Here is a 144179-nt window from a genome sequence, read left to right as displayed (position 1 = left end):
TGGGATAGCCACCTTAGCCCTTTTACCCACAGCAGGAGTGAAAAAACTATGTTTAACCAATCTCCCTTCCAACTTCTCCGCTTCAATAGCTGTTAAGTGAGTTTCTTGAATGAAACATATGGCCGCTTCCTGCTGCTTTAAAAGGTTGAGTATTTTTTTCCTTTTTATAGGGTGGTTAAGGCCATTTACATTCAAAGAAAATAATTTAAAAGCCATTTTAATGAGCTACACTCTACTACCCAACCTTCATTTGATTCCTTTGTACATACATAAATTAGATTCCTCCTTACATCTGTTACCAATCGTAAATTTAAAGGTATTTACCCACATATCCAAGAATCTCCCATACCCACCCTCTTCCCTAGCCCCCCCACACATAAAATGAGTCATGAAAAGCTTAAACACATATTAAGAGAGCACACAGCCCTTACTATCTCCCCCACCCTTACATTCTTCTTGTTACTTAACACTCCACATTTAATTAAAGATTCATTAAGACCAACTAAACTAACCCACATAAAAGGTATCACTTTTGAATTTATTCCACACAAATTATGTAATCACATGTGAAAAGTTGTACATTTTTTTATCTTCCTAGTTAATTCAATATTAAGCTGAAGAAAAAGTTAATATATTTAATTTAAGAACTTTCCTCTCTGTCCAACTTCAAATTAAATAAAGAACTTAAAATCAGAACAGGAAAATAATACAACAGCAAAGTCATTCCACACATTAAATTCAGCATAAGACTTAAAAAGCACAAAACAAATTCAGACATAAATTTAAATCTACTTATACCCTATCAATCCATTGTTTATGAATAAGTAGTTAAATTAAATTTCTTTTCTGTATATTACTTAATAATCTAATAATGATCTTAACATCAACCACCTACCTCTTTATTCCCCTCAAACTTTAACATCCCTGAATTCTTTAACACCTGAAATTATTGATATGAAGAAGAGTAGTAAGGAAAATAACCTTAAGGAACTTGTAACCTTTTATTCTGCATTAAAGAGAAAAACACTTTAAGTTTCAGCCATCTCTCCCTTTGAAGATTCTTAACAAATCCAAAACATTACATATACAAATCTTCACAATCTGCCTCCCTGCTCTGTCATTGCTGCACCCTATTACTCCTTTTCAGCGTATTATTGACTGCTCTTTCGATCTTTCATAGTCAAAACAACCCAAAAAATAGTCAGCTGAACAAATCTTCATCCTAAAGCTGTTTTCCTTCATCCCTCTCTGACTCACTTAAATAACAACTGAGTCCTGCAGCAATCAATTGTGAAGCACAATAATCTCATAACAGTGACAGTAGTAGAATGTTTCCAAAGTCTATGGGCTCCTTTTACAAAGGTGTGTTAGGGCCTTAACACGCAGAATAGCACACTCTAAATTGCCGCGTGCTCTAGCTGCTACCGCCTCCTTTTAAGCAGGTGGTAATTTTTTGGCTAGAGCACGCTATAACACATGCTAATCTTGTGCATGCGCTAAAAACGCTAGCACACCTTAGTAAAAGAAGCCCTAGGCCTTGGCTCTGTCAATACTGCTTCCCTTATTTATTCATCAGGGTAGTACTTACTACTTTTTTAAAAAGCTCATAGTATGTCACTATTTGAGTCCGTACCCTCGACAGTTTTTCTCAGCTGCATTTTCAAAACAGCCTCATGCAGCCATCAGGATTGATTTTCAAGTGCAATGTCTCTTTCCATTGAAAAGACCACTTTCCCCTCCGTGCTGATCTGCCATTTTCTAAAACGTCAGCGCTGTACAAATCAGTGTAGAGGTCACATTTAACTCCCACCCCTTTCACAACCATTTTGAAACATTTCTCCAATCCCATAGTTCCTCTTCCAGGCCATTCCCCGCAATCCTTTGGCATCGCTGGGCTCAAACAGCACAGCTACTTCCACTGAAAAAAACCTAGGAAACCGGACTACCATGGTGAGAAAATCACATCGTTATGAACTAAGCAATCAATGAGATGAAATACAATCAATTCAAAGAGAGGTGAAAGGTTGGATTTATTTTATTTATATGTGTATTTATTTTCTCTCCGCCAACTGTCATCTTCCAACCATCGTTCAGCAACCGCTTTTACTGCATGGCATTCCATTGTTCCTGCAGTACATTCGGCTCATGAAAATGAGAAGTTTTATTATGATAAATAATTTTCATTTCCGCTGGGTAAAACAAGCCAAATTGAGCTCCCAATTCTCTTAATTGTGACCTCAATTGTAAAAACTGCTTTCTTAATAAAGCGGTGTGCTTAGCAAAATCCTGCAGAAAAAGAATTCTTCCCTTTTGCAATTTCATGCTCTCACCTGCTTTGCAGCTTCTAATATTTGCCAAACTTGTTGAAATCGTAATATTTTCGTTATAATTGGCCTCGGACCTTGCTGTTTGTTGCTAATTCATGCAGGGACACGATGAGCTCTTTCGATCTCAAAGGGAGTTCAAATTGAATCAAGAGGATTTCAGGAACAAACTTTTGAAGAAATGCAATAGGGTTTTTTCCCCTCAGCACCCTCAAGAACCCCCAGAATTCATAAATTGTTCCTTCTGCTTCGGTTCTCAGCTTCCTCAACCTCTCTGGAAAGCTGGGTAACCAAGTTATGATCTGCCTTACATTGTACCATATTTTCTTCAGTCACACAGATCTGTTTCTCCATTTGCTCAGCCCGAATATTGCAGATAGCTATTTGCTGTGTCAGATTAGTTATCTCCATTTTTACCTCAGAGAGTTCATTAGTATTTTCTTTCTTAATAGTCTTGATAGACTGTAGATCAAGAATAACTTGATCTAACAACTCCATAGTATCCTTGGGAAGCGGTACCTTTGACGGGGTAGGAGGATCTGTTTTAGTCCTCTTCACATTTCTAGCTGTTGCAAAGGCTGTGTCTAAATGGGTTTGCCTACCTGAAGACATTCCGTCTTATAGTAATTGTAATATCAGCCCAAATTTTGAAAATAAAGTAAAAAATGAGGTTTTAAATTGATTTAAAAAGCAGAGTGAGGGAGAGCAATAAGACTGTGTCCATCTCTCACCATGGTCAAGTTCCGGAACTGGAAGAAGACAGAATTAGTGAAAGACTGGAGAATAAAAGGAAAGTGAATAGAGGAGAGCCAGGGGGATGGAAGTTGATGAAAAGCAGTATGTAAGCAAAATAAAAAGAGGGAAATTAAAGACTGGACAATAAGAATGAATTAAATCTGAAAGAAAAAGAAGAGAGAAAAGTGACAAATGGATAGGAAACTCTGGCATGAGAGTTCAGAGAAGATGAAGGAAAGCAGAAACCAAAGACTGTGACAAAAATAATTTTAAAAAGTAAATGGCCAGACAACAAAAACAGAAAAACAATTTTTATTTTTAATTTAGGATGAAGTAATGTGGTAGTTGTATTAATAAAAGTTAATAAATGCAAATAAAATACAATAGGTAATATCTTTATACTACCAAAACTTCCTGCCTCAGGTCAAGAAAGGATACCATAATGACAGTACAGCATTTTGATCTGACCTGAGGCAAGAAGTTTTGGCCTCTGAAAGCTGATCAAAAAATTTATTATGTTAGTCCAATAAAAAGCCATCATCTTATTTTCCGTTTTTATTGTTGCTATCTGTTAATGTGTAGTGTCCCGATTTGGAATGTACCAGTATTTTAAATTGATATCTGCTAGCTTTATATTTTGTACAGTATAGGGGAATATGCATCACTGTAAGCTAAAGGCTAGCAGAGATGAAGCCTGGTAGCCATTTGGTAACCTACCAGAAACACTGATAGGTAAATTTATGGTTGCCAATAACCACAGGGTTTCTGTTATATTACTGCTGAACACCACAGTTTTCATAGCCAACAGAAAGATGCTGAACTGGGGACTGATTGGGATCCAAGTGTGAAATAGGAAGATATTTGGAGGCTCTCCTTCAGCTCAAAGTGACCCCAGCCTAAAAACTAATGAAGACCACTGATCTAAGTCAAATGTTCACACCTAGATTAGGAAAATATGCATATAATCATAGGATTCCATAAGTTACACACAGCCATACTCTGCCCAAATTTTGCCCATGTCAACACCCAACTGTAATGTATATGCCATTGAAGATGGTCATATATATACAGAATAGCAAATCCCAGATGTGGTTTAAATGACTAGAATACCAGCATTTCCATGTGTACCTGTTATCTAGGCAATTCTCCTCTTTCTGCCTGGCTGATGCCCCTTGCAGCTGCCTCCATGCCTTCCCTTTGCTGCTTTTCTGCCTGGATCTCATTCACATTGAAGCTAAGCAACTTTAAATAATTTCATGCTCGATAGGGGGTATGTAAAAAAAAAAAAAATCTTACTTCCCTAACATTTAATGGCCTTATAACAACCTTGTAATTGGCGTAACCCTGGAAAAGATTAAAAGAAAAAATGGGTAATTTCCTCTCATTTGATAGACTAATAGGATCAACTCCATCGTCTCTTCATTTTCTCATCTTTTTTAAAGGTAAAGCCTCTGCTTATTGCAATCAAAAGTGGCAGACAGAATTTAAAAGTTTTTCATACAAATCAAAGCAAAAGCATGCCAGAGTTATTATTCTATAAAGTAAGTTTTAATTTATGTGATAGGTTTCACAAACTGCAGGTGCCCTCCCCAAAGAGGTTAAATTGTTAGTTGGATGTATGGAGTTATAAAAGGGCCAATACTCAATGCAATTTTGCTGGCCGCTGATTGGTTAAATCTCTTGGTTGGAGCTAGCCACTAATTTTCAGTGGGACTTGACCAGTTAAATGCCGCTGAAATTCACTCTTAGCACCAGACTCAAAGCCATCTATGTTGAGGGCTTTCTGAGGGTGAAGTCAGCACTTGACCACTTATGTAAGCAGCCAGGTTTATCATATGAATGAGACTTCATAAAAGACTGCCCTATTTTTATGTAGTTCCATTTATATCCAGGATAAACAGGGCAAAATGTTTGAGTACCTGAATAAATTCATGTAAACCATTCTGAGCTCCCCTGGGAGAACGGTATAGAAAACTAAATAAATAAATGTTGCACTAGCCCATGGCTGTTTAGTGCTGAATAATGACTTAAGCAGTTATGTGTTAGCCAGCTCAAAAATAACTGGATATTCAAAACCAAAGTTCAGGCAAGGTTAATGTGACCATTTATTTTTTTCATCAAAACAGGGCATCTATTAATATTCAGTCCCACCCCAATCCCGCCCTAGCCCCACCCCCCACCCCACCCTAGCCCCACCCCCAATTTCTTCCATTCATTTTCATGTACACACAATATCTTATTAATTCATAATGGTAAACATAAAATATTTTTAAAAAACACAAAGCACACTGTATGGGTTTCAGGGTTTTTTCAAAGATGTCAAGGCTTTAAAATATGCAATGTCACCTCAGTAACTATAGAAAAATAGACAAATATAGTGCTAAATATAAACAGCAGATATAAATTCACAAAACATATACATTTTGATCACTAAATTGATAATAAAATCATTTTTCCTACCTTTGTTGTCTGGTGATTTCATGAGTCTCTGGTTGCACTTCCTTCTGACTGTGCATCCAATCTTTCTTTTGCATCCAACATTTCTTTCACAATCCAGCCCCATCCCCTTGGGGTCCAGGTCTCTTTCTTTTTTCCCTCTGTTACCCTCTCCAGATCCAGTGTCAGTTCTCTTTTCTACCTTTGTTCCAGGTCTCCCTCTCTCTGAACCTCCCATAGTCCTGCATCTGCCTCCTGTCTTTCCCCTTTCGTCCAAGCCTTTTTCTCTGTAGTCTTTCTAATGTGCTTACAATCCCCCCCTTCTCTGCCTCTTTCTCTCCTTCTTTCCTTCCTCCCTCCTTCCCTCCCAGCAGATTTTAGCATATCTCTCTCCTCCTTTTTTCCCCTCAGATCTAGTATCTGTCTCCATCGTCTTTTCCTCCTCCCAGGTCTGGTGTCTGTCTCCTCTCCTTACCCACTGCTCTGGCATCTCTCTCTCTGCTCCATTCCTCCTGTTCTTCCCTGGTCTTCCTTCTCAATTTATTTTCTGCCTCTGTCTAAATTCTTTTTTACTATTCAGTCCTCAATTTCCCTCTTTCACTGTGTCTACCCATAGCTTGCCACTTCTTTCCCTCACCCCTGCATGTGCCCTTTTTTCTTTCTCCTCCCTACTTCCTTCCAGCATCTGCTCCCCCTGTTCCTCACACTTCCATTCAGCAGCTGTCCCTCCTTTCCCCCACACTTCCATTCAGTGTCTGTTTCCCTCTCTCTACCCCTTCCATCGACTGTTCACCCTCTGTCTCGCCCCTTCCATTCACTGCCCTCTGCTCTTTCCATTCAGTGTCCGCCCTCTCACTCTCTCTTCCATATGGCACCTTCCCTCTTTCTATGCTCCTTCCATAAACTATCTAGCCTGTGCCCCTTCTCTCCTTTGTACATGATTGATTTCAGCTCTATCACCTTTCCATTTTTCTCTCTCTGTCATCACCCCCTCCCCTATGCTCTGGCATCTCTCTTCTCCTTTCTTTCCTTCCCACCCCACAGTCTGGCATCATCCCTTCCCTGATTCCCTGGCATCTCTCTCCTTTCCTTTTCTTCCATCTCTCCCTCTCCTTCCATGCTCTGACATCTCCTCCTTCCTTTCCCCCTTCTTTTTCCCTTGGTCTGGCATTCCTTCCTCCTTCCCTCCATGCCCTGGCATCTCTTCTTCCCTCCAAGCCCTGTCATCTCCTTTCATTCCTTCTCTCATTTTCCTTCTCCCTCCAGTTGGGTACAGCAACACTCTCCCCAATTCTCTCCCCCTCTGCTCCCTTTCCTCCTTCTCTCACCCAAGGCCTGGTGTCCTGAACTTCATCGGGCAGCAGCATTCACAATTCACTGCTGTTGCCGGCTTCAGGCCTTCCTCTCTGTCGGGTCCTGTCTTCATGAAAACAGGAAGTAGGCAGGACCCGGCAGAGAGGAAGACCTGAAGCCAGCAAAAGCAGCGCATTGTAAAGGCTGCTGCTGCCCAAAGAAGGTAATGGCGCCAGGCCTTGGAGCACCCAAGGCAGACCGCTTCTCCCCCCTCCCAGCCGAACCCCCACTGACCCTCCTATCTCTCCCTCCCATGCGAAACCTCCCGACCCTCTCAGCGAGATGACCGAGCAACAAACCTCCCTCCAGTAGCTGGCAACCACAGCATGCTAAACAGGCTGCTTCACGGCTTTCTCCTGCCGGTGAGTCCCTCTGCCACATCACAGGTGATGTCATCAGTGATGTGGCAGAGGGACTCACCGGGACAATGGGACAGGGGATCTGAAAAAGGGACTGTCCCGTTCAAAATGGGATGTATGGTCACCTTAGGCAAGGCCCGGTTTTGAATGTCCTGGAATAACTAACGTGACCATACGTCCTGTTTTGAACAGGACCGTCCCATTTCTAATTACCTTGTCCTGTTGTCCCAAAGCACACCCGAAATGTCCCGCTTTCAGAGCCCAGGATTTCTTCCTGCTTCCCCGACGCAGCAACAGGCCAGGATCCGGGGGTCCTGTCCTATTTTGAGCAAAAAAATAAATGGTCACGTTAGGAATAACTCCTTTGGCAGCCACCAGCTGAATATTGGAGCCCAAATTCTCTTTTCTAGCTGTACTACATCTTAAAAATAGCAGGGACGCATCCAGACACTAATATGCAGTCTCATAGTACAGGCTTTACTGAGTTAAGAGGTTTATAAATATTTGCCTGCAACAGGGGTCAGCTTGGATTTACGAATAACAGGTGTGCAGCTTGATAATTACAGTTTGTCTAGGTCTTCTGTATTGTGATGCTCTTTTCACTTCCTTGTTAGCCAAGAATCTTCAAAGCTGATGAAGAGCCCTCTGAAGTGTGGGTATTCAACGAGGTCATCACTTTTAGAAGGAACTCTAGAGAGAGGCTTACCTACTGTGGAGCATGTGTTCGCAAAGCCAGTGGAAACAAGCATCCTAATTAAGAGTTACAAAGCCAAGTATTGTAGGCTGTTCAGGAGGCTAGTTGATAAAAGCAGTGTTTTTCATGCCAGTAATCAGTTATGGCAGTTACTGAATTGCAGAAGTAGCTGAAGTAAGAGGGTATTCTGCAGAGCAAGCCTAGCAGTCCCCTTCCTGAAAGCAGTTTCAGGAAAAAGAAATGGAGCAGAGAGGGCTACTCTTGGTAGCTAGGTACAATCTGTTTTCAATTAGCCCAGTTGGTTGAATGAGAACTCGTAAACTGGCTAATATAGGTTGCTGTAAAGGAGTCTATAGCTCAAGATTTCTTCTTAAAGTACCATAAAGGCAAAAGTGAGCCAAACATAAGCAGTTGAATAACTTGAGATTCTGCTAGTTCCAAGTCTGCAATGGGAGCTGTGAAGACAAGGTAACAGAGATAGTTGCCATGATAGAGAAGTGAAGACAAATAATTTAGTTTAGAGTATAATTATATCAGCTGAAGAAATGTAGCTTACCAGAAATGAGTTCACTAGATTAGCCTAATAGTTAGTGCAGTGGGTGGAGATCCTGTGGAATGGGGCTGAATCCCACTTTGGTTCCTTGTGACCCTGGGCAAATCACTTAAACCTCTATTGTACCGGGTATAAAAACAGTTGGATTGTGAGTCCATTAGGGACAGAAGAAGTACCTGCATATAATAAATGTAAATTGCTTTTGGTTGTAGCACTGAAAGACAGTATATCAAATCCATGACCCTTTGTTCTTATTTATGAGACTGTCCCTACTCTGGTGCCATACTTGACAACCAAATTTCCTTTTGCTCATACATTTCCTTGTTAGCTTGGAAATAGTGACAGTTATTTTTTTATTTTTAATATACCACCTCTCTTCTAAAGATATCAAAGCAGTTTATAATACATTGACTAGTAGGGTTAAATGATCAATATTCTTAATGGAGAAGAGTAAATAGTAGGGTTCCCCAGGGGTCTGTGCTGGGACCGCAGCTTTTTAACAAATTTATCAATGATCTAAAGATGTCTTCTCCCCTAGGAAAATTTGGTCTCTGTAGAACGTTTTGGATTCTAAGTCACTGAAAACATCGAACCATCTTGGTGTTGTATACAGACTGCCTAAACAAAAGGAGCAAGCAGATGATGAGCTAATGGAAGACATTGAGACCATAACACTACGCGGAGATACAGTGCTAGTGGGAGATTTCAATATGTCGGATATGGACTGGAACGAACCTTCCGCTACAATCAGTGGCAGCAAGAGGATACTAGCCTCCATGCGAGGAGCATGCCTAAAGCAGATGGTACTGGAGCCCACTAGGGGTCGGGCGACACTGGACTTATTGTTCACCAATGGGGACAGTGTCACAGAGGTATCGGTGGGCGACACCTTGGCATCCAGCGATCACAACATGGTGTGGTTCCACCTCAGGAAAGGAAACCCTAGGTCAAATACGTCGACTAAGGTATTAAATTTCAAAGGAACTAATTTTCAAGGCATGGGGGACTACGTCTACAACGCGCTGCAAAATCAAAGCACAACAGACAACGTAGAGGACCAATGGTCGACTCTGAAAGCTACACTACTGGAAGCAACCAACATATACATAAAAACCAAGAGCAAACGAAGCAAAAACAACAAACCACAGTGGTTCACCACGGAGATATCAGAGCTAGTAAAACAAAACAAAAAAAGCGTTTGTTACCTACAAACAATCGCAGCAATTTGAAGCTAAAGAATCCTATATGGCAAAATCCAGAATAGTTAAAACGACAGTCAGAGAAGCCAAACTCCGGATGGAAGAAAACATAGCTAGGCAGGTAAAGAAGGGGGAGAAATCCTTTTTCAAATACATTGACAACAGGAAGAAGAACACAAGCGGCATTGGGCACCTAATGAAACTTGATGGTAACTTTACAGACTCAGATGCAGACAAAGCAGAAATACTCAATAACTACTTCTGCTCGGTCTTCACCTGCGAAGCGCCAGGATCCGGTCCTCAGCTACAGCAAAGGGGGGGTTCGGAAGACCCATTTCAGGACATGGAATTCACTGCAAGCGAAGTCTACCGTGAGCTATCAAAAATAAACGTGAACAAAGCTATGGGCCCGGACAATCTAGACCCTAGAGTACTTCGAGAATTGAGTGATATCCTGGCAGAGCTGCTGGCCATGCTCTTCAATCTTTCCCTGAGCAAGGGAAAAGTACCCCTAGACTGGAAAATTGCAAATGTTATCCCGCTCCACAAAAAGGGAGGTAGGTCGGAGCCTGAAAATTATAGACTGGTGAGTCTCATATCAATAGTGAGTAAACTCATGGAAAAATTGATTAAGAACAGATTAGACGCGTTCATGGATGATGAAAGATTAAGAGATCCCCACCAGCATGGCTTTACAACGGGAAGGTCCTGTCAATCTAATCTGATAAGCTTCTTTGATTGGGTAACAAAAAAACTGGATGAAGGTGAATCCCTGGACATAGTGTATTTGGACTTTAGTAAGGCTTTCGATAGTGTTCCACACCAAAAGTTATTAAACAAGATGAACTCACTAGGATTGGGAGAAACACTGACAGCATGGGTACAATACTGGCTTAGCGGAAGATCTCAAAGAGTGGTGGTAAATGGTATCCCTTCAAAAACATCAAGAGTGATCAGCGGAGTGCCGCAAGGCTCGGTCTTCGGCCCATTGCTATTTAATATCTTTGTTGGGGATCTGACTCAGGGGCTCCAAGGGAAAATTACTCTATTTGCCGACGATGCTAAACTATGCAGCGTTGTGGGCAGGGCCTCAGAACCTGATAGTACAACGAGGCCCAACATTATGGAGCAAGACCTGCTTGTATTGGAAAAATGGTCCAGTACTTGGCAACTAAACTTTAATACCAAGAAATGTAAAGTGATGCACCTTGGGAGTGGAAATCCACGCTAAACATACACCTTAAACAGCAAAAACTTAACAAGAACTATTGCAGAAAGGGATTTGGGAGTTCTCATCCGGGATGATATGAAAGCTTCTAATCAGGTGGAGAAAGCTTCAGCGAAGGCCAGAAAAATGCTGGGTTGCATCAGAAGGAGCTTTATCAGCAGGAAACCGGAAGTAATACTGCCGTTATGCAGATCCATGGTGAGATCTCACCTGGAGTATTGTGTCCAATTTTGGAGACCACATTATCAAAAAGATGTGAAAAGAGTGGAGTTGGTACAGAGAATGGCCACTAGGATGATGTCAGGACTTAAAGGCATCCCATATGAAGAACGTCTGATCAAATTGCGCTTATATTCTCTTGAAGAATGCAGAGAAAGGGGGGATATGATAGAAACATTTAAATACATTATGGGCCACATCAAAGTGGAGGAGGAAATCTTTTTTCTAAAGGGTCCCACGGCGACAAGAGGGCATCCACTAAAACTTAAGGGAGGAAGATTTCATGGAGATACCAGGAAATACTTCTACACTGAACGGGTGATTGATTGATGGAATGATCTTCCCCAGCAGGTGGTCGAGGCCAGTAACGTGCTCGACTTCAAGAGTCGATGGGACAAACAGGTGGGAGTACTACGGAGTTATGCTCAATCGATAGATACTCTAGGGAAGAAGGGTCCTTGAGCAGGCAGACTAGCTGGAGGGAGGGTTCTTGAGTGGGCAGACTTGTTGGGCCATCGGCCCTTTTCTGCCGTCATGTTCTATGTTTCTATGTCCTTTTCATTAAATGGGGAATTCTACACTGTAAACCGAAAAAAAAATGCACCAAAATTTTTTTGTCGTATCTTCCACAGAACTTGGCCGATTCTTGTGAAATTTAGTGTGTTATGTCCTGAATGATGATGTAAAATGTTGTAAATGGGATACACACAGAAACACTACCTTGTGAAAATGAATTATTGCTATGGAATATGCGCAGAAGCAGATAAGTTTGTAAAATGATTTTCGCTGCAAAATATCAAATTCTGATAAAGAACTTGATACTGCTAAAAGGTTACAGCAGGTGACGATTGTTGAAAGAGTTCCCACAGAAGGGTTAGAACAAAAACAGCCTTGATGTGCTGCTACGTAAGATCTGAGCAAAGGGCATTGTGGATCATAAGCCAAGCAGTGGATGACCACGCTCAATTTGCACACAAGAGCACATTGACGTTGTATGTGATCTTGTACTGAGCCAGGAGGATGTGCCGCAAACACACCAAACAACTCGACAAATAGCAAGAGAAGCAGGAATAAACCAGACAACTGTGGTTAGGATAATTCATGACCAGCACTGGTCGCCATACATGAAGAAGGACACGGTACTACTCGAAAGGGTCCAGAGAAGAGCGACTAAAATGGTTAAGGGGCTGGACGAGTTGCTGTACAGTAAGAGATTGGAGAAACTGGGCCTCTTCTCCCTTGAAAAGAGGAGACTGAAAGGGGACATGATCGAAACTTTCAAAATACTGAAGGGAATAGACTTAGCAGATAAAGACAGATTGTTCACCCTCTCCAAGGTAGGGAGAACGAGAGGACACTCTCTAAAGTTGAAAGGGAATAGATTCCGTACAAACGTAAGGCAGTTCTTCTTCACCCAGAGAGTGGTAGAAAACTGTAATGCTCTTCTGGAGTCTGTTATAGGGGAAAACACCCTCCAGGGATTCAAGACAAAGTTGGACAAGTTCCTGCTAAACTGGAACGTACTCAGGAGAGGCTGGAATCATTTAAAGCACTGATCTTTGACCTGGGGGCAGCCGCATGAGCAGATTGCTGGGCACGATGGACTGCTGGTCTGACCCAGCAGCGGCAATTCTTATGTTCTTATGTTCTTAAAGTGTCTTGAAAAGCATGGTGCCTAAGAGTTAACTTTATATAACACAGACATATACCTAAAATGGTGCAAGCAGTTTCTGACCAAGCACCCGGAGCACAGCATCAGCTTCATCTGGTTTACAGATGAGGAAATATTTATAGTAGCTCCACTGATTAACACACAGAATTATCGGATGTACATGCCTTCAACAACACTGAAGCATAATGTAAATGTCAAACACCTACTATGGATCTGTCACAATATTGAAACTCGGATTCACAGATCTGTTCTTCATTGATCGTAGGGTTAAGATCAACAGTGCATACTACTGGGATGTCCTCTTGACACAGAAGCTGTTGCCAGTGATCCATCGAATGTCAGGAAACTATTTTATTTTCCAACAGGACAGTGCCCCAGCACATCAGGCTAAGGACACCATAGAACTGCTACATCAGGAGACCCCAGACTTCATTGGTCCAGACCTCTGGCCTGTAAATTCACCAGACCTAAACCCAGTTGACTACTGGATCTGGGCACCGATAAAGGAATGTGTCTACCAGACAGCAGTATCTGATGTTGAAGATCTTAACAGTGCCTCATCTCCATTTGGGCTGAGCTGAAGCAGAGTGTCGTTGACATCCATAGATCAATGGCGGCCAGGCTGAGGGCTCTTCAATAATGAAATGAGCACTCTGGTGGATTCTTAAAATTGCTAAGCCACTCTTCAAGAGCGGCGTCGGCTTTTGGCGACAAAAAATCAGCAACTAGTCCAGGGGTGCATGTATAGTGACAGCACTGTTAAAAGTGCATCTTGTGGCATGTGTTTCGACTGTGACTAATGAAAAAAATGCAAAATTATATGAAGAATCATAAATTGTAGTCCGTACAAGAGACTGGAAAGGAAATGGCAAAAGAGCAAAGTGCCGGAGCACAGACCACATTGGATAACAGCAATAAACAAATACAAGTTCAATATATCAGAAGCCATGAAAAGCTACCATGCCAGCAAACTAGGAACCAAAACTCTTAACAATAAAAAAATTATTCCTCCTGGTGCATAAGCTAATAACCCCTACGAACCAGGAATCCACAGGCCACCACAACAAAATTACAGCTCAAAGACTAGCAGATTTCTTCCTCAACAAAATCAAAACAGTTCAATCAGAAGTAGCCAAAACAACCATAAACACTCCCTCTTGAGACCTCTGCCACCCCATAGAACCCATTATAGGAGACCGCATCTGGGCTTCATTCACCAACTTTCCACTTCTGATACAAAATACTGATATCCAAACTGTTCACACGCAGCAGCCCCCTGGACAGTTGCCCTCATATCTCCTCACAGCCGCTCCTGAACATATCATCAACTGAATCACCAATTTCCTAAACAGCTCGCTAAATCATGGCCATCTACCAGAAATAATAGGAAAAATTGCACTCACCCTTATACCAAAAACAACAAATGCAGATCTCTCTGCAGCCTCAAACTACAGGTCCATTGCCGGCATTCCCATTCTCACCAAACTCCTTGAAACCTATGTAAGCACGCAACTTTCAACTTATATTGAGCAACACTCTTGCCTTCATCCATCCCAGTTCGGATTCTGACAACAACACAGAATGGAACTTCTTATTCTCACCTTAATCACCAAAACCAAATAGTACAGGCAGGGCAGGATTAATTCATCGAGGCCCCCTGGGCCCCCTGCCTCATTCCGCCCTGCCCTACCCCACCATACCCCATCCCTGCCCCGCCCCCATTTATTTACCCATTTTCTTATTTACTTCTTTATTTCCACTTTATTTATTTATTTTTTTAATTCAAAACAAAGAACAAAGATTACCATACCAGTGCCAATGTACAGTTTTTCTTCTATGCAACCTCCAAACATCTCTGAACAATCTCCCCTTCCTTCCTAGAGGAAGAGATCTTCAGCTGGCAGGGCTTTGGGAAGTCCACCAATTTATATTTTGCATATGGGTAGGAGGCATGGAGAAAGAAAATTTAGTGCCTGTTATTTTATTGGACTAATACATTTCTCACTTAGCTTTCAGAGGTTAAAACCTTTTTCTTCAGGTCAGAAAACTATACTGCTGATACAGTATCCCTGTCCTGACCTGAGGAAAGGAGTTATGGTCTCTGAATTAGTAAAAAATGTATTAAAATTAGTCCAATAAACAGGATCACATTTTTTCCATTTTCTATTAATAAATGATTATCAACACAGCTACAATAATACTTTATCCTAAAGCAAAAAGAAATAAAACAAATAGAATTTTTTTTTCTACCTTTGTTGTCTGGTTTCTGCTTTACTCATCTTCTCATCATTCTCTTGCTTCCATCCACTTTCTGCCCTCTCTCTGCCTGTTCCATATAGCATCTGCTCTCTTTCTATGCCTCTTCCAGAAATTGTCTGCCTCTCCATTCCATCTCTTCCTCCCCCCCCCCCAAATTGGTGTGGCATCCATCTTTTTCTCTTCCCTCCTCCAATGGTCTGACAGAGATTGGAATAACAGGTAAAGTGTTAAAATGGTTCATCGACTTCCCACAGAACAGAGAATATATAGTCAGATAGGATGGGGAGATCTCCAACCCCTGGAAGGCCTTCTGTGGAATTCTGCAAGGCTCCCCTCTCTCCCCCATTCTGTTTAACTTATTCATGAGCTCACTCGGAAATATCAAACTCGAAAGCAAAAGTATAATGTCCTATGCAGATGCCATTCTCCTCCTCATTCCCACAACCAACAATCAGGCAGACACTACCAACAAAATTACAGTCAACAATGAAAGGATCCAAAATTGGGCAGCAATAAACAAGTTAAAGCTAAATTCCACCAAAACCAAAGTCCTTTACTTCCACACTGCCCAGCAGACAGCACCGACAAGCATTACCCTTCAATTGGGCAACACCCTCCCAGTAGACAAATCCTCAGCTTCATTCTAGACTCCACATTTACCATGGAACCACAAATCTCCCACCTCAGGAAGAAGTCCCTCTTCACCATGAGACAATTAAGATTCATCAGACCATATTTCCATCAGTATCATTTTGCCCTGATTGTGCAGATGATGATTCTACCACAACTGGATTACTGCAACTCCACCTACATGGGAACCAACACTACTCTTATCCATAAAATGCAATTCATTCAAAACACTGCGGTACAACTAATTTTCAACCTGAAAAAATGTGACTCTGTTTCAACCTTCATCAAACAACTACACTGGCTACCCATCCCATCGCAAATAAAATTCAAAACATCATGCATCATTCATCGCAAACTCCATGGAATTTCAGTGGCTCCTTTATCCAACTATTCTCAAAGGCATGGTCTGCTTCTCGTAGAACCCTGATGTTCAAAAGCAAAACATCCGAATCACTTCACAATACACACAGGTTATAAATGACTCAATATAATGTATAACTAAATGACTTAATATAATGTATAGCTAATAAATTACTCTAACTGTTTACTCAGCGCCCTAGCTTATGCCCAAACTTCTCCCAAGGAATATATTAACTAGGAAGTTGAAATATCATATCGAGGCTACAAGCTCAGTACATAGAACCTCTTATAACAAATATGTTATTTCAGGTCCTTATCCTGAATTGGTAAAATGCCATATAATGCCATATAATCATTTACGTCAAACCTCCATCCCACCATTAAATATAAACTTTATTTGTAACTAACTAGGATTAAAATTGTTTAATTTTATTCTATTTTCATGCCATGAGGCAACAACACGTCTCAAAAAATGAAAAATATAGAAAAAGTATATCAATGGAAGGAACAACAACACTTATCTAATTGGCCTTTTACCAGTGCCAACACTTGTAAGTATTTCAACAAATACCCGACGCTCTACTTCATCCTGAGCATTTCAGCCAAGCCAGCCTTCATCGAGGGTTGATACAACTGTTGCTGAATTTCATATTCTATGCTTTCAGCATACTCCTGCTGCAGTGATTTTGTAGTGTTTATAAAAATCTTTTTAAAGAATTTTTCATTATCCAACCCCCCTTTTTTATTTATTTTTTTATTTGTAAATCTTTATTGACATTTCAAACTCTATAATGTATACAATTGAAGAATCAGAAAAAATTGTATGAAAATAAATTGTAATCATCACAATGATTATATTAAACAATTTTTTATTCCCTTCTTATCCTAATTATAAACAATATAATTATATATTATACTATCAATATAATAAAAAAGAATTAATTTTACTCTTCCAAATAAATATTTCACCCCACACCCTCCCACCCTCCCTGGATGTGTAAAGGAATCTAACGAAAAAAAAAAATCATAATTTTAATTATAACATAATAAAATTAGTCAATGGACCCCATACCTTTTTTTAATGATCTTGTAGAACCCTGAACAGGATACAACTAAATCTTCCAATCACAAAAAGTCCTTCAACGAGCTACTTCAATTAGGCCTCAATACTATAGCACCTGTTCCTACTCATAAAAATGGACAAAAAAAAATATGTTCATCTATATTCAACAACTGAATGTCATCACTCTATATTACAGTAGGAGGTAACCGGACTTCAGATTTTAAAGTATGATCTCATGTTCTAATCAATTTTATTAGTGTAACTGGTTTGTATTTTGCCTTGTTATCATTTTGTCTTTGTACTTTGTAAATTAAAATCAATAAAACTTTTTGAAGTAGAAAAAAAATGTTCATCTACTTTACTATATCTTTTGTTTGATATTCATTTTGTTAACCGAGTGGATCTCCTTTCAGATATATATCCAATGATCTCTCAATTCTTTTAGTGCAGGGGTAGGCAATTCCGGTCCTCGAGAGCCGGAGCCAGGTCAGGTTTTCAGGATATCCACAATAAATATGCATGAGATAGATTTGCATCTCAAGGAGGCAGTGCATGCAAATCCATCTCATACATATTCATGGTGGAGATCCTGAAAACCTGACCTGGCTCCGGTTCTCGAGGACCGGAATTGCCTACCCCTGCCTTAGTGGAGCATACTAATTGGGAACCAATCACCTGGTCAGACTACCACTTGTTAAACTTCTTCTTCAAGCTAACCAAGACCTGCATACAAGCAACCAAAGAAACACTACAGACAGAAAAATGTGGCAAAATGCCAGCAGAAAAATTCTGGAATGCACTCACAGCTCAGCTGCATTCAGTGGATGCAGATATTGACACAACCATTGATTCTTGGCAAAACCTCACCATAACATAAGTTATTTCTATACCGCATAACTGATAAGTTCAATGCGGTTAACAAATATTAAAAGAAATAATACAAGCTAGAAAGCTTTTATTAATTAATATAAACAAATGGGTCTTCAATTGTTTTCAAAAATGATGCTAAGACACAGAGCTTAGTAACAGAGATTTCAGTTCCCTATCTCAAAGAGCCGCCTGATAAGAAAACAAATGTTGATGGTATTTTTTATAACTACAGCCTTTGATTGACATCGCCCCTCACAGAACACTCCAACCCACAACCAAGAAACAATCCCTGGTTCTCAAACTCCCCTCCTTCTTGGTTTTCCCCATTGATGTACTCTTTTCTTGACTTTCTTGTAGTTAAGCCTTTGTTTCCTTGTTCATCCGTCTTTGTCTTTGTTATTTGTTCAGTATTTTAAATTTATAATGCCCCCTTTTTTAAAATATTGTATATCGCCTAGTATCTAAGATAGGCAATTAATCAAATTTTATTACACTTGAAACTTGAAACTAATACTAATGAAAAAAGTACGGAGAATGGAAAGAGCTTGGAGGTAAAGCAAAAGCCAAGAGCACTACATCAACTGCAGGAAGAAAGTAAAATAATATAAAGCGACAGACAAGGCAATGAAGCAATACTTTGAAGATCAAATAGAGAAATCTAAAAACACCTTTAAAAGCCTGTTCAGAATATTTAACCCACTCAGACACCAAAGACATAACTAAAGACCCCAGCATACAGCAACCAAATGAATTAGAATTAGCACACTACTTTCAAGACAAAATTAGAACAATAGGGAAAACATTCACTCACTCCCTTGAGGACAGTGTAGAAGTGTCCAATAAAAATACCAACACATTAGATGGGATTCCAGCTGACAGAAACTGGACAGAATTCTCACCAGTCTCCATAAGAGAAATTAAAATTTGGATAAAAAGACTATCCCCTAAAACACTATTGACTAGACATCTGTCCAGCACGACTACTGGAATAAACCATACTTGAGTTCTTGCAGTGGTTGACAGTACTCATAAACACATGCCTGAACAAAGGCAAATACCCAACAAAGGCAAATCCCCAACAAAGGCAAATCCCCAAAGCACCTGGGTTAGCTCTAACTTTAGACCGGTAGCAGGCATTCCATGGCCTACAAAGCTATTAGAATTCTGCATTAACACACAATTAACCCAGTATATGGATAAAATGAATGGCATTCATACCTCACAACATAGTTTTAAGGCCATGCATAGAACAGAATTATTGTTATTGAAACTCACATCTAAGGTCAAACTTTAAGTAAATGAGCCCAGACTATACTACTCCAATTCGACATATAGTATCTACAGCATTTGATGCTGTAGACCACTCACTTCTATTAATAAGACTAAATGAACATAACATAAATCTTTATTTGTATACTGCTCAATGCCTTGCAGTTCTAGGTGGTGTACAGAAGGAAGGAAAATATTAACATTAAAGATAGATTTAAAAAAACAAACAAACCATAATAATAATGCTCACACATATTCCCTGTCTGTCCCAGACATGATCACAATCTATGTTATGCAGCCTAAAAATAATGGTAGGAACTATGTACACATAATAGAAAGAAGAAAACAATATTAAAAACTCAATAAAAGGAAAAATCCTATTAAGGAGGAAGAGATGGATTGAGAAAGAAAAGCAAAAAGTATGAAAAAACCTGAAGTGTAATAGAAGTTCTAATTGGGCTCAGTTCAATGTGAGGCAGCAATAGTTAAGCCCTCGATGTTAATCATAAAAATACCCTATCTGTCCCAAACTGGGATCTCAATATAAGCTAAGGGGCTCATAATCGAAAGAGAAAAACATCCAAAAACCGGCCTGTCGGCACTTGGATGAATATTTCTCAAAAATGTCCAAGCGCCGATAATAAAACCAGGTTTTGGACGTATTTCTAAATGACCTAGGCCTTCATAGTGCTGCTCAACGTCCAAAGCTAAATGGGGCGTTTCGGGAGGTGTGTTGAGGGCAGGAGTTGGGCGGGACGTGGGCTGGCTTAGACTTAGTCATACAGCATGTATAACCGAAAGTTTAACAACAGAGCCTAGACGGAACTTGGATGTTGTGACTTAGACCATGTAAAACATGGTCCAAGTCACAAAAACCCACCTAAACTCACCAGATAAGCACTGAAAACACATAACACAGACCCCCACACACTACCCCAGTGATCAACCCCCCCATAAAAATTTTATTCCCAACTTTAAATTTCAGCCTCCAGACCATCGCCGCCTGGCATAGGAAAGCCTACTCGTCCAGCCCAGAGGCAGCTTAAGTCATCTTGGGGGTGAGATAGGGACCCATAGAGAGGAGGACCCATGCCCATAAGCCCCTGTAATCACTGCATTGATACTTAAACATGTGCACTCCCCTATATACCCCCAAAACCCTTTTTTACTGGCATATAAGTGGCTCCTGCAGCCATAAAAACTATTGGGGTAGTAGATAAGTGGGTTTAGGGGATTCTGGAGGTGGTTTGGGGGGCTCACCATCACCTATAAGGGAGCTGTAGGGAGGAGAAGCCATGGCACCCTTTTTGTGAAGTTCACAGCAGTGCCCTGTAAGGTACCCCACTATTTAGGTGGCATGTCTGGGTGCTCAATCCATCACTTTGCAGACCCCTCCCATGTCCAACAGGGCTTGTTCTAGGCGTTTTGGACTTGGACGGAAAGTTGGATGGAAATGTAGTATAAAGATGGACGATTTAGCAACTTGGACAATCAGATTGTCAGGACGTATAATTAGACGATTTTCGAAAGTAAAAAAAAGTTGGACATCTCTTTCGAAAATGTGTCTTAGGCTCTTTTTAACTTTGGACGACTTGCGAGATGGACATAAACGGACTTAGACGTCCCTTTCAATTATGCCCCTCCACGTGTCTAAGAAGTAAATGTATGAAGCATATATAATAGGAAAGAAAGATAAATACGGTAAATCAGGGGAAAAAAACATCTCAGATCACAATCTGCTCCAAAGGCAGAAAAGTTAAATACCTGAGAGAGAAAAGGTAAAGAAATTTATACAGTATAAATAAAAAAAAAAAAACAGATCAAATTTAACATAAGAAAAAGTAATACAACAATTCAGTATGAATTAACAAGATAATAAATAAACAAACTCAGAAAAACATAAAATATAATTCCAGTCAGTAAAAAGTAAAGCTTTAGTTCAATCCAAATAACAGTGTAGCAAACTGTTGACAGCAGACCCTTCTCCGACAGCACCATCTGATCTCCCGGTAACCTCCGACTTTGAGAACAGATTAAAACAGAGCAGGGCCCGACGTCAAGGCCATCAGCTGGGAGAAGCAGCAATCCTCTTGCCATAGTCTTACTCACATATATAACCAAATAAGCACAGGTTGGAATGTTTGTACTCAAAAGAGGACTTTTCTGAAATACCTCAGCCCCACCACTCCACCGCTATAATAGTTTTTTTAAGCGGGAGATTTATGTGGTGCCTCATCATTGGTAGATCATTTAAAGCGCCATGAGTATGTATTTTTTTACTTTTTCTATTTAAATTTTTTAGTTGATTTTTGTATTGATTTCATAAATAAGCAATAAATAAGTGAATAAATAAGCAGATGTAAAAGTAAATAGAATTCGTATACTTAGCTTCTACACACAGCTCAACCTGGGAGAATGACCCGACATGTTTCGCACCATCGGTGCTGTCTCAAGGGTCTCCCTAGGTGGCCGTAGTCATCCGACTCACAAGATTGAGGCATCTGCAGACAAGGGGCGCAATGGCCCAAGGAAGATAGGAGGTCCGACGAAGACTTTGCCCCAACACGAAGGATGTGGTCCTCCACCACACTTTGCTGCAGCATACCACCAGGTATTGGTAGAACGGCTCTTGATTTTCCATGTATTCCATGGCGACTGACACCGCTTCGTCCAGTGGCCAAAGATAGGCTAGGGCCCAACGCCATTGAGACCGTTAGAACTAACGGTCAGACCCCGATGAAATGAAATAAAATAAATTAAATTAAATTAAACTCCCATCCAGCCTCAACAGTTCAAATTAGGTCGACACAAAAGTATAGACAAAGTAAAATGGAAAGATTAAAAACTCACATAAGGGCGGAGAGATCCAAGATGGCGTCAGGCTGGACGCGCTGAGATGCCGCTCTGAGGATTTTTCTTCTAATAATTTTCAAGCGGTTAATCACTTACCCGATGCCTAAACGGAGGGGCCGTAGTGCCGCTGGTGCCTCGCGGCCCACAGCCACCCCCGCGGCTGGTGACATCGGGGAACTCATCAGACGGATGCAGGGCATATTTTCGGCGTCGGAGGGAGGCCCGCAGAGGAGTAGCGGCGTCAGTGAGGCCGTGGAGATTCCTCCGGGATTGGAGACATCTTTGAGCCCCGACGTTAGGGCACCGCCCCCGCAACCTCAGCTAAGCAGCTCTCCAAGGGGTAAGGTAACCCCGGAGGTCGGGGTCTTGTCTTCCCCTGAGGCAAGTAGTCCATCCCAGAGCCTGCTGACAGGAGCTCCTATGGATATGAGCTCCTTTGAAGAAGCTGAGGGGGAATCATCTGAGAGGCGAGTTAACCTTCAGGGACAGCGACAAGTTAATCAACTGGACGGTGAGCACTATGACATTTCTTTACCTTTAATTTCTTTGGAAAAACCTTCAGAAGTAACTCTGGACTCACTATGGGATCTTATGGCCGGACTAGTGAAGACCATAAGTCCCAAACTTCAGTTAATTGAGGGGAAATTATCTCAACATTCTACTGAACTTAAAGAATTGAAAAATGATATGACTGCCTCTAATTCCTCTGTTCAAAAGCTTGAACAGGACATTAAATCATCCAAACAATTACAGGAAACTTTAATGAAAGACAATATCAATCTTAGAAGAAAGATGGAGAACTTAGAAAACAACTCCAGATACAATAACTTAAGAATCATTAATTTTCCTAGGCTTCCACTGATACCACCTAGAGAAATGTTTAAAAGATATTTTCTTGAAGTTTTGGGGGCCTCAGAAGATTCATTACCTCCTTTATCACGAGTCTATTACTTACCTAATAAGATTAAATTACCAAAAAAGCCGTCGGATCAAGGACTATTGGATGTATCAGAGTTATTGGAAAAATCAGATAAAGAGGTTGTAGAATCGAGCACTTTGATTATAACAGTAGCTCTCTCTATTGATAAAGTATGGTTGTTAAAACTGTTCTTTAAAAATAGACAGAAAGAATTTATGGGTTGTAAAGTGCAGGTATTTCCTGATTTATCACGAGAGACTCAAAAGCGTCGTCGTGAATTTCTTTTGTTGAAGCCAGGTGTTATATCTTTGGGTGCTACTTTTTATTTGCGACACCCTTGTAAATGTATAGTGCATCACCGATCAGTTAAATATGTTTTCTTTGAGCCTAATCAGTTGACTTCTTTTTTAGCGCTCTCCCGATTGGAGGTAGAAAAATCATAAGCTCTATGACTATTGGTTAATCCCAGCAATCAGCCTTCCAGCTAACTTTATGAAAGAGTGTACATTAAGTTCAATTCTTCTATCTTTGTTTTATTTTATAAGAAATCTTGGACCCAAATTTGAGGACTTGAGCATTTTAGTTAATACATGATTTAATGTTATTGGAATGTTTCTTGCTTTATGTAGAATTGCTAATTTGCTTTCTGTACAAGGTATTCTTGATTATATGATTTGAAAATCAATAAATATATTTAAACATAAAAAAACTCACATAAGATGGAGACAAACTGCCTACTTGGCACCATCTTGAAAAAAAATGAATGAACTGGTAGCTCAAGGAAAAGTACTACAATAGTTCTCCCAATTCCTGAAAAATATATCTTATGAAGTATGGAAAGACAGAAAAAAAATCCTCTCATGCGCAGATGACATCTTTCTCCTTTGCAACACCAGAAATACATTGGATAATATACTACAACATATAACAAATACAAGTAGCTGGACACAAAATAATTACCTCATACTAAACAAGTCCAAGACCAAGATTCTCTGGTCAGTGACTTTGACTCATTACCATTCACAGAAATAGAACTAACTTCAGGAGAGAAACTGAAAATACAAAGAACTTCCAAAGTACTGGGGTATCATTCTTGACTCTTCCTTAACCGATAAAGACCAAATCAATGCAGTGATGAGAAAATTCTTCTTCAGACTAAGACAACTGAGAACAATCAGGTCAGCCCTAACTCAAAACAACTTTAGGATGATCAGTTAAGCAATAAGAACATAAGAAACGCCTTCACCGAATCAGACCTTTTGGTCCATCCAGTCCAGTGACCCGCACATGCGGAGGCCAAGCCAGGTGTTCCCCGATGAAGACCTGTTTACCCGTATCCATCAATGTGATTTGCAAGAAGGTGTGCATCCAACTTGCCCTTGAAACCCAGAATGGTGGTCTCCATCACAACCTCCTCCGGGAGAACATTCCAAGCGTCCACCACTCGTTGCATGAAACAGAACTTCCTGGTATTTGTCCTGAGCCTGTCGCCTCTCAACTTCAGTCCATGACCTCTTATCTGATTCACATTTGACAACCTGAATAACGATGCTTCTCGTTCTATTTTGTCGAATCCTTTTATTATTTTATAAGTCTCTATCATATCCCCTCGCAGTCTTCTCTTCTCAAGGCCAGTTTTCTGAGGCGTTCTTTGTAGCTCAAATTTTCCTTACCTTCTACTAGCTTCGCAGCTCGCCTATGCACCCTCTCCAGCAGGGTCACATCCTTCTTTAGGTAGGGAGACCAGTGCTGAACACAGTACTCCAGGTGTGGTCTAACCATTGCTCTGTAAAGCGGCATTATGATGTCCGCCGAGCTACTCGTGATTCCCTTCTTTATCATGCCCAACATGTTTGCCTTCTTCGCCACCGATGCGCACTGTGCTGACGGCTTCAGGGTCCTGTCAATCAGTATCCCCAGATCCCTTTCTTGTTCGTTCTTGCCCAATGTCACACCTAACATTTTATATTCATGTTCCTTGTTTTTCCTTCCCAGGTGCATCACTTTGCATTTCTCTATATTAAACTTCATCTGCCACTTTTTCGCCCATTTCTCTAGCTGGTTCAAATCTCTTTGGAGTTCTTCAATGTCCATTAGTGACCCAACTGTCCGGCATAGTTTCGTGTCATCTGCAAACTTGATTATATTACTTGTTGTTTCCTCTTCCAGGTCATTTATGAAGATATTGAACAAAACGGGTCCAAGAACCGAGCCCTGGGGCACACCGCTTGTCACCTTTTCCCAGTCCGAGAACTTCCCATTTATGCTTACCCTCTGCAATCTGTTCTCCAGCCATCTACCTATCCATCTTAGGATGTCCCCCTCTATTCCATGGCATTCTAGTTTACTCATAAGCCTTGCGTGTGGGACCTTGTCGAATGCTTTCTGAAAATCCAAGTATATTATGTCCACCGGGTCTCCTCTATCGATGTATTTGTTCACCTTCTCAAAAAATTGTAGCAAGTTCGTCAGACATGACTTCCCCTTCCTGAAGCCGTGTTGACTGGCTCTCAACAGATCATGATTATCCAAATGTTGCACTATACTATCCTTGATTAGTGCTTCTACCATCTTCCCAGGAACCGACGTAAGACTCACAGATCTATAGTTGCCTGGTTCTCCTCTCGATCCTTTTTTGAAGATTGGGATGACATTTACTATCTTCCAGTCTTCTGGTATTTGACCTGTTCTGATTGACAAATTAGCAAGGGATTGTAATAACTCTCCTATTTCTACCTTAAGTTCTTTTAGGACTCTCGAGTGAATTCCATCTGGTCCAGGGGACTTGTCACTTTTTAGTTTGTCGATCTGTTTGTATATCATATCCAAGTCCACATTTACTGTGGTGAGGCTATCCTCATCTTCTCCCTTGAATACTTTCTCTGCTTCGGGCAGTAATGCAGTGTCCTCCTACTGCCATACCTGGACTAGGTGCTGGACACCATGTTTGAGATTTTACAATGCTTGATATCTTTATTATGTACATGTTGTGATTATTGAGATTATTGTTATGTATGTGTTTGAACTGTGTATGTATTTTGTTGTGACCCACTTTGGGAAATGTGGGATACAAATAAATAAAACATGAACATAAAACATACTGTAACTCTCTATACAGTGGCATCACAGAAAAAGAGTTCAAAAAATTACAGACACTCCAGAATACAGTAGCCAGATTGATACTCAGAGCCAGCAAAATGAAAAAAGCCACACCACTCCTAAGAGAACTACATTGGCTACTTATAAAGAAAAGAATATGGTTCAAGATGACCTGCATGATCTACAAAGCCATATATGGCGAAAACTCCCATGGGCTCACCACAAACATCAAGGTCATGCCCTCCTTCCTCAACTCAAGATTAACGCAATGGTTCAAGATCCCCTTCCCTTCCCCTCAACAAGTCCATTGAAAAAAGATGTTCGAGTCCACTTTCGAATTCCAAACTCCATATATTTGGAATAAAGTCTACAACAGATCTCCTCGTACTTCAGCTTCCGGAAGACATTTTAGACAAACCTCTTTTCCTTATAAGATAAGATAACTCTAGCCATTACATAAGATGAAGGCAAAGGATGAAGTTAAGAGGTAATAAGCTCAGGAGTAAGCTAAGGAAATACTGTACTTTTTTACAGAAAGGATGGTATATGCGTGGAACAGTCTCCCAGAAGAAGTGGTGGAAACAGAGATTGTGTCTGGATTCAAGAAAGTGTGTGATAGGCACATGGGATCTCTTAGAGAGAGTAAGAGATAATGGTTACTGTAGATGGGCAGACTGGATGATCCATTTGGCCTTTATCTGCCATCATGTTTCTATGTTTCTATCTGTCTCTACTGATCTCTCTCACCTCATTCACTGTTCCAATTGTAATGCTGTACAAGTCTTTTGTTAGCCGCATTGAATCCTGTATAGTATCATATCACCCCTGAGCCACCTCTTCTCCAAGCTGAAGAGCCCTAGCCGCTTTAGCCTTTCCTCATAGGGAAGTTGTCCCATCTCTTTTATCATTTTTTGTTGCCCTTCTCTGTACCTTTTCAGATTCTGCTATATCTTTTTTGAGAGACGGAGACCAGAATTTTACACAATATTAGAGGTATTGTAGATACAAGGGCATTATAACATTTTCAGCTTTGTTTTCCATTTCTTTCCTGATAATTCTTAACATTCTATTTGCTTTCTTAGTTGCCGCTGCACATGGAGCTGAGGGTTTTAACATATCCTCAACAATGACACCTAGATCCTTTTCCTGGGCAGTGACTCTTAACATAGAACCCAGCATCACGTAGCTATAGTTTGGGTTCCTCTTTCCCACATGTATCACTTTGCACTTGCTCACATTAAACACCATCTGCCATTTTAATGCCTAGTCTCCCAGTTTCCCAAGGCCCTCTTGCAATTTTTTACAATCCTCTTGCAGCTCTGTCTTTTACACAGTAAATTGACTCTGTTTTTGTAGTCTTAGAGGTCCAATGACATTACTTAAATAAGATTATTATTTATTAACATGAAATGAACAGTGTTGCCATCTAATATAATAAAATGCTAGGCCGCGCATGCGCACTCAAAAGTGGTGTTCCCTGATCCGTCGCGGAAACACGAGTGTGCATGCGCGGCCCCGCCTCTCACTGTGCATAGTTCTGCGGCGGCTTTCAAATTAAAAAAAAAAAGGTACACAGCTGCGGCGGCCTTCCTCACCCCCGGCTCTCACTGCATGGTACCGGCTCCTCTCTCGAACTGCACCAGGATCGAGAGAGGAGCTGCAGCGGCGGCTTTCAAATAAAAATTAAAAAAAATACACAGCTGGGGGTCGCCGCTCTCACCCGGCTCTCACGGTGCGGCTGAGTGCTGGCGGCCGGCGAACCCTAATTGTGGCGGCGGCGGCTTTCAACTACAAAAACAAACAAAAAAACAAACAGCTGAGGGTAGCAGCTCTCACCCGGCTCTCACGGTGCCGAGTTCCTTGATCAGATCTCTGTTCTTCCTGCACCATGGCACGCCGCCGCCGGCCGGGAGCTCCTGGGGGCCAGCGGCGCGAGCCGCCCGGCCAGTGCTGAGGTCCCGCCTCCCGCTTCCGCCCTACACGGTGCCGCCAGACCCGGCCCTACAAAACGGCCCTACACTCAGATCTGCAAACAGGGGATCAGAAGCTAAACAGAGATTTAAAAATCAAACAAATAACAGTGGACAAGGACAGAGACACACAAACACTCACAGAAGGACAGGGGGCTAAAGAGACAGATTGAAAAAAATAACAAAACACAGAGGACAAGGAGAGAGAGACACACAGACACTCACAGAAGGACAGGGGGCTAAAGAGACAGATTGAAAAAAATAACAAAACACTAAGGAGAGAGAGACACACAGGAAACAAATGTTACAGCCGGTAGGCTGTTTTAAAGAAGAGGAGCCGCATGCTGGACAGGGGGAGCAGGGAAGAGGGTCAGGGGGAGAAAATAAGGAGTGCTGCTGGACAGGGAGAGCAGGGAAGAGGAACAGGGGAGCAGGGAAGAGGAACAGGGGAGCAGGTAAGAAGTGCTGCTGGACAGGGGGAGCAGGAAAGAGTGACTGGGGAGCAGGGAAGAAGTGCTGCTGCACAGGGGGAGCAGGGAGAGGGACAGGGGGAGCAGGTAAGGAGTGCTGCTGGACAGGGGTAGGTAAAAGGAAGGGAGAAGGCCTACTGCTGGACAGGAGGAACAGGCAAGGGGTGATGGTTGACAGCCGAGGAAAGAGAGAGAGACAGAAAGCGGCCAAGGGGAGAGAGAGAGAAAGAAAGAAAGAAAGACACACACATCTATTCTAGCACCCGTTAATGTAACGGGCTTAAAGACTAGTATACTATAATCATCAATAATCACATTCAATATCTATCCATGGGCCAACTGCTGACTCAGGTTACCTGAAAGTGCAAAGCAGTGATAATGACCAAACAAATATGCTCTTTTCAGGAGTAATTTTATAAAAAATTCTCTGTGTGTAAAGTCTGTTTTATATCCAAGCACAATGTGTGTAAAAAGTACTTTACTGTAAGTTGTACATAGGTGTTCCTAGGGCAGGGGTTCCCATGTTTGTCCTAGGGGAACCCCAGCTAGTCAGATTTTCAGGATATCTACAAAGAATATGCACGAGATTGATTTGCATTGAGGCAGTATATGCAAATCAATCTCATGAATATTTATTGTAGATATTCTAAAAATTTGACTGGCTGGGGTTCCTCTAGGACAGCTTTGGGAATCACTGTCAGAGACACAGACTGGATGGACCAAAAGTGGAGTTTATTTATTTATTTACATTTCTTTATACACTGCTTCTATTCAAAACAGTTTACGTTCAGGTACTCTAGGCATTTCTCCCTATTTGTCCTGGCAGACTCATAATTAGAGAATGACATGGGGACAAATTTTTCCCCCGTCCCTGTGAGTTTTGCCGCTGTCTCTGCCCCATTTCTGTAAACTCTGTCTTAACTGCCCAAGCCTTGAACACATATGATTGTAAAGTGTTTGAGGCTTGTGCAGATAAGGACAGAGCTTGCAGGAATGGGGCAGGGACAGGAAAAGAACTCAATGGACGGGAAAATGAGTTTCCGTGGGGACAAATTTGTCCCTGTGTCATTCTCTGTTCACAATCTAACTACAGTATCTGGGGCAATGGAGGGTTAAGTGACTTGCTCATGATCACAAAGTAGCAGGGGATTGAACCCACAACCTAATGGTGCTGAGGCAAAGGTTCTAACCACTACTAGGCCACGCCTCTATATTTTATCAAGTAAATGGTACATGCATAAAGTATACACACACATTTACACTCTGAAGCAGATGCAAATTTAGGCATGGGTATTTGCATCTTGTTAGGGCTGGTTCTGGGAGCCTGTCTATAAAGGCACATGGGAACCTATAGGTATAAAATAGGTATCTTTGTGGAGTTTACACATAGGGGTCCTATTGCAAGATCACCTTCTTTGTGTCTGCAAATACAGTATATACACTCTGATCTATCCCATGCAAATCCATCTCTGTCAAGTTTTCAAAACCTCCTTAGAGTAGAATTGATATAATGTTGACTTAAGGCAATTCAATATCTTTCAAATTTCCAAGAAGATTGACTTTAGACATTGTATGATAAACGGTTACACACTGTGACTTCTAACATTGCCTTGTAACCAGATGGAATACATCAATCACTCGTTCAGGTGGGAAACTATTAATGGAACAGAGGCACAGTTACTGAGCATTCCTCCTGATTCTTTTCTGACAGTACTGGAGAGGATGTGCTAATGAAACACAGAGCTTTACATACAAAGGGTTGTATCTCCCTCTCTCCCTCCCTCCCAGGGGATATAACTGATGAGATAAAAGGGCTTGCTGATGGGTATTTGGCATTGGGACAATTCTACCTGCTATGCTGTTTCTGTGGATAAAAAGCCCTTATTCAGTTGGATTCACTGTGGAACTGATACAGCATAATGCAAATTGTAAAAGCTACAACAGCATCTTGAGAGACAATGCATTAGGCTGCATCAACTGGAAATGTATTTCCTCCTGTAGGCAAACTGACTAATATTGAAATTACTTCCCATCAAACATACTGTATAATGAATGCCTCTGTATTTTCTCAGTCAATCCAAGGTCAAAAGGAAGGTCTGCTGTTTGCCAGGGGCCAGGATCCGGGATGTAACCGCTTGCCTTGACAGACTCATCAAGCCCCGAGACCACTTCCCCATGATTCTAATCCACGTTGGAACCAACGACACCGCCAGGAGCACCCCGGACAGCATATCTGAAGACTTCAAAGCCCTGGGGGAGAAGCTGAGGAGGATGGATGCGCAGGTAGTCTTCTCCTCGATTCTCCCAGTGAGGGGCAAGGGCAGAGCCAGAGAGGATCGAATACAGAAGGCGAACGACTGGCTGCGAGGATGGTGCAAGGAGATGAACTTCGGGTTTCTACACCATGGAGAAGCTTTGCAAGGACTACAGGGACACGACGGGCTACACCTGACCGGAAGAGGAAAGAATGTCCTTGGACACCGTCTAGCCCGCCTACTTCACAGGGCTTTAAACTAGGTAAGACGGGGGAGGGTACAGGCACATACAACATACCTGGCGAACTAAACTGCCAATACTTTTTTGGGGCTGAGGAAAGTAGTCACCATAATTCTGGGTCAGGGGCGAGTACGAAAACTTTCGAATTGGGGATATGTTCATATGACAATTATGGGTCACATTGTAATTTTGGGTCTAGAGGGAGCACACATTGTAATTCTGGGTCCAAGGGGAGTACACATTGTAGTTATGAGTCTAGGGAGAATACAAACAATGCTAAAGGTGTTCAAGTAGCTCAAGCAGGAACACCCCCACTGAGACATAACAAAAATACAACATGGAGGGCTATGTACGTCAACGCACACAGTTTGGGAAACAAGATCCTGGAATTAGAAACGGAAATAAGGAATGCCAACCTGGATGTGGTGGCAATATCTGAGACCTGGCTCACAGACTCCCACGGGTGGGAAATGGTCTTACCAGGTTACAACTTGCTTCGCCGGGACAGGGAAGGCAGAATAGGGGGAGGTGTAGCATTATATACTAAAGATGACATTATGGTCACAAGAATCTCAGATGTCCAGTACACTGGGGAATCCCTTTGGGTTAATTTGGCCAGAGGGAAGGACAAATGCTTGTATCTTGGTGTAATTTACAGACCCCCAAGACAACATGATGACCTGGATATGGAAATAATCAGTGATATAGAAAATATCACCTTGCGTGGGGACACAGTAGTGTTAGGTGACTTCAACATGCCTGATGTGGATTGGGATAAACTTACCTCTGCTTCCAGCAGCAGCAGGAGGCTATTAAATGCTATGACGGGAGCTGGTCTCAAGCAACTGGTGTTGGACCCAACAAGGGATCAGGCAATACTGGACCTATTACTTACCAATGGAGAAAGTGTCACAGAGGTCTCGGTGGGCGACACATTGGCCTCCAGTGACCACAACATGGTATGGTTCAATCTTAGGAAAGGTTTCACTAAATCTACCACACTGACCAAGATCCTCAAATTCAAGGACACAAACTTCAAAGAAATGGGAGACTTCGTTCACCAGGCACTACAAGAACAAGCAGAAACCGATAGTGTGGAAGAAATGTGGTCGACTTTGAAAGCCACCATACAGGAAGCGACAAACCGCTATGTTAAATTAGTAAGTAAACAACGAAGGAACAATAAGCCGAAGTGGTTCACTACAGAGATCTCGGCCCTTATCAAGGAGAAGAAAAAAGCATTCATCTCTTACAAACAATCAGGGAAACAGGTCTCTAGAGCAGACTACTTGACCAAATCAAAAGCCGTCAAAACGGCAGTCAGGGAGGCTAAGTTTCACATGGAGGAGTCCCTGGCAAAAAACATCAAGAAGGGAGATAAATCCTTCTTTAGGTATATCAGTGACAGAAGTAAAAACTCAGGCGGGATTGTACGTCTTAGGAAACCAGACGGAGACTATGTGGAAAAGGATTCGGAAAAAGCCCAACTATTAAATGAATACTTCAGCTCAGTCTTCACCCGAGAAGCGCCGGGGCTTGGCCCTCAGCTACAGACAAGGGTTGACTCAGTTGATCCGTTCAGTAACTTCGAGTTTACGCCCAGCAGTGTCTACAGTGAGCTATCAAGGCTCAAGGTTAACAAGGCAATGGGGCCTGACAACCTACACCCCAGGGTGCTAAGGGAGCTGTGTGATGTCCTGGCGGAGCCACTGTCCAAGCTCTTCAACCTCTCCCTTAGCAAAGGCAGCGTTCCGTCGGACTGGAGGACGGCTAACGTCATTCCATTCCACAAGAAAGGCTCCAAGATGGAGACAGCAAACTACAGACCAGTAAGTCTAACATCGATAGTAAGCAAACTAATGGAAACTCTAATAAAACACCAATTGGATAAGATCCTGGATGAGGAGAATCTACGGGATCCCCGTCAACATGGATTTACAAAAGGGAGATCGTGCCAATCCAACTTGATCAGCTTCTTTGACTGGGTGACGGGGAAGCTAGATATTGGGGAGTCCCTGGACATCGTGTACCTGGACTTTAGCAAAGCATTTGATAGCGTACCACACCGCAGGTTGCTGAGCAAGATGAGTTCTATAGGATTAAGTGACACATTGACGAAATGGGTTGGGAACTGGCTTGGAGGTAGGCTTCAAAGGGTGGTGGTGAACGGCACACCCTCTGAAATGACGGAGGTGATCAGTGGAGTGCCACAGGGCTCGGTCTTGGGCCCAATCCTATTCAACATCTTTATAAGGGACTTGGCAGAAGGGCTTAGGGGTAAAATAACATTATTCGCCGATGACGCCAAACTAAGTAATGTAGTGGGCAAATGCACAATAGATGATGTTTCAATGCCCGACAACATGATGCACGACCTACTCCTACTGGAGCGCTGGTCTAGGTCCTGGCAACTCAGCTTCAATGCCAAAAAATGCAAAGTTATGCACCTGGGCAGCCAAAATCCATGCAAGACTTACACCCTAAATGGCGAGATCCTTACAAGAACTGAAGCAGAACGTGACCTAGGGGTGATCGTCAGTGAGGACATGAAGGCTGCCAATCAAGTGGAGCAAGCTTCATCCAAAGCAAGACAAGTCATAGGTTGCATACGCAGAGGCTTCGTCAGCCGAAAGCCGGAAGTCATTATGCCATTGTATAGATCCATGGTGAGGCCCCACCTGGAATACTGTGTGCAATTCTGGAGACCGCATTATCGCAAGGATGTGCTGAGACTGGAGTCAGTTCAGAGAATGGCCACTCGGATGGTCTCAGGACTCAAGGATCTCCCATACGAGGAACGGTTAAACAAATTGCAGCTATACTCACTCGAGGAGCGCAGAGAGAGGGGGGACATGATCGAGACGTTCAAGTATCTCTCGGGCCGCATAGAGACGGAGGAAGATATCTTCCTCTTCAAGGGTCCCACGACAACAAGAGGGCATCCGTGGAAAATTTGGGGAGGGAAACTACGAGCTGACACCAGGAAATTCTTTTTCACAGAAAGGGTGGTTGATCGCTGGAATAGTCTTCCACTACGTGTGATCGAGGCCAGCAGCGTGCCTGATTTTAAGGCCAGATGGGATCGTCACGTGGGATCTATTCACAGGGCAAAGGAAGAGGAGGGATCTATTCACAGGGCAATGGTAGGGGAGGGACATTAGGGTGGGCAGACTGGATGGGCCTTGGCCCTTATCTGCCGTCTATTTCTATGTTTCTATGTTTCTATGGTACCTAGGTTGCCATCCCTTCCTATAGCCCTTATCTTCATCTCACAAATTAGATCCCATCCCAAACACATCCCTTCCAATTTTTTTCCTGCAACTTTAAAGCTCCGTACCCAAAGGAACTATCTCTTCCTGATGTAGCCCCCAAGGTCTGTGATCCCTCACCAGGTATGGAATAATCTGTGGGGATATATTAGAATAGCCCAATACTATTTATGACGCTGTCAATATATTATACACCATCAATCCACAGCGGCATTTAATGAACTTCCGAGTACACACATTTCTGAGTCTGGGGTGGGTACATGCTGTGATTCAGGGTCTAGGGAGGGTACACACATTGCAAATTGTACCAAAAGAGTCCAAGTAGCTCAAGCGGGAATTCCCCCACAGGGTACACATATTTCTGAGTCTGGGCTAGGTGCTCATATTACAGCTAGTACTAAAAGTGTCCAAGTAGCTCAAGCGGGAATATCCCCACAGAAACATAGCGAACATGCGACATGGAAACCATGTACGTCAATGCCCACAGTTTGGGCAACAAGATCCTAGAATTAGAGACTGAAATGAGGAACGCTGACTTGGATGTAGTGGCGATATCTGAGACCTGGCTCATGGACTCCCACAGGTGGGACATGGTCATACCGGGCTACAATTTACTTCGCCGTGACAGGGAGGGCAAAATGGGAGGAGGTGTAGCACTATATACTAAAGATGACATTAAAGTCACCAGAATCGCATATGTCAGGTACACAGGGGAATCCCTTTGGGTAAATTTGGCCAGGGGGAAAGACAAATGCCTGTATCTTGGCGTAATATACAGACCCCCAAGACAACAGGATGACCTGGATATGGAATTGATCGGAGACATAGAGAATATCACCTTGCGTGGGGATACAGTACTGTTAGGTGACTTCAATATGCCTGATGTGGATTGGAACACACTTTCCTCTGCATCCAGCAGCAGCAGGAGGCTATTGAACTCTATGAAGGGAGCAAGACTGAGACAACTGGTATTGGAGCCAACAAGGGAGCAGGCAATACTGGACCTGTTACTTACCAATGGCGAAAGTGTCACAGAGGTCTCAGTGGGCGAAGCGTTGGCCTCCAGTGACCTCCAGTTCTAGCCTGTTTCACATCTTACTTTAGTGATCGTACATCTACAGTTATTTTCAATAACTCTTCATCCCTACCTTCTCAGATTTCACATGGGGTTCCACAAGGATCTATTCTTTCACCTTTGCTTTTTAATATTTTTCTAGCACCACTGATGACATTATGCCAATCCGTAGGATTTCATGTTTTTGCCTATGCCGATGATATACAATTATTGCACCCCTTAAATAACAATAACATAAGTGAAATTTCGGCCATTAATGGAAAACTTGATCAAATTCATCATTGGCTAGATAAAAACAGACTGGCCCTCAATATCAAAAAACCAATGTTATGCTATTTCCTTGGAAGGATAGTTTTCCTCTTGTTTCTCCAATTTCAATTCATAACGCTCCCCTACAATTAGTTAAAAATACAAAAATTTTAGGGGTGATCTTTGATAATAAACTTAATTATCATGATCATATCAGTAACATTGTGAAAACTACCTTTTATAGGTTACGTAAAATTCGTTCCATCTCTAAATTTCTCTGTCCCAAAGCACTTACTATATTGATTCACTCTTTGGTGATGTCTAAAATTGATTACTGCAATTCTTTATTCAAAGGAATTGCATTATATGAAATAAAACGACTACAAATTATACAAAATACAGCTATAAAATTAATAACTAAGTCTAAAAAATTTGATCATGTAACACCTCTCCTCAAAAAGGCTCATTGGCTTCCTGTTATTCATAGAATCACTTTTAAGTTATGTACAATTATTTTTAAAACTCTAAACAATAAGACCCCTGCCTTTTTATTTAGGTTACTTATTCCATATTCTGCAAAGAGAACTCTACGATCTAGCGAACAAAATCTGCTATCTATTCCTTCATTAAAAATTATTAATACGAGGAGACAATTTATTTTTTCACGTACAGCACCGCAGACTTGGAACGCCCTCCCTATTTTTTTACGGGAGGAGAAAGAGTTTGGAAAATTTTAAACCGAGTTAAAAACCTTCCTTTTTAAAGATGCCTTTACAATATAATTTTATTATTGGAGTATTATATTTTACTTTGCTATACCTGTGTTACCTATTTCCCTTTTGTATTTTCCCTCAATGTTTCATCTTTACTTTATGAATTGTATTTCATCCCTCCTTACCCTATGTTTAGTAATGTTAAAATTAAGAGCAATTTACCATTATTTAAGTATTTGTACGTATTGTATTGTTTTCTAATAATTGTAAATTTTATAGTGTACATCGCTTAGAATGTTTGATTAAGCGATTAATCAAGTCACCTAATAAACTTGAAACTTAAACTTGAAACAACATAGTATAGTTCAATCTCAAAAAGGGGTTTGCCAAATCTAACACATTGACCAAGGTCCTCAGCTTCAAGGACACCAACTTCGAGGGCATGGGCGAAGTCATCCATCATGCGCTACAAAACCAAGCAGTAACAGATAACGTAGAAGAAATGTGGTCAGCTCTGAAAGATATCATACAGGAGGCAACCAACCGCTATATAAAATCAGTAAGTAAACGGCGAAGGAACAATAAGCCACAGTGGTTCTCTGCGGAGATCTCGGGCCTCATAAAAGAGAAGAAAAGAGCGTTCATTTCTTACAAACAATCAGGAGATCAGGACTCGAGAGAAGACTACCTGGCCAAGGCAAGAGCTGTCAAAATAGCAGTTAGAGAGGCCAAATTCCGAAACGAGGAGACGTTAGCGAAGAACATCAAGAAGGGCGAAAAATCCTTCTTCAGGTATATTAGTGACAGAAACAGAAACACAGGCGGGATAGTACGCCTTAGGAAACCAGACGGGAACTATGTAGAAGCAGACTCGGAAAAGGCTAAACTTTTAAACGAATACTTCTGTTCGGTCTTCACCCGCGAGGCGCCAGGATCCGGCCCTCAGCTACAGACAAGGGATGGCTCAGTAGACCCGTTTAGTAATTTCGAGTTCAAGCCAAGCAGTGTCTACTGTGAGCTGTCTAAACTCAAGGTTAACAAAGCGATGGGGCCAGACAACCTACACTCCAGGGTGCTCAGGGAGTTAAGTGACGTCTTGGCGGAACCACTATCTGCGCTCTTCAATCTCTCCCTTAGTAAGAGTATAGTCCCATTGGACTGGAAAACGGCTAACGTCATTCCACTCCACAAAAAAGGTTGCAGGATGGAAGCTGCGAACTATAGACCGGTGAGTCTCACATCAATAGTGAGCAAGCTGATGGAAACTCTAATCAAATGTCAATTGGATACGATCCTGAACGAGGAGAATCTACGGGATCCCCGTCAACATGGATTTACTATGGGGAGATCCTGCCAATCCAACCTGATCAGCTTCTTTGACTGGGTGACGAGGAAGCTGGATGTTGGGGAGCCCCTGGACATCGTATACTTAGACTTCAGCAAAGCTTTCGATAGCGTACCACACCGCAGGTTGTTGAGAAAAATGAGTTCTATAGGATTGGGTGACACATTGACAAAATGGGTTGAGAACTGGCTTGGAGGTAGGCTTCAGCGGGTGGTGGTGAACGGCACCCCCTCTGAAACGACGGAGGTGATCAGTGGAGTGCCACAGGGCTCGGTCTTGGGCCCGATCCTGTTCAACATCTTTATAAGAGACTTGGCTGAAGGGCTTCGAGGTAAAATAACGTTATTCGCAGATGACGCCAAACTATGCAATGTAGTAGACAGGAGTGCAATGGTCAAAAACTCAATGTCCGACAATATGACACGACCTACTCCTACTGGAGCGCTGGTCTAGGATCTGGCAACTAGGTTTCAATGCCAAAAAATGCAAAGTCTTGCACCTTGGCAGCCAAAATCCATGCAAAAGTTACACCCTTAATGGCGAGATCATCAGTGAAGACATGAAGACTGCCAATCAAGTAGAGCAGGCTTCATCTAAGGCTAGACAAATCATAGGGTGTATACGTAGGGGTTTCATCAGCCGTAAGCCTGAAGTCATTATGCCATTGTTTAGATCCATGGTGAGACCCCATCTGGAATACTGTGTACAATTCTGGAGGCCTCATTACCGCAAAGATGTGCTGAGACTGGAGTCGGTCCAGCGAATGGCCACCCGGATGGTCTCGGGACACAAGGACGTCCCGTACGAGGAACGGCTTGATAAGTTGCGGCTATACTCACTCAAGGAACACAGAGAGAGGGGAGACATGATCGAGACGTTCAAATATCTCACGGGCCGTATCGAGGTGGAAGAAGATATCTTCTTTTTCAAAGAAAAAGGCTACAAGAGGGCATCAGTGGAAAATCAGGGGAGGGAAGCTGCACGGTGACACCAGAAAGTACTTTTTCTCCGAGAGAGTGGTTGATCGCTGCAATAGTCTTCCACTTCAGGTGATCGAGGCCAGCAGCATGCCTGATTTTAAGACAAAATGGGATCGTCACGTGGGATCTCTTCACAGAGAAAGGTAGAGGAGGGTCATTAGGGTGGGCAGACTAGATGGGCCGTGGCCCTTATCTGCCGTCTATTTCTATGTTTCTATGTTTCTACGTACTTTTTAAGCAATCTTTTTTTCCAAGTGAATAAATTGTTGACTAACTCTATGGTCTTCAGTTCCAGCCAACCACCAGCCAAATTATTTGAAGGCTTGTTTTATCTTTTCTGGCTTTTGTTCATCATCAGACCTTAGTTTTTTTAAAGTGCTTGTGCTCTATACTATTTGAACAAAAGCCAGAAAAGAAAAACAAGCCTTCAAATAATTTGGCTGGTGGTTGGCTGGAACTGAAGACCATAGAGTTAGTCAACAATTTATTCACTTGAAAAAAAAGATCGCTTAAAAATTAGGTACTTTGAAGTTCATTAAATGCCGCTGTGGATTGATGGTTAATCTGAGGGGAGACATACTTCATAGATGGTAGCACTGCCCTGCTGATATTCAAGTGGGCTATTCAATGGTATAGCATCTTTAAAGAAGGTTGTAATTTAAAAGTGTTTTTGTCCATTAAATTGGAAGAAGTAGAACTTTCATGTTTAAAAAAGTAAATTCAGCTGAACTTTTAAGAGTTCTTGTATTCTTTTTAAATAATTATTTATTGAATTTTAATTCACATTTTTACTTATGTACACATTTTAATTAATGCTTTTAAAGTTTTAAAATCACATTTTAATTAGATTATTACAGTTCCATAATATAACTTTCAATGGCCATTTTCCCTTGATTTATTAGAAATTTAATGATAACATTTGCAACCTCAAATACCTGTTAATAGTAACTTACATTTCTTTAAATGAGATTTCATTATCTCTAATAATACATATACCTCTCATCTTTTTTGAGAGGTTGAGACAAGATCCGTTTGTTTGGGGTTTTTTTTAATGTGATTACTTGGTTCCCTTGCAGGCAAACTTTTTCTGAGGTATTTATTCCTGATCACTGGTGATATCTTTCTGGAATATCTGGTAAAAGATAGGATAAGGCTGGGGGTTACATAAAGCAGTCAATGGTTTTTGAATTTTTGAGACATAGATTAATGGTGTTGGAATAAATGTGTAACTACTGAAATAGTTGAAAGCTGGCTTTTATGATTAGGCCTAAGTACATTGTTCATATAAACCTGTTTATTAGCCAACCTTATTCACAGAGGTAGGGTTACCAGACATCCAGATTTCCCTGGAAATGTCCTCCTTTTGAGACCATGTCCAGGGATCCGGACGGCTTTTCACAATCCAGCACTTTGTCCGAGTTTTGAAAAGCTTGGAAGAAATCAATGTCTTTTTTTTTTTTTTTTTTATAAATCTTTATTGATTTTCCAAACTATCATTGTACAGACAATTCTAAAATACATAATATCATAAGAAAGCACATTAAACTTATAGGCATTAATGAACAATTATTTTTCCTCCCACTCTCCCATCAAATAATCATAAATTAGATATCTACAAGAAACTATCCATATTTTCACTGACTTAAACTTCAATGCAAAACCCTCCCCCCTCCCACCCACCCTGGATGTGTATGCTGGAAGGTCAATAAAATAAAAAAAGTTATCATTTTTTACAAAACTTGGGGCTCCTTTTACGAAGGTGCGCTAGGATTTTTAGCGCATGCACAAAATTACCGCACGCTATAGCGCACGGTAGCTGAAAATCTACCGCCTGCTGAAAAGGAGGCGGTAGCGGCTAGCGTGCTCAGGAATTTAACGCGTACTATTGCGCGCGTTAAGGCCCTAGCACACCTTCATAAAAGGAGCCCTTGGTCAATGGTTCCCAAACATCCATAAATTGCTTGTACCGTCCCTGTTGTATGGCCATCGAGCCTTCCATTTGGAAAATATAACAAAGAGATTCCCACCAGAACGTATAATTCAACCTATCCCAGTTCTTCCAATTCTTCATAATGAGTTGTACGGCAGCCCCTGTCATCATAAAGAGAAGTTTATTATTCCGAGCTGATATTTGACTTTTAGCTCTCATTAACATACCAATCAATGTCAGGCAGGAGGGCATCCACGCATGCGCAGATGCCCTCCTGCCCGACGAGAGCAGGCAGTGGGGGGAGCAGGGTTAAGGCAGGATTGGAGGCGGGACTAGGGTGGGATTGGGGGCGGAACTAAGGAAATAACAGGGCAAGGATGGGTGGAATTGGAGTCTAAGAGTCCTGATTTTCCAAACAGAAAATCTGGTAACTCTACACAGAGGTCTTTTGGATTATTTTCCTGGAGGAGAAGAGCACAATCCCATTCACTTAAATTTTGTTTCGCTAGGTAGAGGCACTGAGCGCTAAATGAGTGAGGGCCCGATGGAGACTGCCTTCAGGGGACTCCAGACATGTACTGCCCCAGACCCAGAGCCACCCTACAGGGGGTGTTACATATACACCAAGTTCAGGAAAAGGGAGACCTACAGAGTAGCATAAGGCAAGAGATAAAGAAATAAAACCTATCAGGAGTAGGAAGAAATTTTTACAGTTAATTTCTGTGAGTGAGAAAGTACAATATTAGAGTCTGATGTGCATGAGACCACTTTACATTGATTTTATGGCCCATTTGCCTTTTTAATTTTCATTATTCTTCTTTTGTACATAATTATTCATTACTGGAGTGCCTATTAAAGGGAGTTTTTATTTTAAAGATAACTGTTGCCTTCTGAATTCTTTTTGCCTGCTTCCTTCCCGTGGCTATTATTAATATTCTATCCATAGATATATAAACTCACTAGAGGGAAACCCTTACAGCAGGAGTCCTCAAACCTCTTCCTCAAGGTCCACAATACAGCCTGATTTCCACAATGAATATGTATGAGCTCTATTTGCTTTCACTGCTTTCATTGCATGCAAATAAATCTCATACATATTCATTGTGGAAATCCTGAAAACCAAGCTGGGTTGTATACTTCAAGGGCTGGATGTGAGAAACCCCTGTTTTTACACTCTGTGTGCCATTAAAATACTTTAGAGGGGAGAAGTGTAAATTTGGCCATGTTAGATATCACAAAGTGATTATGCATCTGTCTCTGAGGTAAAGCTCAGCCCCAACTATGAATGGGCTGCTATATAAGCAATACTGATCTAGGCTTATGTAGTCAATTTAAGAATCAGTCCTGTGAAGTGCAGTGACCTAGGAATAATTCTTGACTCAGCCTTATCCTTCACACCCCAGATCTCAATCACTTTTCATCAGGCAATTTACAAATTATGTCTAATCCACTCTGTATGCACCCTTCTACATCCATCAGCTTTAAATGTCATAGTCCACTCTTTAATCATCAGTCACCTTGACTATTATAATTCACTATACAAAGGCATTAAAGATCGCAAGCGGTTAGAGATCATCCAGAATACAACCATTAGGTTAATCACCGAACATCATAAATTTGGCCATGTCACTCCTCTTCTTAAGGCCGCCCACTGGCTTACAATCATTCATCCCATTACCTATGAGATCCTGCTACTTGTCTTCAAAATCTGTGCTGCCGAGGCACCACTTTATTTATTCAGACTCTTTAACCCTCAAAAGCCATCAAATTGGAAAAATTGTCTCTCAAAAGCCCTCAAATCCTCACACCAGAATCATCTAAGGCTCCAACTGGCTCAGAGACCTAAGGCCCTTAGGTGTCTGAGCCAATCGGGGTCTTAGACTCCTCTCTCTGTATCCCGAGATAAAAAGGAGGAGTCTAAGGTCCCGATTGGCTTAGATGCCTAAGGCCCTTCCAGTTGGGGGACATTGGTTCAGGGGGTGTCAGGGGTTCGGGAGGGCCGGCAGCAGGAGGGACTGGCCATCCCTCCTGCCAATTGCTGTGTTGCAGGAGGGAGGCACCGTCATTGGCATGGCCGGATTAATTAATAGGCCCAGTAGGCACGTGCCTAGGGCCCGAAACTGTGAGGGAGGCCAGCTGAAGGAGGACGACTCACCTTGCCATTTTATTAAACAGCAAAGGCCCCTTCCCGGCATCAACAGCAATGGACCCCCCCCACACACACAGCAACGGCAACGGGCCCCCCAGCAGCAACGGCAACGGCCCCCCCAGCAGCAACGGCAACGGGCCCCCCAGCAGCACTGGCAATGGATGCCCCCCACCCGCAGCAATGGCAATGCGGCCGGATCTGTTACAGGAAGGTCCCACTATGACTGCTTCTACCGGTCCATCCCCCTCCGACGTCACTTACTTGCTCCAGAAGAAGTGATGTCGGAGTGGGATGGACCGGCAGAAGCAGTCATCGAGGGACCTTCCTGTAACAGATTCGGCCACGTTGCTGTTGCTGCGGGGGAGCCGTTGCTGTTGCTGCGGGGGGAACCCGTTGCCATTGCTGCGGGAGGCCGTTGCTGTTGCTGTAGGGGGGCCCATTGCTGCTGTGGGGTGGGCCCTTTGCCATCAGCTGTTCTAATGCTGCTTTCGGGCAAAGGAGCTCAGCGGACAGAGCCGGCAGCTGCAATGTTTGGAGGGGGAGAGAGAAAGGAGCATGGAAGGGTGGTGGAGGGAAAGAAAGTAGGCAGGGTGGTATGTAAGGGTTGTGAGAAGGATAGTATGGAAAGGTGGTGGAGGAAGAGAAAGGGCGCAGGGTGGTATGGTAGGGTGGTGGAAGGAGAGAAAGGAGCTGATGGAATTGGGGTGCAAGGAAAGGGGAGAGAGACATAAGGCGGAAGGATCCTGGATAGAATTGGGTTGGAGGGAGAGAAAGGGGGCAGATGCTGATGGAAGTAGGAGGAAGGGAGAGGAGAGAGTGAAATGCCCGACCATGGGGTGTGGGAGAGAGAAGGGGAGGAGAGGAGAATGCCAGACCATTGGAGGAGGGAAGGGAAGATGATGGATGCCACACCAATGGGGGGGGGGAAGAGATGGAAGGGAGAGGCAGACAATTTCTGGAAGAGGCACAGAAGGACAGAAGATGAAAGGAAGAGAGTGACAAGAAGATGAGGAGAGCAGAAACTAGAGAAGACAAAAATTTCTATTTATTTATTTTTTTGCTTTAGGGGACATGCATCGCTGTTTCTGTGGTGTTGCATTATATGCAGAGTCCAGCTTCTTGGTGATTTTATTTAACCTTTGTCTACGTATTTTTATTTTATTCCCCCTTTTACAAAACTGTAGAGCATTTTTTAGTGCTGGCTGTGGCTAAAAACCATACTACAATTTTGTAGAAAGAGGAGAGGTTAGTTTGTGATTACATATTCCATACTAGGCGAAGGTGTTTTCTGTGTTCTGTTTGTATGAAAGACATGGTTTTTTGTTAGCATTGACTAGCCTTGTTTGGCGAAATGCATCAGGCATGGTTCTTGGGAGCACCTTGAATAAACCTGATTTGAATCTCCTTATTTTCTGCCAATCTTCTTTTGTTTCATGTTGGATTCTTTGGTGGACTGTTTGCCTTGTTGTTTCATTGCAAGTTAACATACATAGAGTGGAATGTACTAGAGGAGTTACAGATTTGGTTGTTTATACATACATATGGGTTACAGTTGGTTGACGTAGAGTGAAGCAGTTGAGAGGCATTGTAAACTTGATTATTAATATAGACTTATATTTCAAATAGTATTATTGCTTTACAAATATTTGAACACTTTTGTATTTGCATGGAAAGGGTTCAGAGTTAAAGTCCTGGGTAAGTAGGTGGGAAGGGAAGGAAGGGGGATTTGTTCAGAGATGTGTGGGGGTTGCATAGAAGAAAAACTGGTATGCTAATCTTTGTTTGTTTTGAATTTAAAAAAAAGAAATACAAGTGGAAATAAAGAAGTAAATATGAAAACAGATAAATGGGTCAGGGTGGGGCGGGGCAGGGGCAGGGAGGCCCAGTGTACTTGGGTGCCTAGGGAACCTCAAAGAATTAATCCTGCCCTGGTCATTGGTGGGGGACTTTTTTCTTTTTTTTTAATGGGGCAGATATTGAGCGTGTATAACACATGCACATCTGTGCCATTAAAAAAAAAAAAGCCCCAACGCCTGAGTGACAGGAGGCTGCTTTGGGGCTTCCTCTGCCATTCAGCTGTTCGGCCTTCCCCAAACCGGCTCTGCACATGTGTCAGTTGCTCTCACAGCGACTGATCAGATGGTATTCTAGCGAGTCTCTGTGCAAATCATTTGCATGGAAACTTGTTGGAATATCAGTCTGTGTATCTTGATTCTCAAAGCTGTGCTAGGGGAACCCCAGCCAGTCAAATTTTCAGACTATCTACAATAAATATTCATGAGATTGATTTGTATATGCTGCCTCAATGCAAATCAATCTCATGCATATTCAATCTCATGTAGATACCTTGAAAATCTGACTAGCTGAGGTACCCCCAGGACAAACTTAGGAACCCCTGCCCTAGGAACACCTATGTACAAATTATGATAAAGTACTTTTGTGAAATCACTCTAGATGCCACGCGTAGTTCTATATTCTCAATCCAAGGCCCTGAACTATGGAATATGTGGTCCCAACATCTTAGGCTCCAGACCTCACTGGATAAGTTCACAACTGACCTTAAAATGTTTATTTTTTCTGACTATATTTTTTTGTTTCCTTTGACCAGAGCTTTCTGAGCAAACTGGATGCAGAGCTTACTTTGTGTTCATCCATCCCCTATATCCTTTTGTAGTTCTACCCCTTCTCTCACAGTTATTGTCTAGTCCTAGCATACCCTTCCTCCACTAATTTAGACTATAAACCACTTAGGCCTCCTTTTACGAAGGTGCATTAGGGCCTTAACGCGTGGAATAGCGCGCGCTAAATTGCCCCGTGCGCTAGCCACTACCACCTCCTTTTGAGCAGGCGGTAGATTTTCAGCTAGCGGGAGCTAATCCGGTGTGTGCACTAAAACGCGTGGAGGGGCATAATTGAAAGGGACGTCTAAGTCCGTTTATGTCCATCTCGCAAGTCGTCCAAAGTTAAAAAGAGCCTAAGACACATTTTTGAAAGAGACGTCCAACTTTTTTTTCTTTCAAAAATCATCTAATTATACATCCTGCTGATCTGATCGTCCAAGCCGCTAAATCGTCCATCTTTATACCACATTTCTGTCCAACTTTCCGTCCAAGTCCAAAATGCCTAGAACAAACCCTGTTGGACGTGGGAGAGGTCTGCAAAGTGATGGACTGCACATCCAGACATGCCACCTAAATAGTTGGGTATCTTACAGGGCACTACTGTGAACTTCACAAAAAGGGTGCCATGGCTTCTCCTCACTACAGCTCCCTTATAGGTCACGAGGAGCCCCCCAAACCATCTCCAGAATTCCCTAGACCCACTTATCTACCACCCCAATAGCCCTTATGGCTGCAGGAGCCACTTATATGCCAGTAAAAAAGGGTTTTGGGGGTGTATAGGGCAGTGCACATGTTTAAGTATCAATGCAGTGATTACAGGGGCTTATGGCCATGGGTCTTCTTCTCTATGGGTCCCTAACCCACCCCCAAGATGACTTAAGCTGCCTCTGGGCTGGACGACTAGGCTTTCCTATGCCAGGCGGCCAGGTGATGATGGTCTGGAGGCTGAAATTTAAAGTTGTGAATAAAATTTTTATGGGGGTGGAGGGGTTGGTGATCACTGGGGTAGTGTGTGGGGGTCTGTGTTATGTGTTTAAAGTGCTTATCTTGTGAATTTAGGTAGGTTTTTGTAACTTAGACTATGTTTTACATGGTCTAAGTCACAATGTCCAAGTTCCGTCTAAGCTCTGTTGTAAAACTTTCGGTTTTACATGTTGTAAGACTAAGTCTAAGCCGGCCCACGTCCCGCCCAACTCCCGCCCTCGACACGCCTCCCGAAACTCCCTGTTTAGCTTTGGACGTTGAGCAGCACTATGAAGGCCTTGGTCGTTTAGAAATACATCCAAAACCCATTTTTATTATCAGCACTTGGACGTTTTTGAGAAATATTCGTCCAAGTGCCGATAGGCCGTTTTTTGGATGTTTTTGTCTTTCAATTATGAGACCCTTAGCGTACCTTCGTAAAAGGACTCCTTAGACATTTTATTGATAAGTAGTATATTAAGTCCCTAATAAACTTGGAAATCATCTCTTGCAGTGACTAGAACTACCTGGATCTTGGATGGAAGAAAATAAGATGGGCCCATATAACACCATCTCTCCAAGGTAGTGGGGGCCCAGAGTGATTGGAAGAGGAACCTCTTCAGAGCTCCAGTAAACAAATCTTGCAAAAAAAAAAAAAACAACCAAACAAACACATTCAAGACTTATATAGAAAACCTGCCCTAGTAATAGAAACTGAAATGCAAGTTATCAGAGATGTGCATTCCCAAAGCAGACATTCTACAATTAATAAATTTTTTAAAAATACTTTTTTTCTACCTTTCTTGTCTAAGCATTGCTTTGGTTTTCTGCTTTTCTCTGTTTTATCTAAAATCTCTTTCCAGGATGTCCTGTGCTTTTGGCATTTCTTATCTCTCTATGCCTACCATCCATCTTTCTTCTAGATCCTTTGTTGTCTAGCATCTTATCTTTGTACCCATGTCTCTATCCTCTTCCCATGTTCAGAAAGGGTGGTAGATGTGTGAAATAGTCTCCCGGTAGAGGTGGTGGAGACAAAGACTGTGTCTGAATTCAAGAAGTGTGGGACAGGCACGTAGGATCTCTTAGGAAAAGTAGGAGGCAGTGGATACTGTGAATGGGCAGACTGGATGAGCCATTTGGCCTTTGTCTGCCATCATGTTTCTATGTTATTCAACATCTTTCCTCTCTGTCTCTATCTTACTCTGTCCAGCATCTCCCCTATGTGTCCCTGTCCCTATACTCCTTCCATGACTATAATCTTTTCTCTTTGTCTTTCTTTTTTGAACATCAAGTGTATAGACCAAAGGACTCAGGCACTGCACACTGCAAATAAAATCAATATAAAAAGCTCATCCTTCCGGCTTCCTGATGTAGCGTAGCGAAACACAGACTGTGTTGGAGCCGTGAACTGACCTTTTCAGATAAGTGGTCTACTGTTAAACAACTTTTGTAGAGCCATAACATTTACCTTGCTCCATTCAATGTGTGGTCGATTTGGATGATGATTAAAATTCAAGCACCTTTCCAGCGACATTCTAGCTGCTGTGGTGCCTTGCTGAAGAGCTTATGAGCACATTTAAATATTTAAAAGCCTTTAAATGTTATATGAAGATACTATTTGAGAAACTTGCCCAGTATTGATGAGAGGGGGTCTTTTGTTCTATTTTGAAAGTATTGCCCCCCATGTGGACTGTAATTTAAAATCCCCGGTCTGTTTGGATACATCCATCTTTAGCATTAACTTTTAGCATTCAACTTTCTTCCATTTTTCTGCTTTCTTCTCAAAATCTACTTTTCCATGCCTTCCCTTCCCATCTATCCATGTGTAAATCTCCTCCCCTATTCCCATCTATCCATAAGGAACATTTCTTCTTATCTCTTCCCTGTCACACTCTCTCTGTATCTTGGGATACAGAGGGAGGAGTCTAAGGCCCCGATTGGCTCAGATGCCTAAGGACCTTCCAGTTGGGGGACTTCAGTTCAGGGGGTGTCAGGGGTTCGGGAGGGCCGGTAGCAGGAGGGACTGGCCATCCCTCCTGCCAATTGCTGTGTTGCAGGAGGGAGGCACCGTCATTAGTCGCTCTCACAGCGACTGATCAGATGGGATTCCAGCGAGCCTCTATGCAAATCATTTGCATGGAAACTTGTTGGAATATTAGTCGCTGTTCCAGGTTCGGCCAAAAACTCGGCCAACAGCGACTCACGTGGTGTTTTGTGCATCTAGCCCTCTGACAATCTTGGTAGATTTAGGAAATGACTAGATAGCATTTCTCATCTCACTTCCTGACACTCCCAGGCGAAAACAGACTAAGATAAAACACTGTAATAATTATGACTTGCGTTCTCTCTGTTCCCCTTGCCCTGATGGTTCTGCATCTAAACTTACTAGTGGGAATAACACACATAACAAGATTCATTCTCTCTCTGACAATCCAGAGATGCAGTACATCCCATCAGCCCAGCAGAGTGAAGGTGAATACCCTCTTTACATTTCTGTGTCAGGCAATGAAAAGGTCCCCACTTCATGGCCCCCAGTAGAAGTGTCATTTTTATTGGTAGGATAGATTGCTTTTCACGTTTCTTTGACTTTCAGGAGGCTCATTTGGCACATATGAAGTTAAAAGCAATAAAGGCTTGCATGGTCATGTCCCCTGTTTAGAACAGTTTCACAGGCATGCAAAAACCAAATGATCCCCAACTCATTTGTCTGCCATGAGGCTTCACTGTGCAGTGAAATTATAATCGTGCTCTGCTTAGCCATGTCTCTGTCCTTGCACTTTATTACCACATTAATGTGATCATTAGAAAAAGGAGATCCATATGCGCGAGAATGGGGCAGTCATTTTTTTAAAATTCTTATTGAAAGGGCTCATCAGCTGTGCTCTGCATTTTCAGTTACAACACCCACAAAGTAGCCTCTCACGCTTCACGAACCATTCTTTAAAACAAAGGAGATGTACAATGACTGCATTTGACATAGATCCTACACCTTTCATCACAATAGGATGCAACGGTATATTACAGGGCTATCATTGGGCATTACAGGAGTATCTACAGGGCTATCTTTGGGCATCAGAGCCCTGGAAAGTTTTTAGCTGACAGGTCTCCTCACCTGGAGCAATTGGATATTATATCAACCAGTCACAGGAGGATAAGATGAGATACAGGGAACAAGCACAATATGGTTAAGGTCACACTGCCCAGAGAGTGGCAGATAAGACTTTAGAAACTCATTGATTTATTTTCTCTACTCACTGGACCACACAATTCCTCCTTATGAGAAGGAATTCATCCTCTTGACAAGAGGCTGTGTGATCATGAGCGAGTCTGAGCATAGTGTCTTGCAGTAATTTGCTGGAGGGTTGCCTGCTGTTGGATTTGTTGTTAACTGTGTTTTCGTCAATTAAACTTCAGAAAGCTCTTAGAACAAAGCAAATGATTGATGGTCCTGTATGGACACACGCACAATATCTGCCCCATAAAAAGTAAAAAGAAAAAAGCCCCCCTAACGATGATGGTGCCTCCCTCCTGCGACACAGCAATTGGCAGGAGGGATGGCCAGTCCCTCCCGAACCCCTGACACCCCCTGAACCAAAGCCCCCCAACTGGAAGGGCCTTAGGCATCTGTGCCAATTGGGCCCTTAAATAAATAAGGTAGGGCTTTAAATCAACACTGTAGAAGAGTGAGACACAATTAAATGGGTCTGTGGTTTTTGGTTTTCTTCTTTGCATGAACACTAACATGCAAACCACAAACAATGCATCTCAGACCTGTTGTGAGGACCTCCACTCCGTACCAGTTAGTTAGGCTTTCAGGACATCAACACTGAATAAACATGACAAATATTTGCATGCATTGAAGGTTCAAAGAATCAGTTAATTTCCACCACATCCACCTTCCCTACAAAGGACATCTTGCATTCCACCTGCAGACTCCTTCCAGTACTCCCCAGGTGACCCCCCTAACTCACCCAGACCAACATCTCCCCAAGTGTCATTTTCAACTGATGTCACTCCTGGCCCCCCACTCGGACACAATTATAGCAATTAATCACACATACAGACTTTAGGGAATCAACCTCTGACAAGATATTTAAAAATATGAGAATTAAAAAAACCAACCTAAAATCAGGAGGGGAGAATTATATAAAACAAATTATTCCCTATAGACTGACTGGAGAGAGAGAAAAAATAAACAGAGACAACTTTATAGCCTAGGATCATTTTTTTAAATCATTTTGCACTGAATATTCCTCTCACAAATCTGCAAAGAAAAGAGGATATTAGAAACCATTCTAAAAGGACTATAAGCAAGGATGATTATCTAATTACTATCCATTCAGCATTTCTTGGACTGCAACATTCCATCCTAAATGGAACATGAAATGGACTGCATCTGTTCATTCACATTTCATATGAGGTTGGAAGAAGTGGGGGAGAGGGCATTTTGTTAACAGTACTCACACAAGCAGAAGGAAAGAAGAAGAGAGAGATGCCAGAGCATGGGGGAGGGAGTGGAGATAGAAAGAGAAAAATGGAAGGGACAAGAAAGAGGGTTGCGCTGGATGGAATGGAGAGTGAAGAGAAGATTAGGAAAGCAGAAACCAGGGTTGACAAAAAGTAGAAAAAATATTTTTTTTTTGTTGCTTTAGAATAAAGTAGCAATATAGCTCTATTAATAAACATTTATAAATAGAAAATGGAAATAATGTAATCTTTTTATTGGACTAATTGTAATATAGCAGAACCTCAATATTCGCGGGGGTTAGGGGCAGAGCCGGCCCGCAAATATTGAAAAATTGTGGGTAATATTTAAGGCTGGCTCTGACCCACTCCTGCCTCCCTCCTGTGTCCCAGACCTTTCCAAGACCTTACCTGGTGGTCTAGCGGTGACACGGGGCAGGATCGATCATCCTAAGCTCCTGCTCCATGCAAAGCCGTCATCAAAATGGCTGCCATGAGTTCCCATTGTAATCTTGAGACTACAACGGGAACTCACAGCAGCCATTTTGATGACAGCTCTGCACGGGGCAGGAGCGTAGGATGATCGATCCCGCCCTGCGTCGCGCTAGACCACCATGTAAGGTCTGGGGAAGGTCCGATGCAGAGTTTTGTTTAAAAAAAAATGTGAATAACCGAATCCGCGGGTACTGAAACTACAGATTCAGAGGGGGAACTGTACATTTTTTTAACTAATTTCTGGAGACCAAAATCCCCTTCCTCAGGCAGTGGCATATCAAGGGGTGGGAAATGGTCCACCCTAGGTGCAGCTTCTTGCACATGCTCCTCCAATCCCTTTTTATATGGAGGGGGGGGTTAAAAATGATTGGCTCAGGTGTCACATACCCTAGGTACACCACTGCACCGAAGTGAATCGGGCAGCACTACTTCCTCCTCCTGCAGTGAAGTTCCCAGACCATGATGCCGACGCCAACCCTGGTAGCACCCCTTTATGATCTGCACCTAGGGTGGACCACTCCCCCCTGACAACCCCCCTCCCCCCCCCCCTTGGTACACCATTGCTTCAGTGAATTGATTCGAATTGATTCACTTAAAAAAAAAACAGTCAGACTCACCAATTTAGTGAGTCCTTCATTCTCCTGACACATCCGGGTCTTGTCCAAGTCTCCTAAAGCAGCAGCAGGGGTGGTGGAGCCAGCGGGCAGAGACAGGTGGTGAACAGGCTATTCCTGGCCTGCCCTGCGGGGGCCTTCCCTCCACTGCATTACTGATGAAGCAGCAGAGGGAAGCCCTGGTGGGCAGCCCTCGTGGACAGCCTGTTCGCCCCCTGTCTCTGCCCACCCACTACTGCTGCCTTAGGAGTCCCAAAAGTTGAGGTCTCATGGGTGGGGGGAAGAGATTTGATCAGGAAGTGCAGCACAGGAGGGAAGCAATGGAAAGTTGATACACAAGGAGATGAGAGGGAGGGATGAAAAGCTGCAGTATAGGAGGATAGGAGGGAGAGCTCAAAAGCTGCTGCACAATGGGGGGGAAGAGGAGAAAGGAAGAATTGTTGGATATGGGGTGGAGGAGATGAAGGAAGAGATACAACAAAGAGGTAGAAAGGGGTGAGAGGGATAAATCCTGTATATGGTGGATGGAAGGGAGACATGCATGGAGAAGAGAGAGGGGAAACATTGGACATAGGGTGGAGGGCAGGGAGGGATGGTGCATGGGGAGAAAGAAAGAAATGTTGCATATACTAATGGAGGGGAGGAAGGGGGAGATGCTGTATGGAGGGGAATAGAGAAGTTTGTCCCAAGGCAAAAGGCAGAGAGAGAGAGAGAGATGGTAGACAATGGGAAAGATATGTTGGATATGGCAGTGGAAGGAAAGGTACAGAGAAAGAAGAAAATGTCAAATGCGCATGGGACCCTGGTGAGCAAGTTAACAGAAGACAAGAAGAAACCAGAGCCTGGGACCAACATGATTTGAATAATAAAATGACCAGACAACAAAAGGTAGAAAAAATAATTATATTTTCTTTTTTGTGGTTACAATATGTCAGATTTGAAATGTGCATCCTGCCAGAGCTGGTGTTAGACAGCAAGCATGAGTTAAGACCTAAAAGAGAGAGGAAAAGTTATCTTTTTTTAATTTTGTTTTCACCACAGTGCTGGTGTGGGGTTGGAGAGGTTGTAACATGATGAATGTTAAACTGTAACGCATTCTGAGCTCTCTGAGGAGGAAGGGATACAAAAATAAATAAATTTGTTAAAAATATTTTTTTTATATGGGGAGGGATAAAAAATGATCGGCCCCGGTTGTCACATACCCTAGGTCCACCACTGATTCTCAGTCATAGTGGAAACAGGAAGAATTTTCACTGCTTTCTATAACTCGGTAGATTCAGCTCAAAACAAACCTTCAAACAAAAGGCTTAGGCCCTAGATGTGGTGACGGGATAATCGCGCGCCAGACACCAGTGCGCCGACAATTCGGCGCAAGACAGAAGCGCGCAGGGGAAAAAATTATTTTTAAAGAGCTCCGACTGGGGGTTTGGGATGGCATCCCTCCCACTTTATTGGTTAGTGTTCAGAAAAAGTTCCGTTTTCTCTATAATGGAGGTTTCCAACCCCCCGAACCCCCCTCCAACAGCAGCGCGAACACTAACCAATAAAGTGGGGGGGGGGGTTGCCACCCCAATCCCCCCATCGGAGCTCTTTAAAAATTACTTTTTCCCCCGCGCGCTTCTATCTTGCACCGAATTGTCGGCAGATTGTCAGCGTGCTGGCGTCTTGCGCGCCACTGACTATGAACCCCTAGACATAGTGTTGCCACTGCAAACATACTCATTCGCTAGTACTCTTTCATATACCATGAATATTCCTAAGATATGCTAACAAAAATCCATAAATATCAGTAACAAAATGTTAAAATTTCATGCTACCTTTATATGTACTCAGTTCTTAAATTACATCCAAATATTCTACTTCATTCAGAACTTACCTACTGAACATATAGGGCTCCTTTTACTAAGCTGCGATAGCGTTTTTAGCACATGCTAAACCTGTGCTATGCGGCTAGAACTAACGCCAGCGCACGTCTAGCGCACGCGGCAATTCAGCGTGTGCTAAAACCGCTATCGCAGCTTAGTAAAAGGAGCCCATAGTGCCATGAGCTCTCATTCATAACTTGTTCCCACACATCCCCCCCCCACACACACAGTTTTTATTTCCTCATCTTTCTTCCTTTACAACCAGTCATTACACCAACAGTCTTCAGTAAGGGACCACAGACCATGAGATACGTCCTAGATTCTACCCATACATTCTTCACTGGTTGGGATTTTCCCCTTCCCTGCCTTTCTCCAATTCAGTGGGTTGGCATTCCATGTTTCAAGGAGAAATGGAATGATCTAAAATCATGCTTCCCAGAGCTGTTGCCCTGAAACGAATCCTCAAATGCCCCTGTTATTTGTTTCCTCCTTTTCTCCACACTCTCAATTCAACTTACTTTGTTGCTGTGTCAAGAACGTAAGAGCTGTCAAAGCAAATCAAAATATTAATGCATGAAATGCTGTTAATGTACAGCCAACAGTAGATATGTTATAAACTATAATAAAATGATTTCTAATCTCTCCAGTAATGTACAAACTAGTAAATTGCTGGCTTAAAGTATTACACCTGATAATGCTTGACCATACTTTTTCTTGTGATATAATAAATTCTCTCACACTTCACCCTCTACACTAGTGTCCCGCAAACTTTCTCGAGCTGCGGCACCCTAAAGCTAGTGGCCGTGGCTCGAGGCATCCGGAAGTGCACAGATGTCAGTCACTGTGATGACATCATGTGCATTTGTGACTTCATCACTTCGATGGCCAGGCATGCGTGAAGGCCCTCAGAAGGGCCTTGAAACGCCAGTGGGGGTGCTAGCAGGGAAGAGGGACACAGAGGAGAGGTGCTGGCACCCGCTGATTACCAACAGGATGAGCCTCTCGCCACGAGAGGCACATCCTGTAGTCAGTCACCGGGTGCTGGCACCTCTCCTCCTCCCCAGTGTGCCGCAGCACACCTAAAATCTCAGGAGGCACACTAGTGTACCACGGCACACAGTTTGAGATACACTGCTCTACACTGTCCTCCCACCATTAAGATTAGTGCAGTGGGTGAGAACCAGAAAAGCCAGGATTTCAAATCTCACTGCCACTCCTTGTGATCTAAGCAACTCACTTAATCCTCAACAGCCTCAAATAAAACTTATATGTATTTTGTATTTTTATTTCTTATGCATTGCCTGAGAGCCTGAAAGCTTTTGAAGTAGTGTACATTCAAGTACAGTGGGTATTTTTCTAGCCTTGAAGGGTTCATAGTCTGAGATGGTAAGCCTAGAGAGGACAAGAAAATGCTTATGTGTACCTGAATGTAACCTACCTTGAACTACTAAAAAAAGAGGTATGAGCTATGACTGAATTACATGATGCCCATTTCATATACTCCCCTTTGAAATGTGTGTCCACTGCAGTACAGGCTGAAAAATACATAGGTAAATACACAGGCTTTTTGGACATTCACTATCCCAACATCTGTGCCCTTTTAAAAAAGATTTGACAGGACTCTCCCCCCCCACCCCGAACTTAAAAAAAAAAAAATTCAGCAGGAGGGATGCCCACTCCCTCCTGCCTTAGTCATGCGGATCCCCCTCAGCCACCCACCCCACCCCGTGAGGATCAGCTGGATTTGTCCATCCCATTTAACCAAGCTACAACAGGGATGCCCTCTCCTGCTGTCTTGGCCACCCGTACCCTACACACACACTCTGATCTGCCCTCCCCATACCCGGGCCCCATGCCCAAGCCCAAGCCCAGGCGCTTAAGGACCCTCCCATAGGTCTCTGCATTTCAGAGCTGCTAAAGAAACAATTTTAAAGATATTTTTCAGACTATGGCATTAGATACTGACATAACCCCCTCCTGTTATCAAAGCATGCACATTCTCTATCAGATTAAATTTAGTCAAAAATGATTTTAGCTGTTTAATTAACCACAGCTGAAAGAATCAACCTTTGATCACCATACCTATTTAAAATCTAAAGAACAATCACAGTAGATTCCCAAGGTCTTAATTTTTTCCACCAATAACAAATTCATACCATTGATACCCACATTGCTACTGATTTTTTCACATTCAACACTAAATCATGACAACCAAACCACTCACACAACCTCTCCAATTTCCCATTAATATCTTTCAACATCATTTCTTGTTTTTATTGCACAAAAAACAACTGGACATCATCTGCAAATAGATGGAACTCTATGTTCCAACTAGCCAACAATGTAGTTAGTGGAGCATTGTAAACAATAAGCACATAAGCACATAAGCACATAAGCACATAAGCATGGCCTCTGCCGAGTCAGACCATAGGTCCATCATGCCCAGCAGTCCGCTCCCGCGGCGGCCCCCCAGGTCAATGACCTGTAGTGATCTATTACTCAAGAGCATTTTGTCTTGTATAGTAACCCTCTAATTGTACCCCTGGATTCCCTTACTCCTCAGCGATGATAAAGATGAGCCTTGAGGGATCCCTTTTTCTAACCTTCTCTCACTGGACATTTGTCCATCCCATTTAACCAAACTAAAACAGTTGATCCCCAGTCCCATCTCTTTGAGTAGTCTAAGAAGCTTTCCATGTGATATTGTGTCAAATGCTGCTGTTAAATTTAATTGAACCCATAATACATCATATTCTTGGTCAGCTTTAACTAGAATACTATCTATAATCATAAAATGCTAAGCGCACATGCGCACTCTCACCAGTGTGTTCCCTGAGATCTGATTTGTCAGGCTGTGGCCAGTAGGAGTGCGCATGCGCGCCACACAAGCCTCCCTGCTCTCCACCTCGCGCCGCTGCAGTGGGTCCTCTCACGAGAAGCACCTGCATTGGAGAAGGATTCCGACGAAGGCGGCGATCATGAGGTGAGCCGCCATGGCACCTTCAAAATTAAAAATAAACTTTGGGCAGAAACGGCACCACACTCGCGGCTCGGCTTCAGGCACGTGCGTACGTGGCGGCTGTCAGCGCCTCCAGGCTATGGCGGCTGCTTGCTCTATAGAGGAAGGGCTACTATTGTGCTGACTTTGCTGCTGCTCTTTACAGGGTTTCATAGTTGAGGTCCCCCGGCAGCATCGGGCAATGACTCCTTCATTGCTCTCATTCGACGATACGAATGCAACTTTGATGTGAAGGTCAGTGGGTGGCAAACGTGTTGATTGTGAGCTGCTGAATTATGGATGCTGTTACTGCTGGACAGAGGGGAGCAGAAGGGATATTGCTGGACAAGGGAATTCAGGGAGGATGGAAGGAGCAGGAGAGAGATAGGACGGGGGGAAGAAAAAGGAAGGGAGGCCTACTGCTGGACAGGGGGAGCAGGAAAGAGGTGCTGATGGTCAGGGGGGGCAGAAAAAGGAAGGGAAACCTACTGCTGGACAGGGGGAGCAGGAAAGAGGTGCTGCTGTACAGTGGAAGAGGTGCTGATGGACAAGGGGGGAACAAAAAGGAAGGGAGGCCTACTGTGGGACAGGGGGAGAAGAAAAGAGGTGCTGCTGGACAGGGGGGAGGTAAAACAAAGGGAGAAGGTCTGCTGCTGGATAAGGAGAGCAGTGAAGGGATGGTGGTGGACACAGGGGAGGTAAAAGGAAGGGAGAATGGACAGGGAAAGCAGCCAAGAGGTGGTGGTGGACAGCCAAGGAAAAAGAAAAACATAAAAAAGAAATAGAGAAAGTGGCTAAGGAGAGAGAGAGAAAGAAATAAACACAGACACACACACATATATTCTAGCTATATAATGGGCTATAAGACTAGTCAACAATATCAACCAATAATGATTCTGTACTATGATGCTGTCTATATCTAGATTGTCTACTATGCAACAACCGATTCCTATCTACATACTCAGACAACTAGTTCAGTGCTACTTTCTCTACAAATTTTGTTAGCAAAGATAAATTTGAAGCAGGTCTACAGTATACATACTATAATCTTCTTTTTCAATTTTTTTCAACCTTTGGAATAGGAGTAATTACAGTCTTTTTCAATTGGGTGGGTACTCATCTCATTCTGAGTGATGAATTCACTAAATGAACAATAAAAGGTATTAAAACATCCTTCTATTGTGACAAATACTGATAAGGAATAAAATCTAAAGAAACAAAAGAGGAATGAATAATAGCAAAAAGTTTGCCCATTTCTTAATCTGATACTTCTGAAAACTCAGTCCAATTATCCTTAACTTCTCATATTCCATATCTACATCAAGTTTAGATATCATACCCTCTGGGTCAACATGTCCCATATCTGATACAGGTAATTTAGCAATTTTCTCTTCAAAAAAATCCACAAACCCCTCATTTGTTAAAGTTGAATCCATTACTAAATCTCACTCAACACTCATAAGATCTTTAACAATTTTTAAACAACTGATGGGAATTGTTGTCAGACTCTGCTAACTTTGTATTAATTCTTTCTTACACTGTAAAACCTTATCAAAATAAAACCTCCTTTGAGCCCAACATAATAAAACCTACTTTGAGAAAAACATTTTTCTGCTACTGTCTCTATAACTGGCGTAGCTGAAGTCTTGCCTCAAAAAGCCCTTGATGAAACTACTTATTTTTTGCTAAGGCCCCCTTTTATGAAGCCGCATTAGGCTTTTTTTATCGCAGGGGGAAGGGGGAGGGTAAGTTAGCTGAATCTGCCCAATGCTCTTCAAACAGCTCATTCAGAAATGATTCTAAAAAATCAAAGCATTCACTCCCTCTTCTGTTTTGAATTTTATACCCAGCCCCCCTCACTCCATGCTAGGCTTTGCAACCTGCCTCACCTTCCTACCTCTGGTGGTCTAGTGCTAGGCCGGGACAGGAGGGATGCCTCCTGTCTCCCATCCTGGCTGACTAATTTTTTTTTAAACACCCTCCCCCCTGGCATGCGCTTAACCTTTGATGCCATTTTTAATCCCTGGTAGTCCAGCGGTGTACGGGGCAGGAACGATCTTTCCGCACCCTGCCCCATGCGGAGCCTCTCCGTCCCCGTTCCGTTTTTGTGGCCAGTGAAGAACTGGACAGGGCCGAGTTCTTCCTCCTTCCTGCTCGGCCCTGCGCTGCTCTCTGAATGGCTGCCGCCAGTTCTCATCCACCATGACACCCCCAACCCCCACTCCCTTTTCCGTCAGGCTTTTTTTTCCCCAGTCCCACACAGTTACTCTCCATCTCTTTCTGTATGTAACTTGTGTCCCCTATGTCTGCTCTCCTTCCTCTCTCCCACATCATGTCTCCTTTTGCTAGCAACCTTCCTCCATGCAGCCCCATGCTCTCTTTCTAAATTTCTCTCAACCTCGCAACCTGTTTCTGCTCCACTATCAGTCCCTGTCCCTATCACCCAGACTCACTTCCCTTTACAGCTACATTCCAGTATTTCAAAGCCGTGTTTTCTCTCCTAACCAGTGACCCTTTTCCATTCCCTTAACCTCTTCCTTGCTCCCTTGATTCCTTTTCCAGTTCCTCTGTCTTTTAAATTCTATAGGTAGGACACCTTAGACCTGCCCAGAGGCCCGCCCATCTCTACCCCAGTCCTGCCTTAGCTCTGGCCCCCCTGCTGCCTGCTTTGGTCAGGCAGGAGGCAATCCGCGCATGCGCAGATTGCCTCCTGGCCAACACGATTGAGAGGAGGTTTTTCAAAACCTTTGAAAAAGTGCCGGGTTTTGAAAAGCCTTCCGGAACCCCCAGACATGTCCTCAAAAGAAGGGTATGTTCAGGGAAATCCAGACATCAGGTAACCCTAGCTATAGATATTACTTTGACAACAGATAAAATTGGCATGCCAATAAAGTTATCTGAATTTGTCTGTTCCTTTTATCAGTGTCTATCTGCTACACTTGCCTTGCCCATTGGCAGTTGCCAGGTTACAGCAACTCTCACCTCCCCTGGAATCTATTGGACATACACCAGCCAACAGGCTTCAGGGGATGCTGTAACTAAGATACAGAAACACTCCCTTTCTGTTATTTCTGTAATTCTGCAGAATGGAGTTTGCTGCCCCAGATCTACAGACTTACAGGAAAAATATTGGGGTGCTCAGGCAGAGCTGGTGCCTATGGTGTGAATACTGTATTACTCACCCTTCTGGCTGACTTCAAGCAAGCAGTAAGCTGTGAAGATTCTATGTAGTTTGGAGTATAAGCAAAATAGGGATTGGTTGTCATTTGTAACGGCATGGGAAATGTCAATGACATATCCCTTGTCATTAACAAATGAACAAGAATACCCACAATAAATTATGTTTTCCATTCATCAATAATAGTGCACACTCTGCAGAGTTCACAGTATATGAAAAGAGTGTGCACTATTTGAACTGTGTACACTCTTTTTCTGATAGTGTACAGTATGCATGTGCAAACCATTGTACATGAGCAAACTATTACACATGTGCACATTATCAGGAAATGAATGCGCCCTTTATGCAAACAATGTGCACTCTTTAGTCTCCATGTCATCTTCTCTGTCTAAAACATACCCTCCTACCTGTGGAGTCCCTCATTCTCTCTCCTACACATGCTACACGTATACAAACTCATGAGGCAATTTTAAAAGAACCAAACATCCAGTTAGAATTGGGGTGTCTCACTTATTACATTCCCCCCCCCCCCAAAAAAAAAGTCCAACTTAGATACATTTTTGAACTAGAAAAAGTCAGAGTTTTGCTTTCAAAAATGGCTCTTAGATGTTCTTGTACAAGCTCTCGGGATGCTGAACGGATGAGATCTTGTATCTCTATTAGCTTTAGCTGCAGGGCATCTAAAAGATCCCTCCCCTTTAGGCTACCTGCCCAGGAGCTTCCAGTCTTGCTTCAGTTTGTTCCTGCAGCTTCACTGCTTGGTTTCACAGTTAATTCTGCTCGTGATTTGTTTTCACTTTCTAGTCTTATTTTGATTTTTTCGCAGGTTTGCCCACGTGCTGTGGATCAACTCTGTGCAAGTGATCCTTTGGCGGGAGATCGCAGACATGTTAATTTTTGTCTGCTTCTGGAGGGTGCTCTGTAAGCCTGAAACTGCAGTAAGTCCTCTGGACAGCCTGCAGATTGAATCAGGTCTCCAGGTTCAGGAGCCATCTCTCCCCCAGTTCATCTGCAAAAGGGGTAGAGCGCAGGCTGCTGCGGTTCTGAGGAGGTGCGCTGGGATCAGAACCGCACCGCGTGTCTTCCCTGATTTCCCTGCAGGGTCCTGATAGTCGTGATCTGAGGTGAAAGGGAAGTTGAGGCAGCCAGAAGATCTGAAATTCCAATTTAATCAGCTCCTGAGGTATGATCTAGAGAATGACACGGTGGCGGTTTACCCGCGGCCACCGCATTTTAGCCGCGGGTCACCCGCCGAAAACGGGGAAGAAAACTAGCAGTCGCTGCGGCGACGGGGACAAGGCCATTCACCGCCCGCGGGGCGGTGAATGGTCTTGTCCCCGCAGTGAGGCATGAAGGATCGCGCGGTCCCCGCAGCTCACACCCGCCTGCCCAATCGATTCTAGTGTTTAGCCAGCTCTCTCCCTTCTCGGAGAAGGGAGAGAGCTGGCTAAACACTAGGATCGATTGGGCAGGCAGGTAGTGGCTGCGGGGACCGTGCGATCGCTAGTGTTCCCGGCTCAAATTGGAAGGAGGGAGTGAAAGGGAAAAGGATTCTGGGCCAAGGGGATGAAGTCGGAAAGAAAAACCCACAGCAGGAAAGAAAGGGAAGGACTGGCAGGTGAGCCAGATGCTAGAAGCAGGGGGGGGGGGAAGAAAGAGGGGAAAAAGCTAGATGGGGTTGAAAAGAAGAGACACACTGGTATGGAAGAGGAAGATAGGGGAAATCTGGACACAGGAAGGTAACAGAAAGAGGGGAAATTATGTGCATGGGGCATAGGGACAGAGACATAAAGGGGACATGCCATGGGGATGGTATATGGACACAGGGGGGGCAATGACAGATACATAGGGGAGATATTAGAAATGGAGAAAATAGGAGCACAGAAGCGAGATGGTTTGTGGGGATGGGACAGGGACCGAGCTTGCAGGCTCCAGTGGCTTGCACAAATTACATTGTAACGTGCCATGAAAATAAGAGGAAGGAAGGTAGATAGGCCACGCGAGAGGAGCTGAAGGGTAGTAGAAAGGAACAGATGGTAAAGGAGGGAGGGAAGGGTGGTGGTGGAAAGGAATAGAACAGACATTGAAGGAGGGTGGAGAGGAACAGACCCCCAAGGGAAATGTGGAAGACAGAGTGGGAAGAAGACAGATGCCAGACTATGCGGGAGCGGAGGGAAGAAGATGGGTGCTAGACCAATTGGGGGGGGTTAAGGGAGAGGCACAGTAACAGCAAATGGAAGACGCAGAGAGAAGACACACAGTGGATGGAAGGAATTCAATGAGAAGATGTGGAAAGCAGAAACCAGACAACAAAGGTAGAAAAAAAAATTATATTTATTTATTTATTTTTTGCTTTAGGATAAAATAGTATATTAGTTGTGTTGATAAAAATTTATAAACAAAGCCCTGCCAGCTGAACATCTCTTTTTCTAGTTCAGCAGCAGGAGCTTTGATTTATAAGAAAGGAATAAGCTAAATATTACAGTACTAAGGCTTATATGGATGCAGCGGGGACGGTGACGGGGCGGTGAAAGGGATGGCGGTGACAGTGACGGGGCGGTGAAGGGAACGGCGGTGACGGGGCGGTGCAGAGGATGGTGGGCCGGTGACGGGGCGGTGACGGGGACAGATTTTTTCCCCGTGTCATTCTCTAGTATGATCTCCCTATGATTGCACTATGTAATGCTGGCTGCCATTGAAATGCATTGCAGCACATGTATCTGTGGGGTCTGTGAGTCAGAGTTTGCCGATTTGGGGGGTCCTCAAATCGGGGTTTTGGGGGGTTTCCCTGCATGCCTGGTCCCCCTACCTGTAAAATCCTAAAATCGCCGTTTTTAGCGTTTTCCTGCATTTTTAACTGCCGTTTTTAAATCAAATCAAATCATTTTGAGATGGCCATCGGCTTCAAAAATGACCTCCATAGTATTAATGCTTTTTATTATGCAGATAACATTCTTCTAATTCATTATACTACTGCTGACTCCCTTGATCTGTTTCACCTCCAGACCTGCTTGAAGGACATTGCTACTTGGATTCATGATCATCATCTCATACTAAATCTGTGAAACCACAATTTGTTGGCTCCCTGGTCATTCTCCTCTGCCAGTTTTCAAGCTTACTCTTTTTGACTTACCAGTATCCCCTGTTGAATTCTTTCAATACTAGCTAGCACTAGAGCTGGTTTAAAGAGGACGCTCCTTTTCCCAGCAGAATTCCTCCTCCTTTCTATGCTCTGGCTTCTTAGCCCTAAGACATTAAGATTAGCTCATAGTTAGACAACGATTCATTGCATACTGTATGCCGTGCATTTATTGTATCATGATGCAACTATAGCAATGCGATCTATGCGGGTATCTCTAAACCCAAACTCAAAAAGGTTATGCACGTTACAAAATGTGGCTACTAATGTTCTCTGTCATACTAAAAGATGAGATCGTCTTATTCCTCTATTCCATTGCTTGCATTGCTAACCTATTGAATTTAGAATCAAATTCAAGATACTGATACTCACTTTCAAAGCTTTACACACTGATGCGCTTTACATTTCTGATGGGCAATTTCACATATCCATGGTTGCATCTATTGTGACCAATATTTCCCATTCATGCCGTGGTCTTCGCATATTTGTGGATCTGCTCTAAAAAAACCAATTTCCGTTACTTTCATTTTCACTTTGCATCTGGTGCGCACTTCCAAATATGCCCCCAAGTGTCCAGAGAATGAATTACAAGCACCTAAAATTCTGTCCCATTCAAAGAGGCACGTCCTGTAGGCAGTCAGCCAGTGCCAGTGCCAGCGCTTGCACCTCTCTTTTTCTTCATGCCTCTTCCCTACCAGCACCCCTCACTGGTGGCTCAGGGCCCCGTCTGGAGGGCTGTCACGCGTGCGTGGACATTGACATGATGATGTCACACATGCACATGACTTCATCGCGTCAACGTAAGGTAAGGTAAGTAAACATCGATCTGGGTCAGGGGAGAGTATACACACTTTCGAATCTGGGGTTGGCTCACATTATAATTCTGGGTCACATTGTAATTCTGGGTCTAAGGGGAGTATACATTGTAATTCAGGGTCTAAGGGGAGTACACATTGTAATTCTGGGTCCAGCGAGAGAACACACATTGCAAATTGTACTAAAGGAGTTCAAGTAGCCCAAGCGGGAATACCCCCACAGGGTACACACATTTCCGAGTCTGGGATAGGAACACACTGTAGTTCTGGGTCTGGGGAGTCCAGGATAGGTGCACGTTGTAACTCTGGGTCTAGGGAAAGTACAAAACATACGAATAATGCTAAAGGTGTCCAAGTAGCTCAAGCGGGAACATCCCCACTGAGACGTAACAAACATACAACATGGAGGGCTATGTACGTAAACACCCACAGTCTGGGAAACAAGATCCTGGAATTAGAAACAGAAATGAGGAATGCCGACCTGGATGTGGTGGCAATATCTGAGACCTGGCTCACGGACTCCCATGGGTGGGACATGGTCATACCGGGTTACAACTTGCTTCGCCGGGACAGGGAGGGTAAAATGGGAGGAGGTGTAGCATTATATACTAAAGATGACATTAAGGTCACCAGAATCACAGATGTCCACTACACTGGGGAATCCCTTTGGGTAAATTTGGCCAGAGGGAAGGACAAATGCCTGTATCTTGGTGTAATATACAGACCCCCAAGACAACAGGATGACCTAGATATGGAATTAATCAGAGATATAGAGAATATCACCTTGCGTGGGGATACAGTATTGTTAGGTGACTTCAACATGCCTGATGTGGATTGGGACACGCTTTCCTCTGCTTCCGGCAGCAGCAGGAGGCTATTAAACTCTATGAAGGGAGCAAGCTCAGGCAACTGGTGTTGGAACCAACAAGGGATCAGGCAATACTTGACCTGATACTTACCAATGGAGAAAGTGTCACAGAGGTCTCGGTGGGCGACACATTGGCCTCCAGTGACCACAACATGGTATGGTTCAATTTCAGGAAAGGTTTCACTAAATCTACCACACTGACCAATGTCAGTTTCATTTAAAGAATATATTATATAAATAGGGGAAAAGAAAAGCAATCAGTTTCAGTTAGTGACCCCCCCCCCCCAATGTATGGTGGTAGGGGTTAAGTGAAAGGCGTCCTGACAAACGCTGGTCCCAGGTTCAGTTCCCTCACCGATGACTCACCAGAAAGTAGAATAAAGAAGGCATAGCCAGAGGTGTTTGCATAAAGAATATATTATAGAAATAGTCTTACAGAAAAGCAATATTTATAATCATTACAATTAAGCATTACAATTAAATAGAGAGCATAGCAGTTTCCCTGCCCTACAGAGTTCAGAGGTAAAGAGGGACATAGAAGCTTGCAGTTCTAGGAAGAGCCAGAGAGAGAGAAAAGGGGGATGGTCTAAGCTTCGTGTTCCATAGATAAAGGGAAGGATAGACAGAGAGATGGAGAGACAAGACAGAACCAGAGTGCCAAGCAAAGAGCCAAGAGATAGCTAGATAGAAAGAGAGATAGAGGGCCAAGACCCCTCTCCTGATAGCTTGATAGAAAAAGAGACAGATTGATAGAGCAGAGAGCAGGCTTTTATACCTTGGAATCTTATTCTGACTAGAGAAAATATTGTATCTCCCAGTATCTTTCTGTTTAGAACTTGCAAACTGTTTGAGACAATGGTCAATTTAATTGACAAAGGAGAGTGTGACATCTGCAAGCATGGTGATGGGATTAAGTCTCTGGCTTGATCTGTGCACCATTGTCCTAAGCACCCTCTTAATCAGACATTAACACCTTTTAGCTAGTCATGATTCAATCAGGGAAACTTAAAACATATCAGGGATACTTAACACAGTCTCCCTGCAATAAGGGTCTATCTGCCTTCCCATGCCAGGGTCAGATTGATATAATTTCCCATAGGCCTCTAGGCTAACAACCAAGGTCCTCAAATTCAAGGACACAAACTTCAAAGAAATGGGAGACTTCCTTCACCAGGCGCTACAAAGCCAAGCAGAAACCGATAAAGTGGAAGAAATGTGGTCGACTTTGAAAGCCACCATATAAGAAACAACAAACCGCTATGTTAAATCAGTAAGTAAACGGCGAAGGAACAATAAGCCATAGTGGTTCTCTGCGGAGATTTCGGACCTCATCAAGGAGAAGAAAAAAGCATTCATCTCTTACAAACAATCAGGGAAACAGGACTCTAGGGAAGTCTATCTGGCCAAGTCAAAAGCCGTCAAAACAGCAGTTAGGGAGGCCAAATTCTGCATGGAGGAGTCTCTAGCGAAGAACATCCAGAAAGGAGATAAATCCTTCTTCAGGTATATCAGTGAGAGAAATAAGAACTCAGGCGGGATAGTACGTCTTAGGAAACCAGACGGAGACTATGTAGAAGCGGACTCGGAAAAAGCCCAACTGTTAAATGAATACTTCTGCTCAGTCTTCACCCGCGAGGCGCCAGGACTCAGCCCTCAGCTACAGACAAGGGTTGACGCAGATTTAATTTAGTAATTTCGAGTTTACACCCAGCGGTGTCTACTGCGAGCTGTCAAAGCTTAAGGTTAACAAGGCCTGACAACCTACACCCCAGGGTGCTAATGGGAGTTGTGTGATGTCTTGGCGGAACCGCTATCCGCGCTCTTCAATCTCTCCCTTAGTATGGGTAACGTCCCGTTGGACTGGAAGACGGCTAACGCCATTCCACTCCACAAGAAAGGCTCCAAGATGGAGACAGCAAACTACAGACCGGTGAGTCTCACATCAATAATATGCAAACTAATGGAAACTCTAATCAAACGCCAATTAGATACGATCCTGAACGAGGAGAATCTACAGGATCCCCGTCAACATGGATTTACTAAGGGGAGATCCTTCCAATCCAACTTGATCAGCTTCTTTGACTGGGTGACGAGGAAGCTGGATGTTGGGGGGTCCCTGAACATCGTATACCTGGACTTCAGTAAAGCATTCGAAGCATTCGTACCACACCGCAGGTTGCTGAGCAAGATGAGTTCTATAGGATTGGGCGACACATTGACGAAATGGGTTGGGAACTGGCTTGGAGGTAGGCTTCAGAGGGTAGTGGTGAACGGCACCCCCTCCGAAATGACGGAGGTAATCAGTGGAGTGCCACAGGGCTCGGTCCTGGGCCCGATCTTATTCAACATCTTTATAAGAGACTTGGCAGAAGGGCTGCGAGGTAAAATAACATTATTCGCCGATGACGCCAAACTAAGCAATGTAGTGGACAAAAGCACAACAGACATAAATTCAATGTCCGACAACATGATGCATGACCTACTCCTACTGGAGCGCTGGTCTAGGTTCTGGCAACTCAGCTTCAATGCCAAAAAATGCAAAGTCATGCACCTCGGCAGCCAAAATCCATGCAAGACTTACACCCTTAATGGCGAGATCCTAACAAGAACTGAAGCAGAACGAGACTTAGGGGTGATCGTCAGTGAGAACATGAAGACTACCAATCAAGTGGTGCAAGCTTCATCCAAGGCAAGGCAAATCATAGATTGCATACGCAGGAGTTTCGTCAGCCGTAAGCCTGAAGTCATTATGCCATTGTATAGATCCATGGTGAGGCCCCACCTGGAATACTGTGTGCAATTCTGGAGGCCGCATTATCGTAAGGATGTGCTGAGACTGGAGTCGGTCCAGAGAATGGCCACTCGGATGGTCTCAGGACTCAAGGATCTCCCGTAAAAGGAACGGCTGGATAAGTTGCAGCTGTACTCACTCGAGGAACGCAGAGAGAGGGGTGACATTATCGAGACATTCAAGTATCTCACGGGCCGCATCGAGGTGGAAGAAGATATCTTCTTTTTCAAGGGTCTCGCGGCAACAAGGGGGCATCCATGAAAAATCAGAAGAGGGAAACTGCACGGGGACACCAGGAAATTCTTTTTCACTGAAAGGGTGGTTGATCGCTGGAATAGTCTTCCACTTCAGGTTATTAAGGCCAGCAGCATGCCTGATTTTAAGGCCAAATCAGATAGACACGTGGGTTCTATTCACAGAGAAAGGTAGGGGAGGGTCATTGGGGTGGGCAGACTAGATGGGCCCTGGCCCTTATCTGCCGTCTATTTCTATGTTTCTATGTTACTAATGTCCACACACTTCCGGATTCCCTTGAGCCGTGGCCATCATATTTAGTGTGCCGCGGCTTTGCAAAGTTTGTGAGACACTGCTGTACCACTTTTCCTACGTGCAGAAACCTTCTACATTTGGTTTAGATCTTCCCTCAAGATGCATCTTTATAAAACTGCCTTTGCACATTAACCTCCTCCTTTACTAACGTGTAGAGTGGGTTTTAGCGCCGGCAGCGGTGGTAACTGCTCCGACACGCATAGGAATTCTATAAGCATTGGAGCAGTTACTGCCGCTGCTGGCGCTAAAACCCACGCTAAATGTTAGTAAAGGAGGGGGTAAGTTAAATGAGTGGTAGATAGTAGCAACAAAACATGATGAGACTAACATATTTTGTTTTCGGTGGCTGGTCAAATTTGCGCGCACATTTGTCTTAATATAAAAACATAAGAACATAAGAATTGCCGCTGCTGGGTCAGACCAGTGATCCATTGTGCCCAGCACTGCGCTCCCATGGTGGCCCCCAGTTCTAAAACCAGTGCCCTAACTGAAACTAGCCTTACCTGCGTACGTTCTGATTCAGCAGGAACTTGTCTAACTTTGTCTTGAATCCCTGGAGGGTGTTTCCCCTATAATAGCCTCCAGGAGAGCTTTCCAGTTTTCTACCACTCTCTGGGTGAAGAAGAACTTCCTTACTTTCTCTCTACCTTGGAGAGGGTGAACAACCAGTCTTTATCTACTAAGTATATTCCCTTCATTATCTTGAATGTTTCGATCATGTCCCCTCTCAGTCTCCTCTTTTCAAGGGAGAAGAGGCCCAGTTTCTCTAATCTCTCACAGTACGGCAACTCCTCCAGCTCCTTAACCATTTTAGTCACTCTTCTCTGGACCCTTTCGAGTAGTACCGTGTCCTTCTTCGTGTACGGCGACCAGTGCTGGACGCAGTATTCCGGTAAAGTGGCACAACCTTCGCTGATCTGTTTGTGATCCCCTTCTTAATCATTCTAAGAATTCTGTTTGCCCTTTTCACACAGTGCACAGATGGCTTCATGAGGAACAAAAATTGTAGCCTTCTCTGGCCCCATCTTTTTGCTGCCCTCTCTTTTATATTTTACGCTGTTAACGGACAAGCATAAGACACATCTTCAACATACATACTCACAATGTGCATATAACACACGTATATGTCCCTGCATTTGTAAAAAATGTATTTATGGTATCAATGTTATAAATATTATATTAATTTTAGGGCTGAACTATCAATAAGACACATAAGCAACTGGTCTTGACCAGTCGCTTTTGTGGGATTATCTAAAAGCGATTGCTTTTTTTTTGTATTGCAAAGCAAAGTTAGAGCATCAGTCGCTCGGCTAATTTACATAGCATTTCAATATTAATGACCTTATTTGCATGGCCAGATCGGAGAATGAGTAATCGTGCAGAAAACCATACGGTGAGCTGTTTTCTGCATCAAGTCAGCAAATACGATCACTAAACCAGTTTAGCGACAATCATTAGACAATCGTTGACTTCGGTGCATCTGGGCCTTAATTGGCAAAATACCTTTAATAGACTCAATAATTGCTAGAAAAAATAATAATAATAATTGGGTGATAGGTGCCTGTCGCATGGTATCTAATGCCTAAATGGACATTTCTATGGACAGAACATGACTTAGGTGCTGCTACAACAAAAAAACCTGTGGATACAGATGTTCTGGAGATAATTTATTAAACACTGACATATAAAACCATGAAAATTCAATTAAAAAAGTACAATGATAAAAAATACTGTGATAAAAATCCAACCGGACCCTACACGGTCCGTGTTTCGGCGAACACGCCTTCCTCAGGGGTCCAATGGTATGCAACCTCACATATAAAGAATTGGACTGAAAATAGTCTATTGTCTTTATACATGTGAGCAAAGAACACCGCAGACAAGCTGAAGTAGCAACAAAATGCTGTGGATCATTGGGACTCCCCATTTTTATTTGTTTAGGTGCTGCTAAGCATGATTCTCCAAAAAGGTGCATGAAATTCAGGCCTTAAAAACCCTGACCTACATTTCAAGTTCCTAAATTTTTACATAGGCACCGCTAGCTGCAATTCTGCAAACGGCGCCTGTGTGATTAAACCCCATTTAGCTGGCCATTCGCCAATATCCAGCAGGCAGTGCTGCTGATTACTGCTGGTGACTGCCATAGCACTGTCTAGTTAGTTCCAGGGCAACCCAGGGGCAGAAATTGGGCAGAGCTGACATGTAACCAGTTAGCAGTAGTAAAGTCCACTAACTGGTTAAGTAAGTGCATAAAATGCATAAACTTTATCTGCTGAGTTAACTGGGTCTGAATATCAGTCAGTGCCCAGTTAACTTTTGGGCACCATGCTTACCTAGATATCCAGTGCTGGAGTCTGGATATGACTTAGCATTGAATATCAGGGTTTAATTCAGCCCACAGCTGTCAGCTGCTGAGAACCTCCTGACTGTCGTAGGCTGCATTTTGGGCCCTCTCTGTGTTATTGGCAAGTCTAGAACTAGACACCTTGAGCCTTTAACCTTTCCATGCATACGTTAAATTATCAACAACTTTACATACCTGGGGTCATTTTGACCCCATCACTTATAAACACTGAAAGTTGCTTCAGCTTAATAATTTCGCAAATTCTCACTGTTATGGCACTCAAGTGAAACATTTATGTATATTTAGGCCTACAGCACAACCGGTGATGTTCCGGTAATGTTTCAAAAATGTTTTTTCTCTTATTCAGTACACTCACTGTACAAATGTTGAAAAAAAAAAAATAGTTGTTGTTAGCAGTGTTTCTTTTTCAGCAAACATAACAAAATATTTTCTCATGTTTTCAACTTCTCTTATCTCATTTGTTGGGCATTACTTTAGAGATCTGGAGACACATTACAACTTTTTCAGTGCTGTATTTCACTGCTGACAATGTTGCCTTCATAAACCTGTGGGGTCGATTTGACCCCAGGTGTGTATAATCAGTATACTCACATTAAACTAGGCCAGGGGTAGGTAATTCCGGTCCTCGAGAGCCGGAGCCAGGTCAGGTTTTCAGGATATCCACAATAAATATGTATGAGATAGATTTGCATCTCAAGGAGGCAGTGCATGCAAATCCATCTCATACATATTCATTGTGGATATTCTGAAAACCTGACCTGGCTCCGGCTCTCGAGGACTGGAATTGTCTACCCCTGAACTAGGCTAAAACAAAAAAATTCAAAAGCTGTATGTAGCACAGACGACAGGAAACGCATTGTCTGTTACTATCGAAAAGGTACCTGGAATTTGAAATCAAAATTACAATTTATAAGTAAGCAACTAAACTAATTTGTCAGGCTGGGGTCAAAATGGCCCCAGGTGTGTACGGAAGGGTTAAGAAATATCCCTTTGCCCTAATGGAGACCTTCCCCAGAGGTGAGAGTGCATGCAACAGAGTAACAGTAGAGAGAAAACTCACAGAAATAACTATTTGTGGATACTCTTGTTCAATGGTTCCCAAACCTGTCCTGGGGGACCCCCAGCCAGTCAGGTTTTCCAGATATCCCTAATGAATATGCATGAGAGAGATTTGCATATAATGAAAGTGACAGGTATGCAAATCTCTCTCATGCATATTCATTAGGGATATCTAGAAAACCTGACTGGCTGGGGGTCCCCCAGGACAGGTTTGGGAACCATTGCTCTTGTTGGACATAGTGACAGTAATATAACAGTGAACCTATATAGGCGCTATTTTATAAAGAAAAGTAGATGCCTACTTTTCTTTTTAATATACTAGCATTAAGCCACCTGACACATATCTACAGTATACTGTGGGCAGTATATGAGTGGAATTTGGATAAAATGGCAGCACATGGCCAAGTAAGCACATAGATTATAAAATGCTATAAGGAGCGGATATAAAGAGGGCAGGTATAAATATCCGCTCCTTATAGCATTTTATAATCTATGTGCTTCCTTGGCCATGTGCTGCCATTTTACCCAAATTCCACTCATGTGCAAACCCACCTTGATTCCACAGTGCATACTTTTATGTAATCAATATGTTGTACAAGATCATTTGTCTTTATAGAGTTACTTCAGATATGATGCCCCAGAATGTGTGCACTGATTTTACTGTCTGTTATCTGTGCAAAACTCTGTTGCATGGCTCATCTTCTACCAACCTCGCTACACTCATGCTACCCCTCTCCTTAAATCACTTCACTGGCTCCTTAACAGCTACAGTTCAAGCTCCTATTGCTGACCTACAAATGTGTTCATTCTGCTGTCCCTCAATATCTCTCTTCTCTTTTCTCTCCTTATACACCTCCCAGAGAACTCCGTTCCTCAAATAAGCTGCTCTTAGCTGTACCCTTCTCCTGCACTGCCAATTCCAGCCTTCGTTCCTTTCATCTAGCTGCCCCTTACATCTGGAATAAATTACCTAAGTTTGCCCGCCAAGCCCCTTCCCTTACCTTGTTTAAAAGCAGACTGAAAACCCATCTTTTTTATATAGCCTTCAATCCATAACCCTACTCCCCACTGCTCTCCAACCCAGTCTGCAGATTAACCGTTCCCCTTACCTGTATCCACGACATCCTGTTTGTCTTGTCTGTTTAGAGTTAGACTGTAAGCTCTTTTGAGCAGGGACTATTTTCTTCTTCTTTGTAACTCTGTGCAGCACTGTGTACATCTGGTAACGCTACAGAAATAATTAATAATAGTAGTATATACTAGATTTTACAAAATTGGACATGTTTGCATGTGTAGGGCTATTTACACATGTAAATTTATTTATTTATCAGGACTTGCTGTGCCACCTTTAGCTAACAGTGTAAGTAAAAGCAGTTTATAATCTTAAAATAAATGTGTCACAATCTAAGAAAAGATACTAGGTCTTTCTGCATGCTTACTTGAGAAATGAGGCAACAATATCAGTTGGGTACTATTTATCAGAATCAACAATTTGTTAATGGAAATTGTATATTTCTGGCAAATGAAATGAAAGAAAGTTGTGGTTTGTTGCATTTGAATCAGCATCTTCTTGATTACTTAGCCAGCTGAATAACACAATTTCTAATACTTGCTCCCTTTTCTTGGATTATGACACAAATACAAAGAGAAAACAAGAACTCAACCATTCTAAAATGCATAAGACCTTAATTAGAGTCTTGCCCCCAAGGCTCAGGTGGTATAAACACTACATATAACATGCTGGAAGTTACTAATCCAAATCCCTAGTCAGATAAAGTGAAAAAAAAATCCTTATCTTCATAATCCTTAAATAATTCAGCTTGGTCATTTGGTTTCATGTAACCCAATATTCAGTGCTGGATAGTGTCTTATGAGATATGTATGAGATACCAATTTAATACTCTTATTTTTAAATGAAGTGAACTGTCTTGCCCAATATTTCATTCATATCATCATCCCCATCTGCAGAACCAGAATTCTCTACATCTTTACATCCCTCCTGGGTTTTTTAAGAGTAGTCATTAACTTCTGTCAAAAGGATGACTTCTTGTGGATTGCTGTTTAATTATCTTCTCATTCCAACCCATGTTCAAACCAAAGGAGATTAGAATCAGTAATAATGGGAAGAAAGAGCTGGAAGGCATTGCCGATGAGGGCTATGGAAGCTTGTGGAGGTCAGGGCTGACAGGGAGAAATAAAATAGTGCTAAATTTCAGGGATATATGAAGAAGGAACTTGTATATTTTATAAGCGAGCCACAACAGTGTCATCTGAACTATGGTATTGGCTATAGAAAGGTATTTAGGGCAACGGATGGCTGAACTATTTCAGGTTGTATCTGAACCAGGCGAGGGGAGTGATGTTCAATGATTGGAACAATATGGGATAGACCACCAATGAGCCAATGGGACTGGAAAACTCTAATATGTATGTGATAGATTGAGGGTTTTCCCTTTTTCAGATTGCAGTTATGCTACTGGGCAGCAGAGGGCGTTAAGCAATGAGGAGAAAACTACAAGTCCCAGAATGCCCTGAGCTTTGCAGATCAGTGCTGAGTCAGAGGGGCGGGACTCAGGAAGGAGAATTTCTGCCAGACTTTAATCAAGGAAGGAGAGGTCCTAAGGGAAGAGTTCCTTAAAAGAGAAAAAGCTGAAAGAAGCAGAGGTAAACCACAGTAAAATTCTTGTAGTAGGTGTGAGGCAAACTAATTTAAAAAAAAAAATGCTTTATTAATGTTAAAAGTGTTTGTGTAATGTGTGCTAGCTGTCCCTGGTAATTCAGGCCAGCCTGCTCCACAAGGCTAGCCGGCCACACTGGGACACTCTGCCACAATGTACTTTTAGCCAAATCATGTGGAACTCAATTCAGATCCTCATCCTTACTCTGTTTAAGCCTCTTTGGTTCAATTCAGATGCAATTAAATATATGTCAGACTTGTATTCAAACTACTGGAAGAGTTGTACAATTTTGGAATACTTCAAATATTTGCAAATATTCGAGTAAATCTGAAACCAGTCCAAAGACTTGGTAAAATACAGATTTTAAAAAGTACTGCTTCATTAAGGTAATTGCTGACTCTGTTTAGCCATCTAAATTCCAGCCAAATAGTCAAATGGTTAATGCAGTGGCCTGAGAACTAGGGGAACTGGGTTTGATTCTCATTGCAGCTCCTTGTGACCCTGGGCAAGTCACTTAAACATCCATTGCCCCAGCTACAAAGTAAATACCTGCATATAACTATGTAAACCACTTTGATTGAAACCACAGAAAGGCCAGTCTATCAGATCCTGTCCACTACCTTGAATTTGAACCTGGACAGAGGAGATCCATCCGTGCTTTTCTAGAAGAGCCACTTTGGAGGCAATTTTATAACACGACACCTCCATTTGGAAACAATAGTGACACTGGTGGTGAGCTCATTCTACAAGCGCACATGTGCACATAAGCATCCTTTTAGAACACTAGTGTAGACCTGACATCAGTGCGCCTAAATGTATGCATGACTATTTATGCCAGGTCTATGGTACCTAAATGCTGTAGGAATGCATGCAATGTAGAGTATCCTGTAAGTTGCCTGTGTAAATGTCAGTCACACCTAAGGCCCACTCATGCTTCAACCATTTGAATGCCTTCCTTCCAATTACATGGTATGTCATTTTAGCATATAAAATAGAATAGCATTTGGGAACATTGCTGACATACATGCGAGTAAGTGCATCCTTACCAGCATGGATATTATGAAATTGTCATGTAAATTTAAGTAGTGAGGGAGCTTATCAGTCTACTCACTACTACAGACCTGGTTGGAGTTTTTAGAATATGGTTTGGTTGACTGGATAGAAATCAAGCAGGGTAGTCTAAAACGACTACAGTTAATACAAAACACGGCAGCTAAACTAATTTTCGGGAAAAGAAAGTACGACCATGTCTCTCCTTTGTTGAGAAAGCTTCACTGGCTCCCAGTTCATTTTAGGATCCAGTTTAAGTGTGCATGTGTTATCTTTAAGTTTCTCTATAGAATATTTGACTCTTTATTCCCTTTATATTGGAATACTTCTAGATCTTGCCACTCGAGGACTACACAGAAATATAAACTATCGTTCCCCTCTTTTAGGGGAATCAGATCTGTCAGGAAGCTTAGCCAATCTCTTGCGTTCAAACTGGTAGAAACTTGGAACAGATTCCCTGACTGATAGATTGATAGGTCAGCTACAACAATTTTGTAAAGCCCTAAAACACAATATCTTAATGGCTTACCTACTGAACTGATGAATTGATAGCACTTTAACATTCTCTTTTTCATGGTCGCATCTTTTTATGTATTCTGGTCTTAATTATTTGTGAACCAAATCGAGCTCTGTTAGGAGATGACCCGGAATATAAACCGAAGAGTAGACTAGACTAAGGCTAATGCAGATCCTTTATCTGAAATTCTGAAAACTGAAATTTGATGCAAACCAAAAGTGGTCAATTTCACAGACGTGAGACATGCTGAAACCACACGGTTTCTCCTGTTCTCTGTGCACTTCAAGTCAGAGGGCTGGAAAAATTTCAAAGAGAGCTGCAGATTTCACTCAGGGTGACAGTGAGAAGCAGAAAAGGAAGTGTTTATCTCTGTCAATGGCACAGAAAATTGAGGTATTGAAGAAGCTTGATCACGGTGTATCTGTACAACGGCTGACTGAAGAATATGGTAGCAATGTTATTGCTTTAGGGTCGATCTTTTTTTACTTACCATTACCATACCCAAATCCCCAAAATTCAAAAAACTGAAATATGCCTGGTCCCAAGGATTTTGTATAAAGAATCTTGTACCTGTACTATCAAAAATTTTAAACAACAGAATGAAAGGGAGAGTAAGAAGAGCTCAACCTTGGGGTCCTGAGCTCCTGAAATTCTTTCAGTCTCCTAAGGGGGTGTTACTAATGGCCAAGCAACTAACATCCATGAATAAAGGAATAATCCCTGTGACATGCTGGAACTTGAAAGGCAGAGCAGAGATGTTTATTAAGTGACATCGATTCTCAAATTCACCTAACGTGAGTAGAGGGTTATTATCTTCACAACAGAAACAAAAGCATTTTTAAATGTTAAAATTAGACCAGAGCAGTATTAAACGGTGGTAATTCAACTGTGAAATTATGCTGGGCCATGACAGATGTCAGGGGGAGAGAAAAAAATGTGTTTTAAACTGCAACCATTCAGTGAAGAACCTGACCGGATTAGTATAATGGAAATGTAATTAACCCTTGTAACTTCATAGCAGACTTGTATGAATTTATTTGCAATGAGGCATCTATTCCTTCTGCATATTTATTTATTTTTTTAATTGTATTTGCATTTTAAGAATATAACCAAGCAATAACCACTTGTATAAAGAGGAACTATAGAAAAAATATGGGAAAAAATCTATATGATGTTTCAATGTTTTTTCTTTCAATTTTCCTCTTGTACATCACCTTGCGCACTTGAAGCTTATCGTACATTTTTTTCTTCTTGTGTATATTAATCTGAATCTTTACAAGGGACAAAAATATGGCAAAGGCTTGAAATGGCTTAGAACAGGGATCTCAAAGTCCCTCCTTGAGGGCCGGAATCCAGTCAGGTTTTCAGGATTTCCCCAATGAATATGCATTGAAAGCAGTGCATGCACATAGATCTCATGCATATTCATTGGGGAAATCCTGAAAACCCGACTGGATTGTGGCACTCAAGGAGGGACTTTGAGACCCCTGGCTTAGAACAAGGGTGGGCAATGAGGGCTGGAATCCAGTCGGGTTTTTAGGATTTCCGCAATGAATATGCATGAGATCCATTTGCATACAATGAGAGGCAGTGCATGCAAATGGATTTCATGTGCATTCATTGCGGAAATCCTGAAAACCCGACTGGATTCCGGCCCTCATTGCTCACCCCTGGCTTAGAACCTTAACAGCTTTAGCCTGGCACCGACATTGTCTCATCTCACTTAAGATTCTTGGTCTCATTTCATACGTGGGGCTGTGTGGGAGGGAGGGATCAATACTGTTTATTTGTCTTCTGCATATGGACAGTTTTAAGCAGGCTGTAGAAGGATATGCTGTATAAAAATACTCAGAATCTCTTTGTTAAATAAAAGAGGCTGACATGAGAGGGAGGTACCATCAGATAAAGCAATGATTTCATTTTTATCAAGTAACACATGCCACTTGACTTGGATTTAGAAACATGACGGCAGATAAATGTCAAATGGCCCATCTAGTCTGCCCATCCACAGTAACCATTATCTCTTTCTCTCTCTGAGAGATCCTATGTGCCTATCCCAGGCCCCCAAGGTGAGTTATAGATAGGACCATACTCAAAGTTAGCATCTGAGAGTTAAGAGAGCAATTCTATAATTTGGCATCTCAATGTAGGCACCACAACAGTACATACTGAGTGCCAATTCTATAATGGAATCTGGGTGCTTCTAAGCCATTCAACAATACTAGCATAAAGCCACTTTGCTACCGTACTTTAGGCATGACCACTTATGCCAGGTTAATGGCTGGCATAACTTAGCATGCCTAAGTGTGCCATACAAAGCACATAACTAATAAGTCATACATGTCTCTTAGCAATACACCTTGCCCATGCTGCCCTCCCATAAACACCCCCCTTGCAGTTATACACTATAGCACATATGCCCAGTTATAGAATTGCCCTGTAAATGAGTTGCCCAGGGTTATAAGAAGCATCAGTAGAAGAAGTAGGATGTGAACCCTGGGGTTTCATTTTTGCAGTCCAAGATTCTACCCCCTAGGCCAGGGGTCTGCAACCTTTAAGACATAAAGAGCCACTTGGACCCGTTTTCGAAAAGAAAAAAAAAACTTGGAGCCGCAAAACCATTATAAAACAAATCTAACACTGCATATATTGTTTCTTATCTTAATGCTATATACAGGATCACTAAATTGAAAATAAAATCATTTTTCCTACCTTTGCTATTTGGTGATTTCATGAGTCTCTGGTTGCACTTTCTTCTTCTGACTGTGCATCCAATCTTTCTTTCAGCCTCCTGTATGTTTCCTCTCCTCCAGACCTCATTCTCTCCTCCAACTTTTTCTTTCTGTCTCCCTGTTCCCCCTTCTTTCTGTCTCCGTGCCGTCCCCCAAGCCACTCGGTTTGCTGCCACCGCAATCGGGGAACAGCCCCCAAGCCACCGCCGTCCCAAGCTTTCCCTGCAGAAGTGTTGCGCTGACCAGCATTCCGCTCCCTGACGTCAATTCTGACGTAGGAGAGGAAGTTCCGGGCCAACAAGGCATTTCTCCTCATTCCATCCAGCCTGAGCCCCATCTCTCCTTGATCCAGCATTTCCCTTCTGTGTCTGTCAGAATTACCATTCCACCTATTTTCCAGCATCACCCTTCTTTGTGTCCATCTCACCTATATCCCTATCTCACCACTTTTTCAGAATCTTCATTTACGCCATGTTCACCATTTGCCCTTTCAATGTCTTTATCTCCCCCCACACACTTTTTCAGCATTACTTCTATGTCTCTATTTCACCTCCTCTTCATTTCCCCTCTGTATCTCTATCCTTATTCAGTAGGTCCTGCTTACTCTTTCTCTTCTTTGTGTCACTATCTCCATTTTCAGCTTTCCCCCCTTTTCCTTTGTTACTGCACCCTGTAGCTAGAATCTTTCCACCCTCCCTCCACTCCGGCCCAGCCCAGTATGAAAGATTTCCTTTTGTTTCCCTCCCCTCTCTCTTTCTTTCTCTCTTCTCCTCCCTCACCCACGAGTCCTGCATCTGGCCCTCTTCCTTCTACCTGCACCTGGCAACACCCCCCTGCTCCGCGGCTCTCTTCAGCAACTCGTCAGCAGCAGTGATCAAGACAAGCTGCCGACATCGAGGCCTTCCCTCTACGAGTCCCGCCTTTGTGGAAAAAGGAAGTTGAAACAAGCGGGACTCGCAGAGCGTAGGCCCCGACGTCAGAAGCTGCTGCTGAGTTGCCGAAGAGAGCCGCGGAGCAGGGGATGTGGCCGGAAGCAGGTAGAAGGGAGAGGGAGATAGGAAGGCTGTAGATCTCCGGAGCATGACACCGACCCCGGCCAGGATGATTTCTTTTTCAGGCACCTTACAAGTCCAGCGTCGTGGCGGGAAATAGCCATGCTGAGCAGTGAGCTCAGCACTACACAGATGAAAGCCTTGCTTGCTGATTGGTCCGGCGGCACAGCGCCGCCGGACCAATCAGCAAGCAAGGCTTTCATCTGTGTATGTGCTGAGCTCACTGCTCAGCGTGGCTATTTCCCGCCGCGACGCCGGACTTAAGCTGCATGCCTGCGTGACACACTACCGGAGCCGCAGCAAAGGTGGAAAAGAGCCGCATGCGGCTCTGGAGCCGCAGGTTGCCGACCCCCGCCCTAGGCCTTGCCTCCCAGACCAGGAAGTTTACTGCTTAGCATTTGTGCTTCTGGCCATCCAAATATAGCCAGTAGAGTGGCAGAATATATAGCCCTTGCCAAAGTCTCTAGTGATGTTTATGTTCCTGGCCAAATCCAAGGGCTTTTACCAATTCCTAGATCTTCTTGGCTTTCACTGCTTTTTGAAACTGTTGATAAGTTGTCCTCACTTGGATTTCAGACTGTTCTGTCTTGGTTTTGGGTTTCTTTCTTATTTCTTCCATGACACTTTTAGGGCTCCTTTTACATGGGTGCGTTAGGGCCTTAATGCGCAGAATAGTGCGTGCTAAATTACCGTGCGTGCTAAACCTTAACGCCAGCATTGAGCTGGCGTTAGTTCTAGAAGCGTAGCGCGGGTTTAGCATGCACTAAAATCCTGTATGCGCTAGAAACGCTAGCGCACCTTAGTAAAAGGAGTCCTTAGTGTATGCTCTGATAAATCCTTCTCGACCACTATTCAATTATCAATTAGTATAGCTCTGTATATATGATCTCCTTCCATAATGTATCCCTTGGTGCTCTTATCTCTATGGTTTTCAGTTTAATCTTCATACTGATAACTCCCAAACCTACTTCTCTACACCAGAAATTTTACCAAGAATCCAGGATGAAATATTGACTTGCTTGTCTGATATTGCTGCCAGGATGGCCAACCACCATCTGAAAATTAATCTGGCCAAGACAGAGCTTTTTAAACGGCTCTCCCCCCCTCCCCCCCCATACCCATCTCTCTCCTTCCTTTCTTGGTCTGTTTCAGTGGAAAACACTGTCATCCTTCTTGTCTCCTTGGCTTATAACCTTAGGGTCATCTATGACTCCTCACTCTCTCTCTACACATATCCAATAAATTGTCTGTAGTTTATTTCTCTATATCATTACCAAAATCCACCCTTTTTGAATACAGTGCCAAAATCCTTATTGACACTTGCATCTCCTCCTATTTAAAGTACTGCAACCTGCTTCCCACAGGTCTCCTTACTGAACCATCTATCTCCCCTAGAGAGTGACATGAGTACTGCTACTGCGGTAATATCATGGTTACCATGGTACTACTGCGGCAAATACTACAGTAATAGGAACAAGTTCAAGAAATCCCCAGGAATGCCAAGGGAACAGTAGGCCATTCTGTGGTAGTGCCCTGGGAATGGGAACCATTCCTGTGGTAATGGGGAGGCTGGATCCCCACATCATCCCAAGTAGGGGTGGCCTTATCATTAGGCTAACTGAGGTGGAGGTATCAGGTGGCATCTTTCATGGAGCGGCATCTTGTCACCCTCTGCACTCGCTTCAGCCCCCTCCCACCCAAGCCAACATCTCACCTTCCATTTTGTGCTCGCTCTCTCTGTACCAGCTCTTCTCTGCCCCTGATTCACCTTCATATGCAGCCCAAAGGACACTGCCAGCGGCAGCCAGTCACATACACTGCCCTGCTTTCAGCACAGGCATCTTCTCTCTACTGCGGCCAGCCCACTCTGATAAAACTTTCTGTTTCCTCAGAGGTGGGCCCACAGTAGAGAGAAGTTGCTGGTGCCGGTGGCAGAATAACGTGTGGGACTGGCTGCCACCAGCAGCATCCTTTAGGTTGCAAATGAAGGTAGATCCATGATGTGGAGCAATGAAGAGCTGGAACAGAGAGAGTGTGCGAGGAGACAGAGGGAGAGATGAACTGAGGCAGGAAGGTGGGAGAAGTTTCACTCTCGAGGGAAGGGGTGAGGGGAGAGAGAGAGAGCATGCAGGAGGCAGAAAACAAAAGTGTTGGATTCATGGAAGGGGAGGGAGAGAGATTGGATGGAAGAGGGCAGAAACAGTTTTCAAAAGGGTTTTTAACAAAGTTTTAAAAGCCTTAATATTTTCTTCCAGCCTTTTATTCCATGGTAAAAGATTCCATAAAATGAAATAGTGTTGAAAGGCATACACAGCGCTGTACATTTTGACATTTAATAGATGGCCCCTGCTCAGAAGATCTTACAATCTAACTTGGACAGACAAACATGACATATAGGGTTGGGAATGCAGAACCCAAGAGTGTTAGAGTTATGATTATGAACCTGTGTTTTCCAACCTCAACGAACTGTAAAATCTCCCTCTGTTTCAGAATTACTACTTTAGAACTCATGGATCATGGTATTTTCTCTGCCAAATTACTTTGTTGCACCTGCATAATTAAACTTTGATACTAACAATGCTTTGTCAATTCATTAGACATATTTCTTCATCCAGGGCATCTCCTGCAATTCCTTCACATCTGTCTGTTCATCTAACTGCAGTTCTCGAGGACCACAAATCAGCCTGATTTTCAGGATACCCAAATGAATATGCATGAGATATATTTGCATACAGCTAAAGCACAGCATGCAAACATATCTTATACATATTCATTATATTCGTAACAGATGTGGAGGAGTATAATAAAAAAATTCGAAGTCCCTTTTTGGCCTAGCCCAAAGTCGGCATTCTCAAAAAAACATCCAAAATGTGGGGAATTTTGAGAATGACCTACCTGTATGTTCAGGCATTTAATCGCCCAGACCACCACTACATCTATCTTTAACCCGTATTCCAGATCAAAAATTTGCCCAAGTCCCAAAAGCCCAAAACAAGACCTTTTAGGCATAGGAGGGACAAGTCCTTCGCCTAAAACCACGATTCTCTAAACAGCGTTTGTCATAAGCGCCAGTTAGAGAATCAGGGAACCCATCTCCCCCCCCCCTCCCCGCGAAGACTACAGCCGGAGAGATGCCCAATCTCTCCTTCCGGACACCCCTGAATCCGCCCACAATGATCGCCTGCAGGAGAGATGCCCAATCCCCCAAAAACCCCTGAATGATCACTGGCAGGAGTGATGCCCAATCACTCCTACCAGAACCCCCCTCCTCCCCCCCTGTGAACCCTGCAAACATCACCAACAGGAGGGATGCCCAGTCCCTCCTGCCGGAACCCCCCGCCCCTTAAGGCTCACTGCCCAGTCCCTCCTGTCGGTCATCCCCCCAAAGGTAGCCCACCCAGACCCCCCCCAACCTTTTTTAGATGGCCAGACGGACGTCCCGCCTTCAAGGGAATGGGGGTGGCCTAAGGGATCTGGCCAATCGGAATCTTAGGCCACTCCCAGCGCATCCCAGAATGCACTGGGAGACAGGCTTACGATTCCGTTTGGTCCAGGTGTCTAAAGTCCCTCCTGCAGGAGGGGCCTTAAACACCTGGGCCAATCAGGGCCTTAGGCCTCTCCCTTGTGCATCCTAGGATGCACCAGGAAGAGGCAGGCCAGCCATTCCAGTAAAGGTGGGCCTGCCAGTCGAACACAGGAAGGACCCATCAACCAGCCATCTAAAAAAGGTTAGGAGGGTCCAAGTGGGCTTGGGGGGCCCAGGTGGGCTATCTTTGGGGGGGTGAGTGGTGTCCAGCAGGAGGGTATAGGCATCCTTCCTGCTGGCGATGTTTGTGGGGTTCGCAGAGGGGTGTCCGGCAGGATAGATTGGGCATTCCTCCTGACAGTAGTGTTTGCGGGGGGAACAGGTTGCTTGGGCCGCTAAACTGATTGTGGCAGGCGTGATCAGCTCAGCGGCAACCAGATCAGAATTTATACCAGTTTTGACTTTGTCTAAGTCAAAACGTATAAGTTCCGTCCAGGCAACCTCGTCAAGCTTTCGATTATCGCTGCAGGATGACTAAGTTTGGTCGGCCCACATCCCACCCATCTCCTGCCCTAACCACTCCTTGTAAAACAGCCCTTTTCGCTCTGGGCACACAGCAGTAGTCAGAGGCCTAAAATTCCTCTTGGACGACCTGTCTTATTAGGCAGGTTTTTAGACATATTTTTGTTTCGATTTGAGCCCCATAATAAATGAAAAGACATAAGGACTTATATGGCAAAGGTAGAAAGCAGACTGGTGGCTCCAGTGATTACCTGGTCCATGCTTCTCTTAATACTGCACTGCTACCCTGTTCTTCGCTCTCCCACTATCAGCCTACAGAGGTTTTGGCTGAGAAAGGCCTAATTGTGCAACACATACACTTCCTGCAACTTATCAGTAATGAATTTTGTATGTGATAGTCAAAGTGGTGCCAACTCATTAGCTTCCACTGCTTGTCAAGGCATTACCAGTGCATTGATCGTCAATATCAATAAAGTGTTTAGTATTTAAAGAAGAAAAGAGCAACTGAAAATCAGCTGACAACTCCTTCCCTGCATATCTTTATTTCTACATCACCGATCATACCTTTATTTCTGAATCAATAAATTCAAAGAAAATGTATAATTTCAGACAGGAGAAGCTATGTAAATAGCCTATGTACATAAAAACCCCAGCTGTGAATTTGCAGACTCTCTCTTAAGATCAGAATTGTCAGAGCTGTAAATTGTAACTCCAAAGTGCCTGTTAATTAGACAGTTCTCTAACTCCATCTCTTTTTTTTTTTTTTTTCAATTCTTTTATGGCATGCACCCACAGCCACCGTTTGAAGTTTGCTGTCTATTATTTGTAATAAGAGTCTGTCATATTGTGCCTCATTATTCTCAGCAAATAGCACCTCTCCCCTCTCCCCCCACACTCCAGTGCTCCCAGAGTTTCAAAGCCTGTTAACATTTTGCCGACAGAATGCTTTTCACAAATGTCCACAGCAGACACAGGCATAGCGGATAAAACATCAACTGCTCAGAAGCAAATTACACAGAACAAAACCAGGAGAATGAATATGTAAGCAAGGTACTCATAGGAAATTCTCCTGTACATCTACCTCTACAGCTGGTTTGTTTGGTTTTTTTGTCATTCTTATGCATAGATGTGCAGTAATCTTGTACTGGTAGCTAGCGCTATATCCAAGGCTGTGTGAGTGCTGTGGCCACATAGGACACAAATATTCTCCTCTGCTCCAGGTACATTAGACAGACTGTGAGTCTCCCAGGACATATAGGGAAAAATGCTTGAGTATCTGATTTGTAACCTGTTCTGAGCTCCTTTGTGAGGGCAGGCTAAAAATTTTAAAAATAAATAACATTGCTCCTGGCCCAATGTCTCCTCTCATTTTTTGATGGTAAAGCAGGTGGGACAGGGGGCAAGTGTGCAGGGCCGCCATCAGAAATTTCTGGGCCCCTTACTGAGCAATCCTATTGGGCCCCCCACGCACCCCTTCCCCCCGGCCCCCCCTTCTTCCATGGGCTGAATACACACATACTTTTCTGTCACCGCACTCTTTGACCAAAAGATTTGTAAGCCTGCAACCACATCAAGGTAGACTCTTTCAGCAGGGCCCTAACCTAACCTAAACTAAATTAATCTATACCTATCTATTCTAAACTAACATATGTCTAGCGCGCACAAACTCGTGCTGTACGTGGGAAAAATAACACCAGCTCAATGCTGGCGTTAGCATCTAGCGCGCGTGGCGTACGCTAAAGCCACTATCGTAACTTAGTAAAAGGAGCCCTATTTTTATTAGTTTATTATTATTACTAGTTGTTTAGCCCGTTACATTAACGGGTGCTAGCAGCCCTTCTCCCTTATTTTTACCTCCTCCCTGTCCAGCAACACCTCTCCCCCTTTCCCTGCTCCCCCCATATAGCAGTAGCCCTTCTCCTTTTATCTCCCCCTGTCCAGCAGCACCCCTCCCATTCCCTCCTCCCCCTGTCCAGCAGTAGCTCTTCTCCTTTATGTCCTGCTCCCCCTCTGTCCAGCAGTAGCCCCAGGAAAAGAGTGAGGATCACAGGACCAAAGCTTTTACTGACATCCAAGTAGGGGAAATCCACTCTCCCCACCTCCTTGCTCCTGCTGCTCTTCCTCCTTGGCTATACACACGCGCGCGCACACACTTACATACAGCTCTCCGGCTCCTCGCGCCCCTCCTCCACATTCCACTTCTTCGGCGGGGGCCAACGTTTTCTTTATTTTGTTTTCTTTTCACGTGTTCCTCCTTCATGGAAAAACAGCACTACCGGCCAACTTAGTCCCTTGCCGCCCCCTTCCCGCGCCGCACAACCACCTTTCTTTCCCTCCCTCCATCAGGTGCAGTGAATCCACCAATGTTAAAAGGAGCCACGTCGAAATCGGAGGCCTGCCACTGCCGTAGCACTTTCCCCTCTGCCTTGGCAGAGAGGAACGTGTTACGGTGGCGGCAGGGCTCCAATTTCAAAGCAGCTCCTTTTAACATAGGCGGAGTTGAACTGACCTGATGGAGGAAGGGAAGGAACGGTGGGGCAAATTTCGGCAACAGCAGGAATTGTTTGGCGGGCCAAGCACCGTGAAACTTTGTTTCTTTAGGCAGCCCCGGGGGGGGGGGGAGGGGGTTGAATCGTCGATGTGCAGGCCGCTGAGACGGGAGTGAGCAGTTCGGCTTCCCCTATCTGGGGAAACCGGGGAAATCGCCGTGCCGAACTCAGCTGCGCGTCGGGAGTGAGTTTTTCGACTTCCCCTATCTGGGGAAACCGCCGTGCCGAACTGAGCTGCGCGTGGGGCCGTAGTAAGCGCGGGGCATGCTGCAGTCTTGGCGGCCACGGACATACGGATCATGGAAGCACGCTGATAAGACTGCGCATGCGCCGCCTACGGTTTTATTATATAGATTTTCCAATGCTCAATATGACTTCCTTTTTTAAGGTTTGACACTTGTGCCAGAATATTTTTACTAAATTTAAGAAGCATTTGCCCTCTTTCAAATGGTATAGAAGTTAAAAAAAAGGGACAAGCTTTAATGAAGTCATTAGGTTCAATCTAGCCATTTATTCCTGCATGAATTTAAACAACTAAAAAAAAAGATAAATATAGCTCATCCAGTCATACAAGAATTGGCTCTACAGCAGGAGTGCTCACACTTTTTGGATTTGCGAGCTACTTTTAAAATGACCAAGTCAAAATGATCTACCAACAATAAAATTTAAAAAAAAACCCATAAAGCACACTGTATGCAGAGAAAATGTTAATTATCATTTATATTCCGCGGGTTTTCAAAGAGGTCAAGTCAGACGATTCTATGCAATGTCACCTCAGGAACAACTATACAAAAATAGACAAATATACCCCCTCCCTTTTTACTAAATCGCAATAGAGGTTTTTAGAGCAGGGAGATGCACTGAATGCCCTGTGCTGCTCTCAATGCTCATAGGCTCCCTGCACTAAAAACCGCTATTGCAGATATAAATTCTCTAAACAGACACATTTTGATCACTAAACTGAAAATAAAATAATTTTTCCTACCTTTTTGTCTAGTGATTTCATGAGTCTCTGTTTGCACTTCCTTCTTCTGACTATAAATCCAATATTTTTTTTCTGCCCCTCCCCTTTTCTTTGTCTCTCTTTCTTTCTCTCTCCCCCTGCCCCCCCAAGCCATCGCGCCAATTTCTCCACTTCCCCGATTCTTTCCTTACCCCCTAAGCCACCATGCCGATTTCTCCCTGCTTCCACGAGCCAGGCCAGGAATGTACAAGCACTGGACTCACAAGACTTCACCTCTGATGTCAATTCTAACGACGGATTGGAAGTTCCAGGCCAGCCAGGCAGCGATTGGCTGGCCCAGAACTTCCTCTCTGACGTCAGAATTGACGTCGGAAGTGAAGTCTTGTGAGTCCAGCGCTTCTATGCGCCTGGCCTGTCTCAGGGAGGCATGAAGAAAAAGATTGCCAAGGCAACGCGATCGACTCACATTGCCTTTGCAATCTACTGGTCGATCGCGCTCGACCATTTGGGCATCCCTGCTGTTATGGTATCCTGTCCTGACCTGAGGAAAGGGGTTTAGTCCCCAAAAACTGCCTTATTTCCATTTCCTATTTATAAACTTTAATCAGTAGATACAATACTACTTGATTCTACGTAAAGCAACAAAACAATTTTTTCTACCTTTTGTCGTTTTTGCTTTAATCATCTTGTCTTCACTCTTCTTTCTAGCCAGCATCTGTTCGCTCTGTCTTCCATACAGCATCAGCCCCTTCCATCCACTATTCGCCCTCTCCCCGTTCCATATGGTATCTTCCCTCTTTTTATGCTCCTTCAATAAACTGTCTATCCTGTGCCCCTTCTCTTCTCCTTTGTACATGATTGATTTCAGCTCTGCCAACTCTCCATTTTTCTCTCTCTGTCACCACCCCATCCCCTATGCTCTGGCATCTCTCTCTTCTCCTTTCTTTCCTTCGCACCCCACAGTCTGGTATCTTCCCTTCCCTGATTCTCTAGCATCTCACTCCTTTCCTTTTCTTCCATCTCTCCCTCCCCCTCCATGCTCTGACATCTCCTCCTTTCTTTCCCCCTTCCTTTTCCCTTGGTCTGGCATACTTTCCTCCTTCCCTCCATGCCCTGGCATCTCTTCCTCCCTCCCTTCCCTCCAATTCCTGGCATCTCGTTTCATTCCCTCCCTCATCTTCTTTCTCCCTCCAATTGGGTGCAGCAAGTCTCTCCCCCTCTGCTCCCTTTCCTCCTTCTGTCACCCATGACCTGGCATAATGAACTTCTTCAGGAAGCAGCATTCACAATTCGCTGCTGTTGCCAGCTTCGGGCCTTCTTCTCTGTCGGGTCCTGCCTTCATGGAAACAGAAGGAGGCAGGACCTGGCAGAGAGGAAGGCCTGAAGCTGGCAACAGCAGTGAATTGTAAATGCTGATGCTAGCCGAAGAAGTTCATGATGCCAGGTCGAACACCCGGGGCAGACTGCTACTCTCTCCCCCCCCCCACGACCCTCCTATCTCTCCCTCCCTCCCATCACGAGACTCTAAACAGCACTGCTCTAGGCTGCTTCAGGGCTTTCTGCTGCCGTGATTCCCTCTGGCACGTCACTGATAAGGGAAGGAGGGAGAGGTAGGAGGGTCGGATCGGGTTGGGGGTCGCCCGGGATGATGATGAGGCTGCTGCCAGCGAATCCTGCAAGGGTGAGGCCCCAAAGCACAGCACTGGCAGGCCCCCCCTGACTATTTTGGGCCCTAGGCCTGTGCCTACTGGGCCTATCCTTTAATCTGGCCCTGCTTCCCCCCCCCCCCCATATGCCCTGACATCTCTCTCTTCCACTCCATGGTATGGTATCTCCTTTCCCTCCCTCCCATGGTCTTTGCATCTCTTTCCTCCTTTTCCTGATCTTCCTTCTCCCTCCTTCCCTCTCTTTCTCCAATTGGGTGCAGCAGTATTTCTCTTCCCCCTCCCCCCACTGGGTACAGCAGTATTATCAGCATTTCTCTCCCCCCCCCAATTGGGTACAGCAGAAGCAGCATTTCTCTTCCCCTCCCCCCTAATTGGGTGCAGCAGCATTACTCCTCCCATCCTCCCCCCGTCTCACACACCCGGCAGATTCGCTACAGACAAAGGCAAGTTGCAAGTTTCCCTTGGTCGCTGACCTATCTCCCAAAGGGCAGCGACAGAAGGAAGTTTACAACTTGCTGCTCTTGCTTACTTCGGGCCTTTCTCGTTGCCAGGTCCTGCCTTCACGGAAACAGAAAATAGGCAGGACCCAGCAGCGAGAAAGGGCCGAAGTAAGCAAGAGCAAGTAAGCTTCCCTCCGTGGCTGGCCTATCTCCCGCATGCTCCGGGGCTCTAATGGTCTGTGCAGGCTTCTCTTTTCTACCCCCCCCCCCCGACGTAACTTCCGGTTTCGGAGGGAAGCCGGGTTTGAGGCGTTTGCTGGGGGGTTTTTTTGTTTAAAGTCCGGCGGGTGTTTCGGCGGCTCTTCAGGCTGCGCATTAAGCTGTGGCGGCAGCAGGATTCGGCAGATGATAGCCGGGCGGGCATCTAAATTTGCTGGGCGTTGCGCCCGACTGAAAAGCGCTGGGGAGAACACTCGGGAGCCCGGGCCCCCTGTCAGCTCCGGGCTCCTGAATGCAGGACTGGTAGCACAGAGACCAAATATAGCTCAGTTCGGTCCTGCTATTAGTAATATGCAAAGCTGCTCCTAATAACAGGCCTCAAAATTCCAGGCTTCTTTCAACAGTGATGGAAAGAATGTGTGGGAGTACCTCTTACCTCTCTACTGTGCAATGTTGGTTTGTTGAATTTGCCATAGACATGCATCCTAGATCACTTCAGTTATTGTAGAAATATAACCAGATAAAGACATGAAAGCCAAGGGAAGGGTGTGAAGAATGAGATCAGACATGTTGGGGGAAGGGGGCAGAGTTTGGATGAGAAAGTGAATAGTATGGAATGGGCAAAGATGGTTTGTTTGTTTTTACCTGGAAATTTAATTGAGATTTAGGGGCTCATTTTCAAAAGAGAAAAACATCCATAATGGGGCAGATAGATGGGTTTTCCTGCCAAACCCAACCAATTTCCTATTTTCAAAACCTATTTTCTAGACAGATACCTATGCTGTTCATATGCAGTTCTTCTAATTCTTGGGTGGGTGGGGGGGGGGGCATGGTTTGGGTGGGTCTAGGACAGGCTTATGACTTAGATGCTTTTCTGCCATAATCAAACATTTTTGAATACGTCCAGGGTACAGGTTAGACATTTGGGGCTAGACCTGTTTTAATAATGCATAAGTACCAAAAAGGGGCCCTAACTGACCAGATGACCACTGGAGGAATGTAAACATGACGCCCCTCAAACACTACCCAGTGGTCACTGACCCCCTTTCACCCCCAAAGATGTAAATAAAACAGTACATACCTGCCTGTATGATAGCTTCAGATGTTATGGCTTGTCCTAGTAGAGCAGCAAGAAGGTTCCTTGAATAGCCTGGCGGGCAGTGTGGTCAACCATAGAGATGGGGTCTCAGGCCCATATTTCACTGGAACCACTACACTTATGGTGGAATCTGTGAGCCTTCCAAGCTCCACCCAAATCCCACATATGAGGTGACACCTGCAGGCATAAGGGCTATTGGTTTGATGTACAGTGGAGTTCAGTAGGTTTTATGTGAGTTTTGGAGGGCTCACCATATAAGTGGGTTATAGTGAGATGTGTATCTGGGACCCTATGGCGCCCCACTGCTCTTCTGAATTGTCTATGTGGCTAGTCTAGTATAAATGCTGGCCCCTCCTACATCCCAATGGCTTTTGTACATTTTTAATTTGGATGTGTGTGTTGGGGGGGTGTTTGTAAATGGTTCATAAAGATACACACAAAGAGCACATTTTTAAAAAACAAGATAGACGTTTTGCAGTTTTGAAAATGGGCATGTTCACTACTGAATTTTTGTGTGTCTTCTGCAAAACGTCTAAACTCGGATTTAGATGTCATATTGAAAATGCCCCTCTTAGTCATACAGAACTGTTCCATCATAACATCCACATAGATCAACCAGATACTTGTTGATGGCCAGTATATCAAATTATAAATAAACTTAGATAACATTAAAGTTTCTTGTTCATGTAGTTTTGACACATAATACTGCTAAATGACAATGTTGATTTAACCACTTATGAAACCCCCTCCCCCAACCGCTTTTAGTAGGTGCCCAGATATCTCTATATAAAACTCCAGCATTTCTCAAGCTAATCTGACACAGGGCAGGCAAATTTTCTATCAATGCGACACATCACAACCTCTGTTGCTATCTATCTATTATTGAATGATTGCATTCTTTCCAGATATAGACTATTTGGATCTTGCAGCCAAACAGCAGGTATAAATTGTTCTCTGGGTATCTACATCCAATGCAGAATCCCCTTATTCAACAAACATAGACTGGGAGTTAGGTGGATCTGTTGCCCCAGAATAATTTGAAGTTCTTTCCCTACTTCTTCACAAAATTGTTGCACCACTGAGCATACTCACCACATATGCTTGTGCCCCACATTCTCTCCAACACTATGAGCAAGTTTGAGATATCCTCTGAAGGTGGCTCAATGGTTAAAGGCACTTCTTCCATCTTCCAAGGCTATGAGTTCAAATCCCCAACACATACACCTATTTCTTTAGTGACAATCTGCTATCTAGGTGCATATTGATGGTGTCACAATGATGTCAAGATTGTGCATCAAACATGTCCACTTGCTCTGAGCCACAGCCACTATGAGAAGGGTTTCTCTTCTTATTTTCTTAAACTTTGGGAATGAGGTTTAGTATGCAATATATAAATTTTTTCACGTACTTTGATTAATGCATTATTAAACATCATTTTCCATTATTATCAAAGAGGAGTACTCTTTACTCCAAAAAACTAAAAACCTATACACCTATATCTGGATGCCTCCAGAATGCCTAACTTATTCCCATTGCACGCCCAAAAGTAGACCTGGTTTTGCAACGCCTACATTTTAGACAAGAATATAGACGTCTTCAAACACCTAAGAACACTGAGCACCATGTGATTCTGTAAATGGATGTTCATATTAAAACCATGCCCTTCCCATAAGGCGAGGCTTTTTTCGATGTGTGTCTATGAAATTGTAGACGCCTATTCTGTGAATCATGCACAGCCTTTGGACCAATTATTGCTTGTTAAAGTCTTTAATTGTGCTTATTATTTGATCTTTGTGGATGCCTAAGTTGATGGACATCTACAATGTGGACGCCTAACTTTAGGCATTCTTTATAGAATTTGCCTCATAGTGTATTACAAGATGGAAGCATCAGGACCTAAACACAGCTTTAAAAATGTGGGCTCTATCTGGCCGCAGGGACGGGATGGGGATACTGAGATCCCAAAGGGATGAGAATAAATTTGTCCCTGTGTCATTCTCTACCCCCACCTTCAAAAAGACTACGTCTTTAATAGAAGAAGAAACTAACTAGCTAGAAACATATACAAAGCTAACAACAGCTGCACATGCTAGAGCAGGGCTTGCTTATGAACTCCTACTCTAGATCTGATCATTTTCATGCATTTTTTTCTGACTTTATGTACAATATTTATTTATATTAATCATCCTTATTTCTATTAAATTCCTATTTCTCTCTCTTACCAGTTTATACATTGCACCTCTGCTTACACCCTATTCTAGCTATTAAGATTTTTAATTGTGTGATTATGCTGACATCAGGATGGCTGATCATCATGTGTTATTAAACTATCAGGGAACATTATTCAATTTACACTTTGCATTCTGTTTTTCCTGTGGGTCTCAATTAAGAATTTGATTGGTTGGTGGACTGATCATGTGACTTCAGCTGGACTGCTGAAGATTACCCTGATGCTATATTTGTTTGTCTTGCAGAATCATTGAGATATGAGTCATGGAACACTGAATAAATTTAGAGGGGCATTTTCGATAGGATGTCTAAGTCTGACTTTGGACATTTCCCACAAGATGTCCAAAGTCAGAGGCGGAGAAACGGTCATTTTTGAAACTAGCAAAACCACTAGACGTCCCAATTTTTTTTTTGGGGGGGAGGGGGGAATTGCCTACTTAGACATCTTGGCCAACAGGACATCCACCTAACTTAATTTGCCATTTATAACCACAGAAACGTCCAAGTGCAAAATGTCCAAATCCAGACCATTTGAACATGAGAGGGACCAGCATTGTAATGGATTGGCCACATAAACATATGTGCATTGGGGCACCTTAGAGAACACTGCTATGAACTTCACATAAAGGGTGCCATAACTCCCTTCTAAAGTATGGTGAGCCCTCCAAAACTCCCCCAAACCTACTATATTCGCCCGCCTGCTACCCCAATAGCCATTATGGCTTCAGGTGGCACCTATATGCCAGCATAGTAGGATTTTGGTAGGTTTTGTGGGGCTCACACTGTCCACCATAAATGTAGTGGTTAGAGTGGCTTATGGGCCTGAGTCCTCCTCTCTATGGTTCATCACGCCATAAGTACTTATACAGGTTTTTTCAGGTTATGTAAGCAAGCTGTTAAGTTTCTTGCAAGTATTTCTACATTTTATAAGATTGCATTATACCATCAAGAATCCTGATGCAGGTATTCACATCATGCCATGTCGTTTTGAGTTAATATAGGTTTATAGCATCCAAACCAAACCGGATTCCGTCAACATCATTCCACAGAACTTTCACTTATTGGGTTGACCATTAAAATTCTCTATCACCTCGACCACCACCAATCTGTCTTACTTATCTCTTTAGATCTATCCTCGGCATTTGACATGATAGATCATAAGCTTCTTCTATCTCGTGAGTGAAATTGATATTAAAGACCAGGTCTTGAACTGGTTTTTATCTTTTATTACAGATCGTTCTTCCAAGGTAGTGTTTAATTCTACATCGTCTGACTCATTTAAAACTGATTATGGGATTCCTCAGGGTTCTATTTTATCTTCCTTACTTTTCAATATATTTCTGGCCCCCCTTTTAACATTAGGGCAATCTATTGAGTTTACAATGTTTGCCTATGCAGATGATGTCCAACCAATACACCCGATAGATGTAATTAATCCTTCAGAAATAAAGTTTATAAACCAAAAATTGGAAAAGATTAACTCTTGGTTGGACGTACATATGCTTTCGTTGAACATTGGAAAATCCAAAGTACAGTCAAACCTCGATTTGCGAGTAACCCGGTTTGCGAGTGTTTTGCAAGACAAGCAAAATATTCTTTCAAATCTTGTCTTGCAAACCGAGTGTTGACTCGATTTGCGAGCACCCTCCCCCCCCCCGATAACCGGCATCGCTCCCCCTCCGCTCACACAGGCCCCCCATGTGAACCAGAACCCCCTTGCAAACCTGCACCCCCCACCTGAACAACTTCAAACTTACCCCCTGTTTGGCACCGGCACACAGCCCACAGGACATGCTGGTGCCGCTTGAAGAAGTTCCTGCCTCTGCTGGGCCTTGAGCATGCATCTGCGCATGCTCAAGGCCATCTAGTTCTCCCTCTCGCTGGGTCAGATCTGTTTTGATCTAGCGGTCATAGGCTGCAACTACCAGTTATAACTGTGTTTTTCCTATCTGGAGCCGAGTGAGAGAGTGTGTGTGTGTGCCTTTAAAAAGTTTATTGGCGTCGATGTTGATTTTTCTCAGCGCATTTGTGTTGACCGGGAACATGGTGGCTGAATCGATGAAACGGTGTTCATGCTGTGGAAAGCACAGAACACCATCGGTATTGTGTGTGGCAGGCTGCATGGAGGGAGCTGGCGAGGTTCCCATCATGGCGTTGGAGGTGCCACCACTTTCCCATGCAAATGGTGCTTGTTCATGCTTCCCCTCACTCTCCGGTGCCCTTGTCGGCACAAGCCTAATAGCCACTTTCCGAATGTGCAGATCCTATCCTCGGAGTTTCTGTGGTTTCGGGAGATGCCGCTTCGCAGGGAGCTTCTAACGCGGCGGCCGTGCCATCAAGAACACTGGTGATGTTCTTTTTCCCAGAGTTTGTGGTGGTGTTGCACAGGGTGTTTCATTTACAGAGTGCTGGATCTGTTCTGCCTGGGGGAGATTCTTTGGGGGTTTCTGCTCTCCAGCCACAGGAGGAAGACGCTTAGGCTCAAAAGGAGGCCACATGCCGCAGGGTGGTTCCCGCGGTGGCTGTGGACCTTCAGTTTAGTGTAGATCTTTTTTCCCTCTCTGGTGGCTTCAAGTGCAAGTGGTACAAATTTGTCTGAGGGTGAGTTAGACAACATGCTGGTGGGGGAGGCGGATGATCCCACGGCGTTTGTTCTGTTTCATAGGTAGGAGTTGTCATCTTTCATCTCTAAGTCGCTGCAGGGTCTTGATATTTCACAGGCTGACCCTCAGTCGACGGCAGCTCCCAACCCTCTCATGACTAGCACTAGAAAACCGCCCAAAATATTTTCTGTGCATGAGGGGGGGTGGAGCAGCGCTGCTGGCCTGGAGGGGGTGGGAACGTATCAAGCGAGTTTCCCTTAGTTCCCATCCTATCGGGAAACTCGCTTTGATATATGAGTATTTTGGTTTACGAGCATGCTTCTGGAATGAATTATGCTCGTAAACCAGGTTCCACTGGATTGATTTTTCCCAACATTAAAATCTCAATCTATTAAAACCATACCTTCACTTAAATTACTTGGAGTAACTTTTGATAATAAATTTAATTATCATCTTCATATCAGTACAGTGGTCCAACATTGCTTTTATAGGCTACGTATGATCAGATCATTATCGCAACTATTAGATGCCGCATCCTTAAACATTTTGATTCACTTGTGATTTTGTGCATTGACTATTGTAATGCCCTTTATAAAGGTATAACCAAAAAAGAAATACGAAGACTTCAGATAATACAAAACACCGCTGTAAAAATCATATTCAATGCAAAGAAATCTGACCATGTCACTCCCTTGTTGCAAGAAGTCCACTGGTTGCCAGTGGAACACAGAATCACAAAATTCTTTTGTTAACATTTAAGACTAGACAAAACAATCAACCGGAATTTATAAATAATCTTCTTACCCCTTATATTCCTTCCAGGTCCCTAAGATCAACAGCTAATAACCTTTTCTCTATACCGTCACTGAAGTTTATATATACAATGAGATCTACCATCTTCTCTGTCATTGCCCCCTCTCTTTGGACTAGTATTCCAAATTATTTACGCGAAGAATCAAATCTTAATAACTTTAAGACGAAGCTAAAGACATTTCTCTTCCTTGATGCCTTTGAGGCCTAATTGTCCTTTTAAGGGCAATTGGGTGAAAATACTATTGAGCCCTCCCTCAATACTATTGAGCCCTCCCTCTTGTTTTTTCCTTAATTGTTCTCTTTTACTTTGCCTAATGTAGTTCTTGCCTTTTACCTTTTGTTCTTGTTTGTCTGTGTTTTTAATAGTTTTTAAAAGTTTTTATAGTTATAGTTTGGTGACATATTGTCACTTCAAACTTGTATTTTAGCTAAAGTTTGTCCTTTGTTTTTACAAATTTGTACACCGCCTAGAAGGCTGATTGGGCGGTATAAGAAATTTTAAATAAACTTGAAACTTGAGTGACACTGGGATCAAACCTGCAGGCAGTAGCTCTAACGGTACTAAAGTCATCCTCTTGACTGGTGCCAGGCAGAGTGCCTTCATTCACTGAACAATCGCAATTTATGATTGCAATCTAAATTTTCCATCCAGGGTATCCTTGTGGGCAGACATAAGTAAATTACAACCCTAGATCAGAGTTCTCCATCAATCCTGAAGGACAACTTAGCTGGTCTGGTTTCTGGATGCCCACAATAAATATGCTTTATGGATTTGCAAGCACTGTCTCCCTTTGTGTGTTGTGCATATCCATTGTTAATGACCTCCTCAGCACCCTGAAGTTGTGGGTTCAAACCCATGCTGCATCTTCAAGTTCTTTAGAGCTAAATTTGATACTTTCTCAGTACCAAGTTTAGCTCTGAAGAACTTGAAGATGGAACAATATTGACTTGGGAGTACTGGTCGACAAGTCAATGAAGCTGTCTGCGCAATGTGCGGCGGCAACGAAAAGGGCGAACAGAATGCTAGGAATAATTAAGAAAGGGATCACGAACAGATCGGAGAAGGTTATCATGCCGCTGTACAGGGCTATGGTACGCCCTCACCTGGAATACTGCGTCCAGCACTGGTCGCCGTACATGAAGAAGGACACGGTACTACTCGAAAGGGTCCAGAGAAGAGCGACTAAAATGGTTAAGGGGTTGGAGGAATTGCCGTACAGTGAGAGATTAGGAAAGTCTACAGACCTCCGACTCAATCGCAGCAAATTGATAAGGATCTATCCAAAAGTTGATAAGGAATATCCAAAAGTTTGGAAGGAAAGAGGAGGTTCTGCTGTTAGGAGATTTCAACCTGCCGGATGCGGACTGGAATGTTCCGTCTGCGGAATCGGAAAGAGGCTCTGCTCAGACAAATGGTGACTGAACCCACAAGGGAAAAAGCGATATTGGATCTGGTCCTCACAAATGGAGAGAGTATCTCTAATGTTCGAGTGGGTGCTCACCTGGGTAGTAGCGATCATCAAACGGTTTGGTTTGATATAACGGCTAAAGTGGAGAACGGCCGCACGATACTTAAAGTCCTAGATTTCAAACGTACAGACTTTAATGCAATGGGAAAGTACCTGAAGAAAGAGCTGTTAGGATGGGAGGACATAAGAGAAGTGGAAAGACAGTGGTCTAAGCTGAAAGGAGCGATAAAAATGGCTACGGACCTTTATGTGAAGAAAATCAATAAAAACAAGAGAAAAAGGAAGCCGGTATGGTTCTCCAACCTAGTAGCTGAGAAAATAAAGGCGAAAGAGTTGGCGTTCATGAAATATAAAAAAACCCAAGAAGAGGAGAGCAGAAAGGACTACAGGGTGAAACTGATAGAAGCCAAGAGAGAGATACGTTTGGCGAAGGCACAAGCGGAAGAACAAATGGCTAAAAATGTAAAAAAGGGAGATAAAAATTTTTTCAGATATATTAGTGAAAGGAGGAAGATAAAAAATGGAATTGCTAGGCTAAAAGATGCTGGGAACAAATATGTGGAGAGTGATGAGGAGAAAGCAAATGTACTAAACAAATACTTCTGTTCTGTGTTCACAGAAGAAAATCCTGGAGAAGGACCGAGATTGTCTGGCAAAGTTACACGAGAAAATGGAGTAGATTCTGCACCGTTCACGGAGGAGGGTGTTTATGAGCAACTTGAAAAACTGAAGGTGGACAAAGCGATGGGACCAGACGGGATCCATCCCAGGATACTAAGGGAGCTCAGAGAGGTTCTGGCGAGTCCTATTAAAGACTTGTTCAACAAATCTCTGGAGACGGGAGTGATTCCTGGGGATTGGAGGAGAGCGGATGTGGTCCCTATTCATAAAAGTGGTCACAGGGATGAAGCAGGAAACTACAGGCCGGTGAGCCTCACTTCAGTTGTTGGAAAAATAATGGAAGTGTTGCTGAAAGAAAGGATAGTGTACTTCCTTGAATCTAATGGGTTACAGGATCCGAGGCAACATGGCTTTACAAAAGGTAAATCGTGCCAAACGAACCTGATTGAATTTTTTGATTGGGTGACCAGAGAGCTGGATCGAGGACATATGCTAGATGTAATTTACTTGGATTTCAGCAAAGCCTTTGATACAGTTCCTCATAGGAGGCTGTTGAACAAACTTGAAGGGCTGAAGTTAGGACCCAAAGTGGTGAACTGGGTCAGAAACTGGCTGTCGGACAGACGCCAGAGGGTGGTGGTTAATGGAAGTCGCTCGAAGGAAGGAAAGGTGACTAGTGGAGTCCCTCAGGGTTCGGTGCTGGGGCCAATCCTGTTCAATATGTATGTAAGTGACATTGCTGAAGGGTTAGAAGAAAAAGTGTGCCTTTTTGCAGATGATACCAAGATTTGTAACAGAGTAGACACCGAAGAGGGAGTGGAAAATATGAAAAAGGATCTGCAAAAGTTAGAGGAATGGTCTAATGCCTGGCAACTAAAATCAATGCAAAGAAATGCAGAGTAATGCATTTGGGGATTAATAATAGGAAGGAACCGTATATGCTGGGAGGAGAGAAGCTGATATGCACGGACGGGGAGAGGGACCTTGGGGTGATAGTGTCCGAAGATCTAAAGGCAAAAAAACAGTGTGACAAGGCAGTGGCTGCTGCCAGAAGGATGCTGGGCTGTATAAAGAGAGGCGTAGTCAGTAGAAGGAAGAAGGTGTTGATGCCCCTGTACAGGTCATTGGTGAGGCCCCACTTGGAGTATTGTGTTCAGTTTTGGAGACCGTATCTGGCGAAAGACGTAAGAAGACTTGAGGCGGTCCAGAGAAGGGCGACGAAAATGATAGGAGGCTTGCGCCAGAAGACGTATGAGGAGAGACTGGAAGCCCTGAATATGTATACCCTAGAGGAAAGGAGAGACAGGGGAGATATGATTCAGACGTTCAAATACTTGAAGGGTATTAATGTAGAACAAAATCTTTTCCAGAGAAAGGAAAATGGTAAAACCAGAGGACATAATTTGAGGTTGAGGGGTGGTAGATTCAGGGGCAATGTTAGGAAATTCTACTTTACGGAGAGGGTAGTGGATGCCTGGAATGCGCTCCCGAGAGAGGTGGTGGAGAGTAAAACTGTGACTGAGTTCAAAGAAGCGTGGGATGAACACAGAAGATTTAGAATCAGAAAATAATATTAAATATTGAATTGGGCAGACTTGCACGGTCTGTGTCGGTGTATGGCCGTTTGGTGAAGGATGGGCAGGGGAGGGCTTCAATGGCTGGGAGGGTGTAGATGGGCTGGAGTAAGTATTAACAGAGATTTCAGCAGTTGGAACCCAAGCACAGTACCGGGTAAAGCTTTGGATTCTTGCCCAGAAATAGCTAAGAAGAAAAAATTAAAAAAAAAAAAATTTAAATTGAATCAGGTTGGGCAGACTGGATGGACCATTCGGGTCTTTATCTGCCGTCATCTACTATGTTACTATGTTACTATATTACTATGTTATTAAGCTGGGCCTGTTCTCCCTTGAAAAGAGGAGACTGAGAGGGGACATGATAGAAATATTCAAGATAATGAAGGGAATAGATTTAGTAGATAAAGACAGGTTGTTCACCCTCTCCAAGGTAGAGAGAACGAGAGGGTGAAGTAAAAAGGGGTTAGATTCTGTACAAACGTAAGGAAGTTCTTCTTCACCCAGAGAGTGGTGGAGAACTGGAATGCTCTTCCGGAGTCTGTTATAAGTGAAAACACGCTCCAGGGATTCAAGACAAAGTTGGACAAGTTCCTGCTGAACCTGAACAAATGCAGGTAGGGCTGATCTCGGTTAGGGCATAGGTCTTTGACCTGGAGGCCGCCGCGTGAGCGAACTGCTGGGCACGATGGACCACTGGTCTGATCCAGCAACGGCAATTCTTATGTTCTTATGCCACCATCTTCAGTCATCCTTCATACCACTGCATTCCTTCTCTACCTCCCAACATGTGGCTCATCTAACTGCTTGGTGATAGCATGTTCTGACTGACATTACCAAAGTCAGTGATCTTTGATTTCTCCAATCAAAGAGACTTGCACTCAGTACTGATAGGCACTATGTTTACAGCAGAAACACAGCAAAATACAAAGAACAATGTCTATATTCATTGTTCACACTCTGCCAGCATGGCTTTGGCTGTAGTCAGAAGTCCAGCATGCTTTGCAGCAGAATCTATGATGGCTTGATCCTGATCTCATATGCAAATTAAAAAGTGAATCAGGCTATGGCCCTATGATACCCCCTCCCCCTTATTTTTATAGTAAGCAAATGCAGGATATCATTTCAAACTGTTTATGAACTCCAGTGGCATAAACAGACAGCTAATTTTGGGCGGGCCTCTCTCTTTCCCTCTCCCTCCCTTTCTATCCCCAGCCTGTGAGCCTCTCTCTTTCCATCCCTTGCCAACCCCCCCCCCTCCCCCGGGCCTGTGTACAGCCTCTCTCTTTCCCTTCCTTCCTACCCCCCAGCCCATGCAGCCTCTCTCTTCCTCTTCAGGCCACTGGCAGTGGGTACTAAACACTGCCAGCGGCTGACCCAGAAGTCTTCCCTCTGATGCAAAACACTAACACATCAGAAGGAAGGCTCTGTGCCAATATGCAGTCTTTTCGCAAACATGAAAGCACATACTGTATGTCTTGAAGTGCATAAAATATGAAGAGTCGACAAGGTTGTGTTTCGGTAACCACAGTGCCTGTGTCAGGAGTCCAAACAGCCTGTATATCAGTAGACCACTATGTTCAAATGGATGAATCATCGAATAAAAATATTATCGGTAAGGAGCTGCTCAAAACCAGTATCAATGGGCAGATTGCAATAGTGATACTCCACCATTTTGATACTGGGATTTGAGCAGCTCCTTACCGATAACATTTTTATTTGATGAGTCATCCATTAGAACATACTAGTCTCCTGATATATAGGCTGAGTTTGGACTCCTGCCATAGGCACTGTGGTTGCCGAAACACAGCCTTTTCAAGTCTTCATATTTTATGCACTTCAAGAAGTATGTGCTCTCATGTTTGTGCATTTGCACAGAGCTTTCATGCTTGCACATCTTCATGAGGTGTGAGCCTTCATATTTGTGAAGAGACTATATTTGAACAAGTGTGAATCTTCAATTTGAATTTGTAAAAGAATAATTATTTTTAAGAACATAAGAAGTTGCCTCTGCTGGGTCAGACCAGGGGTCTATCGCGCCCAGCAGCCTACTCCCGCGGCAGCCTATCAGGTCCATGACCTGTAAGAGATCCTTTGTCTAAAACCCTTTAATCCCCATTTTTCTTCTATCTATACCCTTTCATGATCCTATCTCTACCTCTATCATGGTCCTATCTCTATCTCTACCTCTATCTATATCCCTCAATCCCTGTATCCTTCAGGAACTTGTCCAATCCCTCTTTGAATCCCCTTAATGTACTCTGTCCTATCACATCCTCCGGAAGCGCATTCCAGGTGTCCACCACCCTCTGAGTGAAGAAAAATTTCCTAGCATTTGTTCTAAACCTGTCCCCTTTCAATTTCTCCAAGTGCCCCCTTGTTCTTGTAGGTCCCAATAGGCTGAAGAATCTGTCCCTTTCCACCTTCTCTATGCCCTTCATGATCTTGTAAGTCTCTATCATGTCTCCTCTGAGTCTTTGCTTCTCCAGGGTGAAGAGCCCCAGCCTATTTAGCCTCTCTGAGTATGAAAGGTTTTCCATGTCTTTTATCATTTTTTGTCGCTCTTCTCTGAACCCTCTCAAGTATCTCCATGTCCTTCTTTAGGTACGGCGACCAATATTGGACACAGTACTCCAGATGTGGTTGTACCATCGCGCGGTACAGCGGCATGATGACTTCCTTCATTCTGGTTGTAATACCTTTCTTAATAATACCCAACATTTTGTTTGCCTTCTTTGAAGCTGCTGCGCATTGTGCCGTTGACTTCATTGTTGTGTCCACCAACACACCCAAGTCTCCTTCAAGGTTACTTCTCTCTAGTACTAATCCCCCCATTTGGTAGCTGAACATCGGGTTCTTTTTTCCTATATGCATGACCTTGCATTTCCCTACATTGAAGTTCATCTGCCATTTATTCGCCCACTCCTCCAGTTTGTACTTTTTTGTTGTTATTCCTTCTTTACCTCACTCCTTGTATTTTTCTCCGGTCTAGGATGATTCATCACAGCTGTTTCAGAACGGCCATTTCAGTGCAATGATCTGGCCTTGATGAATCGCCTCGTTCGGTGTTAGGGGGGGCAATGCCTCCAAATACCCCCCTAAAAAAATTATATCCTCCCCTGTCCCCTGACAGCAGCAGGCAAGCCCTCTTCAGCTGTCAGTACCCCAGTGCCCTCACCCAGCTTGCCCTCTCCCATTGCCTCGACTCGTCAGACAAGATGTGGGTGGCTCAGTCCTGATTACATTGCCAAATTCATTGACCGCACTGCAGGTAACTGAGTACCAGAAGGCAGGGAGGACTCCCTGATCCAGGCCGGGGGACTGATCAGGCGGGAGAGGCTGAAGAGAGAGGGATATTGGAGAGAGAGTCAGCCCCTGATTTGCCAACATGGCTACCAAATATGGACGATTCAGCATGGCCATTTCAGCGCGGCTGCAATCAAATGTCCCACAATGAGCTGGCCATGGTCCCATTCCAGGTTTTCTCTTCCCGTCTGATCTCCCTTTTTATGGTAAGTAGAAAAGAAAACTCCCGTCACGTTATCTTTATTCAAACCATAAACCTAAATGTAACACACTTGGAGCTTCAATTTGGAAGAGGCACATAATTAAGGCCCTCTTTTACTAAGGTGTGCTAAGCATTTTAGCGCACGTGTAGCGTGCACTAACCATTAACGTGTCCATAAGATAACATGCACGTGTTAGCGTTTAGCGCATGCTAATATTTACCGCGCGCTAAAAAGCATAGTGCACCTTAGTAAAAGAGGGAGTAAATCTATAATCCAATTCCAAACCTGAGTATGAAAGGTCAGACCCATTCAAGTCCCTCAGAGAAAGTATTGTGGGGTTATAAAATTATGTCACCCTGATTATCATAAATAGTCATCAACTCACACATCCCACATAAATTTAGGGCTCCTTTTACTAAGGTGCGCTAGCGTTTTTAGCGTGTGCTTCATTGCCGCGCGCGGTAACCCCCGCGCCACGCGCCAAGAACTAACGCCAGCTCAATGCTGGCGTTAGCGTCTAGCGCATACGGCAGTGCAGCGCGCGCTAAAACCGTTAGCGCTGCTTGGTAAAAGGAGCCCTTAATGTTTCTCAAAGGACCATCCGAGGTAATTTTCTGTTAGTGAGCAGCAATGGATGTCAGCTGTTTCACCAGATCATCTTCATAGCTCCTCAGTTCATTCAGTCATTCGACATAACTCTTCAAAAGCATACTTTAAATTTTCATCTCTTCATTTAGTATTATTCGCACAATCACTTAGATACTTATTTCAAAAATAACATATAGCGAGAGCCAAAAATGTCTGAATTGTGTCTGGGGGTGTAACAACGCTGACACGAATTCATGTGTCACCCCAACAGGGCTGTTTGAAGTCAAATCCCCCTTTTTACGGCTCTCTTTAACTTGCTGATTATCATTCCTTCTGAATATAAGTAAATCTCAACCCAGGGGCAAGTTTTTATACATATATTTGGTTTAAACATCCAGTGCTTGCTTTTCTCCACATTGCATGGGTGTGCTGAATGCTTTCTCTCTCTCTCTTTTATGTAAAATTCTAGCAGCTTCTTTTGCGTGTGTCAAAACTTCAGTTGTTTTCCCAGGCAGATGCCAATTGTATATTCCCCTGGCACTTAACAGGGGCTGAACTCTCCATACAGTAAGGAGGAGATGACATAGGAATGGAGGTAAGTGGGGATGGAGAAACTAAGAACAGACAAAGCTTTAAAAAATTAACTTCCCTGCACAGAATTCATTTTCTCTCCTGTTTAATGTGGTTCACAGTGCCGGCTCTTCAGCAAATCCTCATTGGTTGGATTGCTTTGCTCTACCAGGAAAACGAATATTCATTTCTTGCTCCGCTAGTCAGGAGATTAGGCGCATTAAGAAGTATGCAGTGTGACAGTGTTTATTTTGTATGATTTTTTTTTTTTTTCCTAAATCTGGAAGCCAAAGAAAACTTAATTTAATTGCAGGCAGATAAAAATGGTTTGCTGCATTTATAAACAAGTTATCTCTCTGACACCCAACCCCTGACATTGTTTGTCTCATGCACTCATTTTTTCATTCTTTTTTTAAAGAAAGGCAATTCCTTTATAACTAGTATTTTTGTAGATTCCTAACGCCGAGAGAGTTAAAAAACCAGAATGAACGGACAAAGATGTCCTTTTACTAAGGCGCGCTAACCGATGTAGCGCACTAACTGATTTAGCACGCGCTAATTGATTTAGCGTGTGCTAACGATCAGTGCGTGCTAAATGCTCAGGTGCCCGTTATAGCCTTAGCATTTAGCGCATGTTAAATTGATTAGCGCGTGCTAAATCGGTTAGCGCACCTTGGTAAAAGGACCCCGTAAAGTTCAACTCTGAACCAAAAGAGTCTACTTTCCAGGCCATGCATGTGTGCATCCATCCACAGCCTGTGCATACGTGTGTATCCAGAAAAAAAAGACCCTAGTCAGAACTGTCATGTCCTCGCTGCCATGTCCTGAAAATATGGTATGGATAGGACACCAAACAAAAAAGTTATTAGGGGACACTCACAAACGTAGAGACATAATAATTTCATAATCCTTTTCCTTAGGAAGGCAAGCTAATAAAAATGGTGAATGGATTCATGGACCATGTGTTTGGAAAGAGATAAGATTTTTTCAATTATTTTTCAAGCAATATTATGTCTTGTAAAGGTGCCAAATGGATACCAGTACAACAAGTACAACGTGACTTGCAACTTAGCATGCTTCTCTAGACTGCTCCATTACTGTGCCTCAGTCCTAGAAAGCAAATTATAGTTGACAAGACTCTCTGCATCATGGTAAATAAAGTCTCTTGGAACTACATTTCTGCTGTAAGTTGGCACCAAGGAACCATTAGGTTTGCATCGTGAAAATGCTGTTTTGAAGATTCTTTGAAAGGACTGGAAATTCTAATCTCTGTACCGTACTGCTGGGAAGACCAATAGTCTCTTCCCTTTATTTTCCAGTAACTCAAAAATGCAGGGGATTCAACTGTAGAAGTTACCTAGTGTATGAGGAATATGATCCCAGTTTTTAGTGTTTTCAATAAGTCTTGAGTCTGAATCTTTAGCAAAGTACTTAGGGGAACCAAAGCATGTGGACTTGTCTCACCTCGGATCTGATTCATCCAGGTCACCGTCAGAGCTAGAATGAAAATAAATTATTGTTAAGAATCACGGATACATAGAGCTTTCCTGAAAACAACAGAGGAGTTGTGTTTAAGGGTTTGTAGTTCAAGATTGGACCTATGAAAGAGTTTTCAGTAGAGAATGACACAGGGACAAATTTGTCCCTGTCCCCGCAAGAACTCAATTTCCCCGTCCCCACGAGTTTTGTCGCTGTCGCTGCCCCATTCCTGTAAGCTCTGCCTTAACTGCACAAGCCTCAGACACTTATGATTTGAAAGTGTTTGAGGCTTGTGCAGATGAGGACAGAGTGTAGGCATTGGTGGGATGAGGCATTATGACATCACAATCTGAGCTCTGGAATGTTGCTACTTATGATTTTAAAGTGTTCGAGGCTTGTGCAGATGAGGACAGAGCTTAGGCATTGGTGGAATGATGCATTATGACATCACAATCTGAGCTCTAGAATGTTGCTACTTATGATTTGAAAGTGTTTGAGGCTTGTGCAGATGAGGACAGAGTTTGCAGGAATGGGGCAGGGGCAGGAAAAGAACTCGCGGGGATGGGAAAATGAGCTCCCGCTGTTTCATACCATGGGACTTTTGGGCGCTGCTGTTGTGGTGCCACTTTTTCGGTGCCACAGTTTAGGAGTAAATAACTTTTGGGCATTGCCATTTGGGATCAAATTACTTTTGGGTGCTCAGAAATAACCTCTCCACCTGTAGTGGGCTGGTTCTTTGGGATCTTCCCTCGAGCAGTATTCCTTGAATTGAAGGGAGTAGGCCAAAAGTGTGGAAGCACTAGTTCTTCAGGACTTTCCCTCAGGCCACACAATCTGTGCTGCTCTAGGTGCTGCCTGTGAGGGAGGACAGAACAAGCTTCCTGATGAATCTGGGTTTTGGTTGCCACTGTTTGGGTGCCAAAGTGTATTAGGTACTGTGCATGCATGCCTATGTGGCACAGTAAGGCACAGAAAGGCATTAGTAAGAACAATAAATTACAGTTTTGTCGTGAAAAGGAATAGAGCCCGAGGGCATGATTTAGCAAAGAAAAACCCCTGTTTCAGCTGTATTACCTCAACAATGCTGGAAACATTATTTTCTCATTATATCATTCGTGCAGAGTTCATAGTTAAATAATATAGAATTAATATACCTCTATTTGCATGCAAGTCTTGCATCAGACATTGCTGAGAATGTTTTAAATATTTTGACATTTAACATCATGAGAATGTGGAAATTTTTCATGCCAGATGTTCGTGTAAAACAGTTTTAGTAGTAGTACCAGTAGTCTAATGGTTAGAATACAGTGGGCTGAGAAACAAAGCCAGGGTTCAAATTCCACTGATTCTCTATAGGTTCTTGGGCAAGTTGCTTAACCCTCTATTGTCTTAAGTACAAGACTGTAAGCCCGCTGGAGACAGGAAAATACCTGATGTAGAACACTGCTTATCCTAGAAATAAGAAGTGGATTTTCCCTAGACCATGTTAATAATATCTTATATAAAATAAATATATGTAGGGATAATACTAATATTTAATTGCGATATGTCAAATCACTATAAATATGTATATCACAATATAACTTATAATACACTGGAAAATTCCAGTGAGAGCAGAGGGGGTGATACTCTAGGTAGGGGCCATAGTCCATGTGTACGATGTGTATACTGTAAATTTATTAAACAAGGTCACGAGTTGGAGATCCCTACCGGTGGTAATAAAAGATTTAAATTACTTATGAATACCGACTATTCTTCAGTAGCAGTGGTTTATTGTATTATATGCCCTTGTGGTAAATACTATATTGGGCATACTAAAAGAAGTATTAAGATCAGAATAGCTGAACATCTGAGCAACATCCAGTGTGGCCGTATATCTGCCCCCCTTGTATCTCATTGGATGGACCAGGGACATATGAGTGAAGAGTTACGATATACCGTGTTACTTCATATACCTGGATATAGGGGAGATGTCAGTCCGATTTTAATGGAAAAAGAACATCAGTTTATTTTTAATTGGCAGACTTTGAGTCCTAAAGGACTCAATAATGAAATCGATTGGTTTCAGTTGTAGGTTTATCGACTCTCTCCCCTCTGTATGGTGGCAGTAAGATGAATGCCTTAAGTGATAAAGGGAGGAGTTGGTGACGGTGAGCTTCTGATACTGCAGGCTCGTTATGAGCCAAAGAACGCCAAAAGTGGCAACACAATACATCGATAGTACTAGAGTTTAAGCCAACAGCTATAATTCTCCTGAAGAAGCTCTAGATAGAGTGAAACGGAGACGCTCCATAGAGCATTTGAGCACTTTCAAGAAGCACTTGAGCACTTTCAAGTTTACAATCGAGCACTTTAAGGCTTTTTGTTTAATCCAACTAGAAGATTATATCATCAGTTGCCTATATTGTGGCCAAGAAAACAAAGCTATGTACAAAAAGTTATAGTTACAGTATGCATTTCTTTAACACTGTTTGCTAACATTATTACATTGAACATGTGGGATTTATAAGTAAAATAAGCTATATAAATAGTAGAAACTAATAAGAAAGGAGAGCCTAAAGGGACCAATGATAGCCTGCATTAAGGCTATATTGACAAGACTAGTTCTAATGTCATAAATAGCTGCAGGCACTTGAGGTATCCCTTCTCCAACAACAGAGGATTTATTAGAGTGGTTATTGAACAATAAATTTTGGAACGATGATTACTCTCAAGCATAGTCCATCCATCTTTTGATTGAGTAAATTGAGCCATTACATCTTCCAGTTTTATAGAGATTTATTTGAATTTCTCTGATTCATCAGAATTGAATACCATTTTTGGCACTGGTAATACAGTAAATGACAGCAGAAAAAGACCCTCAAGGTCTACCCTGTCTACCCAACAAGGAGGCCAGAGCCACATCCACCACTCATTGCATGCCACATCACCCATTTTTAAAATGCTGGTTCTGAAGTCACCACCATGCCTCCCACATAGACAGCCAAACATAATGAGGATGATACATGGTTATAACCATGACTCCACGTATTGCTGATTAGTATTCATCTCACCATTCAAGATGCATTCCCCTCCCCCCCCCCTAAGCTGTACATCTCCTCCACTCGTAGTATATGACAATAAAATGAGCATACACATTGAAGGTGTTAAAACTTTACCTGTTTTTTGCCATTTGCAGGGCACAGACAGACCATAGAAGTCTGTCTGTCAATTCCGACAACCTCAGTTCCTCCATGTTGGATTTGGTTAATCAACTTTTAGTCTCTGACTTACCACATGTGGGACATAGACCTTAGAAGGTTGTTCGGCTTCAGCCTCAGTTCCCACTACACTAGATAAATACTACATCCAAAAAAAGTTCCTTTCTATTAAAAAAACAACTGCTTAAGATTGCAGACTACATACAAAATCAGGCGAAATAACAAACAATAAAATGCAATAAAAACAAAGAATAAAATACAATAATAATAAAACTAAAAGAACCTGCACATCCATACGCTGTCACATAACATACACCCCAAAAGACAATTCAGTAACAGTACAACCCTCGGCCCGAAGAGGAAAAAACTTCACATCCTCATCCTATCACATGGTTTGCACCGAAAGCGCGCTCAAATAACACACTTTTTACTCCTTTTCTAAATTGGCAAAGCACAGTCAATTGACGCAATGACAACTATGAACCAGGAGAATTAAAAAGGAGACTATACTATGAACCCACATGGTATGCACAAGGACTTCAAGAGGCTGGATTGTGACACCCCCACCCCCACCACCATCACATGATTCCACTCTCCCCCCAGCAGTCATCAGATTTCCAGGTTCCTCACTTCCGGCATTAGCCACACTTACAGTCGCATTAGGCGTCGTAAAGCATCTCTGTAGACAGGAAAACAGCGGCTGTTTTGGAGGTGCCCTTTGGAGCCTCCATTTTTTAAATCAGTTTGTAAATGACACAGTCAATTACCACACCGTTTATCACCAATTAAAACAATTAAGTTAGGCGGAGGCAGGATGCCCTGTTACAAAGTGGGTTTTTAGTGCAGGCTGGTGCGCTGAATGCTCTGTGCTGCTCCCAGCGCTCGTAGAGTTCCTATGAGCATCGGGAGCAGCGCAGAGCATTCAGCATGCCAGCCTGCACTAAAAAACACTTCCATGATTTTGTAAAAGGGGGGGGGCGGTTAGAACGCCATTATTAGAATCAGGGCCTAAGTGCTGGCACCAGTGCTTCAAGGGCCTTTTTACTAAGCTGTGTTAAGGCGCTAATGTGCACCTAACCCAACTTAAAGTGCGAGATGCACTCAGGTGTCAAGCGATAACTACAAAATCTGCATATGCTAACCGCACACTAAAAAAAATATATTTTTTTTTGAGGGGATATGTCAGGAGGCAGAGAATGGATGTTCCTGGGCTAAACAGCACAGCTACATTACCTTTTATTTACTGCTTAGCACAGGATTACCGTGTGAGCCCTTATTGCCTATAAAGTGTGTAGCAATAAGGGCTCCTATGGTATTTTTATTTAATGGCCGTATGCTAATGACAACAATGAAAAACAAAATAGAAAATTGGCTATTATATGGCTGTAGTTAAAAAAAAAAGGGCTTAGCATGCAAGGAAAGCCCACACAAGGGCACGCTAAGGCCAGCTTTTGCAGCAGTTTAGTAAAAAGATCCCTAAATTACCAATGACCACCCTGCCTAATATTGACTCAATAGTCAATGACAGTAGATAAAGACCCATATGGCCCATTTGTTTCTCTTATGATTCTTTTCCTGTCCCCTGAATTTGGAGGCTGCTGCGGCGCTTTGGAAACTGCAAGAACAAAATCTTTCCTAATTTACTGGCAGCTGCTAAAATGGACTTTTCCCTAGGAGCTGTATCCATTAGCAGGTGTCAGAGGAGAGAACGACTCAATTCCCAATCAATTAGAGATGCGGAACAATCACAGCTGCTGCTTTTGGTGCTCTAGCCACGCAACGGGAAGGGACCCAAACGTCAAGTCGGGGGGGAGAGGGGCATTTCTCCTTTTATCTTGTTATATTTTTAACTGGCCAAGTAACATAATAGTTCTCCATTGTGACTGCTGTTTGTCCTCTTTTAAGAGTAACAAAGAGTTTGTTGCATTTGTCAGATAATAATATGGACAGCATATTGGTCTAGAATAGATTTCAGGATATCCTGCATGAATATTCATCAAATATGTCTGCACGCATATGTTCCAAGAACAAGGTTAATTCACATAGTTTGTTTTCAATGAGAACCAAACCTGTGTGCATTCCTCAAGATGAAAAAAAAAGCAAAGCTTTCTCTCTAGCTGACAGAACTTTACTTGCTTGACATCCACATGTTGTTATATGCAATGTACCACAAATGCTATGGTGTCTGTCCTTGTTTAACTAGCTCTACGATGAATCTGAAATTATTATTTTTTTCCTACAGTGTAGGAATCGCCTCATATATAAAATCAGAAAACTGGAGATGTAGAAATGTGGAGGCTGATATTGAAAAAAAAACCACTATTCCAGTTAGCAGGTGCTGCTAATGAGGTAAACGTGTGTGAGAGGGATTTTCAGCTTCACAGATCAGCTGGTGCAATATTTCCTCTGACTTCCTTGGCTCTATCTGGATGGTACTGCAGCAGTCTGCGGGTGGAGTGTTAGTGGAGCTTGAGAAAATCGGCAGTTATCCGACTAGCAGCAATATTCACACTCCTAATCAAATAGCTAACCAGATTACGTTCAGCTAGCAAAAAAGACTGTTCTATAAGGTTACCATATGGCTCCAGAAAAAGGAAGACGGTTAAAGACATCTGGGTTTAACCTCCATTGCTTTCAGTGGAAACAAAGCCCAGATGTCTCTATCTGTCCTCCTTACTTCCATTGCTTTCAGTAGATGTAAAACCCGGTTGTCTCAATCCATCCTCCTTTTTCTGGAGCCATATGGTAACCCTACAGTGTTCTAATTTTACAGAATTATGAATCCAATGAACGGTCTGAATATCACCACTAATCCGAAAGCACCACAGGTTTAGCGCTGATTCCAGATATTCAGTGCTGGCCGGTATCCCACATACTAGCGCTGAATATCCAGTTTTTCTATTACCACAGTGGCCAGTATTTTTTTTAAATGCTGATCACTGTGGGCTCAATATTACCTCTATGGCAGGGATCTCAAAGTCCCTCCTTGAGGGCCGTAATCCAGTCAGGTTTTCAGGATTTCCCCAATGAATATGCATTGAAAGCAGTGCATGCACATAGATCTCATGCATATTCATTGGGGAAATCCTGAAAACCCGATTGGATTGCGGCCCTCGAGGAGGACTTTGAGACCCCTGCTCTATGGTGTCTTCCGTTTTGAATAAAATAGTCTGGTTGCCACACTTTTCAGTTACTGTAGGGATAAAATATGACTGTGCTACTTGCTATAATAAGGGGCTGGTTTTGGGGAGCAGTGAAGGTACAGCATCAATATTGGCGTCAGAGGGTGAAACTGACCAGTGCCTGGCAACTGAGTAGAAGAGTTGCTGTAGAGAACCATTGGAAGAGAAGTCAAGTTCTTCTATGCAAGCTTTAGCCCTTCTGCAACTGTTGGCAAGCCCAGAGCTGGTAACTTTGGAGTCATTTTAGACAGTTCTGAATAGTCTGCAACAGGTTGGTTTTTTTTGTCACAATTTCTTTATACCCACCTTCTAAATTGCAAGAATTGGATGCTAAGATGAACTTCCAGGAATCCAGGCTAAATGGGTTAGATATCTTAATAGCAGAATTAAAGACTTCCCAGGTCTTGTTAATTCAAGATAAAAACCTGCTATTATGGAAAATTGAACATTATAAAAATGCCACAGTAATAGAAGCTAGAATTTGAGACATTTTTCCACAGTCAAAATTAATTTTACCTTAAGATTTGTTTAATAGATTTTTGAAATCTGTCAGGCACGACAAGAAGCACAAGGGGCCTTCAAGTTCTGAGAAACCAAATTTATATTTATTGATGGACTCGATGGGCCATGTTTTGGCCTGAATCATGGGCCATTCAATACAATCCTCATGAAAAATCAATAAAAATAAAAAAACCGACAGGAGACTACAATTGCCTGACTGGTAAATAATTTGAGGGACTTTTTCCTGCCCTAGGGGATGCAGCGCACTGAAAAATTACCTGACTGGTGATATCTGGTGCTGACTCTGTGCAGGCATCTGTGTAGATGTTGGGACCGCATCATCAGGGCCTTGTTTATCCCTTTGAAAAAGGCAATGCGGCTGCAGGGTGTGGCCTCAGGGTGTGGCCAAAGGAGCATGCCAGGCCCCTTGGGAGCCACGCGGAGCCACATGGGGTCACTGGAGTAACTAGGGGAAATATTTCAGATCAATTTGGTTCTCTTTTCCTTTAGTACTTGGGGTAAGTTTGTTTCATTTATAATTTATAATTGATAATGGGAAAGAGAAAAGCAAAAGTTAAAAGTTCAACTCCAGTGTTAATGAGCCCTATTGATCGACATTTGTTACCAATAAGTGTAAATCCAATGATGACTAGAAATGCTGCATCACTATGATGAAAGACGGCCAATGATGAAGAGCCACACAAATCTTCTCGCAATAAAATAACATTTTGCGGTGGAGTGGTGGGGCTGAGGCTTCCTTTAAAAAACAGTAGAAAACCAAGTGTAGTCCAGACAGCAGCACAATTCCTATAGGATGGTATTTGTGCATATGAATTCACACTAATTTATATGATTCTGGACATATATATATAAAAAAAAGTTACTGGCCTATAGGCGTCACTATCAGAGGCATCTCTCAGCCCCTTGGATAGAACTCCACCTAGAAGGTAGGCCTATTGTGTCTCCGGTAGAACCTCAAGTGGAGCAAACATCATCTCTGATTTTCAGAGTGATGCCCAAGGCCATTTTCTTACAGGAAGAGGCCTTAACCCCATGTGAGACACAAAAGACTCCACAAGAAATATCTCTTAAAGATCTTTGGTTGATTAATACTCGTGTTGAGGGACTATTAAAGTCAGTAGCTATTCAGAATGTTACTTTTTCTCAAGGAGTTATTCAGAAGCTGGAAAATAATGACTCTAAATGTTAAGATGTTAGATAAATGTCAAACAGCAACTGAAACTCAGTTAACAAATTTACAAACATTTTCATCATCATAAAAGACTCCAATACAATATATTCTAAATTTGAAATGTTTGAAAACTTGTTAAGATTAAGGAATCTGCATTTGGTTAATTTTCCAAGGACTCATTTACTATCATCAGAAATTCTACTTAGGAAATATTTTAAGGAGATCTTTGGTTTGCCCAACGCAGACTCATTGTCTATTTTGACTACTTATTATATTTCGTAAAAAAAGAAAAGCGTCTCTGAAATGGGATTAGATGAACTGGCTTCTTGGAAGACTCACAAGATATTATTTTGACTAGAGCTACATTATTGGTAAAATGTTCCAATGAGTCTGACAAAATGCTGATCCTAAAAACTTATTTTCAGAATAAAAATAAGAAATTATGTGGGGACAATGTTCTTGTGTTTCCTGGCGTTGCTAAGGCAACGTAGTTTAAGAGAAAGGCATTTCTATCTTTATAACCTCATGTCTTGGCAATGGAAGCATCCTTTTTTTTATATATAAAGTTCCCATGTAAATATTTATTTAAATATCAGGAAAAAGAATTTGTGTTCTGGGACCCTTTACAACTAGAGCAGTTTTTATTAGTTCATGAAGCTCATAAGAAATAACTGATAACTACTGTCTTTTTGGAGTTAGTAAAAGTGATACCAGTTTAATTTGAGGATTTAAAAATTTTCCTGATTTAGGGCTCCTTTTACGAAGCCGCGTTAGCGGTTTAATGTGAGTAATAGCGTGCGCTAATTTGCCGGCCGCGCTAGCCGCTACCGCCTCCTCTTGAGCAGGCAGTAGTTTTTTGGCTAGCGCGGGGGTTAGTGCGTGCTAAAAATGTACGTGCGATAAAGCCGCTAATGCGGCTTCATAAAAGGAGCCCTTAGTATTTTGGAATTACTTTAGTATTCCTTGTTTACTTTCCATTAGATGACATATTGCTTATTGATTTAAATGATGGTCTCCTTAAACGTGGGTTTGATGGAAATGGCTTGTTTAAAAAATTTCTTTGTTCTTTATTTCTTTGTTGTATTCCATTCTTGTATTCTGTATAAGAATTTTTTTGAAAATTATAATAAATAAAAAAAATAAAAAACAGACAGTCAAATGAAACTGGGATAAAGGTTTTAGCGTTTTAGGTTTATAAAGTCTGCCAAATGACATACGGTGTTTAAAAAGGTATCCTGAGATAGGTCTTTCATCTTAACAAAGAATTAATTATTTACCTCAAATTACTAAAACCTACTGCAAAAAGTCCTGCTGAGTTGGATATTTCACCAGACTCAGAGTCATTTGATGTAGAAATCTATCCTAGAACTACTCTTTTAGAATCGTTTGTATTTAAAGAAGCAGATTAAAAAATGTATTAAAAGAGCCACTGATACCACTTTTCTGCTATTTCTAAGGCAACTAAGGAGGAAGAAGTTTTAAGAGATGCCCTGAGATTGGTAGTATGGAATGTTGCTACTGTTTGGGTTTCTGCTAGATATTTGTGACCTAGATTGGTCATTGTTGGAAACAGGATGCTGGGCTAGATGGACCATTAATATTGCCCAGTATGTGCCTAGGGCCCAAAATTGTCAGGGGGCCCGCTGAAGAAACACTCAGGTTTTTGGTTTTTTTCTTTCAGCACCGTGGGCCCCATGGGAAAGATCGGCAGTGCTGGCCCCCCCACGGCAAAGACGGCAACATGTCCAGAATAAGTGATGTCGGGGGGGGGGGGTGGACCGGCAGACGTGAGGAGTTGCAATGACGGCATCTGCCAGCTCTGATCAGGGAAGAAGTACGTGATGTCAGAGGGGGTGGACCAGCAAACGCAGTCATTGCGGGACCATTCAGCAACTCCCCGCATCTGCCGGTCCACCCCCTTCCGACGTCACTTCCTGAGCAGAGCCTGAAATCATCGCAGGACCTTGCTTCATGACAGTGGTTAGTTTGGAGGGAGAGAGAAAAGAGCTTAGAAGGGTGGTAGAGGGAGAGAAAGAGGCCAGGGTGGTGGGGCAGGGTGGCATGGAAGGGTGGTGGGGCAAGTTGGTGAAGGGAGAGAAAGAGGACAGATGCTGATGGAATTGGTGTGCAGGGAAAGGGGAGAGAGACATAAGGGGGAAGGATACTGGATGGAATTGGGTTGGAGGGAAAGTAAGTGGGCAGTTGCTGATGGAAGTGGAGGAAGGGAGAAGAAAGAGTGAAATGCCAGACCATGGGGATGTGGGAGAGGGAAGGGAAGGAGAGGAGAGAGATGCCAGACCATTGGAGGAGGGAAGGGAAGAAAATGGATGCCACACCAATGGGGAGGGGAGGGAGAGATGGTAGGCAGAGGCAGACAATTTCTGAAAGAGGCATAGAAAGAGAGCAGATGCCATATGGAAGAGGTAGAGAGAGGGCAGACAGTGGATGGAAGGAAGAGAATGATGAGAAGATGAGAAAAGCAGAAACCATACAACAAAGGTAGAAAAAAATTTCTATTTGTTTTATTTATTTATTTTTGCTTTAGGATAAAATATTATTGTACTGTGTTGATAATCTTTTATTAATAGAAAATAGAAATAAGGTGATTTTGTTTATTGGACTAATTTTAATACTTTTTTTTTTACTAATTCAGAGACCGTAACTCCTTTTCTCAGGTCAGGACAGGGATACTGACCTGAAGAAAGAGGTTTTAACCTCTGAAAGCTAATTGAGAAATGTATTAGTCCAATAAAATGACGGGCATTAAATTTTCTTCCCGCCATGCCCCATGCCTTCTTTCCATATGCAAAATATAAATTGCTGGGCTTCCCAAAACCCTGCCAGTTGAAGATCTCTTCCTCTAGTAAGGCAGGGGAGATTTGTTCAGAGATATTTGGAGGTTGCATAGAAGAAAAACTGTACACTGGCACTGGTATAGTAATCTGTGTTGTTTGTTTTGAATTTTAAAATAAAAGAAATAAAATGGAAATAAAGAAGTAAATAAGAAAATGGGTAAATAAATGGGGGCGGAGCAGGGGGACCAGTGTACTTGTGTGCCTAGGGGCCCTTGACAAATTAATCCTACCCTTAGTATGACTATTCTTATGCTATGTTATGTTAAAAAAAAAAAAATTAGAATCACTCATTATTCACCTCTGCCCTCTAGAGGAAAAAGACCAGTGTAGTGTTACCAGACCTATTTGAACTTCAAAGGACGAAGAGAAGAAAATATATTAATAGAATGGACACCACCTCTTAACTAACTCTGATGTAGTGGATACAGCCTGTCCTGGGTTTTCAGCTTCTAATGCCAAGTTGTCTGGGATTTGTATTCTTGTACATTTCCTACCACAAATGCTATGTGATCAAAGCTTTATGAATTAGAATAACATTGAGAGGTAATATAGCTTGAACTGCAATGATGTCACAAGATAGTGCTTTATTCCCCTCCCCCAACCCCCCTTTTACAAAACCTTAGTGCGGATTTTAGCGCCAGCCAATGCGGTAACAGCTCCAATGCTCATAGAATGAGCGTCAGAGCTGTTACCGCCGTGACTGCTGCAATAAACTGCACTACGGTTTTGTAAAAGGGGGGGAGGATAAAGACTGATATCAAGATATGATCCATCCAAACATTGTTGGCAACATCTGTGTGCAAGAAACCATTTCAGTCCCATTCTGCTACCAAGAGAGTGCCTCTACAGATGGTAGGATGGAGAGCCCATAATGTTCTTCATTTTCCATTTGCTGGCACTCCATTTCCATTTTGATAAGCATTCAATTCATTAATATATTACAAAAGAAAAAATAAGATATGACTGATAAAATGGAAAAGCTTTTAAGCTTGAAACAGCCAGAAGGTCAAATGAGCTTCATATTGATAACAGCTGAGGTCACCGAACAGAATTTACTGGTTTGGGATAAATTCATTTTTTTAAATGAAATGGAATTTTAGATATACGTCTCATAGTCTAAGTCCATGATGTGCAATATTTATCTCAATCTCTCTTTTTCCTAGTCCCCTTTTCACCTTTAAACAGTTCTTTGTTACTGTGGGCTTTTCATTTCTTGTTTTAACAAAGTTTAGAGCAAACTTTAAAGTTGCAGGCTGGTAACATTTGCTGGAGCATAGTAAAGGAAAGAATGAGGTTTTTAGGCTCTATCTTTTTAAAAAAATTGAATCCACCTCTTTTACCTCAATTTTGCACTGTAGTAATAATAATAATAATACACTTCCCCCTCCAAATCTGCGGTTTCAGCATCTGCGGATTCGGTTATTTGTGATTTTATGGGGAAAAAAAGCTTCATTTTGGACGTTCCCCGCCTCACCCTCAGCATCCTGGCCTTACCTGGTGGTCTCTCGAGAAACTACAGGAGCTTACGGCAGCCATTTCCTATTGGTGATCTGCACAGGGCAGATGTGTAGGAAGATCGCTCCTGCCCTGAAAGCCCGCTAGACCACCAGGTAAGGCCGGCACAGGCTGCCCAGCCCAGAGAGGAACGATCTTCGCTCTGCCCGGCCTAACACCGAAGCTGGGAAAGAGGAGACCGAAGCACCCGCACTGGCCCTGAAAACATGAAACATGCACGGAAGGAGGTGATTGGAGGCAGAGACCACCAGGTAAGGTCCGGGGGTGGGTAAGAGTTATTCGCAATTTTTCACATTTCGTGGTCCAGCTCTGCCCCTAACCCCCGCGAATACCAAGGGATAAGTGTAGTAATAATCTTTATTCTTCTATGCCGCCCAACCATGAGTTCCAGGCTGTTCACAATCAAGAAGGACTGTACAATCAGTGAAACATACAGGTAATCAGGGTTAGAGAAATAATCATGTTACAAACTTATCACAATAGTAAGTTTTCAACAACTTTATAAAGGCATAATATGATTGCGTTTGTGGAATCAGAGAACTTAACCAATAATTCATTTTTCCTAACTGGAAAGCAAAAGTCTTAACTAGAAATCTCTTGTAATGACAAGCTTTTACAGATGGATACATGAACAAACAGTCATTTTGAGTATTTTTAATCGACTTATATAACTTAAATTGGGAGGATAGGTATCCTGGAGCCAGACTAAAAAGAGCTTTAAAGCAGATGCAGCCAAATTTGAACAAAATTCTCGCTTCAAATGGCAACCAATGGAGTCGCTGATAGAAAGGACTCACTTGGTTGCATTTTTTTAACCCGAAGATCAAGCGTACTGCCGTATTTTGTATTTCTCAAATACGGTTTAAGATTTTCTTGTAAGATGCCAAGTAAATGATGTTACAATAGTCAAGAACAGATAGAAGTAGAGACTGAACTACTAATCTGAACGATACTAAATCAAAATATTTTTTAATAGTTCGAAGTTTCCTAGAATGGGGGTTACCATCAGGCTACATTTCATCAGGGTAGGCTAATCCAGTTCTCCTTCTAAAGCACTGCACATGCAGGCCTTTAATTCAGCTTTTCTTCTGGAAGTCTGTATAGTGCTATGACTATTTGTGTCTAGTAGTGCTGAAGAAATAAATAGCTCTAATAGAGGTAAACCTGAACTACCAATCCATGCATGCAATGAGTTAAAATTAAGGCTGACTTAGACGGAGTCAGAAGGCAGCCTTATTCTGTAATATCACCAGGTAGCCAACTGTCTCTATGCCTCATGTTATACTGAATGAAAATGAAAATATTTAAGCAGAAGATGTCTGTTATGGAATCAGTGTCCTTAAGTGATGCTAGCTATGGTACATCTAAAGGTTAACTATACATAGAGGGGATGGAAGAGAAAATTTCATTACCTATACTCGTATTAAGGTATGTGCATCATAACAGCATGCTTGTATCAGCATGCACATATTTTTGCAATCATGTAGCCATACTGCTTGATAAATTTCACACCAGTCTTAATCAGATACTAAAACCTTTTTATCTTATTAATTTTAAACTTTCAGTGAGTATTCAAGTGTTAAAGTGTCTTTTAAAATTTTCTTTGACATAGTACTACTCGAAAGGGTCCAGATGAGCAACAAAAATGGTTAAGGGACTAGAGGAGTTGCCGTACAGTGAGAGGCTAGAGAAACTGGGCCTCTTCTCCCTTGAAAAGAGAAGACTGAGAGGGGACATGATTGAAACATTCAAGATATTGAAGGGAATAGATTTAGTAGAGAAAGAGAGATTGTTCACCTTCTCCAAGGTAGAGAGGACGAGAGGGCACTCTCTAAAGTTAAAAGGGGATAGATTCCATACAAACGTAAGGAAGATCTTCACCCAGAGAGTGGAAAAAATCTGGAACACTCTTCCAGAGGCTGTTTTAGGGAAAAGCACCCTCCGGGGATTCAAGACAAAGTTAGACAAGATCCTGCTGAACCAGAACATATGCAAGTAAGGCTAGACTCAAGGCCTAAGGGCCGCCATGTTAGCAGACTGCTGGGCACGATGGACCATTGGTCTGACCCAGCAGCAGCAATTCTTATGTTATTATTTGGTTTTAGTCTCAACCAAAAAAGCATCAGGGGCTAATCAAAGAAATATTGTGTGTAGAGTGTAATCAAATTAAAAAAAAAAAAAAAATCACTGAAACTAACCCATATTTTAGTCTCAGCAAAATGACTATTTAAAGTTCTGGTGAGTTTTCAGTTTTGGCTGAAATTGCCCCTGTGTTTTCAGTGGAAGCTGAATATTTGTGCTTTCTCCTATTTGGTCTTCCTCTTTCTCCTACCCTCAAACAGGCTCTACTCTGTCCCGCACTCCCTCCAAACAGGAGTAGACCCCTTCTACAGGACACCCCATGTGTCTCCCCCCATTCACCCACCTACTCCTAGGCCCCTCTGAGCCCACCTTACAAACCCTGGTGTTCTAAAAGTATAGTCAAGGAAGGAGTGATCCCCATTGGTTTTGCCCATGTCAGCACTGCTGCTCAAGAAAGCCCAGAAGATCATTACATATTTCAAGCACAGAAAGCAAGCATTCCAAAAGTTTGCTGATTGTCAGATGTCTTCCATTGTACCAGGACAAAAACTTCTGCAGAACATGGAGACATGCTGGAACAGCAGTTACATTTTGCTGGAATGACAGGTCTAAAGAAGCCAGGTCTGTGAGTTCTGTGGATACTGGGCACCCCTAATATTGAGCAAAACTTGTTGCCCATGTCCAGGGAGGTTTAGCATCCCTAATCATTTTGAAAAGTTGGCTCCTATGGTTTTGTTGAAAACTCTGGGTTGTCGGTCTATTCATTGTGGGACAAAGCAACATCGAGACAACTCTCTTCTGCAGAACGGGAACTTGCAGAATGTGTGGTGAAAGTTTTGCAATCATTTTATGCTGTGATGCTTTAAATATCATCAGACGGTGCATGCATCTCTGTTGTCCCACTGGTTGCAATGTTGCAAGGTAAGATGCAGAGTACTTATGTTGATTGAGGTCTGCTGCAGATGAAGGCTGCACTACATGATGCCATGAATTGACACTTCATCAACAATTAAAACAGTTCCTCATACTATCACTGCCACACTTCTGAATCTTCATTTCAAAGATGCATATCTGACCAGGCAGAAGCTGTTAAAGTGGAAATTATTGAATTTTTGCAATAAGCAACATCCACTGAAGAATTATCTGAAGATAATGTGAACATTGCAGAACGTGAGACATCAACTATCTAGTAATCTGAGTCTGTGTCAACATCAACATTGCTAGGTCCATGGGAAGCCCACAACAGCAGGTCAACTGCTACAGAATCTACCATAATCAAGGAATATGAATCTTGTCATCATGCTAATCCCTCAGATGTCAAAGTATTGGAACAATTGCAAAAATCTAGATAAGAATACAATTGTTTAGCAATGAAGCTAGTAAACAAGTTTTTATGCAATAAAGCTCATTATTATGCAAATGTTAATAAATGTGGTCATCAGCTAGCTGAACTCCTGAAATCACATTGTGATAAAACTTCAATATCTACCATAACAGATTCTGATAATGTACTCCTCAATGAATCTGAAATCTTATATTGTTTTCAATCATCTCACAAATACCTATATACTTCTGAACTACCTGAAGATACTGACCTCTCTTAATTTTTCAAGGATCTCTCATATCCAATTCTATCTGACACTGATAATCAAACTTTAAGTAAAGCTTTTGATGTGGTCAAAGTCACCTCCACTATTCAAAGCATGGCTACAAGGAAAGCACTGGGACCAGACGGTCTTTCTGTGGAATTTTATCAAGCTTTTTCATCGGTATTGACACCATATCTTTTAAACTATTTTGGCTAATTGATTCAGGGAATGCTTCTGGTAAATTTACTGAAGCAATTATTATTGTGTTATTGAAAGCGGGGAAAGCTCCATTAATATGTTCAAAACTGTTGACCTCTATCTATGATAAATGAAGATGCTAAGATCATTGCCAAACTCCTTCTACAAGATTGCAACTTGTGTTACCTAAATTTATCAACATGGATCAAAATGGCTTCATGATTGGGTGACTTTCTAGTGATAACGCATGCTTATTTTCTAACATCTTACTTCATGCAAAGAATCTGAAACAACCCATTATAACTAAGGCACTCGATGCAGAGAAGGCCTTTGACCGCATGGAATGGCTTTTTCTTTTCACACATTGAAATGGTTTGATTTGATAGTACATTCATCAATATGGTGAAAGTATTATATTCTGCTCCTACTGCAGTCAATTTAATTCCAACTCTGGAACTAGTAACCAAGTACCTGTCTGCTCCACCAACTAGTGTAGCAAGTGGGCAGTTGTTTAGTTCAGCTGATCAGCTGTAAGCAGATCAACACAGCAGCTTGTTTGCTGAGGACATAGAGAAACTATTGTTTTTCACTTTAAAAATATTCATGTTTGAATTGAATTGTTGACTGCACTAACGTATGTTCAGCCTCTGCAAATTACAAACAACATTTGGCAGGGATAAACTGGTATATTTGGGCATTGTAGTCTATTAGACTTTAATCATAGAAACATTATGCTTAGATTTGAATCACCAGAGCAACTTGGTTATTGCAAAAAAATGTTTCCTGTGTACATCATAAGTATTGCTCGATAAACTTGTTCACTGAACAAATCTGGTTTTGGTTTCAGCCGATACCAGGCAATGCGTGTCGGCAATACTTTAAGTTATAGCCAAAAGCATTCAGAATTTCAGCTGCAGATCTGGTTTCATAAAAACTGGAAAAAGGGTTTTGGTTGGCCTCTAATTGTGTGACTTCTCTAAGATCCAGATTTCCAAAGTGTGCAAGACTTATTCAACCACTTCAGTCCATGGCCATGTTGTTGTCGTTTTTTGTTTGTTTTTTTAAAGAAAGTCTACAATTAACGATGCTTCACCACATTATGGAAGTGCTTCAGGGGATTCAGTTTATGCATCATTAAATTCTTAGCCATGGATCACCTAAAGTATATTTGATATTTTTCACATTCAGTGTCTCCATCTTGAAAAAAACATGTTCTAAGCCTCTCTGGATACTGGCTGAAATCTAAGGGTTATGCTAGTGTTTTCTGCATTACCTTTGAGATAAGTTAACCACAAATGTCAGTTTATAAGAAATTCTCCCTGGATACTTTAATAGTTGTTCTCTTTAAGGTACTCTCTTTCTTCATCTTATCTCTGCCATATCTGTAGGACTCTTCTAGAAATGATAGTAATGTAGAAATACTAGCAAGTGTACTTAATTTGCTTGCTTTTTTTAACTTACTTAACTATTGTTGTTTGCAATTATAATTGTTATTTATGAATATGCTTGTTTGTAACAATCAGGATTGTGGATTTACCTCTAGAAACAAAATTTGACAGGCTCTGGAATGCTGCTATTGTAGTCATGCCTTCATCTGAGTCTGCACTACCACTACAATTTCCTTGAACTGTCAACACATGAACAGTAGCAACATCAAAACTTAAGCGAAAGCAGTGTGGAGCCAGTACACAGTCTCAAGCCTCATAGACGCTCCACCCTTGCACAGGTCCCCATGGTATCAGGAAGCTCTTGTGGAAGAGAAAGAGGAGCTTCTGCACCTTAAATTTATCAGGTATGTTCACCTCTAGATCCCACTCTTTTTTCAGAACAATTTCACTTCCTGTACTTAGGCTTGAACACCAAATGCATGACCATGCATTATTTAGCATTAAATCTTAGCTGCCACAACTCTAGATCATTCTTCAAGCTTTGCTAGATCCACTATCATGTTGTCCAACTTTCCAGGGTGTCTGTTCCAACTAAACAGGAGAAGACTAATTCATTTTGAGAAGAACAGTACCTACTTTGTTCAGCATGTTATAATGGGTAACTTGGGACTATAGGTGATATCACCTCATCATAGGGGAAGGGGGGTAAAAAAACAAAAACTGCTTATACTGAATGACTGATGCCTCATAGCACCTAATAAATTAGAAACAAATATGCACAAAAGATTGTGCTTAATTGCTTGTAATGCCATAAGTTATTCATGTACACTGGTGTACGTGCTGAGAATCAGATGGTGGGAGAAACATGTTATATGACTTTAAAATTAACTCTCAAGGCAGAAAGTGCTCTGACAAAAAATATCATTTAGCAAAGGAACTAGGCAAACTCATAAAAACACATTTTCTTCTTTCAAATCTGACATCCAAGTCACCAAGGAGGAACAAGTGTGAAATAAAGGCAAACCTCTCACATTTTGCTGCACTTGCTATGATAACTAATATTTGTTAAATTGCTTAACTTGAGATACATATTCAGTTACACAAGTTATTTTCCTACCTAAGTGTGGTCACTATCTAAATTGCACCTGAGGTAATAGAGGTTGAAATCACCAGGTTGCTGTTACTTGAGACGTACCTTAACTATTTAACTAAATCAGGAGCATAGGAGCCAGCTCTGTGGGTGATTGAGCAACCCCAATATTGAATATGACTGTGTCCAACCATGGGATAATTTCCATTTGGTTTAACACCCTCAATCATTTTTAAAAGTTGGCTTCTATGGCTTTAGATGCTTGAGAACCTCCAATATTGAGCAAATGGTTCAGTCTGTGCAGGGAGGTGTAATTTATTATGGGTTTGGCACCCCCAATCATTTTAAAGGTGGCTCCTATGATCAGGAGTTTTCAATCCAGTCCTCAGAACTCAACCCAGGCCATCAGGATTTTAGGATGCCCACAATGAATAGGCATGAGATAGATTTGCATACAACGCATCTATCATGCATGCAAATTTATCTCATGAATATTCATTGTGGGTATCTTGAAAACCTGAATGGTTTGGTGTGTATCAAGGACTGGGTTGAGAACCTCTGAACTGTATATATGTTTGCTTAATAACTAGTCAGCTGCATGTTTTATTTTCCTGTAAATAATATTTGATGCTCAGTGTATTTAACTAGTATGGCTGCTACACAGACCTGTGTTCTGTCCTAGAAATCAGGTTAAGATCTTTTCTCCCCATAAAAGTCAGATCTAACGTGATAGATTACACTCCTAGGGAGTAATTTTATTAAGGATGTTTTGGTGTAAACCCTGTTCTAGATACAGAAAGGGCTTCTTATAAACTTACCTCACAGATTACGCACACAAAAGCACAAGCAGGGGCAAAAAGACACTCAAGTTTCAAGTTAATTAGGCATGTTATCCTACCCAATGAGGAGCCATCTGAGAGGTTTGCATAAATTTGATTTTAGGGGTCACGGGATGGGATAAGGTAGAACAGAGTAAAGGAGTCAATTGCAATCACTGTAGGTAAAACAAAGAAGAAAGGCTGAAAAAGAGGAATTACAATTATAGTATAAGAAAGCAAGAGTAAGGCATAGAGCAGGGGTGGACAACTTTCGTACACAGAAGGCCACATGAATGTCAGTACTAACTCTGGCAGGCCACAACATTATGGAATGCAGAGACACCAAGTTTCACTCATTAGGTGTGTATCACACTCATTTGTAAGCTTTCTCACTCTCCGTGGTGTAGTAAGAGGGGGCGGTCCACCCCGGGCGCTGTCTTGGTGGGGGTGCCGGCGCAATTCCTCCTCTCCACCCCACTCCCCGCTCCTTCCCACTCCTCCCCTTGTTTTCATGCGCACCTTCACTTCCTCCCACTGTACTTCTAGCTCTTTTCCGGCGCAAGCAGCAACTCCAATCTACTGCTCGCGCCAGCATTGGCTCTCCCTCTGCCATCACTTCTGGGTATGACATCAGAGGGAGAGTCGATGTAGGCAGCACGCTGGTGATACTGCTTGCACTGGAAAAGTTATAGAGGTACAGGGGAAAGGGAAGGGGTGGCACATGTGGCGGAGGGGAGGGGGTGGAGAAGAGGACAGGGACCGCCCCAGAGTGTCTCTCACCATCGCTACGCTACTGCTCACTCTCACACTCTTTCAGCCCTATTTCTCAATCATCATTGCTTTCATGAGAGGAAGCCTAAGAGAAGTAAACCAAGTGGCCAACCAGTAGGAAGAAATCTGAGTACACATTCCTGCCAACTGCTTTCCCTTGCCCTACCCCTCTTAAACTAATGTACATACTATTAAATACTGGGTGGAAGACAATTTTCAGCTCAAAAAATGTACTCAAATTGCTTCCTATTTTGTCTGTATTCTTTCATAAGAACATAAGAGTTGCCATAGTGAGACAAACCAAAGGCCCATCAAGCCCAGTCGCCAACCCAGGTCACAAGTGCCTGGCAAGATCCCAAGAAGTAAAACAGATTTTATGCTGCTTATCCTAGGAACAAGCAGTAGATTTCCTGAAGTCCATCTTTAAAAATTGGCTTATGGTCTTCTGTTTTAGGAAATTATCCAAGCCTTTTTCTGTATAATGATATGATCAATTTTGCTGGCTCTAACAAATATAAAAATATGGATTGAACTAAAATGTACTTCCTAACCTTAAACTCTGAATGAACCCATATGCCTTCCTACCATGGAAAGCCTGAAACAAAAGGAGTTAAATACCCATTCAGTAGACAACAAAGGATAGCAGGGTATTGTAGCAGTATCCCAACAGACCTTCAGTCTCCAAGATATGCTCAACAATAAAAGATGAAGAAGTGTTAACTACCCCCACTCTCCATGAACAATACTTAGCAATGAGAGACTGGAATGAGACAAAATCCACAGGGCATTACCAGACAATGACTCTCTTTAATCCCATCAGAGCTTTGCCCAGCTAGGAAGCATGTGACTAGTGAGTCGTGGCGCGTGGCGCGTGGCTCGTGGCCAGCAGGGGGTGCTGTTTATGGGACGATATTGAGGTCAGAAGCATGATAGTGCAGTATTTTTGTAGCGCCAGTTTTTCATATGGTTCTGGGTAATTCTAGTTAGAGACAATTCTGTGTCAGTTAAGGACCACGCCCAAATAGAAGCGTATGAAAAACAGGTGAATAAAACATTTAAATATAATGTAGCTAAGGCCAGAGAAAAATATACTAAGGATTAATATAAGGGAAAGCATAATAATATCTGTGTATGTACTTTGCTGTTGAGCCAAATCATGGTGGAAATCAGGATCATGATTACATGGAATCCATTTTAGGTTCTTTTGTATGTACTATGACTGTCCTGTCTTAGGCCAGCATCTTGTGCCAGTGAATAGTTTCTGTTCTTTGTTCAGCTTCCCGCCTTTAGCCTTGTGGTTCTAATTGAAAACAGATGTGCTTAGACCAGTTAGAAAAAGCATATTAGATTCCATATTCCAAACTGAGATATAAAATGTATGAAGTATGAATGGCCAAGATATGAATGAAATTATGAATGTTTGGGGCCCCTGAATGTGATATGTGGTGACATGAATGTAAAATATGATTGTGGATATATAAATGGTTTTATAAGCATAAACACGCTTCAGGAAGAGGAGAGGGGGATTTAACCCCCCCTTTTTCTCCTGAGTAAGATTTCTGTGTAAGGCTGTGCAATTTGAATCTGTCAGCTTAGGAGTTCTTTTTCTTTAAGGCTCAGAACTTGTCAGCATGGAAGGACTGAGAATTTACCATGTTAATAATTGTGAATTCTTTTGAATGTTAATGTTAATTCAGAAATCATCTGAAACTTTGACTAACTTTTAAACATGGAGGAATGTTTCTTTGTCTAAACTTTGAGACCACCCATAGAAATGTTATTGGTCGTCAAACTTGATGATGTCACTAAACCAAAAGTTATATAATAGACTGTAATGAGATAGAAAAACGAGACCATTGTGAGAAGGCCAGTCTTTGGCCACGATGATGATCTCCCATGAGCGCAACGTAAGCAATTATGCTATTCTTTTGATCTAATAATGGGAAAATAGAACCAATAATTCAATAAATCCTGGTTATAATTTTAAAACCTTGCGCTGGTGTCATTTTGCATGTAGAATTATTTTCAAACCTGAAGCTTTCACAAATGGCGTCAATGCCCCATGCTCAATTGGTGCCGAAACCCGGGAACTAACTAACTAATTTGACGTCTTGAAAAAGCTTATAGGTTATTCATGGAACCTCTAGGAAATTTAGAGATTTCGCATGGTTGTGTAACAAAAGGTAGTCACAGGTTGACTGGCTGCGCAGGAATATGGCGGAAATTAGAGATAAAACGGGACCGGAAAACTGGAAAATTGTGAGTATTACGCCTGTTTAAAGAAAAAAAAAAAAAAAAAAAAAATTAATAAAAAAATTAAAAATATTAAAAAATATTATTTAACAGTAAGGAGCATGCATGCTTGTATATATCTGTACATAATGATATGAAGTTAGTGGAAATTAAATATTAATGGAAAAAGAAAAAGGAAAAATTTAGAAATAAAAGTAACACAGAAAGAATGTTGTGAAAAGAAAGAAAAAACCTTGCAGTGCTGGCATTTTTCCATCTGGCTTTTAAACTGAGCAGTGCCCGTCTGAAAGAAGAAAAAAAGTGCAGTAGAGAGCAGGTCTCCTCTGTGAACGTAAGTTTTTGCTTGTTTGAAAATGCGTTATTAAGTTTGAAGAAAAAAACAAATTTGTTCTTTCCTGCTGTGTGTCTAAGCTTTGTCTCTGAACTAACTCTTTCTCTCTGTGAAAGTGAAAACTGTCTGTTTTAATCTGACTTTGAAAAGTTTCCCTCTGTCCCGTCTCTTTGTTTGAAAAAACGGGCTGAGGGCACCCCCCCCCTCTTTCTTTGTCTCTCCCTCTGCATTTACAGTGCCTATCTGAAGTAACTACTTTGAAAAGAAAAAAGAAATTGTGTTTCTCAGCTTTGTCTTTCTAAACTCCAGTTCTGTCTCTCTCTGCCCTAACTTTTTCTCTTGTCTCTGGAAAAAGAAAAATAAAGTTAATGGCTTCCCGTTCCCTTCAGTCTCCTTTGTTTGAAAGGGCGGGCTGCAAATGGGGGATTTTCACCCCCACCTTTTTCCTCCCTCGCCTTCCACAGAGCTATCACGTGTTCTCCTTTGTTCATTACCAGGAAGAGGGGAAGGGGGAGGAAAGAGGGGGAGGGAATAGCAGCAATGGAGTCCTTTGTCTCAGGGCTACAGATTTGTAATGTGAATATCAGGATTCAATGTGGTCTCTCTCTGATAAAACTTTACCAGCATGCTGTTTAGAGTTCCGGAAAGTTTGTGTATGTTGTTTTTGTAGTGTAGATCTGTGCTGTTAAGAACAATTGAGGTACTTTAGTAGCTTCAGAGCTGTTTGTAGCCTAGGGCTATGTTAAAGAATGCATTAAAAAGAGGTTATGTAGCCTGTATGTTGTTTCTTTATATTTTAAAAAAGGTTATCAGAATGTTGGAAGAACAGAACTGTTAGTGATTTTTAAACGAGATGGTTAAGTGAAAAGGAAAAGAAAGTTAAATGTTTGGCTGTTTCAAAGCAGGGAGGTAGTCTGTAGAACGAACGTACAAGAATGTGGAAGAAAGTTTTGTGAGACGTGTTAAGGAAGGATGTGCTATGAATTATGACCTGATTGTAAGGGATCTGATATGGAGGAGTTCGATAGGGAAGATGGGAGAAGAGAAAAGAATTCTGCTGGACTTGGGAATGAAAGGATAATTTTGTGGAAAAGAAAAAGATTTATTCCAAAAAACAGATACCATGCTTAAAAGCAGGCAAGTGTGCATAAGGGAAAAATAAAATCCCTGCCTTTATAGTTTTATCTCAGGGTTCAAATTAGTTTTGAATATGAATTTTTGTGCCCCTGCATGGTTTATAAAGTATTTTTAAACTTGTGCATTGCCTGGAATGTATGATTAGGGAGTAATTAAATTTAAATACATTTTAAAATTAAATTGGGAAGTTTAAAATAAAAAGATTAACAAAAATAGAGGTTAAGTACCTATATTTTTTTGAAAATCGAAATAAATGTGAAACAAAGGGCTTGCTAACTTGGTTAACAGAAAAGAACAATTATAATAAACTTTTATGTAAGTGGATGAATTCGGAATTGAAATTTTGCTTACTTTTTACAAGTAAGCTCTTCAGGATAGGAACCTAATAAAAAATATGAAATTGAGAATAATTCCCTGATGTTAGAAAAAAAGAAAGTCTAATTTTACCATGTAGAGAATGTGTCTGCATGTTTAAATTTTCCTGTGGCCAATTTTGGTACTACAGGACCCTGAAAAAAGTCTATTTAATCTGTATGTTTTGTGTTTCAGTTAAGAACCTTCTTTGAATCCTTTCAACAATTCAACACAGAGAATGTGGCTCTGCAATACAAGAATTAGTACAGTTTGCAGAGGGGATAACGTGATAAAGTGCTATGTGTTTTTTTTCTTTGTTCTTTTGTTAATGAACATGTGCTTTCCTTCCAGGATTTACACTGACCAGCAGTACCACATTCCACCACTAGAGCTGTGGAGAACACAGAGAAAAAATTCCGATGCTGAATTTTCGGCGGGAATTTCAGTGTTCCTTTGTCTTCAACTAATGAGCTGTGCTTACCTTTCAGTTGTACAGAAAAGCCAAGCTTTCAGTTACAGAAAAGCCAAGCTTGAATTATGAAAACGTTGCAGCATGAACTTTTTAAAGCCATGATTTAAATTTCACTGAAATTAATTTAGAGACTCCGACCTTACAAGTTGCTAAAACTATTTGCAAAAGACATTTCTGGACTCATATAAAAAATTTTGAATGAAAAAACAGACTTTATCTTAAACCACGTTACTTTAAATCACTTCATTTGAATTAGGCTTCTGAACTTTAATTATGCTTTTGCATAATTTCATAGACTTATTCTGATATTGTATTAACAACTGTATTTTCTTTATCATTGTCTTCATGCATTGTTCTCAGAAAATATTTTGTTTATCCTGTATTTTAAATTTTATTTCATATGACTGTATTTCTATACACAGTGGCAGCTTCTAAGCTGTAACACAGTGCCACAATATTGTTTAATTGGGTTTAACAGCTGATATCATCAGTCCTTTTAATGATTTTAATTTAAATTTGAGAAATGAGTTCCTGCAACACACACAGAAAAAGAAAACTTATATCTAATGTGCATGCATTATCTGCACATGAGTACATTTCCATATTAAGCATATATTTGGGTTTTCTTAACACTGTGCATTATTTTACACTTTATTGATTTAATTCCAAGATTTTATAACATAACACTTTTGAGCATAGGGACTAATTAAATTAGGTAATACTGAGGTTCACTTTATCTTAGGGAAATCTAGGGTTCTATTTTTCTTTAACTATACTTTCTCTAAATTTTCTGACTTTTAAACTTCAAAAGTACTGGAGTTTCATGAATACCTCTATGAATAAAACAACAGACGTCTCTGCTCTAGGACTGTACTTGCACCTAGAACAGACACTGCCTAACTACCACTGGAATGGTAAGTTTCCTATATGATATGGTTTAGACAGCAACTTACATAAATGTACACTTGAATGGGTTTTATCTAGAATAGTGGATGGGATTTGCTTGCATTCTCACTAGAGAATTCAAGTAAGCTTTGGGTAAGATCTTCTAGGCACCTGCCGTTGCAGGCCTAGGTAGTACATTTTTCTGGCTTTTGCTATCTAATTGGCATTTAAAAGAATATACTTGCACAGACACACTGATCCATAAGAAGAACCGTACCCTGAGTGAACCCCAGCGCCACAGATAAGACCACGAGCTCAATTCTGAATATTACTTCATAAATTCAGAAATATTCAAGAGGGGACTGAGTCGTGGCGCGTGGCGCGTGGCTCGTGGCCAGCAGGGGGTGCTGTTTATGGGACGATATTGAGGTCAGAAGCATGATAGTGCAGTATTTTTGTAGCGCCAGTTTTTCATATGGTTCTGGGTAATTCTAGTTAGAGACAATTCTGTGTCAGTTAAGGACCACGCCCAAATAGAAGCGTATGAAAAACAGGTGAATAAAACATTTAAATATAATGTAGCTAAGGCCAGAGAAAAATATACTAAGGATTAATATAAGGGAAAGCATAATAATATCTGTGTATGTACTTTGCTGTTGAGCCAAATCATGGTGGAAATCAGGATCATGATTACATGGAATCCATTTTAGGTTCTTTTGTATGTACTATGACTGTCCTGTCTTAGGCCAGCATCTTGTGCCAGTGAATAGTTTCTGTTCTTTGTTCAGCTTCCCGCCTTTAGCCTTGTGGTTCTAATTGAAAACAGATGTGCTTAGACCAGTTAGAAAAAGCATATTAGATTCCATATTCCAAACTGAGATATAAAATGTATGAAGTATGAATGGCCAAGATATGAATGAAATTATGAATGTTTGGGGCCCCTGAATGTGATATGTGGTGACATGAATGTAAAATATGATTGTGGATATATAAATGGTTTTATAAGCATAAACACGCTTCAGGAAGAGGAGAGGGGGATTTAACCCCCCCTTTTTCTCCTGAGTAAGATTTCTGTGTAAGGCTGTGCAATTTGAATCTGTCAGCTTAGGAGTTCTTTTTCTTTAAGGCTCAGAACTTGTCAGCATGGAAGGACTGAGAATTTACCATGTTAATAATTGTGAATTCTTTTGAATGTTAATGTTAATTCAGAAATCATCTGAAACTTTGACTAACTTTTAAACATGGAGGAATGTTTCTTTGTCTAAACTTTGAGACCACCCATAGAAATGTTATTGGTCGTCAAACTTGATGATGTCACTAAACCAAAAGTTATATAATAGACTGTAATGAGATAGAAAAACGAGACCATTGTGAGAAGGCCAGTCTTTGGCCACGATGATGATCTCCCATGAGCGCAACGTAAGCAATTATGCTATTCTTTTGATCTAATAATGGGAAAATAGAACCAATAATTCAATAAATCCTGGTTATAATTTTAAAACCTTGCGCTGGTGTCATTTTGCATGTAGAATTATTTTCAAACCTGAAGCTTTCACAAATGGCGTCAATGCCCCATGCTCACTAGCCAAACCAGATGATATCGCCAGACCTAGCAAGAAACTAATTTTGAATTATACCCAAATTTTGGGTACATCGACAAATGAGCGCAGGACAATTATGCGCTGACAAAAGCGGCCTGACAATTGCACGCAGGGACAAGTGCGCACAGGATGAATGTCAGCAAATCAGGGCCTTCGTATTAGGGTAAGGTTTATATAATGATTAGGTTCCCATGATATAAACCTTACCCTAACACTAGATAGCAAGTGAATTTTTAAAGTGTAGTGGGGGAGACTCCTCCCCTCAAAAAATACAAAAAAGTATCCAGCACCACAATTGTCCTGTGCGCACTTGTCGGGATGCTTTTGTCAGAGCATAATTATCCTGCCTCATTTGACAGGTCACCGAATTTGATTGGAATACTAAATATACCACCTGACGCCAGCTCCTGTTGCCCATTAAAATTGAAGATTCACTTAAACTCCTTCTTGGGATCGCTGATGGACTTGTTGGAATCTCCTCCGCATCTAAGTCTCTATGTTCTATTCCCAGCCATTCTGCAACTGAAGAACTTTTCTTCCAGCAAAGGAACGATCATCTCCTCAAGCTATCCTCTGCAGACACAAGACCTCCATTACCAGAGTGAGTTACTTTCTTCTAGCATAATTAATCATTCAGCTTTACTAGCAGTATTTTATCTTGTATCACATTCCCCTTGTGTAAAGATCCCTAAATTTCCAGAGCTAAATTTATTGCATTGCCTACATAAAATTGTAAATTACTTGCACTGTAAAATCAGATCCTAGTTCTTTAATGTCCTAAATATATGTTCTTAAATATTACACAGAACTAAGTTATAAACAGTTAGTGCCATTTCCCAAATTAATATTTATTTATATTATACTGTATTTTCTTGTTATATTTTGAACCCTGCTAATTTCACCATATTCTACAGCAATGAATTCCAGAGTTTAATTACATGTTGGGTGAAGAAATATTTTCTCTGGTTTGTTTTAAATTTGCTATTTAATAGCTTCATTTCATGCATCCTAATCCTAATATTTTTGGAAAGAGTAAACAATTGATTCACGTCTACCCATTCCACTCCACTCAGTATTTTATAGACCTCTATCATATCTCCCCTGAGCCATCTCTAAGCCCTGAGTCCTAGCCATTTTAGCCTTTTTTTCATAGGAAGTAGTCCCATCTCTTTTATTGTTTTCATCATCCTTCTTGGTACCTTTTCTAATTCTGCTATATCTTTTATGGGATGCGTTGGCCAGAATTGCACTTAGGGCTTCTTTTACAAAGCTGCGCTAGCAGTTTTAGTGCGTGCGCTAAAATGCCGCGCGCTAGCCGCTACTGCCTCCTTTTAAGCAGGCAGTAGTTTTTCAGCTAGCACGCGCTAATCCTGTGCGTGCGCTAAAAACGCTAGCGCACCTTCGTAAAAGGAGCCCTTAGTATTTGTGGTGCGGCCATACCATTGAGCGATACAAGGGCATTATAACATTTTCATCTCTATTTTCCATTCCTTTCCTGATAATTCCTCAAATTCTATTTGCTTTCTTAGCAGCTACCACATACGGAACATAAGAACATAAGAATAGCCATACTGGGTCAGACCTATGGTCTATCTAGTTCAGTATCCTGTTTCCACTGTAGCCAATCCAGGTCCCAAGTACCTGGCAAAAAAACAAATAGAACTGATGATTTCAACGTATCCTCAACAATGACACCTAGATCATTTTCCTGAGTTGTGACTGCTAATATGGAACCCTGCATCACGTAGCTATAGTTTGGGTTCCTCTTTCCCACATGCATCACTTTGCACTTGCTCACATTAATCGTCATCTGCCTTTTATGATACCCAGTCTTCCAGTCTCACAAGGTCCTCTCCAAAGAAAAGCTAGTATCAATAATGCCGCCTTGATTCAATTGCAAAGCAATACTACACTTAAATCATTCTATATTTATATTCTGGATATACTGTCTGAAAAATCTCACTCTTAGGCCTTCATTCTCACCGTTTGGCATAGTAAATCTCATTCTTTGGGATGGTTCACCCTTGGGATCTTTTTGTAATGTCATATATAGAAATAAAAACCAAGGAAATAAGGTACGGTAATACCTTTTTTTATTGAACTAACTCAATGCATTTTATTTCTACAGTATATATTACCTTGGAAAGTGGACTAACACGGCCACCACACCATTTCAATCACTGTGTATTGTCAGAGATGGAAATGTACCGAGCTCTATATACTTTCTGTGATTAAATAAATAAGCAAAATTATAATTAAAATTGATAAAAGCAAACTGCTAAATTAGCAATTCTGAAAATATTTGAACCCTGTAAAGTTATTCTATCGATAAATCCAGATATCTTATACTTGTATTTCTATACCACAACATGTAATTTACTTAAATCGTTGTAATGTAATTCTCTCGGTAATGTCCTGATCTCTTTTAATTGTAATCCGCTTAGAACTGCAAGGCACAGGCGGAATAGAAATCACAAATGTAATGTAATGTAATTTGTAAAATATAGTATTTAAAATCACCAAAATTCAGGTTAATGACATTTTCTGTGTATACTTTCAATGGTCTCATAGGCAAAATAAGATTCAACGATGAGCCACATTCAGCCCATGGTCCACAGGCTTCCCACCCCTGGCATAGAGTGACCTCCATGTAGGCACATTTCAGGGTATGGGTGGAGTCACAAATAAATCTCATATAAACAATCTGAAATTACAGTTTCATTGTAGACAACATAAAGCTGGATGGAAGAAAAACACCTCTGAAGCCTTTGCAGAGATTAACATTTAAATATATCTCAGCAGATTAAGCTAAACATTTCTTGACCAGTCGCTTTTTTTTCAGTGATCCTAAAAAAAAAACAACTATTGGAGCCATTTTTATGATGGCACATTGATTGTATAGAGCAAACAAGAGAAGCTGGTTTCTGGGAATTAAAATATGTAGGCCTCAGGCTCATCCAAAATTAGTTCTTCCTTAGTGTGGCTGGTGGGGATCCCCAAACCCCACCAGCAGAAGATCTCCTTACTGCTGAAGAAACTTACATCTGGGGTAGCCAGCGACAATGTCCCCAAGCCACTTCTACCAGCCACCAGCTCCCTCTGTGCATGCTGTTTTCATGCATGTGTGAAACAGAGCATTCGCAGAGGCCAGCAGATGGTAGCAGTGGCTCGGGGTACTGCCACCAGCTGCTGAAGATGTAAGTTGCTTTTTTGGATAGGAGGAATTCTGGTGACATGGCTGGGGATCCATGCCAGCATAGGTATTTTATTTTGGAGCGGGGCTCCAGGAGGGTAAGGTGGAGGGATGGAGATTAAATTTTTGGCTCATCCTATATTGGCTGACTAGCTATGCCACTGAACTGTAGATCCTTTTTTAGAAAACAAAGCTTAGTAAATTAATTTTGCCCTGTTCAGTAGAGAAAGTAGCCCCATGTATTGCCTTATTCTCAATGACATCTTGAAATGTCTCCAAAAAATCTGTTAAATCTAATGACTCAGACTCATTGAGCATTACCTCTCTGGCACCCTCCACTGAACCAGCTTGATGTACAGGTATATCTTTGACATTTCCAAGAAAATATCTACACAACAAAATCACAGGAGACAAAAGATAGCATTTTGTAAAATTTAAAAAAAGTAAAGTCCTGGCACACATTCTATTCTCAAAATATTCTAATTGCCTATACATTACCAAACTATCTTTAATAAAAGACATTGAAGTAGATTATACATTTGTTGCCAAAGAACTGTCTGAGTTCGTCTGGAATTCATAGATGCAATATTAGTTTCAAGTTCAGACAATTCATTAACCATCTGTTGTGAAAACTAACATAGTTGTTGGACTGTTGATTTTATCCATGCTTTAGTGCTGCTAACTATTTTCCAAATATCTCACAAACTTATTTCCTGGTATTCCAAAACAAAATTAATTATGGGAGAATCAAATTAATATCTAGCTTCTAGTGTGTTACTAAACTCAAAAAAAGAAGCTACTTATTCTCTTCATTAATAAACATTCATCATATATTTTATATTATACAATCTCCATCCAAATTGTTTTTCATTATTAATCAAATACACAACTTAAAACAAATTTTTTATAGAAAATTAAATAAATAGTGCTATATCATTAAAATCATTAAACATCAGTGATCCCTGAGGTTGCGAGCCAACAAGACAGGGAAGATGAGAGTGTTATCCTCCAAAATAGAGAATGTACGGAGAGGAAAGGCAGGTTTAGGAGGAAAGATAAGGAATTTTGTCTTGGCCATGTTTAACTTTAGATGGCAGTGAGACATCCATGTAGCAATGCCAGACAAGCAGGCTGAGATTTGGACCTGGATTGCCATAGAAATTTCACGCTTAGAGAGGTAGATTTGCAAGTTGTCAGCATAGAGATGGTACCAGAAGCCATGGGAGGAGAATAGAGTTCCAAGAAAAAAAGTGTAGATGGAAAAAAGAAGAGGTCTGAGAACAGAGCATTGAGGTGTGCTGACTGAGAGCTAAATGCACTAAACAAGATTGGTAAGATCACATGGGTCTACTCGGATCTGTTTTTTGGCCGATTCTAAAAGAGCTATTGATGCACTAAATTTTTTGCATGCAAATGATTCACACAGAGGTTCATCATAATCCCTGACTCTCCCGTCTGATTGTTCACTGTGAGAACAAATCTCACACATGCGCAGAGCCGGCAGGGGAAGCCCGAACAGCTTAGAGGCAGGGGAAGCCCCAAAGCAGCCTCCTGCCACTCAGCTGTTCGGGGCAGGAAATCTTTTTTTTTCTTGTATGTAATGGGCACAGATGCTGTGTATGTGTTACACATACACAATATCTGCCCCATTTTTAAAAAAAAGAAAGAAAAAGAGCACATACACACAAGCCTGCTGATGACAGCCCTCCCCAACAAACCAGCACCTACACCAGGAACTGAATCCCCTCCCGCAGCAAAAATTGGCAGGAGGGATGCCCACTCCCTCCTTCAAACAGAGCCCCCCCCCCAAAACCATCCCCTCCCCTCCCCCTCCTCCTGCCACTGGATTTCCCCCCCCCCACTACCTTTTCCCAAAGTTGGAAGTAGGAGGGAAGCATGGTCCCTCCAGCTTCAAGGCCTGTCAATCCAAAATGGTGAGCCTTCCCTCCTCAGCACATCATGTGATGCACAGGGAGGGGCCAAAGGCCCTGATTAGCTCATATGCCTAAGGCCTCTCCCAAGGGATACAGAGGGAGGAGCTCAAGGTCCTGATTGGCTCAGACACCTAAGGCCCCTCCCTGTGCATCATAGTATGCACCGAAGGGGGAAAGCCTGCCATTTTGGATCAATGTGCCTTGAAGCTGGAGGGACCGTGCTTCCCTCCTGCTTCCAACTTTGGAAAAAGGTACCGGGGGTGTTCAGGGAAGCATCCTTCCTGCCTTTATTTTTTTTTGGGGGGGAAGGGGGAGGGGATGGTTCAGTAGTGGCCTCCATTGGCAGGAGGGACTGGGCATCCCTCCTGCCAATTTTCTTTCGTGCAGGGGATAGTGGGCATCCATTCTGCCAGTTTTCTCTCATTTGATGGTGGAGATGAGTCAGCATGGCAGGAGAGAGTATGCATCCCTCCTGCCATTTATTCTCATGTGGGAGGGAGGGTCAACATGGCAGGGAGGAGTGGGCATCCCTCCTGCAGTTTTCGCTGCTACGGGGGGGGGCAGTCCCCGGAGCATCATTGGTGGGGGTATGTCGGGGAGAGCCGTCATCAATGGAGGCGTGCTTTTTTTTTTAATGGGAAAGATTTTGTGCGTGTATAACACGCACAGCATCTGTGCTTGTTTAAAAAAAAAAAAAAGGTCTAAACTATGATTAGACAGGTAAGTGACTAGTCTTGACCAGTTGCTTTTTTGGGATCATTACAAGCGATCAATTTTTTTTGTGCATCGGGAAGCCATGTTAGAGCATCATTCGCTCTGCTAGTTTACATGGCATTTCCATATTAATGAGCTTATTTACATGGGCGAATCTGAGAATGAGCAATTGTGCAGAAAACCAAGCGGTGAGTATCTTCTGCATTGGGTTAGTAAAGTTTAGATGATCGCTGACTTTAGTGTATCTGGCCCTGATAGCAGAATGGCAGCAAAGATGGATCCTCCAGAGTACATGCTAAAAGTGTGATGGGAAAGGTAGAAAACAAAACCCTTGAGATAACAGAGCCCTGAAATCCAAACAAAGATGCCATATCAATGAGTAGGCAGTTATCTACAGTGTCACATGCCACAGATTGATCAGGGAGGATGAGGATGTAGTGGCCATTGGAGTTGGCCAGGAGCAGGTCATTGGAGACTCTAGCAAGGGCCATTTCTGTAGAGAGGAGAGGGCAAGAGTCCAATTGAATGGGGTCAAAAATAGCTTGAGATGAAAGAAAGTCAAGACAATGATAGTGAACAGCCTGTTTGATTAGTTTGGAGGGAGATGGGGTGATAATTGGAGGGGCAAGTAGGGTCTAGTGAGAGTTTTTGAGTAACAGCATAACTACAGCGTATTTGAAGGAAAGTGTTGAATAGACTTTTAGGAGACAGGAAGTAGCAGGTCTTGGGACTCCAAGCAGAGAGAAAAGGCTGCATTGCTTAGTGAGCAAGGAAAGGTGTTTGAATCAAGATTTCTGAGAGGAGGAGTCACTTAGAAGTAATGGCAGGAAAATGTTAAATAGACTTTTAGGAGGCAGGATAGGTTAGTAACTACTATTGTAGAATGAGATATTTTCATGCCCTTTCCAGATAGAGCACCATCAACAGGAGTTCCAAACATGAATTGCCTGCACCACTTGAGCCCAATTACCCTTCATTTTACCACAAGTTATGTCATTGTAAATTTTAGGACAAAAAGCAAGATGGAGTTGATTTATTTGAGGTTCTATGAGGAATGAAAACTGCAGAGTTCTCCAACAATTTCAATGAAATAGATGTAGACAATTGCATAAATTCCACCTAAGCAGCCCCTGTAGTGGAAAGGGGATTGTGGGTGAAGCATGGGCCATTGCAGCAATGGAGGCAGAACATGACAAGCATTTACTTATTTTTAAAGGTTTTCTTGGCATTAACAGTGACAAAATCATTTAGATGTTATCATGAGATTTCAGCCCAGTAGTGCGAAGTAAAGCACTCCAGCTGCTGAAAAACTACCAGGAACAAACAAAAGTCACTCCATATGTATTGAATCAGAAAAATATCTAAAAATGTTCTTCTTTACTGTTTTTAGGAACTGTGCTCAGAGACATGAAGGCTATAAAACCGCCTCACCACCCAATCATTGAATAGTTCAATACAGTGTCAGAAGAATGGAATATATATCTCTAGTTGATTACGCAAAACCAAACAGGTTATAGCTTTATCATTATGGGTATGAAACTCTAAAAAGAATAAAACTTAGCTTTAGAGAATCGCTGGTTCTGACGTGCACGTTTCGATACTGCATCAGGGAACCGAAAAGCCACTGCTGAACCCTTCCAAAAAAGTGGGCAATGAAGTCTCATATATTGTTAGAACTCCGGTGCTAACTGCAAAAATTCGTACCTCCTCATTATCCAGCATAATCAACTAGAGAGATGCAAGCAGTTGCATATGGTCAAAGCTAGTAAGGTACTGGCAAGGAGGGAGGGGTGGAAGGGAGAGAGAATTACTGCCGCGGGGTGTTAGAGGGAGATGAGGTGGGGAAGGGAAGAGAGGATTGCTGTTTAGCTGTTTGCATTGTAGTCAACTTATAGCTGGATGGGATGTTGGAGGGAAGGGAGGGAAAGAGCAGTGCTGGCCCAGGTGAGGGCTGGAGGGGAGGGTGGACCTATGCACAGGTTAAGGGGTTTTAGACCATTTTTAGATCTAAAATTGCCCCTCGACTTATGCATGAAGCCGACTTATAATTGACTTTTGCTACCTATATGCTTTAGTAGAATGAGGCGAGTCACCCACCTGTCACTGCTGTCACCATAGGTACCCTTGTTTGAACTTACACCACAGGGTGTGAGCAAGTTTGTTGTGATTTGATACAAAGAGACCAGGAGAAGGAAAGCTGAACAAATCCTCATAGCTCTTTGCTCCAAGCAAAGGAAAACAAAGATTAAGAGAAAATAAAGGACATGTTAGACAGGAAACATCTGACGCCATAGTTTCAGTAATACTTTAGCTTGGAAAAGCCTCATACCTTAAAGATGCATTAGATCCTTATTCCTCCCGAGATGAACTGGAAAGCAGAGTTTTACTTTTTAATTTCCAGCTTCCTCTGCTGCAAGTCATCAGGGAGTGCAGGAAGCACCAACTTGTAATCTTTTCCAATAAGATACCTGCTGTTCAAGGCAGAAAGTTCTGGAAAAATATGAATCTAAAATCTAATGAAAAAAAGGAGCATGTTCCTCATGCAATTATCTAATGTTTCCTCTCCATTAGTGTTTGATATCTTGCTTTTCACCATTTTCTTGTCACTGAAGGAAACAAAATGCTCCATTCTGTGTGTAGGTGTGATTTTATTGTAATCTATGCATTTTATTATGTTTGTTAACTAACGTTGATGGCTAGTTGAGATGTTTTATTTATATTATGCTGTAACGTGCATTGTGTGATATTGACAGTAAAGTCTAGAGAAAAATAAGAATTACTATTATTACTGCAACTTAAGAGTACTGAATATGAAAACTGTTCATTTAGAGGGTAATCCATGCCTGGATATTGTGTACCTATGTGGATTTAAAAACAATGGGGTGCTTTTACTAAGCTGTGATAAGTACCAATGTGTGCTTACTGCAGGTTAGAAAGTACTACTATGGGGCACACTCAGGCATCCCACAGTATTTTGGGGATCAGCACCTGCCACCTATGTGCTAAAAAACAGATTTTATTTTTTCAGCACTGAAGGCATGTCTGGTATGGAGAGAAGGTTTATTCTGTGCTAACTGGTTAGTGCAGCTAAATCGCCGAATGCTAACCTAGTAATGTATGGTTAATACATAAGCCCTCAGGCTCATGTGCTAATGGGAAAAATGGCCATTCATAGGAAAAATGGAAAATGGGGCCGTTATATTGCTACGCTAAAAGTGGCCTCAGTGTGGGTCACTCACACGCACTGGGGATAATACAGGCCACTTTGTAGCGCTACTTATTAGAAGGACTCCAGTATGATGTGCAATCCTTGATTTGTTCTTCCAAAAACTGACTTAAAAATATTTTCTCTTAAAAAAAGGTTCAAAGCAGGAGAATTGGTTTTCGCTTCAGGCCTCCTTAAGGAGTGACCAGTGGCTAAACCCCTAATACTATACAATTTTGTGCCCATCTTTATGTTTTAGCACACAAATTTGGAGAATAAGGTCAGCTGCACACACAACTTATGGTAATTTAATAATTGGCTGTTAGCACATCAGTAGAAGAGATATGAAAGCAAAAATCTGAACAGGAAATCTTAAGAAGTCAGACTCTGCATGAATAGCACTAGTACAGAAATAGAAACTGAAATGCAAAATATCAGAGAAGAACATTTGCCACAGCTGACACATTCCAATTACTAAATTCAGAATAAAATATATATTATTTTACCTTTGCTGTCTGAGCGTTTTCTTTTTCCATTTGCTTTAATCAGATCAGATCCCTTAAAGGACTCCTCAACTTTAGGAAAGCAATATAACATATGTCTTCACCTAACTCCCCTGCTTAAGGCCAATAGATTACAAAGAAATATAAATGTATGTAGGTACTAGATCCTCGGTAAGTGTCATATTAGTATAAAAACTTATATTGATAAATCTTGCACTGTAACTATGTCGAATTTATCCTGTAAACTGTATATTATATATACAGTGGAACCTTGGTTTACGAGCATAATTAGTTCCAGAAGCATGCTCGTAAACCAAATTGCTCGTATATCAAAGCGAGTTTCCCCATAGAAAGTAAAGGAAACTCGCTTGATTCGTTCCCCCCCCCGCCCGAAGTGTTCGGGTGGGTGGGGGGTGCCAGATCGTGGCGGGGGGTGCTGGATCATGGGGGGGGGGCCAGATCGCGGGGGGAGGCGCTCGTACATCGAGGCAAGCTTGATTTGCGAGGCACCAATTTTGTGAATGTTTTGCTCGTCGTACCACTGTATTAGTATTAGATCCCTAATATGTGTCAAGTAGAATAAAACTTGTATTGAAGAACCTAGTACTGGAACTTTGGCAAATTGTAACCTGTAAACTGTATACTATGGGGCTCATAATCAAAACTTTAAAATGTCCGAAAAGCAGCCTAAGTCGGCACTTGGACATCCTAATAGTAGGGACGTCCATGTGCCAATAATCAAAAACAATTTTCTAGACATGTAGCAGCACTTCTAAGTTTCTGTGTGTCCAGAGAGCGAGGGGGTATGTTGGTAGGTGTGTTATGGGCTGGAATCAGGCAGGCTTCAACCTGGACGTAACCCAGCCATAATCAAAGCTTTCCTAGAGGGAACTTAAACGCCGGCAGTTAGACCTGTCTGAGTTGTGTCTAAGTTCCACAAAGGTACCCAAACTGACAAGAAGACCACTGAAGGATTTAAGGCATGATCCCCCCTTACTCCCCCAGTGATCATGATCCCCTCCATCACTCAAAGAGCGCCAACAAAAAAAAGTTCTAGGTTTCCCATCAGCTGATCACGGCAGAAGGAATCCCCATCAGCTAAGCCAGTTTTGGGTGTGAGCTTTACTTTCTACTCCACCCTGATTGCTGTACTAATTTTCTGTTCACTTCTGTATTTACTTTATAATAAATTCACATTTCTAAGCAACAGCATTCCATGTGAGGT

General features: G+C 42.4%; 1 long non-coding RNA gene across 1 annotated transcript; it reads left to right on the top strand.

Annotated features, from left to right (window-relative positions):
• The first annotated feature begins 74095 nt into the window (after positions 1-74095).
• LOC117359776 lies at positions 74096-135923 on the top strand. Its single transcript, XR_004539296.1, has 5 exons — positions 74096-74188; positions 111434-111540; positions 123849-124097; positions 133917-134006; positions 135534-135923. It is a non-coding gene; the product is annotated as an uncharacterized LOC117359776 (long non-coding RNA).
• The last annotated feature ends 8256 nt before the right edge of the window (positions 135924-144179 follow it).

The sequence above is a fragment of the Geotrypetes seraphini genome, chromosome 4 (genome assembly GCF_902459505.1).
Source record: "Geotrypetes seraphini chromosome 4, aGeoSer1.1, whole genome shotgun sequence".
Lineage (NCBI taxonomy): Eukaryota > Metazoa > Chordata > Amphibia > Gymnophiona > Dermophiidae > Geotrypetes > Geotrypetes seraphini.
The sequence above is the reverse complement of the archived record's forward strand: the minus strand, read 5'-3'. Positions and strand labels throughout refer to the sequence as shown.